Source organism: Dreissena polymorpha, chromosome 4 (genome assembly GCF_020536995.1).
Source record: "Dreissena polymorpha isolate Duluth1 chromosome 4, UMN_Dpol_1.0, whole genome shotgun sequence".
Taxonomy (NCBI): Eukaryota; Metazoa; Mollusca; class Bivalvia; order Myida; family Dreissenidae; genus Dreissena; species Dreissena polymorpha.
In genome coordinates, this window is record NC_068358.1 from 45772793 (window position 1) to 45895992 (window position 123200).

General features: G+C 36.3%; 3 protein-coding genes and 1 long non-coding RNA gene across 4 annotated transcripts; 2 read left to right on the forward strand and 2 right to left on the reverse strand.

Annotated features, from left to right (window-relative positions):
• Window positions 1-22634: 22634 nt before the first annotated feature.
• On the forward strand, window positions 22635-65600 carry LOC127878394 (uncharacterized). The gene is made up of 20 exons (XM_052424920.1): window positions 22635-22748; window positions 23031-23830; window positions 24048-24161; window positions 25130-25282; window positions 25961-26182; window positions 50488-50668; window positions 51213-51316; window positions 51541-51666; window positions 53003-53200; window positions 53628-53746; window positions 54297-54428; window positions 54754-54766; window positions 56113-56712; window positions 60102-60263; window positions 60603-60770; window positions 61901-62013; window positions 62307-62424; window positions 62771-63099; window positions 63368-63859; window positions 64484-65600. Exons 2-20 carry the CDS (start codon window positions 23047-23049, stop codon window positions 65246-65248), a joined length of 4893 nt encoding a protein of 1630 aa, XP_052280880.1. The 5' UTR covers window positions 22635-22748; window positions 23031-23046; the 3' UTR covers window positions 65249-65600.
• A 396-nt stretch (window positions 65601-65996) lies between these two features.
• On the forward strand, window positions 65997-71633 carry LOC127877464 (uncharacterized). Its single transcript, XM_052423374.1, has 3 exons — window positions 65997-66408; window positions 70294-70377; window positions 70926-71633. Exons 1-3 carry the CDS (start codon window positions 66253-66255, stop codon window positions 71448-71450), a joined length of 765 nt encoding a protein of 254 aa, XP_052279334.1. The 5' UTR covers window positions 65997-66252; the 3' UTR covers window positions 71451-71633.
• Window positions 66998-68317, reverse strand: LOC127877465 (uncharacterized). Its single transcript, XR_008048450.1, has 2 exons — window positions 68194-68317; window positions 66998-67861 (listed from the first exon to the last, which is right to left on the reverse strand). It is a non-coding gene; the product is annotated as an uncharacterized LOC127877465 (long non-coding RNA).
• A 126-nt stretch (window positions 71634-71759) lies between the features above and the next one.
• Window positions 71760-104307, reverse strand: LOC127877463 (translation factor Guf1, mitochondrial-like). The gene is made up of 18 exons (XM_052423373.1): window positions 103974-104307; window positions 99308-99407; window positions 97727-97844; window positions 95390-95538; window positions 94733-94813; window positions 93138-93299; window positions 91105-91169; window positions 88723-88835; window positions 87218-87308; window positions 86137-86266; window positions 83722-83831; window positions 81577-81704; window positions 81094-81164; window positions 80616-80717; window positions 78501-78634; window positions 77266-77311; window positions 73711-73923; window positions 71760-72850 (listed from the first exon to the last, which is right to left on the reverse strand). The coding sequence occupies exons 1-18, from the start codon at window positions 103991-103993 to the stop codon at window positions 72722-72724; spliced, it is 1962 nt and encodes a 653-aa protein (XP_052279333.1). The 5' UTR covers window positions 103994-104307; the 3' UTR covers window positions 71760-72721.
• Between the last annotated feature and the right edge of the window lie 18893 nt (window positions 104308-123200).

Here is a 123200-nt window from a genome sequence, read left to right on the forward strand (position 1 = left end):
CTGTGTGATTTATCAAGCCTGTTGGTAAACAAACTCGCACAATTATTGTGTGTTATGGGGCGCTTTTACACGTTCACAACATACCTTTGAGTATAAGTATATACACATTAACCCATTTATGCCAAGTGGACTCTCCCAACCTTCTAAATTGGATAAATTTATTTCCAAAATAAGAGATGTCTAGTATATTTATTTCTATATTTAGAATATTTCTTACAGAAATTCCTTCAAGCAAACAGCGCAGACCCTGATGAGACGCCGCCTCATGCGGCGTCTCATCTGGGTCTACGCTGTTTGCCAAGGCCTTTTTTAATAGACGCTAGGAATAAATGGGTTAATTACCCTTATCTGGTCGTTGAAGGCTCTGACCTCCTGCGCTGTCCACCAGGTATTTACTACTGGGTGTGGTGTTCGTCGCAGGCTTAGGGAGCTGAAACAGATACCAGAGGCTTCCGAGACTGTCCAACTTACATCGAATACTTATGAGCCCAGTTTTGTGAAAACTGGGATCAATGCATGTGCGTATATTGTCGTTCCATATTAGCCTGCACAATCCACACAGGTTAATCAGGGTTGACACTTCCCGCTTACAGGTAGGCTGGATTGTGGTTTTTAAGAAACTTCCTTTTAACGAAAAATTCCATAACAGCGATAAGTGCCGAGGAAAGTGCGCATGCCTCTCTGGGATTACACTTTACGCAGATGCATTAATCCCCGTTGTCCCAGAGCACGGTTCATTTTTATATTAAACGTTAATATATTGTGGTTAGAAACTACTGTAATAGAGATCATTCGCTCAAAAGAGCGTTCAAAGAGTGAATGGTTATTAAAATGTTAAAAGCATATGGGCTTTAAAAAGATACATAACACCAAAAGGGGTGCTTACAATAAAGTAATTTTTGACGTAGTTTGCGTCACAAGAAACGCTTTTATAAATTTCCCCATTTTCTGGTGATGAAATTTACGATTTTAAGATTACCCAAATATAACTATCAAGTGTTGGTCATAAGAACATATCGCCATATATTCTTGCCATTTTCAAAAATCGGATCAGATGTAAATACTGAACCTTTGCATAAAATTACACAGCCATACTCGCTGTATGTATATTCATCTAAAACTGTTTCATAAGAGTAAACACCACACATATATAGATATATATAATTTTAGTAGGGAATTTTGCTAGTAATTTTGAAGAAAATAATACATGGGATAGAACAAACGTTGAAGGCGCATTCTATTATAGCCAAGGTGTTCTTGCATCAACGTTTCGGTGTCAAGTATTTCTCCGTCATCAATGTGTGTGACACTTGACAGATCAGGAGTTTGAAGCTCGAGTGAATGCTCGCCAAAGTACTGCGCTAAACTTTTATTTATGCATCTACAATATGCATGTGGTTATGTTTCATCTTGACCGTAAGTTTAATAAACTTCTCGATGCATTAGCAAAATCAATTTTAGACTTTCGAGTCAATGCATTTCATATATTGAAGTTTTTAATGCTCTGATCATCGATGCTATCTGAGCATCATTTTGACTGTATGAATATAATCAACTAGAACCAGTGTTTATTTCTACTATTTTCTTTATCATATACATTTGTGTAAAAAGATACGCGCTTATTTTCATCCGAAAAGTTTGCCTCTGAGTATCTGTCCAGTTACATAAAAAGACATAAAAGCAAGGGCAGATGAAAATGATGACCATAGCCACATAGTTTGCATATAGCATGCGCCAAAATTTCAATAGGCGTTGACTTCGTCAATGCACAGATTTATAATTGTGTCTCATTATGGAAAAAACGGGGCTTAACGCTAGTGCGTAACGTGTGATTCCAGGTAAGCCTTTGCAGTCCGTCCGCACAGGCTAATCAGGGACGACACTCTCCGCCAAAAATACACCTTCGCGAAGCGAAGAAAATACTTCATTTTAACAAAAAGTACATCAAAGCGAAAAATGTCATCCCTTATTAGCCTGTGTGGATTGTGGACGACACTTTACGCAGATGCATTAAGTCCTTTTTTCTAAAGCGAGACTCGAATTTTGAGAAAGAAGGTGCTTATTTATTAGCAAACACACACGTGATTTTGTTACCAACAAATCTAAGTGATGGCAATGAGGTCATAAAATACGAAAGTGGATGCAAGATTTGTTTTTAATTAGCGATATCCATTTAGAATAGTTGGTAAATATATCAAAAAAATAAATACTGCTATTTAATCACCTGTTAGATTTATTGGTAGCAGACCTGGAAGCACCAAGGCTTACCCTTGCTTTTATGACCTCATTCTCGATTTGCTTCATTTCTTTCTCAAGTTGAGCTTTCTGCTCAAGTTCAGCCTTTTCTTTGTCCATTTTCTTAATTCGTTCAAGAAACGGCGTTTCTTTATTGAAACTTTCCGCTCTTCCCATAGCTGATGCTAAGCGGTCTTGCAAGCTTTCTCTCGAGGAAAGAGCGCGTTTCTTCTTTCGCAGATGTTTCTTCACCTTCACCTTCTTGATACCATCCTCGCGCGTGTCATCTAACGATCCGGTATCGTCTACTTGTTTCTTGTACGCGATGCTAGGCAATGTCGCAGGCTCTGGCTGTGGCTGTGCGACAGGGGTGAACGCCCGCGACAACCTCGGTAGCCCAAGTTCGTCATCAATCTCATCCATATCAAATTCGTCCTTTTCATTGTCCTTTTCTTTCTCCTTTTCTGCCTTTCTCTCTATTTCCCGTATCTCTGCGTCCGTGTAGTTCAACTCGGCGTGATCGTCGGGGGAAATGGGCAGAAACGTTGATGCAAGAACTGCGTCAGCTGCCGTGGTTTCAAACTCGGACTCTGCAATAGTCTGATCAGCCGGGTTATTTACCTTATCTGGTTCCTCAACTGGGGCAACTGAGCCAGGCCGGATATTGGGCGTTTCAAGTGGACCCATACCGCTTCCTCCGCGGGAATTCATTGTAAAATAAATAGAGTTCTCCCTTTGAATCCCAGGATCCTTATCGATATCTAATTTAACATCACCATTGACTGCGCCGTTAGATTTTGTTTCTGTCATCAACGTCGGTTTTTCGCGTTTCCTTAGACTCTCCCTGTACAGGTCGCTATTTTTCAGCCGGATGTTTGCGGGATGCGCCTTGGACAATGGTAATCTGTCGGCCTCAGCTTCCTTTTCCTTTCTTTTCCTGTAGTATAAGTATATCAGGCATGCGCAAACAAGGATCAGGAAGAGGATGATAACGCCAATGGCGACGCCTACGGCTGACGCGGTCGATATCACTGTGGATTGCTCTGTGACAACTGGAACTGCTTCCGGAACTGTTGTTGTTACCATAGTTGTGGGAGCTGCAGTTGTAGTTAGGTTTACTGTTTGAAAGCAAAAATTAAAAACTATTAAACAGATACATATTTTTTTAACCCGATATGGCGCAATATAGTATAAAAATTAAAAAAGCATAAAAATAAACACCTATATCGTTGTAAACCTTATAATATTACCCGAAATATAATCTTCGTTTTAAACAAACTAGTTTGTTTGAAAGCGAATTTAAGTTAATATTTTATTCATTTAATGATTTATCTTGTGTATAGATTAAATTTGTATTCGATATTACACACAAATTTCACGTCTATTAATGTGATAATGCTTTGCCTTTAAAAAAGTTAACTTGATAGTAATCAGTTGCAACTGATATCATAATACATTGTATCTCAACTGTCATCAGCGGTTTATACATTGTATCTCAACTGTCATTAGCGGTTAGATACATACCCGTGTCGGTCTTGCAAATACAGTTAAAATATATACTCAATATTTTGTAACTACATGGACGTTATTTTGCATGTCTGAATGCAAATTGAATCTATATGAATTAAATGCACTGCACATGAATACTCAGTTTACTTAAACCTATCCCAAAGGTTTGAAGGAGCAAAAAAGAACCTATAAAGCTGTCAACTACTCGTGTAAGACATCGGCAAAGTATTGGTATTTGTTAATGTTTTATAATTGTATATATAATTTATATATGTACTGAACAAAAATGATCGAATATGGACTTACCGCAATTGTCTGAAAAGTAAAAAAAACAAAACAAAATAAAATTGAATATCGTGACCTTACTTTAGGCATATGCATATAACTGTACAATATCGCACAATGGTGACATACTTCAGTATTATACACATGTGCCAGGTACAGCCTGTTTGTAGGCTATAGGGCGTTATTGAAATATCGATGCTGATCATCTATATAATATATTATAACCACATCTACTATCCTGGTGAGGAAAAATGAAGTGAACAATCAGTTAACGATCATAAAAAGAATGAAGTGAACAGTCAGTTAACGATCATAAAAGAATAATTATTTTTCAAGTCTCCAAAAAAAAACCGTCAAAAACCTCGGTTCCATTATTGTGTATGCTGTACTGATCTCGGTATTTATCGGATTTTCAACAATGCTCTGTCGAATGTATTTTCCGTGAATATTGTTAAAGGCAAGTGTACATTGAGCAATTAAAAATAAGCACCCTCTGACTATAGATTTTCACCAATCTGGTCCAGAAATTACATTCTGCGATCTTTCATTTATGGGCATTTTATAGCTTTGGAAATCTACATAGTTATGAATATGTGTGTGGACAATATCCCCAAACTCTTGGCTTGATGGTATCTTTCGTTAGATTGCTGTTATATTTCTTGGACTTTTATTAAATGTTAGATTCCAGCTGCTTATGTACAAACCAACAAGAATGCAAACCAGACTAACTAATTGCGGCATATATGCAGGCACCCAATATCGGAAGCAATAATTTACCGGTTCGATTGAAAACCAAAAAGGCTCCAGGCGCGACCACACTAGTTGGGGTTTGAGTCTTAGCGCACTGTTTCGGGTACTGCGTGGTCGATATCAGGGAGCTGTTCTCGGTGGCGTTATTGTCTATCACCTTAAATACAGAAAACAACGAAAATCGCTAATGTGTCCCGTAGTTTAATACTTAACGAACTAACGGTGGTCAGCCTTCACGAACTGACGGTGGGTTTGTGTTCTTGGTTTCATATAAAATCCTTGAAGGACTCGACGCGCATTTTAGACCAACCATTTTTAATGCACAAACACATTTTGGATCGTAGTTTCCTGAACTTTCTCTCTACCTGAAAGGCTTTAAAACATTATACAATCAACAATGGATACAAAGGAATACCGGGAAACTACAAATAAGGTTGCCGCTCCAGTCAAGTTTTCCTACATATTTCACTAAAAATAGATGCGATGTAACGCTTGCCGACGTTTCTTTTGATATTTTTTCCAATAAAAATTTCGCACTTGACCCAAAGCGGAATTTCTTGCAAAGTAATATCTAATTTAAAAGAAATGGTAGACAGAAATCCTGTTTATTAATACCTATTCTACGATGTGAGAATACTAATTGCACGTGTGTTTTATTCATTCGAAGTTATTTAATTAACAAAAACTGCAAACGATTTTTTCATGACACCCGAGTAACATAATAGTTCTTCCCATACAAATAAAGATGCTATCCAACGAAAGATCCTACATTACAAACAAGTCCCTTATATTACAACAAAATCCGTAACTACATTTAAGAACGTTACATATTTTAGAAGCAGATCATATTTTACGCTTTTAAAGGGAACAGTGAAGTCACTAATAGTCAGATACATTTTCGACATTTTTTTGCATATGCTAGTCTTGGACGACGCTTTGCGCACATGCATTAAGCCTAGATTGTTCAAGAACGCGGCTCAAATACGAGTAATTAATTTTGATACATTAGGTATACGAATGACAGACTCCGACGTCATTAAGCTTGCACCATACTCAATAGTAAAAGGTATTGAATGATTGTCTGTAAGTTGTACTTAAAATCCATGTCTGCATGTACAGTCAAAAACATCCAAAATACTATTCATATTAAAACATATCAGTATAACACACTGTACACTTACGATAATTGATGTAATATTTATAGGTTATTAGACGTTTCTCTGTAGAATACGGAGTTTTATCACATGCTATATCCTGTTTCCCATGTAATACAACCATTACATATTTTCTTTATTACACATGTGTAAGACAACATTTTTTTTAGCGTTTTCATTGGCTAAGTTTTCGTTTAATGACCAATCGCATTTTGTTATTTTGCTGAAATAACGTTGCAACGTAAAATGACGTTTCGAAATGTAAACAACATTCGGGATTAATCATTATGTTTGCGTTAATATTAATTTAATTTGCTCATTTAAAAGCATGTGATAAAAAAGATCTGACACTCATTGTCATATCATACCATATTTTTTTAAACTCGTCCAGGAAATTCGTTAGTAAGCTCGCCAAAGGCTCGCTTACTAACAAAATTCCTGAACTCGTTTAATAAAGTATGGTATGATATGACAACTCGTGCCAGATCCTATATATATTTGGACGAGCACACAGTTTGACGTCATTAGGCTCGTCCAATATATGTCTCGTATTGTACAGTTTAAACGTCTAATAAGCTTTTTATTCTATATCCCTTTCTTCAGCCCTTTGTTTAATTTTAATTTTGAGTTTAAAATGCTTTAATTGCATCTATGCTATTTTCAAGACAAGCGCCCGTGTGAATCGATTTTTGTACATTCGGATACTTTTTCTCGGTAACGGCTTTTATCTTTAAAAAACAATTGCTTAGTGCACTTGTACTAAACTGTCAAATATGGAAAAATACAGACTTTTTGAAACCAATACCGGAATAATTGGACGGTCACGTGGTACATATAAAGAATGCCGATTGGATGAATTTATTGGATAGAGATAATATTAAATATTCTCCTTTCTATTTCCTAATGATGGATGCGAACAAATCCTGAAATATATCAAAAGGGCCTAAAAACCCAAACATTAAGATCAAGACTCAACATATGTTGAGGTAGATAATGTGATTTACAAAAAACTTAAGTACACAATCTTACGTAGCAGGTGAACCGGAATGTGGTGACTTCGTCTGTGCTGTTGTCTGTATTATACACGTGGATGTACGTGTAATTGGAGGAATTGCTGTACCACATGGCCTGCAGCCGCCCGCCGGCTGAAAACCGGAAATAAAACTGAGTATAAACTAGTGATCAAATTATTTGTGTCTTGTTCTGTAAAAATTGGGCAACGTGCATGTGCGTGAAGTGTCGCACAGGCTAATCAGGGACGACACTTTCCACTTTAATGGTATTTTCCGTTTAAAGGAAGTCCCCTTTTTCCGAAAATCTAGTTTAAGCGGAAAGTGTCGTCCCTGATTAGCATGTGCGGACTGCACAGGCTAATCTGGGACGACACTTAACGCACATGCTTTATGCCCAGTTTTCTCAGCACAAGACACATTTATGTTCCTTAATGCTCGAGCTAACTAATTATGGGGCTATCATTTTTCAGTGGTAAATAGTACAGCACGTGATCACATATTTTTTTAATCCAATCAATTGACTTAAAATTACAAAACAAAAACCTACGTAATAAGAAATGCTGAGAAAACCATGTTTTGCAAAAATCCATAATTGTGTTGATTGTAAATTTAATATATGATAACAAGTTATATATTATTAAAGAAGGAGTTATTCGCAGTGAGGACTGCGCCTGTATTCAATTACTAGTATTACTATAAAAAAACGACATTTCTACAATCAGTCAGATATGCATGACAGCACTGACACGCAAATTTTTCGCACAGACCGGCACAATAACTATACCCAACGTCTAACGGAACCACATTAAACCTACCTGAGTACGCCTGCATGGTAGAGCACTTGTCGTAGTCAAAGTCCATCGTCTTGGTGTCGTTGGCGCGACATATCTCCATGGAGCTATTGCTGCGGCAGTACTTGTTCACGCTGGCGGCGCTCTGGAACTCGTATTGCCACGTGCCGCGGAGGGCATGCGGGAAGTGGATTGCCGCCGTCTCTTCCGTACCTTGAACCGTGAGATATGAGAACATATGAGTCGCGTTCTGAGAAACCTGGGTTCAATGCATATGCGTAAAGTATCGTCCCAGATTAGCCTGTGCAGTCCGCACAAGCTAATCAGGGACGACACTTTCCGCTTTTATGGTATTTTTAGTTTCAAGAAAGTCCCTCCTTACCGAAAATCAAGTTTAGGCGGAAAGCGTCGTCCCTGATTAGCCTGTGAGGACTGCACATGCTTATCTGGGCCGACACTTTACGCACATGCATTAAGCCCAGTTTTCTCAGAACACGACTCATATGAGGGGATGGAAGTTAGCCGGGCACACTAGCCAATGATCCTTACATTTGTGGTAGGCTTTGAAATATCATAAAACAAATTTACACAAGACGTAATGAACGTCTGATGTTAGGCAAACATTTTCACATGACGCTGCTCAAATAATGTGAGACCTCCGCTTTTATGAAGTTTGTCATGTAAAGGAAGTCTCTTTTAAATGAAAATTTAGTGTTGGCGAAAAATGTCGTCCCTAATCTTACTTACGCGAATGCATAAAGCTTGGTTTTCTCAGACTGCGGGTCATATGAAAAAGCATATTAATGGATCAATATACACCATAAGACCAAGTCGATGAAACCTTCCATTTTACATTCAAAATTTGAGAAGCATCTTAATTAAATGGTTGTGAAACCTTAACTAGATAATAACTTTTTAAGAAGCATCTTGCTACTATGTCTATAAGACCTTGTAGTTATTCTGTGACCGTCTGTTGTTGTGATTAAAGCAGCATGTTGGAAACCTTTTGACAAATGTTATGCGTCTGACATCGGAATTATACTCACCGTCATTTTTTAAGAGGATGTTTTCCGTACCGGCGTCGTACGTCGTCCGGTCACAGACGAATGCCACCGTCGGAGTGCGAGTGCCGACGATCGCCGCCTTGAAGCGCTCGTTCAACGCGTCGGCATTCTCCACTACATAGGATTATTTATTATATGAAAGAATGAATACACACGCAAACTAGAAAAAAAAACAAGAAAACACGACCCAAGCATTATTATTAAATTCTACTTCCCGGGTAAACATTTTACCACGAATCCTGTCTACTTGTATACTCCTGTATGAGTGTAAAGTGAATATAACATATTAAAACTACATTTTGTGTCCATATTGTTTTCTTTTTAAAACAACAACAAAAATAATAAACAGCAAAACAACACAACTTGTAGAATGTCAATACTTAACTTATATTTTGATTTGGAGATGAATAAACAGGGCAATAGGGACAATAAATGATGCATCAAACATTTAACAGAAACGATTTGCATGCAGATCATTTGTTTAAACTCGTAATATGCTGAATGTCAATACTTAACTTATATTTTGATTTGCAGAGTGATAAACAGGATAAAAAGGACAATTAATGATGCATCAACAATTTAACAGAAACGATTTGCATACAGATCATTCGTTTGTTGAAACCCGTACCATAGGATAGATCTATCGTTTAAAAGGAGAACTTAACTATTTCAGTGCTGGAATCGAATTTTGAAGGCCTTTGCAAACAGTTTGTGACGTCTTATCAGGATCCAAACAGTTTGCTATTCTGATAGTATTCTTTGAAAAAAAATCAAAGAAAATGCTTATATAAGAAATTCAGCAGACAACATTTTAGCAGACGACAAATTTCCCAGCATGCAAAAGGTTAAACGCCAATAAATGTACAGGCAGACATATACCTGAACCTAAGTGGTACACGTATTTGTTTTCGAAGCCTGTGGTGGCTAACTTGAAGCAGATGTGCACTTCCCATTTCAATCCCAACAAGTTAATATTGTTAGTGGACCTGAAACATGCACATGTGCACTTGTAAAGAAATGTCAAATTAAAACTGTTAGCTTCGTCATGCGAAAATGAGTCTTATGCCATATTTGACCAGAGTAGCGCAGTATAATTTGGTACTAAACTGGTAGTTTACGAAAGTTTGCCTGATTTCATAGTGGACAGTGTAGCTCATGACCATACTGCCTGAATTCGCAGGCGGTTCGGAGTTACGCTGGTCGCATATGGAATAATAACCGTTTTTTCACTGGACGGCTCTAATAATGTGAGACCTCCGCTTTTATGGATTTTTGTTGTGTAAAAGAAGTTTTTTTGTGTAATGGAGCATCTAGTCTAGACGGATATTGTCGTCCCTGATAAGTTATGCGGACTGCCAAGGAAAGTCCGGGACGACACTTCACGCACATAAATAGAGACTGGTTTCACAGAGCACGGCTCATATCTAAAAAGCATCTTATATTACTGGACTGGTATGCACCAACAACGCTGTTTCTATGAAACCTTATATCTGATATGCGCACTTAAAGAAACATCTTCTTGAAATGTGGGACCTTAACTTAACATGTACTTTTAAAGAGTAGATTATAATTGTGATCTTATAGTTGACACAAAATCCCTGGGGGGGGGGGGCATTTCATTTAAAAGTAACACTTAATCCATTTATGCCTAGCGTATAGAAAAAAAGGCATTGGCAAACAGCGTAGACCCAGATGAGACGACGCATGATGCGGCGTCTCATCTGGGTCTCCGCTGTTTGCTTAAAGGAATTTCTGTAAGAAATTGTCTAAATATAGAAATAAATATACTTAAGACATCCCTAATTTTGGAAATAAATTGATCCAATTTAGAAGGATGAGATAGTCCACTAGCATAAGTGGGTTAAACAAAATCTGCATACTAACACTCTGATTCTTTAACTTTAACATGCACTTGCTAAAAAGCATATTGATGTAATGTCTGTAAGATTATAAATTTCTCATGTACTTGTTAAAACGCATATTTATGATATGCCTGTCATCATATTTAATATTCCCACATCAAGAAGAGTCTTAATGTCATATCAGCGTTACTTTTAAATGTTAACTTCACTCTTCAGAAAGCAACTTCATTTGTCTAGAATGTATGTTATGACTTGCTTGCAATATAGCGTGAATACACTGATTGGTTTGATTTTTGTTCAATTGCAATTATAAGTTATTAAAATGTATACATATATGTTCAATAGATCAAAATGTTATTCTTCTAAATAACCATCCAAATGCATTTAGCATTATTTTGTCAAATGTTTTATCTGTATTCTCATTTGAAGTTTGCGGGAAGATTTGTTTTCTGGTGCTCCTAATGAATGTATACATTTAACAACAACAAAAACAGAGTTAATAGCCATACTTAATTAAAAAGGGCACCATTCGAAGGTCTTACTTAAAAACGTATTTGTCGTCTGCTGCCACGAAGCACGCTAGCGCGACCGTGCCGAACCTCTGCGTTTTATAGGCGGCGATGGAGGTGGTGTTGGTGGTGGAGCTGAACGACAGCGCCCCCATCACGCTGCTAAACCACGTGCCATTCTGGAGTTGGTTGGGGAACAGACATGCGCATTCTAAAAATGTAAAATGTTACTCTTGTAACTAGCTATTGTTTTCCGCGCGAAAGGGACATCAGCTGGCTCGGACGTGTTAACTAGTATTTCAGAGAGAGTTTGTGCGAGGTTCAAAACAAATGAATGAGATTTTTTACTCCACATCAAATGTAATGGATGAGAATTGGATCGAGTGACTTTTGTTTTACGGTCGTTTCCAAGTAATTTATTTTTTTGTGGAATCTGACTGTTGCTGGAATTTAGATTTCAGCCAGACATGATTGTGTTTGCTTAATGTTTTACGTTTTCAAAGTAAAGATCGTTTTTTTCACTCACGTCTTATTCGCTATATAACTTTTTGTATTCCCAATATAGTTCGTCTTTGCTTATGTGCTAAAGCTAAATAAGTTTGCTAAATAGTGTAATGAAATGCTTATTTCAACTCTATGGGATATTAAGAATTATAATGAATAGGTAGACTGGATCTCTTCAGAGTTTATTTCATTACCTCATTAAATATGTACGTATTGTATTTAAACGGTACATGATGCTAAAGTTGGCGAAAATTATTCATTTCTTAAGTTAAATGATGCATATAATCTAAAAAGTATTACTGTGTCGAAAGGGAGTGAATACAAATGCGATCTCCTGGTTTCGTTTGTACAACATGAATATAGTGACAGGGTTGAATTGCATAAAAACAAAATGGTCTGACTTTGATTATCACGTATTTCCGTATTTCTGATTTTCTTCTTATTTTATATCAAAATCTAACGTTTCCTGTCGTACACATAGAATGTTCCAAGCTCTTTTCATACTCATCAGTTATGCGTGCATTATATATCTAATATATATATGTGAACATGATAATTACAAAAAATATATAATATGGTTATATCGCCACTGGTTTTGCTTACCAAGTTTTGACGACGAAATTTCAATATAAAACGTCATCAAAGAACAAAATTATAATTTAAACTGGTACGTAACAAACCACCTACCGACTTCTGGAAGATATTGCATCCAGCATAAGATGGCGCAGGCCACAACCACCGTTTTCATTATGTACCCTCTAAAATTTTAACGCGAAACCGAAATCTTTAAAATTGTTCATCATTATACATACTAAAATGTATCCATTCAAAATTTAAAATTCATGGTCGGCCATTTCTACGGCGTTTTTGTATCTACGGAATCGACGCATGCGCTCATAGGCGGATTAACTGAGTTGAACGCCTCGCATCTACGACCGGATTATCGAGGTATATGGTCAAAACGTTGATCTTGTATTTCAAATGACCTTTAAATCTTTAAATCTCTAATCCTGCATTCAGTTTGAATTGTATTGAACAGATTAAACAATACATGTCTGACTAGACTTTGACTTGATGAAATAAACACACCAAGTAAACGAATACAAGATTGCTATATACAACGTGGTTAACAGGTTACCAATCAACACAAAGTGGGCGACATTCATTGAGATTATTATGTTGTCGTTGATGGCGTTGTTGTACTCAGAATCATTCATTATTTAATGGAGGCGGTTTTGTTTTGTTACTATTTCTTCGATTAACATGTTGCATGATGAAAAAAACATGAATGTAGCACTAAAGGTAGTGTCTTTTTCAAATTTACTCTGATTTTTTATTTAAAGAGATTTGCGTACTTTGTAATTACTTTAGTTTTGAGAAAAGGGTTAACAACGTTTTCAGTGCAACATAGTACAGGAAGAAGAAAGTCATGTTTGGTTTGCCAAATATATATGTAAGCAATTATCAATTTACGAGGTAAAAAATAGTCCTGTACAATTTATTCATTAAAACATGAAGTCGGATAACTCTCATATAATAAAACAGCATATGTTTTAAATTCCCGTAGGTTATTTTTCAGCAAAAAGAACTTAAACCGGAGTAACAACTTTACAAACGTAAATAATCAAAAGATCTTGGTCACGTCAATAATTGCCAATGTCAACAGCGTCAACAATAACAATAAAACAATGCTGGGGTCCTGTACGTGGTACAAATTTTCTCGGTATAAGCTTGTAAAAGACTGAAATACATTTTGCAAAAATAATTCACCGACCTGAAGCCATAATGTCGAATACATTCTTAGTTCAACGTTTCGATCATCTCGCGAATAATATTTTTATGATAAGTGATACTTATGTGTTAAACTCAATTAATATGAGTCAATATTTAATTGATAATGCCTCTACTTTATATTGCTGGTAATACAATTAACTACACTAAATTATTATAATACTAAAACATCATCAATCTTGAGATACTTAGATATTAAATGATACATCTGCAAGTAAATACTAGAATAATATAAAACACGGAGCATGTCATCTAAGGGAGGTAACTGGTGATTAAAGGCGAACAAAGTCGAAGAGAAGTTATTTGTTTGTTAATTATTAAAGACCACGTCACTACTCTATTCTGCATCGGATACTTCGTTCGAATAGGGTTTGAAACTATGGTAACATGATATCAATAGTAGAGAGGTTATATTCTATTTAAACCGACAACATGCGCACATGTACCCTTACAAGAAAAGGAGAAGCCATATCTTCCCATGGGTATCATGAACGTAGCAATACCCATACGCCAACGTAAGTTCATCTATCACAGTTATGACCGCATATATTACACTGTATTTACATTAAATGGCCTCTCATAGACCGATTGAGGCTGAACATTCAGTAGGCTAAAGATTGTCTACTGGATTATCTAATGTTGGATCTACAGGAACGGATGCGAATATGAATGAAACCGTCAACAAAAAATGAAAGGGACTTTCTCGTTGATTTTAGTGAGATCGGTTATATATTATCCTACCAAACGTTTTTGTGTTCAGCAGAATATCAGGAACGCTATAATCCACTGTTCTGCAAAAACAGCCACAATTTAGTACCCTGTTGACAGCAGCACCCTATTGATAGAAGAAACATATTTGCAAAAGCACCCTATCGACAAACCACACAATTGACATCGCACATTTTTGACAGCAGCCACATTTTGATAGAAGCCCCATATTGAAAGCAGAACACTATTGACAGCAGAATCCTATTTAGAGCAGAACGTTATTGTATTGTCAGAAGAAACATATTCATTCGTTGACATTGATAACATATTCGTATTACAAAGCATGGTACAAAAATATATAACTAAACCAGGAGGAAGGTTTTATGTATTATACGTTGATTTTTCAAAGGGCTTATGATGGTATATTTCACCATAAACTATTTGACATAATGCAAAAAATAGGTTTAAAAGGAAAACTTTATAATGCCCTTGTCTCTGTGTACTCTAATTTACGGAGTCGCGTGCGAGTCATAAATAACAATGTTACCACTGATTTTAAGTGTAACATTGGCTCAAGGAAAGGGGACGTAACTAGCACGATCATTTTTAATTTATTCATAAATGAGTTATCCCTTTACCTGCGTGACCAGGTTCATCAAGGAATTTTCATTACGGATATACCAAATACAAAATGTATATTATTTGCCGATGATGTTGCGAGTTGCTCTGAAACGGCTATTGAACTACAGCGTCAATTAAATAGTATTTTTGATTTTTGTCGAATAAGTGGCATGACTGTAAATGAAAATAAAACCGAAATAATTGTATTTAGAAATGGTGGCCCATTGCGGTCATATGAAAATTGGTTCTATAATGGAAATCACGTAAATGTTACGTCAGTGTACAAGTCCATGGGTTTACTGTTTACTCCTAAATTAAGTTGGTCCAAGGCTAAAGCTAAGTTGGCAATGCAGGCTAAAAAATCTATTAATGCCATAAAAAGTTACCAAGGCTATTTTGGAAAATTTGACATTCAAGAGTATTTTTAACTTTTTGATTCAATGGTTAAGCCGATCCTTTTATACGGGGCTGAAATTTGGGGTCATACCCTTTCTGAAAATATAGAACAAGTCCAGGCTCAATTTTGCAAAGATTTTATTGTTTTGAATAGGTCAACAAACAATTGCATGGCCTTAGGGGAGGTTGGTAGATTAGAATTAATTGTAGAATATCATTTCAAGTGTGTTAAATACTGGTGTAAACTTATTCACATGCCATTGCATAGATATCCAAAAAATTGTTATAATATGTTAAAAAGCCAGGATGAAATCGGAAGGACAAATTGGGCTACTTCTGTTATAAATCTGTTATTTAATTATGGATTTGGTTATGTCTGGGTGTATCAGGATGTTGGCAATGTTGATGTCTTTTTACAACTGTTTAAAGATCGCGTTATATGTTGTAACGCGCAAAAATGGTCAGGGAGTTTATTCGACTCGTCTAGATGTTAAACATATAGAATGTATACATCATTGCTTGAACCAGAAAAATATCTTTCGCTTAAAATACCATTCTTCTATAGAAAAGCATTTGCAAAGTTCAGATGTTCCGACCACAAGTTTCTTATTGAAACTGGACGACATCTTGGTATAGAACATGGTCTTCGATATTGTATACATTGTCTAAATGTAGAAAACACACGTGTCATTGAAAACGAATTTCATGTATTTTTTTTATTGTTCTAAATTTCACGAATTATACAGGAAACAGAGAAGAAATAGATTTTATTAATCTGATGAAAACAAATAATGATCTGACATTGAAGAAAATTGTATTATTTATATATATGTTAATGCGAAAAGTTTAAACATAAAACTATTCACAACTCATGCATGTAAAATATGACATGTCTGTATATTGTATTTTGGGCCGGGGCCTTTATTTACAAAATAAATTGTCTTGTCTTGTCTTGTCTTGTCTTGTCTTGTTGACAGCATCACCCTATTGACATCTGCACATGTTTTACTACATTAACCTATTGATTACTGCGACATATTGACAGCAGCAACAAATTGACAGCAGCATTCTGTTGACACATCACCATACTGCCAGTCCCCTATTGCCAGCAACACTCTGTGACAGAGGCAAACAATTGGCAGCAGTAACCTATTGAAATCGTATTGATAGCAGCACCCTATTGACAGCAGCACCCAAGTCACCACTGCACCTGATTGACAAAAGAACACTATCGACATTACCATCCTATTGACACAGCGCTACCATGATAGCAGCATTCCATTGACAACAGAACCCAATTGACAGCAGCACCGTAAAAACAGTCGCACCATATTGTCAGTAGGACCATATTGACAGCAAGATCATTTCGACAGAAACACTATTCACAGCAGCATCCTATTGACAACAACACGGTCTCGACAGTAACACCCTATTGACAGCAGCAACAAATTGAAAAAACAGCAGTCTATTCATGGCAGTCTCTTATTGCTAGCAGCGTTGTATTGAAAAAAGAAATCTTTTAAAAGCAGCACCCTAGTTTTAGCACAATACTTTTGACAGCAGCCCCCTATTGACAGCAGCTCCGAAATATAGCATCACCCTATTGACAGCGGCATCCTAATGAAAGTGGTACCCTCTTGTCAACAGCCCCTATTCAAAGAGGCACCCTAATAAGAAAACATCCTATCGACAGCATAAACTTATTAAAAGCAGCTCCCTATTGACAGCAGAAACTTACTAAAAGCAGCTCCTCAATGACAGCAGTAACTTATTGAAAGCAGCTCCCTATTGACAGCAGCAACTTATTTAAAGTGGCTCCCTATTGACAACAGAAACTTATTGAAAGCAGCTCCTTATTGACAGCATCAACTTATTGAAAGCAGCTCTCTATTTACAGCAGCAACTTATTGAAAGCAGCATCCTATTGACAGCAGTATTATTGAAAGTGGGTCCCTATTGACAGCAGTAACTTATTGAAAGCAGCATTCTATTGACAGCAGTATTATTGAAAGAAATTGAAAGCAGCTTCATATTGACAGCAGCAACTTATTGAAAGTGGCTCCCTATTGACAGCAGCTACTTATTTAAAGCAGCTCCTTATTGACAGCAGAAACTTATTGATAGCAGCATCCTATTGACAGCAGTATTATTGAAAGAAATTGAAAGCAGCTTCCTATTGACAGCAGCTACTTATTTAAAGCAGCTCCTTATTGACAGCAGAAACTTATCGAAAACACCACCCTAGTGATAGCAGCATCCTATTGACCGCAACACACTACTAATAGTATCAACATATCGACCGCAACAGCCTATTAACGGCAACACCCTATTGATAGCTACCATATTAATAACAGCGCCCTAGTGACAGTAGCATCATATTGACCGCAACACCCCATTGACAGCAGCACTGTTTTGATAGCACACCTTATTGATAGCAGCACCCTATAGACAGCAACACCATATTGAAAGCAGAACGCTATGGACGGAAACACCCCGTTGACCACGGCATCCTATTGACAGCATTATCGAATTGACGGTAGCAACGTATTTACAGCAGCGTCCTTTTTACACCATATACTTATTAACAACAGCACCCTATTGACAACGAAGCCATATTAACATAGCACCATATTGACATCAGCAACCTATTGGTAACAGCACATTTTAACAACAGCACCATATTGACCACAACTCCCTTTTGACAGCCTCTTCTTATTGATAGCAGCATCCTCTTGACAAAGCACAATATTTACAGCAGCTACATAATGACAGCCGCCTCCTAATGACAGCAGCATCCAATTAGCACCAGTAACATATTGACAAAAGCACCATATTGACATCAACTTCCCATTGACTGTACGACCTTACTGACAGCACGACCCTATTGACAATTGCACCCTTTTATACCGCACGGCCCATGTTTCTTGAGCCGGTCCATTTTCGTGTTTTCCTGTGTTTGTTTCGTTGTTGAAGCAATCGCTAATTTGACGTCGTTTGTTAAAAACGGTCTTTTTTCTATTGTATACCGATCCCTAGGCCCTGCTTTTCTAAGAAAGTTGTACTTTGTGGTAGAGTTTGTTCTCACCGGTTAGTTGTGTTTTGTAGTAGTGGAATTTAACGATTGGCCTAGATTGTGATGGATGTGGTTTACTTAGCCAGTGCTCTATATCGTTATTTTGAGACGTTCTAATATTACTTACTTTACTAATTATTCACTGTTTTTCATGTTGGGCTTCACTAAGATAATAGAAAAGCATGGTTTCCCAAATGTTTCTACGTTCCACTTCCAATTTGCTAGTTTTTTGTTTGTGTGCTTGCTAACATAGCTGCTAGCATAGAGCACTGCTCAGACAGAACGTTTACACGTGAATTGTATTCTTTAGTTGTTGTTTTGATTGCTCTTGGTGAACTGAATGGCGTTTACGATATCGTTTATGCGCGTGTCTATCTTTTAAGCCTAATTAGCGACAGGTAATTTTATGAACTTAATATATTGCTTTCTTTCAGGTGGTGGTGTTGTTATTGAACGCACACAGTACTGATTCTCTGTTGGGTTTTGGTTAAAAAATTAGGGGGCATAGCTTGATGGTGTTCGGTCATGAATTTTATGTGGGATGGGTAGTCCTAGCCGCTGTTATATGGGTTGGAAGGTAGAGCGCCATATCGAGTCGCTGCTAAAGTACTTGCTTGTTTGGGTCGGTGGGATCTTCGCCGTTATCTGCCACGTTTCTCAGCTTAATCATATTCCTCGTGTATTGTTCGTGTTGTATCCACCTTTATTATGCCCGTGTTTTCCCCTATTATTGTCATCGGTTAATGTAGCAACTTTGGATGTAGTATGTACGCTCGAGAACATACGCTATGGAACGCCATAGCTGTCTTACGTTGTTACATTTCTTTCCATCTTCTTTAGATGGTGTCTTATTATGTAAAACCGTCATGATATCTTGTCCATATGTGTTGTTGTCTTGTCAAAACACAGTCGTATTATGTCAAACCGTCTTGTTATCTTGTCTGAATGAGGTGCTGACTTGTCTAAATACAGTCTTATTATGTTCAACCGTCGTATTATCTTGTCCAGATGTGATGTTTATTTGTCAAAACACAGTCTTATTATGTCAAACCTTCTTGTTATCTTGTCTGAATGTGGTGCTGACATGTCTAAATACAGTCTTATTATGTTCAACCGTCGTATTATCTTGTCCAAATGAGATGTTGATTTGTCAAAACACAGTCTTATTATGTCAAACCGTCATGTTATCTTGTCTGAATGTAGTGCTGACTTGTCAAAACACAGTCTTATTATGTCAAACAGTAATCCTGTCCAAATGTGATTTTGACTTGTCAAAACACAGTTCTACTATGTCAAACCGTCGTGTAATCTTGTCTAAATCTGGTGCTGACTTGTCAAAATACAGTCTTATTATGTCAAACAGTCGTGTTATCTTTTCTAAATATGGTGCTGACTTGTCAAAATACGGTCCTTTTATGTCGAACCGTCGTGTTATCTTGTCCAGATGTGATGTACACTTGTCAAAATACAGTCTTATAATGTCAAACAGTCGTGTTATCTTGTCAAAATCATGTGCTGACTTGTCAAAATACAGTCCTGATATGTCGAACAGTCGTGCTATCTTGTCAAAATCATGTGCTGACTTGTCAAAATATAGTCCTATTATGTCGAACCGTCGTGTTATCTTGTTCAGATGTGATGTTGACTTGTCAAAACACAGTCTTATTATGTCAAACAGTAATCCTGTCCAAATGTGATTTTGACTTGTCAAAACACAGTTCTACTATGTCAAACCGTCGTGTAATCTTGTCTAAATCTGGTGCTGACTTGTCAAAATACAGTCTTATTATGTCAAACAGTCGTGTTATCTTTTCTAAATCTGGTGCTGACTTGTCAAAATACGGTCCTTTTATGTCGAACCGTCGTGTTAACTTGTCCAGATGTGATGTACACTTGTCAAAATACAGTCTTATTATGTCAAACAGTCGTGTTATCTTGTCAAAATCATGTGCTGACTTGTCAAAATACAGTCCTGTTATGTCGAACAGTGGTGCTATCTTGTCAAAATCATGTGCTGACTTGTCAAAATATAGTCCTATTATGTCGAACCGTCGTGTTCTCTTGTCCAGATGTGATGTTGACTTGTCAAAATACAATCTTATTAAGTCAAACAGTCGTGTTATCTTGTTAAAATCATGTGCTGACTTGTCAAAATACAGTCCTATTATGTCGAACAGTCGTGCTATCTTGTCAAAATCATGTACTGACTTGTCAAAATATAGTCCTATTATGTCGAACCGTCGTGTTATTTTGTCCAGATGTGATGTTGACTTGTCAAAATACAGTCTTATTATGTCGAACCGTCGTGTTATCTTGTCCAGATGTGATGTTGACTTGTCAAAATACAGTCTTATTATGTCGAACAGTCGTGTTATCTTGTCAAAATCATGTGCTGACTTGTAAAAATACAGTCTTATTATGTCGAACAGTCGTACTATCTTGTCCAAATGTGATTTTGACTTGTCAAAACACAGTTCTACTATGTCAAACCGTCGTGTTATCTTGTCAAAATCATATACTGACTTGTCAAAATACAGTCCCATTATGTCGAACAGTCGTGCTATCTTGTCCAAATGTGATGTTGACTTGTCAAAATACTGTCTTATTATGTCAAACAGTCGTATTATCTTGTCTAAATCTGGTGCTGACTTGTCAAAATACAGTCCTATTATGTCGAACCGTCGTGTTATCTTGTCCAAATGTGATGTTGACTTGTCAAAATACAGTCTTATTATGTCAATTAGTCGTGTTATCATGTCCAAATCTGCTGCTGACATGTCTTATTACCGAATTACCGAAATCCCCGCTATAAGTCTTTTTTTTCAACAGAAGTTACCAAAGGGGAGATTGTTGATAGGTTTTTGTCTGTATCACTGATTTCTACAATAAGAAAGCACTATAATGATTTTTTTACCATTGAAGGTTTGTACAGTGGGGATTTCGGTACCGTCGCGCGTCTTTGTTCTTGTGTAGAATTACCGAAATCGCCGCTAAGAGGCAACGTATGCTGTCAAGAATGCTTAATAATGAATATTAATATCATTATTTGCACATTAACATTTATGCGATGCCAAAACCCAATCATACCGATGACATATTGACCCTTTAAGGCGTATTTATGGGGGATTTCGGTACGCGGCGGGCAAATGTAGAATTACCGAAATCCCCGCTAAGAGGCAACTAATGCTGTCAAGTATGCTTAATAATTAACAGTAATACTATTTTTTTGCAAGTTAACATTTAATGCGAAGCCAAAAACCAATCATACAAAAGACATTTTGACCCTTTTAGATGTAAATATGGGGGATTTCGGTACTATGTGGGCGAATGTAGAATTACCGAAATCCCCGCTACAAGTCAATATTTTTCAAAAGAAGGGGGATATTGTTGTTAAGTTTTTGTCTGTGCCGCTGCTTTCTAATATCAAAAAAGCCCCCAGATGGTTTTTTGACACTTGAAGGTCTTTACAGCGGAGATTTCGGTACCTGATCGTGCTTGTGCAAATATGCACTATGAATTCATACTCGGAATCCCAATAATAATGTTTATGTTTTAGTTTTTCGCTATCAAGCTTGGATAAAAACAATGTTTTATCAGTGATTTCAGTGTATTTTGCAATATTCTATCATAATAAATAATCAATATTAATGGGGAATTCGGGGGATTTCGGGGAATTTCGGTAATTAAGGGGATTTCGGTATTTCTACACAACGCTATATTTTGGTCAACAATATAGAAACGAACATCATGAAAGTGAACCACATCACCGATGTGAACGACATCACTGAATTTGACATAATAAGATAGTGTCTCGACAAATCAATACACGTTATAAAAAGATAACACTATTATTTGACATAATAAGACTGCGTTTTGACAAGTCAACACCACATTTGAACATAATAACACGACTGTCTGACATAATATGACTGTCTTTTGACAAGTCAACGCCACATTTAGACAAGTTAACACGACTGTTTGACATAATAAAACTGTGTTTTGACAAGTCAACACCACATTTGGACAAGATTTCACGACGGTTTGACATAATAGGACTGTATTTTGACAAGTCAACACCTCATTTGGACATGATAACACGACGGTTTGACATAATAGAACTGTATTTTGACAAGTCAACATCAAATTTACACAAGATAATACTACGGTTTGACATAAAAGGACTGTGTTTTGACAAGTCAGCACCACATTTGAACATGATAACACGACTGTTTGACATAAAACGACACCTTCTTAAGAATACAGAAAGAAATGTGACAACGTAAGACAGCTATGGCGTTCCATAATACGCAGTCTGTGTGGTAGCGCTTCAATGCGTTTTAGTGAAATTTGATCTGTAAAATAGCTATGACTAGACGATTTTAATAGATGATTACACCTAGAGAGAGTGTGACTCTTGTTTTTATAAATAGGGGCGTTAAAAGAATGAAACTTATGTAAATGGATTATAATTCGTAAAAGGAAGGTAAGCAATTTAACAATGGAAGAAACGTATGTGTTGAGATTAAAAGTGAAACAAAGCTAATTACTGGTAAGAAAGACTATGACATGTACAATATCAAATCGAGATAATGTAATGCTGCCTCCGTTATCGACAACATTTTCAGTTCGGTATAAGCAGTGGTGTAAAAAATATGACTTAATAATGTGTTGTCGCAATTTTCAACACCGCTGGACAATTCATGACTGTATTTAAGAAAACTTTGATGCAAGAGGTCGAGTTTAGCTTGTTTTTCTGTATATATAGGCACTGTACCAGAACTATGACGATGGGGCTCGGAATAGATACCTACTTTGAGGCACAACTCGTCGGTCGAAAAGATGAACTTCGCGATTTGAAAGCTGCATGGAACAAAAAATTAAGAATGTTCGGAATTTTTGGGATGCGATCTGTTGGTACATCAAGGCTAGCGAAGGAGTTTCTGGCTAGTGTCTCGGGCCAATATGATGAACTAGTCTACGTTAACCTAAAGGAGACCAGCGACCTTGCCGCGATGTACGTCAATATATGCGCTCAGGTAACTGTTTCTATTGAATCTCGTCCAACCGATGTCAAGTCGTGGGAAAGCATGATTGTCTCTGCTGTTTCCACTAGAAAAACGCAATACGTGTTCTTTTTTGACAACGGCGAATACTTTCTTGACGAGGGAGCCGAAACTCGCGACCCTCTTCAAGATCTCGTTGTTGCTCTTATAAAACAGAACAATATCAAAATTATGATTACTTCTTCAACGACGTTCCAGCTGGCGAGTTTGTGTGGTTTGTACCACGTGTGCGAGCTGCAACCGCTAAAGCCAGCAGAGACATTGGAGTTACTGAGAGCCGAAACACCCGGGATGGACTTCGGCGAATACTTGAAACCTATTGCTGAACTGAGTGAAGGTTTACCGCGTTTGATTTTTATGATAACGTCTGAGCTTCGATGTGACGGAGGCATGTTGACGCCGAAGGATATGGCACCACTGCTAGCGGAATACAGACTGATGGTCCTTAGTCGAGAATTTTACCCCGCGAAGATAGAGTTGGTAGGTGCCTCTTACACTACACGTAATAGTAAATTTAATTGACCGAGGAGCTTTGGTAATCAGTTGATTGTACATGTGTATTAATTTCTAACAAATTAACGTAAGTACAGATACTAGAATTGTGCATGGAATTGTGTGTTTTTAATGGGTTACAATATGTTAGTTTTAGCGTTACCGAAATATCCAATATTTAAGGTGACATACTCAAGCATTAAAAAAATGTTGTATCACTATGTCAGCTGACATTTACCGGCAGTTCATCACGCGCTTGAGTCCCGTGCTTCAGAGACGGTTCTCGGCATTGGATTATATCCCAGGCTCGTTCACTGCAGAAGAGGCCAGATCGCTCCTCGGTAAGTTTTACACTAAACCAAATGAACAGATGTTTTTAGCCACATGCTCAAGAAAATGTTCGCGAAGTCGACAATATTGCAGGCTGATTAATGCCAGGATATACCGATCGCATAGATGTAACTTTAAAACTATACCTGACGTAAAAACGGAGTTGGCTTATTAACGTCAGAGAGTTGAGATCGGTTACATTTTAGATGCGTTAGTTGCTGAAAAGGTAAATCGCTACCAAGTTATTGGTGAACTAAAGCAAGAAAAAAGTTGGTCTTTCAAACAACCACACTATTTGTTTAAGACCCAAGCTTACTTATTGTATGCGTTAATTGTTGACCGCTGAGTTTTCAGTATTTATTACTCAAGGTTGTGGTGATGAATTTAAATGTGATGCGTTCTGAGAAAACTGGGCTTAATGCATGTGCGTAAAGTGTCGTCCCAGATTAGCCTGTGCAGTCTGCACCGGCTAATCAGGGACGACATTTTCCGCCTAAATTGGATTTTTGCTAAGAAGAGACTTCATTTAAACGAAAAATGTAATAAAGCGGACTGCACAGGCTAATCTGGGACGACACTTTACGCACAAGCATTATGCTCAGTTTTCTCAGAACGCGACTTAAATGTGGTGCTATGCGTTCATTCGTGTGTGTGTTCAATGAATTGCGTGGATCTGGATAAAGTTCGTCACCTAACAATGTCCAATCAACAACAAATTATGTTGTGTATGCATTGAAATTACGCATGTAGGTGAATACCAGTGTGTTATATTGATGCCCAATGCCTAATGTGATAAAGGTCCAAATGATATGCGTCGAAGCATTGTTTCGTGAAGTACAAATATGAAACGTGTTTACTTTTTTTCGGATACTTGCCAGCAAAAAGTCCACGGACTAGTAACAGTTCTATTCATGATTTCTTTTCAAGATGTCTGTTCGTAATGACATAATAAATCTAATGCACTCAACTTCTATTGCAGATTTCCCGACGGAAGTGATGGTGAAGAACAACGTTCTGGTCCCCAAACGTAGGCGTCACTTCATTACCTATGATCCCGCGAATAAGCGTTTCAACATACAGGGAATCTTGCGGGAGTGTCTCAAGACATTTTTTGCTTTGCGGAACACTCCAGGTAATTATAAGTACATAGTTCTCTTGCCCTTTGTATCAACCGATTAAGTTCGCTGAAAACCCATACAGATGGTTCTTGTCATGCCATTAAATTATGTGGTATTGGAGCCAATAATGACATTTTTGGGGCCTTTTCCGTACAATAATATGCCCATCTGGATGCGTTTGGTTCCTTGACCTGTAAATAAATAAATTTAAGGGCTTTTTGACGTAAGTATTACACAATGATTAAAATGCTGCTTTATTTTGCTCATGCTAGATTGACACGGACAATATATTTTATAATTGTGCAAATGTACAAATGTATGTTGATATGTATGTATGTGTATTTAATCGGCGCCTTATATTATTTTATCTTTGTTGTGAACATATTCTGTATTATTAACAATGTTAAATTAATGAACCAATGCAATAACGAAATTTGTAAAACGGGGATTTCAATACATTTTAAATACTAGGTGTAGCAGGAAAATTCGCCTTTAAACAATAAAAGTTTAACTAGTAAAAACAGCGCAGAGGATGTTGTGTCCGCCTAGAGTCAGGTTGTCTCGGTATCGATCCCCAATCTGGCGGAGATTTCAAAATGTAAAGCTCTTAAGAAACAAAGTACTGGTCTTTTACAGGCAACGGATTCGAGATTGTCTCAACAAGGCTTATAAACAGTTCTTAATATTTTCAGAAATCCGCAAGCGTTTTTGCCAAACGTTCACGGAGGTAATGACTAGCATATCTCGACGTTTTACGTCTCATGAGTATGCGAGCGCCTTGGCGGACTTTGCATTTGAGCAGCCCAACCTGCAGAAGCTTTTGCTGGAGATACAGTACACAACACAGGACACTTACACGTTCTTTATTCGGATCGCTACTGAGTCCACAGAGTTTATCGAAAAATATCTCGCAGGTAAAGCAATATACTGACTCGATGCAATAAATGAGCCGCGTCATGCGAAAATGGGTCTTATGTCACATGCGGCCAGTGTAGCTCTATACCAGCCTGCGCATCCTCGCAGTCTCGTCAGCAGCTACCATTTTCGACAAAAGGACACGCAATGCGTCATGTTTTCATTCGCGAAAAGGATTTCTGTGGCCGCATATAGCATAAGACCCATTTTCGCATTAGGCGGCTCAAATATTCTACACTCCTCCCCAGCTATTGTTAAAGCCCTAGTCCACAAATGCTTAAAAAAGGATTATACATGCGTATGAATTAAATCAGAAGAACGGAACATCACGATTTGATTGAATGCTGTTACCCTCTTTACAGTGGTTTAGGTGACACAAATATTACTGAAAGTCAAATAAATATTTTCGAAAATCTAACACGATCGTAGTCTGGTTTAAAAGCGTTTGATTTAGCAAACACTAATTTTATAGGCCACCAATTTTACAAAAAAATCGCACGTGCTTTAAAAAAAAATCAGTTTATTTTAAATTCAAGATGAAGTTAATTAATTCATTGGTAAAAAATGAAGAAGCAATATGGCGCCACGTTTATGCTAAAATGTACGTTTCTTATCGTTTAATTTCAATCACGCTTTAAATTGTATGTAACATGAAATCGTAAATATGTTGAGTAAATTTACGTTTCCCAAAACCTTATTCAGAAAATTTCAGATGTACGCTTCAGTATGGTCGTTTCAACGCACACTTTCCGACAATTCTCTAAATCCGCTTTCGAAACATGTCGTGCCACATAAATTTTTACAGATGACTACACCGTTGTTTTTCCTCCTGTGTGAGCAGAACAAAATGCGTGTCGTGTTAGTATTGAACATAATTTATATATTACTACCCCGGATGTGTGTCGCCTATAAAGAGCACTTACAGCATGGGGCCGCTTTCTTTATTTTTGTTCAGACGGATAGGAGCTAATGCTGTATATGTAATGGGTAATATCTACTCCTTTGCAACAAAGCTCTATCTATTATTGAACAGAGTATGTTATCATTGTTTTCCGAATTTCTGCGTCGTTTGTTATCAATAGATGCTACTCGACTTTCATGGTCTTATTTGACTTCAGTCAAATTTCATATAATTAAAGCATATTAGTAACTCTGAACTTTGAGCTCGAAGTTAAAAATCGACTAACGATGCCTTCCAAGTCTGCTCTCATCCACGTTAGATTTCTTAAAGGGTCCTTTTCACAGATTTTGGCATGTTTTGAAGTTTGTCATTAAATGCTTTTTATTGATAAATGTAAACATTGGATATAAAAAGCTCCAGTAAAAAATCAAGAATAAAATTAAAAACAGAAAAAGGTTACCCTCAGCAGGACTCGAACCACTGACTCCTGGAGTCCTGGAGTAAAAAGTCTACCACTTAGACCACTCGACCATCCTTCCGGATATAATATTGGACGTATTTTATACTTTATATAAGCAATCCTCTTAGTTTTTAAATCGTCAAAAGATGCATATATTAATGGATATGTTAGAGCTTGGTAAATGTTGTTACAATTTTTGAGGGGGGGAGTTCATAAGTTCACCACACAGTATATGTACTCTACATTTTATTTACACACTACGAGAATAAATATATACACAATGAATAAGTCTCTCATACTCCTTCTCTCTTTACATTTCAACGGTCCATTCAACTCTCCTCAGCCTCTCTCTCAACCTGGCTTTTCATACAATTCTGCCCACCCTCCCATATTTGGATTTGTGGACAGACACAGATAGGACTTAGCATTTAATTGGTATTTATTATTGCAAGTGTTGACATATTTGACAAGCAGACTCTGCGAGCACCAGAACAGACCAGATTTGCTAATCTTTATTACAAAATGATGACCAACTGGTATCCTGTTCTGGTAACAAATGCCCATCATGCCACATGGCATCAAACAGAGCAGTCTAAATTGAAATCATATACTAAAATTACAACACTCCCCTCACCTTAGCTTCTTAATTGTCCTCAATTAAGCCAAATAGTTGCATACATGACTAAATAGCCAGACTCACACTCACAACATATTAAACGGAAACTATTATCAAAACACTTTATATGAATATAATATTACATCACAAATCTACAGATACAAATAAACTATATGTATTATTAATACTTATATTAGAAACCTTCTACAAACAAGGAATTTTACTATGAAATGATGATACATTGTGATAATACATAACATCATAAGAATCATCCCTTTTGAATTACTTGTACATGATTAGAAACCTCCACAACAAGGAATATTACTTGTAAATTACTACATGACATGGCATTAAACATCCATATACATTGCCTTGTATTGCAAATAACTTCTCAATAAAAATTACACAGATCTATCCATCAATATAATGAATCATTAAAAGTATTGTCCTTTTAATTAACAACAAACACATTCAAAGAAATATTATTCTTCAACATCATGCATTACTAGTATATCTAAAACATCGTAACAGTTTGATTATATGAAAGCAAGAATATACATTCTTAGTCATATGCAAAGTAAACACTCTGTTTAATAAGCACATCTACAAAATCTTCTTTTATTGTCCAACTTATCACTTGAAAGTCTTAATATTTAGTTGCACATATTCACACAATCACACATATCACTATCACACAAGTCCTAAAATGCATCCGCGTTAAGTGCCTTACACTTATTACTTTAAAATAACATTAACGAATGTATAATTTAGGCACAACAATTTTGTTAAGTTCATACAATTATAAGTAGCAGTCGTCCTGCTTAATTGTCCTGTGCGCCTTACTTATTAAATGAACATATGGCTATATTATAAACAATTCTATAAGAGTATGGCGCAATGTTTGATTCTGGAAAAGAATAAATCCAAGTGTACACGGTTTTAAATCCAGGGAACTTTTCAAACACTCCGTAAAAACTCACTTAATCCAACAAATTAGCACAAAATATATACCAAAGTCATTGGTTTGGAATTATATACTCTAAATTAAACACTATAAGAGTGCACACAGTGACACTACATATTCCATTTGTTGCACTGGAGACACACACATGAAGAATCAATTTGTGCTCTTAGGTGTAACATGCTGACAGATTCCAGTTTGATCTGTAGGGTAAAAGTTGAACTGCTCGGAAATGTAAACAACGAACCATTAATTGATGACCACTTTATCAGCTAAACGGCCGTTAAATCAGGCTGTTGTCTGGCACTAGCTTTGATAACGGTGAACTGGATTTCTTTGACGAAGACTCTTACGGGGAATAATAACATCTTTCTTGACCTTGCTAGATGTCTTTGATGATACCTGCTCTGCACTCGTGTTTCCTTTGTTTTCTGGTGTCTTCAACAGGTCATGACCTTGAACGCACCAGTCAGGGAATCTATTGCCTGTGTACGGCTTCAATCTGTCATGATGTACAACTTTAACATGTGATCTTCTGCCTTGTTTTAATGTGAACAAAATGTCGCTGATTTTTCTTTGAATTTGATAAGGTCCTTCCCATACATTTGGCGTTATTTTCTTTGATAGTCCTTTATATTTTGAAGTATTAATGCACAACACCAAGTCCCCAACTTTATAATTATGTTTACTAATTCGTGAATCATAATCCTTCTTTTGACGAACTGCGTTTTTCTTGAGTGTCTCTCTGACAATTTGATACACATAAAATAGCTTTTCCTGAAGTTTATTTACATATTCCACTGAACTGTCAGTTGTATTCTTTTTCACGATGCAGCCCAACGATATTTCTGCTGGTGTAGTCACTTCCCGACCCAACATTAGCATGTTTGGTGTAAATCCGGTGGCATCATGCTCACAGCTACGATATGCTGACGTTATTAGATTCAAGTCTTCATCCCAATTAGTTTGATTTTCATTTACATAAGTTGAAATCATATTTTGGAGCACCTGATTGAACCGCTCTGGAGCACCATTAGCCATGCCTCTATAACCAGAGGTTCGTGTTTGATTGATTTGCAATAAGCGACAAACTTCCTTGAACAGATTAGACTGGTAATTCGAGCCTTGATCCGAATGAATGTCTAAGCACATTCCATATCTTGAAAGAAATTCATACACTATTTTTGTTGCTACTGTACTTGCCAATTGATCCTTCATTGGGTACACTTCAACCCATTTTGTGAAATTGTCGATTACTACAAGGCAATATCTATTCCCATTTTCAGTTTCCGGTAATGGACCCATAATGTCTGTTGAAAGTCTATCCATTGGGTATCCAACGGTGTATTCTGTCAATGGACTTCTAGGTGTTTTTGCTGGCCGTTTCCGCTTTGCACATTTTTCACAAGACTTGATGTGACGCTTTATGCTGTCTTTCATTTTGTACCAAAAGAATTTAAGTTTAATCTTCGAATGAGTCTTATCAATGCCCAAATGTGCACCCGTATTTGAGTCATGTGCTGATATTAAAATTTCTCTTTGCATTACTCTTGGGACTACCAATAGAGGACATTCTTCACTTGTTTTCAAAATGAATTTCTTGAATAACACACCGTCGATCAAGGTTAGTAAGTCCCAATCTAGCCATAAATTTCGAACACTGGGTGAATAGCCAGAAACAGTGTCTCTTGGAGGTCTTTGGCAGTCAGATTTAAGCCACTGCACAACAACGCCAATATCTGGATCCTGCTGTTGTAGTCTGGCCATTCTCTGTGGTGAACAGTTAACTGTGCCGAATTTGACAAGACTTTTAACAGAAGATGGCAATTCACCTAATGTAAGGGCTCTGTCTTTATTCTGCATTTCGTAGTTTCTGTCACCCGACTTTGAACTGTGATCTGCATCAGGGTTGTCAGAATTGTTATGGAAGCGCAGTCGGGAGATCCGGTAGCGACAATATTTCCTAATTCTGATTAATCCACAATACATGATACTTGCACAGTTGAACAACTTCATCACCAGAAGCTGTAGCAGCACGAATATCCAACTCCAGAATCCGGATTCCTGAAGTTTGACTCTAGAAACTCGTGCTTTTGACGACCCCGAAGTTTGTGCTGTCTCAGCATTGCATTTGGCAAATAAAGGAACCGCGTCGTCAAACTGAGAGAAATCTGACCACTGCTTATGTTTCCTCGAACATGTGTCACAACCTTTACATGGTAGCTCCCCTAGTGTTAAATGTCCTTCATAACACTCACATGCTCCTGGTTCACTGGGTATTCGACTAAGGCTGTCCACATTAACATGTTTTCGGCCACTTCGGTGTTGTATCCGAAAATCGTACTGCGATAACACTTCCAACCATCTTGCCATTTGATCTGTTGGTGATCGGAATGACATAATCCATCTTAAACTGGAACAATCAGTCCGTAAAACAAACTCTTTACCCATTAGGTAATGTCTGAACTGTGTCACAAATGTAACAACAGCCAAAAGCTCCCTTCTTGTTGCACAGTAACGACGCTGGCATTTATCAAGTGATTTGCTTGCAAAGATGATAGGTTTTTCGACATATTCCTTGGCAACTTCACACCACTGCATCTGACTTAAACATCCACCAATCGCGAAATTACTAGCATCAGTATCAACAATAAATATTCCGTCATCCTGTGGATACGACATGACTTCCTTTCCTGTCAACACAGTTTTCAGATCCACAAATGCACTTTCTTGTTCATCGCCCCAATTAAACGCTCGACCGGCCTCCATCAAGCTATTAAGAGGTGCGGCACGATGACTAAATCCTTTTATGAAGCGTCTGTAATAGGAACAAAAACCAAGAAATGACCTTAAATCACTTAGATTTCGAGGTCGAGGCCACTGGCGAACGGTTGACACTTTTTCGTCATTCGGGCGAATTCCATCACAGTCAATTGTGTGGCCAAGTATATCAATTTGTTTTTGAAGAAGGTGACACTTGCTAGGTTTGAGTTTCATATTTCCCTTTTCTAACCTTCCCAAAATTACATCGAGTCTCTGAATGGCTTCTTCAAACGTTTTCGCATATGAACAAATGTCATCTAAATAAATTATTAGTGTTTTCCATTGAAGACCTTTGAACACTAAATCCATACACCTTTGAAAAGTTGCTGGCGATCCATGAAGACCTTGTGGCATGGTAACATACTGATACAGTCCCCCATGGGAAGTGCAGAATGCAGTTTTCTCCCTATCTGCAGCATTTAATTCAATTTGATAAAATCCACTTAACAAATCCATGGATGAAAACCACTTATTTCCACCCAAACTTTCCAAACATTCGTCTATCCTCGGTAGAGGGTATGCAATCTTTTTCGTTACCTCATTCAGGCGTCTATAGTCACACACTACGCGAACACCTCCATCTTTCTTTCTTATAAAACACAATGGTGCTGACCATGGACTGGTGCTTTCTTCAATAATACCCATATCTAATTGCTCTTGAATTATTTTATTTTCCTGGTCTATAAATGTTCTAGGTACTCGTCTTGGTGGTATTTTAATTGGTCGTATATCCATCGGTGTCTCAATATAATGTTTCACTAGTGATGTTCTTCCTAAATCAGTTGGCGAATTGGAGAAAGTCTTCTTATATTTTTCCAAGAGACGTAATAAACTCTCTTTTTGTGAATCGTTCAGATTTTGCGACGATCTTTCATACAAGGCTTTTAAATCATCACTCCATAATGTCATATCTGGTATAATATTACTCAAGTTTTCACTAGCACAGTTCTCTGAATTTAAATCGACATTTTCTTTCAATAATTCATTAGAGTCAATTTCTTGTAAAAATCCCAGTGTAGCACCTTTAACCAGCGTAACATTCCTCGAAGAAGTATTCACCAGCCTAACAGGTATTTGATTGCTTTTAACTGTCCCCGGGGAAATTAAAGTGTGCCCTAATGATATCCCATTTGCAGGCTGTTTATTTAACACAGGGCATAGCATTCCAAGTGGTGAGTTAATTGACCCGAGATTTATTGCCTGTCCAGGTATTATGCACTCCGAATTGGCTGGAATATTTACCTTGGCTCGTGTAGTGACCCTAACTGCCCTCAGAGATATTTTCTCCACAATTGTTTTACACCTCTTCCCATTCAAACGTAATCCATTCTTAGCACTTAATTGATAATCATAGTCATATAGAAAATCCATACCTATTAGTCCATCTTCACGAATTGGTGCAACAAACACAGTATATTCAAACCACTGTCCGCATGATTTAAACGATATTTTACACTGTCCATCTAAAGCTAAAATCCCATCATCCGCTACTTCAAGACGCACTGACGGATCAACTTTCATAAGTTCCGGTCGTTTGTCTATTGGTATCTTATTGTACACGCCAGTTGATATAATTGTTGTACATGCACCTGTGTCTATAACAAAATTCACATTAAGAGACTCACACAATTTAACAGGTAAAAGCACAGTAAGTCCATCACTACTAGTACTTCTACATTTAATTGTCTGAAAATGTTCGCCTGTCTGTGAGACCAATGCTGGGCCGTTAGCCTTGGTCTGCCCTAGTTTTCCGAACGGTTATGGAACACATCTGCAGTACATTCAGATGCGAAGTGCCCACGGCGGTGACATTTAAAACATTCAATGTCTTTTCTGTCACGTGTTGAATTTCTCTGCCTTTGGTCACCATTCTTACTATTTAGCTTGTTTGCTAAATTATCAATCTTCTTTCCGAGATTTGTTTTTATATCCCGGCCAAACTCTTGAAGTCTTGCTTCTGTCACGTAATCGCCTTGCTGTGGTTTCGACTCGACGCTTCTAACACGCGCCCCTTTAACCTCTTCCCGTAAGCTCTGGTACGTCTCCAATAAATCACGAGCTTGATCGATTGTTTTGGGTTCCTTCATTCCTATGAATACTGCTGCTTGTGTATCGTACAGCCCCTTGAGGAAGTGACGTATGCTTATAGTTTCCCGCGTTTCATAATCAGCGGTTGGAAAACCCTTCAACACAAGTCGTTTGATATCTGACACATATTCTGCTAATTTCTCTTTATCCTTGTTGAAACGCTTGACTTCAAGTTCAGCAACATAAGATGATACTGAACGGAAATCCTTAAACCGCAACTCCAATGCTGATTTCAACATGTCATAATTGTTCAGCGTTTCTGTTGCAAGCTGCCGAAAAGTATATTCAGCTGCTTCTCCTCGCAAACTGTTTTTGAGACGAAACAGTCGTTCGTGTTCATCCCAATTGCATGCGTTGACCATCTCAGAGAACGGATGTATAAAGCTCTCCCAAGAAGACTTCCCGTCAAACAACAGTTGTCTGGGCATAGGAACCTCATAATTACGTCGTTCTGCCCCACTGCTTGTGCGCCTCTGACTACCATAGTGAGACTGTTCACGCAACACACTATTTTCTTGCTGAAGGTCATTGATCTGTTTTTCTTTATCTGTATTAATGTCATTTATACGTTGTTGATATTGTCTCACAAGTTCATCTCGTTGGTGCACGGCTGCTTCTTCACCAGTCCTTAATCTTCTTTCTAATTGTGCATTTTCCGTCTCCGCTAAACGTAACTTTTCTCGCAATTGTATTAATTCATCATCAACATCAACACTGTCTTCACCATTGCAAGAGTCTTTCTCATTTTGGCGTTTTGGTCCCATGTCTCTGCTTAAAATATTATCAACTAATCCATATAAAACAAATATGCGACGTGTTAAAGTCTTAATAACTGACACAATTATATAATAAGCACTTTCCTCACAAGCGTGTTAAAGTCCTTATCCCGACGCTGCCACCAGTGTTACAATTTTTGAAGGGGGGAGTTCATAAGTTCACCACACAGTATATGTACTCTACATTTTATTTACACACTACGAGAATAAATATATACACAATGAATAAGTCTCTCATACTCCTTCTCTCTTTACATTTCAACGGTCCATTCCACTCTGCCTCAGCCTCTCTCTCAACCTGGCTTTTCATACAATTCTGCCCACCCTCCCATATTTGGATTTGTGGACAGACACAGATAGGACTTAGCATTTAATTGGTATTTATTATTGCAAGTGTTGACATATTTGACAAGCAGACTCTGCGAGCACCAGAACAGACCAGATTTGCTAATCTTTATTACAAAATGATGACCAACTGGTATCCTGTTCTGATAACAAATGCCCACCATGCCGAATGGCATCAAACAGAGCAGTCTAAATTGAAATCATATACTAAAATTACAACACTCCCCTCACCTTAGCTTCTTAATTGTCCTCAATTAAGCCAAATAGTTGTATAAATGACTAAATAGCCAGATTCACACTCACAACATGTTAAACGTTTATATCCAAACACTTTACATGAATATTATATTACTACACAATCTGCAGTTACAAATAAACTATATGTATTAGTAATACTTATATTAGAAACCTTCTACAAATAAGGAATATTACTATGAGATGATGATACATTGTGATATTACATAACATCATATGAATCATCCCTTTTAAAGTACTTGTACATGATTAGAAACCTCCACAACAAGGAATATTACTTGTAAATTACTACATGACATGGCATTAAACATCCATATACATTGACTTGTATTGCAAATAACTTGTCAATAAAAATTACACAGATCTATCCATCAATATAATGAATCATTAGAAGTATTGTCCTTTTAATTAACAAGAAACACATTCAAAGAAATATTATTCTTCAACAACTTCATCTCCAACATCATGCATTACTAGTATATCTAAAACATCGTAAAAGTTTGATTATATGAAAGCAAGAATATACATTCTTAGTCATATGCAAAGTAAACACTCTGTTTAATAAGCACATCTACAAAATCTTCTTTAATTGTCCAACTTATTACTTGAAATTCTTAATATTTAGTTGCACATATTCACACAATCACACATATCACTATCACACAAGTCCTAAAATGCATCCGCGTTAAGTGCCTTACACTTATTACTTTAAATTAACATTAACGAATGTATAATTTAGGCACAACAATTTTGTTAAGTTCATACAATTATAAGTAGCAGTCGTCCTGCTTAATTGTTCTGTGCGCCTTACTTATTAAATGAACATATGGTTATATTATAAACAATTCTATAAGAATATGGCGCAATGTTTGATTCTGAAAAAGAATAAATCCAAGTGTACACGGTTTTAAATCCAGAGAAATTTTTAATCACTCCGTAAAAACTCACTTAATCCAACAAATTAGCACAAAATATATACCAGAGTCATTGGTTTGGAATTATATACAATAAATTAAAAACTATAAAAGCGCACACAGAGACACTACATTTTCTATTGTTACAGTGGAGACACACACATGTAGAATGATCCTGTCGGCTGACAGATTCTATTTCTGAATTTAAGTCAACATTTTCAACAATTCATTGGGGTCAAATTCTTGTAAAAATCCCAGTGTAGCACCTTTAACCAGTGTAACATTACTGGAAGAAGTATTCAGCCGTCTAATTGGTATTTGATGGCTTTTAACTGTCCTTGGGGAGCTTAAAGTGTGCCCTAATGATATCCCATTTGTTGGCTGTTTATTTGACGAAGGGCATAGAATCCCAAGAGTTGAATTAATTGATCAAAGATTTATTGTCTGTCCAGGTATGATACACTCCGAATTGGCTGGAATTTTTACCTTGGCTCGTGATGTGACCCTAACTGCCCTGAGAGGTATTTTCTCAACAAATGTTGCACACCTCTTCCCATTCAAACGTAATCCACTTAATTGATAATCAAAGTTATACAGAAAATCCATACCAATAAGTCCGTCTTCACAAATTGGTGCAACAAACACGGTATATTCAAACCACTGTCCACATGATTTAAACTATATTTGATAAGGTCCTTCCCATACATTTGGTGTAGTTTTCTTTGATAGTCTTTAACATTTTGCAGTATTAATGCACAACCTAAAGTCCCCATTTAGCCATCAATTTCGAACACTAGGTGAATAACCAGAAACGGTATCTCTTGGAGGTCTTCGGCTGTCAGATTTAAGCCACTTCAAAACAACGCCAATATCTGGATTCTGCTGTTGGAGTCTGGCCATTCTCTCCGATGAACAGAAGACTTTGCTGAATTTGACAAGACTTTTTACAGAAGATGACATTTCACCTAATGCAGTCTTTCCGTCTTTATTCGGCATTTCATAATTTCTGTCATCCGCCTTCGAACTGTAATCTGCATCAGAGTTTTCAGAATGTTCACGGAAGCGCAGTCGGAATATCCGGTAGCGACGATATTTCCTAATTCTGAGTAACCCAAAATACATGAAACGTACACAGTTCAACAACTTCACCACCTGAAGCTGTAGCAGCAAGAAAATCCAACCCCAGAATCCGGATTCCTGAAGTTTTACTCTGGAAACTCTTGCTTTCGATGACCCCGAGATTTGCACAATCCTTTTTGCAAATAAAGGTACCGCGTCATCAAACTGAGAGAAATCTGACTAGTGCTTATGTTTCCTCAAACATGTGTCACATCCCTTACATGATGGCTCCTCTAGCGTTAGATGTCCTTCATAACACTCACATACTTCTGGTTCACTTGGTATTCGACTGAGGCTGTCCACATTAACATGTTTTCGGCCACTTCGGTGTTGTATCCGAAAATCATACTGCAATAACACTTCCAACCAGAGGGGATTGTTGTCACAATCACACTACTGAAGACATTTCCATCGATCCCTAAACTTTCTGTGATCATTCCGATTAGAATCCAGTCCAAACATGTCCACAGGTTCCACTAACCAGCTAGCAGCTAAATAAATCTTTTCCACGGGTTCCACTAACCAGCATGTGCTAAATAAATCTTTTTGGGCAACAATAACCGAAACTCCAAACATTGAAACAACACCAATAATCAAAATAAGACATTGTAACATTCCCATATGTCCAACCTCAATGAAACAGTCCCCTGATGATTTCGTAAGTCCAACAGCTCACTTTAATCCTGACACAATTATATAATAAGCACTTTCCTCACAAGCGTGTTAAAGTCCTTATCCCGACGCTGCCACCAGTGTTACAATTTTTGAGGGGGGGAGTTCATAAGTTCACCACACAGTATATGTACTCTACATTTTATTTACACACTACGAGAATAAATATACACACAATGAATAAGTCTCTCATACTCCTTCTCTCTTTACATTTCAACGGTCCATTCAACTCTCCTCAGCCTCTCTCTCAACCTGGCTTTTCATACAATTCTGCCCACCCTCCCATATTTGGATTTGTGGACAGACACAGATAGGACTTAGCATTTAATTGGTATTTATTATTGCAAGTGTTGACATATTTGACAAGCAGACTCTGCGAGCACCAGAACAGACCAGATTTGCTAATCTTTATTACAAAATGATGACCAACTGGTATCCTGTTCTGGTAACAAATGCCCATCATGCCACATGGCATCAAACAGAGCAGTCTAAATTGAAATCATATACTAAAATTACAACAATGTTCAGTATTACTGTTTCCTCGCAAATATCATAACTAAAACAAAAATTTGCGAATCTGAATCCACTTTTTTTAATTTTATCAATTTACCCAAACGTGAAAGGCCCCTGTAATATCATAGCCACCACCTGTGTTTATACTTACATTTCAGCTCAAAAAACAATTTTGTTTAGGTCATACACCTTAAGTTCAGGAAATTGACCGGGGCCAATGCGCAAATATGGCTAAAAAACTGTAGACTGCCTCCTTTTTATAAACATCTATGCATAGTAGTCCCCCTTGTTAAAATTTGCCTCCGGGGCCAATGCGCAAATAGGGCTAAAAAACTGTAGACTGCCTCCTTTTTATAAACATATATGCAGAGTAGTCCCCCTTGGTAAAATTTGCCTTTAACTGGGGGTCACAATGGGGAAATCAAAGATATCTAAAAAAAAGTACAGGTAAAACAATGAAAATTATCGATAATTTTCACTGTTATTTTTTGACTGTTTGAAACAGTGGATTATCAGTTTAAATTCACTGATATTTCTCTATAAACCTATAAATTCTAGGTAACTCGGAGGATTTCTACAGTCAATGTCATCGCGCAGCAGACCGATACGGCAACGAAATGGACAAAGCTGTAGTAAATCTTGCAGTAGGAAGCCTGCACACTTATGTAAAGGTATACCGTTATATCAACATCATATACTGTACACTTGACTAAATATGCATGTTATCGTGAGAAAATGTGTCTTACCGGTATTCCCCATGCGGAAAGTGAAGATCTTTGGACAGGCTTACACCTGACCAAACTGCGCGGCTTTGCAGTCTTGCCTGGAGCTACGCTGGTCGCATATGTCTTAAGAAACATTTTCCCATGACGCGGTTCGCACGGTTCATAGGAAGCGTGAATATTGATATATATATATATATATATATATATATATATATATATATATATATATATATATATATATATATATACTGTACAGCTCACGCAAAACAAACATATTTCGCGATCCGCGGAGTCAGACGTCATCTTGTGTTCGCGGAGTCGACTCGAAATCGACCATCTGGTCGCCGAGTTTCCGCGTCTGTCCGCCGAGGCACTCCGCATCTCGCCTCGGCCGAGGAATTCGTTGATGATGCCGAGTCACTCGGCGGACAATCTTCTAAACTATAATTTACAATGTACATGTACCTCGGATAGAGGCTGACTCAGAGTTTCGCATCATAATGTTGATTACGCTTTCCAGGCGGATAACGTGATATTACACAAGTCATCTTTATTTTCGCGCAATTTCTAAGAGAACTGCAGATTTACAAGTGTATTTATTTGTCACAATAATGATACTGTTTTGCGTCACAATATTATTTTGGTAGTCACATTTATGCCGCGTTTAATGTTTCTATATATTGCCCGATAATTCCGTTTATTACGACTGCCATTTTAAAAGCAAATTCTGTCAATATTGCTGAACAGTTTGTTAAGACAAACGTTTGCCATTTTCCATCAAACGATTTCTACATGCTACTGTTTTATTTAAGGTAGCGCACCCATAATGGGCACATATCCAAATATAATCTAATTAATTATTTTCTTAATCAGCATCATCTCACTGAACTACATGCACATTTGTAGATAGGCTTTCCATGCTTTTTAAAAAATATACCGATTTTTTCAAAACTAAGCCCACGCTCGGCTTTTGTTCAGTTTATTTTCACCCCTGGGGTATATAAAAGTTCCATAATTCATTCAAATTTCCAAAAATGGGCTTGTAGTTGATGTGTACAGATGCAGTAAAGGTGTTTAAAGTTTAAACATGATGAAATAAGTATTCTTTTACACACATTTATTTTTTACAAATTTTTATCTATGGAAGAGCGCCATGAAATGTTAGTGATTTCAGCCAAGTAAAAACTGGGTCGGTTAAAAACAAAGTGTAATAAAATTCAAAATAGTATCGTTTTAGTTATATTTTAAACTTAGTTTTTATAGAAACACTATATACAGCAAAAATACCAAGAAATAGACAGATTTACCGTTTATTTTTTTAAATAAAAATAAAAATGCAACATGCATCATTCGTATTTTCAGCAGTAAATCACACAATTTAGCTATAACGTTGTTTTAATTTAAAAAATTGAAGGATGTGAATAAAAATTTCAACATATTTAACAATAAACATAGCTTATATGCTATATTTAATCAAATTACGTTAGAAAAGAAATGAAACGCGTCGCAAAAAGTATGCGATGTCGGCAGGATTCGAACCTGCGCGGGAAGATCCCAAAATATTTCAATTCCTATGCTTTAACCACTCTGCCACTACAAGTTCACATTAGTTACAGTTTAAATTATATATCCATAAGTAAACAGATCAAACGGCTCGTCGATCTTAAAAGAAATCGCGAAATCGTATTTTTCAGAAAATATTTTGATCAAAGTCAATATCTATTGCGAAAATAATGTATTCTAAAGGAATTACATAAACATATATCAAAATTCGAAGTTTGATAAAAAAATAAAATGCATCACTCGGAAATAACCGATCATTGAAGATCGGCAATGATCGTAAAATAAATCGAGGGAAATCATTAGGGGTGCGCTACCTTAATGGCAGGCTAATCGAAACGGCGGTATTCTCGGCGAACACGCGTTTATCACCTGATCGCCCTGATGCAATGTGTAAATTAATTTTTAGATGCAACATGTACATGGCCATTTCTGAAAATCTGGACGAAGTGAAAGTAATCATTTTTAAATATAAACGAACACATGTTTTATTAAAACTGTCAACATTATTTATATTTGTTTTCTGTGTGTATAGTTGTTGGGTTCTCATATGTATTTTCGCAAATCTTATGATACTCAATGTTTTGTTTTCGATGTTTAAAGCAAGTCTCGTTTCCGAGATCATGTTCGGGATTAAACTGTGTAAGGTTCATATGATATGGTTATAATGACCTACAAAATAATTATGTATGAAGTTCCGTATGCAGAGAAGCTGACCAAAGGTTTACACAATCACGCAGAAGAAAACATATCAACGTATTATTTAAAAATATTTAACATTTGTTTTAGTATAAAATCAATGTTTGTATTTTTTTTATCGGCGAACCGCCGCGTGTAAAGACGCGTCGTGATGCCGCGGATCGATGCCGAGGCAGGAACAGACGCGGCGTAACTCCGCGAATTATCGCGGAGTGCCTCGGCATGATGCCGAGGGAATACTCGTTGTGGATGCGGAGTAATTTCGAAAACAAAAGAATGTGTCCGCGACGTAGCCGCGGATTTTGTTGGTTTTGCGTGAGCTGTACTGTATATATATATATATATATATATATATATATATATATATATATATATATATATATATATATATATATATATATATATATATGCTGCATTAAATAATTTTGACCCGTTGTTAAATGTGTGTTAAATTATACATGGATACATATTTTCAGGCTAATCTTAAAGTGGGTCACACAAAATACAGCGCAGCATTAAGCATATTGAAAGTCGCTGGAAAGTCGCTACAGCTGGCAACTGCGCATCAACGCATCGGATACAACCTGATGTTACAGGATCAAAATGAAGAAGCTATAACGTACGCATTATTTTTCCATATCTATATGTAACCGTCTTGTTTCTTTCATTTCCTTTTATCAACACACCACATTCATGCAACACCATGTACATCGAAATTACCAAATAAGTTTAAAAACACAAAACGAAATTCATGTGGCAAGATTGTATACTCTGTCAATAGACTTACTCAAATTTATGAAAACACCGTACGCACCTGATAATAAAATTAATTTGTATTTAATCAATCAATTATGCAGGCACATCAAGAAGTCGTTGGCCATCTCGCTGGTATCCGGGAAGCCATTCGAGCACATTGCTCTACAGGCGTTAAATAGTATGGGAATTACTCTTACCAAGTTAGGTAAGAGATACTTTGATTACGTTCGATACATCTATTGGTTACGTACACTCCAATCCCATGACGGCTTGATATTTTAATATTATGCTAATATATTAATTTATTTCAAATGTTATTACTTTTTCATTTAATCGAATCGTCAACTATACATTTTTTCATGAAGCTCGATATATTCTGATAAATGATGGTAATGACAGTTCACCTGCCTTACATTTTAATTGTTTTCCTTATTTTGTCGATAAATAAATACATGAAGTAGAGAACAATTGATTTAAGTATAGTCATAGTTTACGATTTGAAGTTCCCATCATGTTTAATATATATAAATAAACTTGGAATTTAAAAATGTTTCTCATCCTAAACAGGACGATTCGAAGAGGCCGAAAGATACCACTTCGTTTCCCTCAAACGTCGACGGAAAATTCAAGGCGAAAACCACCCCGGTGTTGGCATGACATTGAACAATATCGGACTCATGTATGACCAAAAGGGCAACAGTGTGTTGGCCTTGAAATACTTTAAAGAAGGCCTTAAAATAAAGAAAAAATCCAACGCTCCAGATCTTTCTCGTGTTGCTTCGTTGACGAATGTTGCAAACACGTACATTGACGTTGGAACGTTTGATAAAGCATTAAAATTTTATCAAAGCAACGGTTCTCGCAGATAAAGGATATAGCTTATTTGAATAACACGAGGGGAAGGCTGTATTTCAAAAATGGCAAAATGGAAAAGGCAGCTGAAATGTTCGAAAAAGCGGCAAGGGGACGTGGGGACGTGGCGTATGGAAAAACCACCCACGTGGAAAGTTTGGTCAATATGATGAAAGTGGCCGTTCAAAAAGGGGACAATGCTCAGTGCATTAAAATAGGGAAGACTGTGATTTCTTTCGGTGATGATGTTATAAAGCAGCGTCCAAAAAGTATTTTTTTGACTGAGTGTTACAATTGCCTCGCAAGGGTGTATGAAGCCATGGGCGACAATGCAAAGGTCAGGGATGCATTGACCAATATTAAGTGGGAACTGTTGAGGCTGGAAAATCTGTACACATGCGATTGCAACGAAGGCCAGGTTGGTAAAATACGGCAACAGCTTGCGACCATTGAGTTCAAGCTGAAAGCGATGACTCATACCTTCGATGAGGTTACAAACCAAAAGACAGTGCTATCTGATTAAACTAGTCAGTGAAAGGTTGCGATCAATGAGTTTTTATACTGAATGTGGTGATACAGTCATATTGTTACATGATGAAACTGATTTATTTCAATCGTCCGTGGACATACACAAGGTTCAGAACTAACGGGATTTTCAGGGGCTTACACACGGGCTGGACAGAATGTAAACACACCGTTAAGAACTTTATATTTGCAATTACTCAAGTTATTGAAATACATTTGCAAACATCTTCAGTGTATAATAGACCATTTTTCTTGCAGTTTGTGCCGATATCTAGAGGTATAAGAATAAATCCTTGAATACGTCTGAAATCGGTGAAAAAAATTCACCGTATACATGAATGCAGTAAAAATATAATTTTTGAACAAGAAACACATGCTTATTAAATGAAGTAATTCTGATGTTTTAACATTGCCATAAGCAACGTTAAAATTTGTCTTTTGTGCACAAGTTAAAATTCTTAAGAAAAATTGTTGTAAAATGTTATTGGAGAAAAAGCACCACTTACTTACGCACTTGTGTGTAAATCAATTAACGTTTAAATGTCAAGTGTGTGCTTCCTATTGCCACATCACATTATTGGCAGCAGCACCCAACTGACAGCAGAACCCTATTGACAGCAGTACCCTATTGACAGCAACAACCTATTTGCAGCAGCAACCTATTGACATCAACACCCTATTGATAACAGTGCCGTTCTTGACAGCAGAACCATATTGACCGCAGAACCCTATAGACCGCAGTACCCTATTGCCAGCAGCAATATATTGACAGCAACAACCTTTTGATAACAATACCCTATTGAGAGCAGTAATCTATTGACAGCAGGACCCTATTGATAGCAGCACCCTAGTGAAAGCATAACCCTATTGACAGCAGTACCCTATTGACAGCAGCAACATATTGACAGCAGCAAACTATTGACAGCAAAACCATATTGATATCAATACCTTATTAATAGCAGAACCCTATTGACAGCAGCACCCTATTGACAACAGTACCCTATTGATAGCAGCAATATATTGACAACAATACCCTAATGATAGCATAACCCTTTTGACAGCAATACCCTATTGACAGCAGCACCCTTTTGACAGCAACACCATATTGACAGCAGCACCCTTATGACAGCAACACCCCTTTGACAGCAGCACCCTGTTAATAGCAGCACCCTTTTGACAGCAATACCCCAATAACAGCACCAATCTAACGACAGCAGCAAGCTATTGACAGCAGAACAATTTTACAGCAAAATTCTCTATTGGTAGCAGAACCCTATTGGCAGAAGTACCCTATTGACATCAACACCCTATTGACAGCAGCACCGATTTGAAAGAAGCACTCTATAGACAGCAGAACCCTATTGACAGAAGTACCCTATTGACAGCAGCATCCTATTGACAACAGCAACGTTTTGATAGAAGCACCCTATTGCCAGCAATACCCTTTTGATAGCACCACCCTTTTTACAGAAATACCTTAAAGATATAAGAACCCAATTGAAGCATCCTATTGACAGCAGTACCCTATTGACAGCAGCACCCTATTGACAGCAGATACATATTGACAGCAGCTTCATGTCACAGCAGTACCCTTTTGACAGCAGCAACCTATTGACAGTTGACAGCAGCGCCCGATTGATAGCTGTATCCTATTGAATGCAATACCGTATTAACCACAGCATCCTATTGACATCAGCGCCCAATTGACAGATGCAACATTTTGACAGCAGCACCTTATTCACAGCAGTATCTTATTGACAGCAGCACCTAATTGACCTCAGCAGCCTTTTTTACAACAACACCTTATTAACCGCTGCATCCTATTGACAGCAGCGCCCAATTGACAGATGCAACATTTTGACAGCAGCACCCTATTCACAGCAGCATCTTATTGACACCAGCACCTTATTGACAGCAGCTCCCTATTGACATCAGCGTCATATTGACAGCAGCACCCTTCTGACACCAGAACCCTATTGACAGCATCACCTTACCTTATTGACAGCAGAACCCTATGAACCGCAGCACCATGTTGACATCAGCACCCTATTGACACCAGAACCTTATTTACAGCAGATCCTCATTGACAGCAGCACTTTATTGACACCAGAACGCTATTAACAGCAGCACCTCATTGACAGCAGTAGCCATTCGACAGCAAAACCCTTTTTGCTGCAGATCCTTATTGACAGCAGCACTTTATTGACACCACAACCATATTGACCGCAGCACCCTATTGACAGCAGCATCTTATTGACACCAGTACCTTATTAACCCCAGCACGCTTTTGAAAGCGGTACCTTTTTGACAGCAATAACCTTTTTACAGCAGCATCCTATTGACAGTAGAAACATATTGACCGCAGCACCCTTTTGATATCAGCACCCTATAATCAGCAGATCCCTATCGATAGCAGTACCGTATTGACAGCAGAACCGTATTGACAGCAGCACCTTATTGACAGCACAGGTAAGTAAATCTACAATTGCACGTGCGTATGTGATCCTGCACTTAGGACACCATGTATTGTTTAAAGAAGTCATTCATAATGCTCACGCCCAGGGATTCTTTACTCCATCCGTATCAAGTTTCTGCTACGGTAATACAATATAGTTCACAGGCTTATCACACTTTACGCACATGCATTAGGACCCGTTTTCCTAAAGCGAAGCTAATAAAGATATGCATTTGAATTTGAATTTAGAACTGTATGAAGGGTTATTAATTAAAATAAGTTTTCATAAATTAATTTATTAAAGAATGTTGGGTTCCGTTTGAAAGACTATGATACAAATATTTAAGACTCATTGTCAATACAGTCTATAATTGTGTGTTTATTTTATGTTTATTGACGGTTGTATTTCTTCTCTGTATAACCATTTGTTGGTTATGCGACTGTTCTTCCGGTCAGACGGGCAAACGAAAAGATAGACTAGACATTATCCTTTGTGAGGAACAAATTTAATCCGAGTGCAACTCTGCTGGCAAACGGGTAAGGATATAAAAGTAATGAAGCTTTCTCTAATCCTTGACTAGTTCAATCTTTCAAAGTTATATCCTGAAAGCTTCCAATAAGGATGTCCTTAAATGACGCGAGTAAAATGTCCGTTGTTCCGTTATGTACATTTGATTTTACATTCATGTACAACAAAACAGTTAAAATGACAAAAAATAAACCAAAGATTCGAAATAACAGTGTCTTGAACTATTAAATAAGTGCAATGAAGGCAACGAATCCAAACTAATCAATTTTCAAACAAAAATTAAACATGAATAGTCTCGTTTTTTTTTTTAATATATGCGTTAGGTGCAGAATAATTTCGCGTAGATTGTGCTTTTCAAAAGGACTTCATAAAGAATAGGAGTGACATTGTACCTATCTCACTTCAAGCAGGCTTTTTCAAAATGATTTAAAACATGTATTCTGGCAAGTTTTGTATTGTAATTTTATTGATTAACAGCTAAACAATTGCCGCGTCCGATTTATTTAAGGTTTCATTTATTAAACAACCTCACGAACATTGCAATCCTAGAGGCCTATTATCACACTTGCTCAATAATTGATTTTAATTCTTTTCACTAAAAATGGCGACTGGTGAAAGTAATGAAAGGAGAGCATTTCGCAACCACGCACGACCAATCGCGATTTAGATATTAACCGAGGCCCGACTTGGCCGACTATAATCAATTATAATCATGCGTTTTCAAACTTGCGAATGTTGCATAGTTAATGTCTATGCGCGACGTTTTTTTCGTGTAGTTTATTATGCACATCTGTTGTGTAGGAGATATTCTGTACAATAAATGTGCATTGCTTACATATAGCACTCTACACATCCTAATACTATCATGAATTCATCATTTCGTAAAAAAGACGGAACAAAAGACGTTTTTTCACAATATGCAAATAGTTGCTTAATTGAAGGGTAATATTTATGCACGTTTTCATGGGCTCTATTTTTTTGGAGTGTCCAATTTAATATCGTCGTTTGGGTTTGATGATAAATGTGTAACGTCAGTAAACACAATTTCGGATTTATCAAAATATTTTGATAAACGTATGTTTTTGAGAAATGTTTTCAAAAATTAAGCGAAAAAATCCTACAATAACTTTAATTCCTTATTAACTTTATACACAAATTGAATGTCGTAAACGTGACTGTTAATTCCAATTGCACACTCACTGTATTCTATAAACAAAGCATCGCCGAACCTCAAATGCTGCTGATGTGAGTTCATAGCGGACTAGACCCACGATACTCTAGCCGCCTATTGTTGCTACAAACAAACGGCTCTCTTTTGCAGGAGAGGGAAGACCGTTTTAACAATAATATTGTTTGGCTGAAATGTTTTAATACGTTATTCATTGAAATAGAAATAAAGACTCAGGCTAGGTTTCTATGAGGAAACTTAGTATAGATATGAGTTGTGAATGCGCAAATAGAATGTAAATTGAATTATGAACAACACTAGTGTGTCGTGCGATGAATTGGACTTAAATTGGTGTAATCAAGTGGAATAAATACAGCGATATTAGATTTAAATAAATTAGATTTGAAAATGTTATTCAACATGGATGGATCTGATTTTAAAAGTATTGCGACTTATTAGATCATGCTTTGACTCTTAAACCTTCGCTGAAGTCTAGCTACATACAACATAAATGATAACTTTACAGACATGGCTTTTCGTTATAATATTCTTTTGTACCGCTTTTATTGGTAAGTTGCTTATGCTTAACAAATGGCCAGAGACTATACATTTATTTTACATGGGTATTTTTGTGTGCTATCGTTTTGATATTTCGTGTTTGCAGCAGCTTCTGTCTTCTAAATGGTTGTTGGAAAAAAATCTAAACTGCCACCTATGCATGATAGATAATTATTTAACTATATGAAGCAGTCACAATGAATGTGGGCAATTTTTAGAAACAATGGTCAATTCGATGGGCGATTTTAAGGCTCGGCTAATCCGACGAACATCTGATCGATTTGTTCTGACAATAACATCAATAAAAACTAATTACGTAATCCGATATAAGGTAAAGCATGAAAAATAAAAACAACACATTTTTGGCATCGATGTGTCCATGCTCAAATGATCTTCATGAGAAATAAGCATGTACCTGAACATTAAACGTTATTAAGTAATCTTATTCTTGCAACAAATGTCCACTTCGAAATTGCGTAAATGATAGCATTTAATAATAATGTTGTTTATTTACCGTTGATGTTTAAAAAAATAACATATTAAATGAATCATGTATTATATATATAATATATCACGAAAGAACAAGGAACATCAATTCATGTAGTGACATTAAACGAATTTACATCAATATGGCACACACTCGATAATTACGTATTCAAATGAAAATTGCACCTTTATACGTATTGCTTTATATTGCTTAAAATGCAAGCAAGCACAGAGAGTGAACATTATTTCACTTGTCAATCGTTATAAAAATTGACAATTGATAATTATTGCAATAGAAAACATGATGCCATTTAATTGAATAATCCCTTATTGAAATGCATGTTGAAAGAACGTTTGATTCTATGACAAAATCGATCAAGATTACATCGTATGCCAGGCACGTAATGTTTTTATAAAATATGAAATTGTATTCCTTTTATTATATTTCATTTAATACAACTGCGTTCAAAGTAAGAAAACAATAGTGTTTTAAAAACGCTCAGCTCGGAAGTGCAGTGTAGAGCGGGGCAGTACTGTGATAGAAACGTTAAATGGGCCTCCTTTTCGCGTTTTGGTAAATTGACAAACCAAAAAGATTGTATCAGATTCGCAATTTTTCGTTGTAGTTATGATATTTGTGAGGAAACAGTAATACTGAACATTTATCATGCTCTAAAATATCTATTAAAAGCATCTTTTGACGATTAAAAAAGTATACAGCGTTGCAACCCGAAACGATTTAATAATTTAAAGAGTTCTGATGTAGTCGTTATATTTTGTGGCACAACGAGGATTGCTTTTATAAAGTATAACATGCATCACTATTTCTTTGAGCACGGATGGCCGAGTGGCCTGAGCGTTAAACTTTAACTTCAGGGGCAGCGGTTCGAGCCCAGTTGAGGGTTAATTTTTTCTGTGTTTTATGTCCCCAATCACTATAGTGGGGAACATATTGTTTTTGGCCTGTCTAATGGTCTGTCTGTTGGTTTGCGCCAACTTTAACATTTTACAATAACTTTTGCTATATTGAAGATGGCAACTTCATATTTGGCATGCTCGTGTATCTCATGGAGCTGCACATTTTGAGTGGTAAAAGGTCAAGGTCATCGTTCAAGGTCAAAGGTAAAAAAAACTAAATCAAAGCGGCGCAGAAGTGGACAGTGTTTCTGACAAACACATTTCTTGATGTAAATGTTTTTTACTGGAGCTTTTTAGATCCGATGTTTCCATTGATCAATATAAAGCATTTCACGAAAAACTTCAATACATGTCAAAATCTGTGAAAAGGTCCCTTTAAAACCAAAAAAATAAAGTTAGGATAGGACTGAGCAAGGCGGGGCGGGGCTTGGCTAGGCCCGACCAGGCTCGGCAAAGCAGGGTAGGTTGATAATCTAATACAAGTAAAGCTCAAAGCAGTTTTCAAACCAGAATAATAAACACTATATTCGCTCAAGAGACTAATAAGAAACATGTTTTATAATTAAATTTACAAACATAATGGATTGCATTTTAAATGGATCGTATAATGGCACATTATATTATGTGAAGCATCGACAAGCGGCTTGTGCAGATTCCCGGAAGTTCTGAGGGGGAGTTGGATGACGTCACATGCGGGTATGGTAAACTTCACGGAAAGTCACATCCTTGGGCATGATCTGCGTCCAATCCTGATGACGATTGACTTTCAGTGCGAAACGTACAGCGCAACTCTTGACAAGTACTTTCTGAAGTAGGTTACTGGGTAGTAAATGAACTATTATCACATCATTAGTATTAGTGTTTTTGTTAGAAGTATGTCATTTAAAAGTTATATAGAAAAAAGCTCTTCTACAAAAGAGCAGAAGTTTTAACGTGATATATGATGAGAAACGTATACATACAACGAATATGTGGTACAAACCATAGGGTTTGAGAATCCTGATAAAGCGTTTAACCGTGTTAACGTCTATGTCATTCTATGTCATTCCTATATTGTAAATTTCAATTACCGCCTGTTACTTACATTGCGTGCTTTGATTGCTTTCATAAAAATTCAACTGAACATGAGAATATTTTTATTTACACACTTAAAACTATGATTTATCAATCACTAAACGGTTTCTACTACAATGTATGTAAGTAGTCTTATTTACTCGTTAAATACACGTTTTAAAATGTTGGAGAGTTGACACAAGACACAATACATATACCGGTAGGTTTTACAATAAAGTTAAAAATATACATTCATATTTGTGCATGATAAACGATTGAAATCATTTGTGATTTCATGCCAGGTCAACTACCGAATTTAAAGTTTTCGACGTGACATTGATCGTGTACATGTGCCTAGAGTTACATCAGATATCCAGCAACAAGTTCTGGTACCATCTGGGATCAAGTAAGTCACTGGCAGACACTCGTACGGACTTGCATGCGTACCATTGATGTAGTTAAACCACCTTGTGATTGGTAGGGTGAGAAAGACTAGATCCGGGAGGATCCCACCTTTAAGTCACAAGATTCAATCGTGTTAATATTTAAAAGGTTTCTTCGCTTATCGTCAATTCACAAGTAATATTTTAAGAGATTGGCGGTCTTAAAGCGCTTGACTTGTTCTTTCAGACATGCTTACGAACCCCGAGTATAGACTGTATGCAAAGCCTTCCAGCGTAACGGTTGGTCTGCAAGATGCTTGCAACAGGGTGGAGCCATACAGCATTGGAACGTTCTATACACTTATCAAGGAAGGCAGGCACTTAATTAATTATTGTATTTATTATTTTATTTATTTATTATTAACTTTTAGGATGCCTGTGGGTCGGCTAGAAATGCATTATACCGGTATGCACATCGCTTTAGTGTTCTGTCAATAAATTGCCCGTGTCACAGAAGGCTTGCATGTTCATATATTGTTTGTAGATATAAGTCGTGTATGTACAATGATTCAAGACATAAAAATCATAAGCACATAACTGGCTTGTGTAAATATATTTTACCAATGGCACAACGCTTAATAAACGTGAACATGTCGGTTAATAAAATTCATTAATACTAATGCATCTTTTGCATTAACAAATATGATATATTACATTTAATTGCTTAGCCAAGTTAAGTTACACGTTAGGATAAGATCGATAAAAAACATGAGGAAACTAAATGCCAAAATGTGTTTCATTTAATTTTCTGTTTCCAACATTATCAAACAAAAATGTTGTAACTCGATGCACAATCAGTTAACGCCAGAGCAAGATAACCTTACTTGGAGTTTTAAGGAGATATCGTAATTATCCTGAAACACGATCCTAACTATTCCTACTTATTTGGATACATGGAGCATACTAACTGGGCACACAGCCACATTATTTGCATATAAATTAAACGTTTGATTTATTTAGCTATACTTATCATCACCTTTTAGCGCGTGCCTTGGTGCGATGGAGCTCGTATTTAGATGCATCAGTTATACCCACGTTTTGCTGATTTCTAGAGCCGACGTTCGCTGATTTTCTAGAGCAGAAACTCGATCAAAAAAAATATGGTGTACGAAGCGACAACACTCTGTATTAATCATGGTCAAAATTCAACTCTTGGGCAAAGATTTGAATATGCTGTGATAACGCCTTATCAGGCTTTCTACGAGTGTTCCGCAATCCGACAGTACCCAAATCCTCACATTTCAGCCTGTTATTATTTATTAAGGTATCCTAATGCTTTCCAACCTATAAAATGAACTACAGTATATTGATGATTGTGTGAATGCCGCACGAGTGTTAATTCATTTTCTCGAATGTATTTTACTTACGTTTTCATATTAAGATGAGCCTCGTTCTGTGAAAATGGTGTTTAAGGCATTTGCGTAAAGTGTTATCCCAGATTAGCCTGTAAAGTCCACACGGGCTAATCAGGGATAACACTTTCCGCTCGTTTGGTATTTATCGTTTCAGGGAAGTATCATTTTAAACGAAAATCCATTTTTAGGCGGAAAGTGTTTTCCCTTATTAGCCTGTGTGGACTGCACAGGCTATTATTGGACGACCTTTAACGCAAATGCATTAATTAATACGCACCGATGCTTTTACAACAGGGGCAGCGGAAGAAGGGCTGGCGGAAGCCACTTGTCCCCAGGATTTTCTCCGCACGTTTTCCAATGGTACCCTGACGAACGCCGTTGGTGACGTAAGCTGTTCTAGTGACGGTTTTGACGTCTGCTCAGACCCGACGTACAGGACGTTACTGAACGTATCGTACAGCTCAGCGTGTGACTCGTCATTAAAATTAGCCGGTAAGGTTATATCAAAAGTGATTGTTTAAAATTAATGGCAATTTCTTGTCCAATTATGTTAACTTCTGAAAGAACACTTCTATATCAAATCTTATGAAAAATAATAAGAACACTAGGTTCCAAATATACAAATATGTACAAATATACAAATCGCTCGCTCTTATTTTCGCTTCCTATGTATATACTTCCATATCGTGTTTTACATCGAAAAACGTCCCATCAAGGAATCAATGAACGCCTTCTTATATTTGAAATGAAAAAAGACAGGTCCCCAAAATCCACTGCCTTCCCCTTCAATACAAACGTAAACTATAAAACCTGAAATTAAAACAACTGATACATGCATTTGATATAATATAAATTTACATTTTTGTTTACTCAAGAACTACCCATACACATACAACAATATGAAAAACATATTTTCAAGATGGCGGTGTTAGCATATGTCTTTTGGACAAGTTGAACGAGACAACGGGCGTGAGGTACCTTCACGTGTGGAACAACGATACGGCGCTGAAGCCTGGGGTTCGGAGAATAAACTGCTATGTATGTAAGGCAGGTCTTCATGTATCCGTTATGATATGGTTATCTTGTTGGACACAAAAGGCTTTTACGATAATTTCGTTTGCACTATCATACCATTTTTCAATGACAAAAAGTGTTCACTTTACTACAGCATTGTAAGATTGTATTAAACATCTATTTCCATTTATGGTATGCACAATGACGCTTGATATTTTGCCTGTTTTGATTAAACGATATTTGGCACTTATAAAACCATATTCTAATATCGCTTGTAGTGTATCGGAGTACAATACAAACGCGGACTAGTGTCGTATAATTTCATTTATATTAGAAGCGTTGTGATTTAAAAAGTGAATGTCCAGCACAGGCTTATCAAGGACGACACGTTCCGCCTAAGCTGGATTTTTGTTTTAAAGAGACTTCTTGTAAACGAAACATTCCATAAAAGCGAAAAGTGTCGGCTCTGATAAGCCTGTGCGGACTTCACAGGCTAATCTGGAACGACACTTTACGCATATGCATTAAGCCCAGTTTTCCCAGACCGAAGCCTATATACTCTTTCTTGTGACAGGCATACACAGTTAGTGTTGACGGACTCAATGCTACGATATATCCAGAGGCGTGTCACGAAGGGCAGACAGACACCTACGTCATAAATCGAGGGGTCAAACTGAGATATGACGTAATCACAGGTACATTTCTGGTATTTTATCGTATATTTGCATTGTATGCCGTTTTTTGGGGACTTTATTTAGTGTTTTTTTTTCCGTATAATTTGTTGTTACGTATGTGCAATTATGACTTATAACTGTTTATATTTTTACTTGAACTATGACGAAATTGAAGCGTGGTTAACGTTAAAAGTTATCAATATATAAGTTTATTCACACTATCTAGTAAACTGCCTAATAGAAACATTGTCACTGACAACGAAAGTGTCAGTTTTGTATAGTTTGTTTTGATAAACATGAAGTGATCAGAATTAATGCTTTATAATTTATAATAATTGTATTTTTCTTTTGTTTCAGCTACCTGTCGTGAGTACATACATTGCGATTAGGAATTCATCCGTCTGAACAGGCTTATCAGAGACTGTACTAAACGCTTTATGCATATAAAGGCAGTTCTTCATAAAATAAAATTCGCGGACTGCACATGCTAATTGTAATAAGACTTGACTGATTTGACGTGTTTACTTACAGAGCATGCTATGACTATCGAATCAAATACTTTTTGTTATAATTGTATTGTACTGGTTATACAAAAAAAAAACACGTTTTTGTCTCACATGGGCTTAGGTCATTCGAGCTTTTGTGATCAGCTTTTGTGAGTTGTCTGGAAAACATTTATTATCTTGTGAACACTCTAAAGGCCACATGCATTGCACAAACTTAATCAAACTTGGCACAAACATTGTACCCAAAGAAATCTCGTCTGAGTTTGAAACTGGGCCTCGTGGGTTTCAACATTACGTGCGCATGTCCTTTATTAACCAAATTGATATTCACGAAATATGGTCAGAGCATGTGTTCCAGAGATAACTCACCCGAGAACAAAACTGGTTTACGTGAGGTCAAAAAATAGGTCACCAAACCGAATTAAAGACACAGCTTGTAAACATTCTTGACTCTTCATAATCTTGGTAAGACGGTTTCATTGGAGAGCACTGTAAGAAGTTCAACAGTTTAAGAAAATCTAACATCGTAAAACCTGTATGGCATTTCTTCTGTATCTATTTTATATTGTCAATGTGAATAATATTATCTTTTCATAAAGGTTTACCGTTTAAACATATTGCTGCCCTCCTTCGACGGTCCATTGCTGTGCACATGTCAGTCGGTCGGTCGGTTGGTTGGTGGTAGATTGGTATAAAGATAGGTTTGTCGGTCGGTCCGTAGACCATGCGTTTCCACGTTATATCTTCTGAATTATTTCATGTAAATCAGGCAATTTGATTTAATGACTTGTTGGGAGAATAGGAAGACTAGCGGTTACATGGAAGGAAAACAGACACATTTTTAGCGTAAGATCACCAGGTCAAAGGCCCCTATAACGTGACCGTGTAATGAAATTGGTTTGCGCAAATATAGAAAGCGCTTTGATATAATTCTCATCCAAATTCGTACGCTAGTTACTTGTGATGAAAGGAAGATGCCTTTTGACTTTGAGGTGAACAGGTCAAATATCAAGGTCAAATGGGGTTGCGACATGAAAATTGTTTTGAAACAAAAGCCAAGGTTACAGGGACGACTTTGTTTCAAGTTGGGGACATAAATGTTTTTCAAACATCTTTGTGTTATTTTGACCTATATACATGTAATCAATATAACAGTGCCACATACTTGAAAGGAAACATGTTCATTAAACATGGATCTCTATGTTCGCAGCGGACACTGTCTATCCTGGTTCCCAAATCGCGTATTACGTGGCCATCATCGGAGGTGCCTTGGGACTTATCCTCATCACTTTCCTTATAGTGTGCTTGATTTACAAGACAAGATGCCGCTGCTGCAAATGCGTCAACACAAAATTCCGAGTGGGGCATTCGGAATCTTCGCTCTCCTCCTATCTGTCTTCCATGGAAAACGGTGAGGAGGAAATGACGTCGTCTACTAAAAATAGACAAACTCATTTGACAAATCACGGGACAGCGCTTGATGGAAAAACAGGGAGAGATCTCGAGAAATCGGCGGAGTCCAAAACGAAATCAAAGAGAAGGCGCTCTGAGCACAAGGGCGTGAAACCAAACGACATATGGGTTGCTAAGAAACCGATTAAACTAGGACCAATTGTAGAGCCGTATATGATGCCGCCGCCAAAGGTGGAGCTTCTTTACATGGTGGAGCCTAGGCCGACAACCGCCCGGACTTTCTTGAGCCAGCGGTCACTGTTCGCGAGTAAGGCTAGCATACGACATACAGACGACCGGCGACCAGCAGACGACCGGCGACCAGCAGACGACCGGCGATCAGAGAACACAGATTTGGGCATCGAATAGATGCTGCTTGTTAATGTATAAGAATATTCAAGTTTGGTTTTAAAAAGTGGATGTTTATTTGAAAATATTTATTGCTCAGACGTCGGGCAGAGGGATTGATATGCATTTTATCAAAAGTCAACAGACCTGAACCATATGGAATACGTTAATACTTGTCTTGTGCGAGTATGCTTGTGGCCCAAGTGATGCCGAGTTGAAATATGTTATTAATTCCATACAACTAGGATCGACAATTTACTTGACAGCTTAATTTGTAAACAAACAAGTTGCCTCCCTTTAAAGGGATCTTTTCACGCTTTGGTAAAATGACAAAATTGAAAAAAGTTGTCTCAGAGTCATATTTTTTCGTTTTAGTTATGATATTTGTGAGGAAACAGTAATACTGAACATTAACCATGCTCTAATATAGCCATTATATGCATCTTTTGACGATTTTAAAACCTAAAAATTATAAAGCGTTGCAACGCGAAACGATTGAATAATTTGGAGAGTTCTGTTTTTGTCGTTAAATTTTGTGAAACTACGAATATTGCTTATATAAGGTATAAAATACGTCAAAAATGTGTAGTCGGCGGAATAGCTCAGTAGGCTAGAGCGTTTTTACTTCAGGACTCTGGCAGGACTCCAGGGGTCACTGGTTCGAAACCTGCTCCGGGCAATGCTGTTTTCCTTTTTTTAATTTTTTTCTTGATTTTTTACTTGAGCTTTTACGATCCAATGTTTACATTTATCAATATAAGGCATTTAATGAATAAGTTAAAAAAAATGCCAAAATCTGTGAAAAGGCCCCTTTAATGATAAATGTCTGCTGAAATGTTCTTTAAGACTGCCGTTATGAGCGACTCCTGTGTGTGACCTTTGTAAATGCGCGTGTTTTGGGTTTGTTTCATAAATGTTACTTAATATGTTGTATATTGCTTCGCTTTTAATAAAGATTTAAGTTTTGATGTTGAAAAAATTACACGAATGATGAAATCAAGAATTTTTCTTTTATATGTCAATAGGATTTATGTCTATATATGAGTCATAATGCATGTGCGGACGACACTTTCCGCCTAAATGACATTTTTCGTTAAAATGAAGTCTCTTCTTAGCAAAAATCCAATTTAGGCGGAAAGAATCGTCCCTGATTAGCCTGTGCGGACTGCACAGGCTAATCTGGGACGACACTTTACGCACATGCAATAAGCCCATTTTTCTCAGAACGCGACTCATATGAATATATGATCGTAAAAATACGTTCCCAAACAACGGGGTATTTCGTGTTTAAATAGTTTACAGTTCCTAATGGGTTATAACATTAATTACATGTGAGCATAGGCCACATATAATTCCCATAAATTCCACTTTGGTTTTCAAATGTGAGCTTTTATCTCTATGTGCGACGTTGATATTGAGGCATTGAAACTGGTGTTACAAGCGAACAATCGTCTTGTGATGTATAACATTTTCGCCAAGCTTTTTAAAAATCGATACAAAAGTGGAATGGTAATGGCTGAGGACACACTTTCGAAAGGACATCCTGACCACGAGACGGACGCACAGACGCATACACAAACAGACGCACGGATGAATACACGGCCAGTGATTCTCCTATGTGTCGATCGCCTTCTTCTAAGGGGACTGAGCACATGAAAACATCGCACATTTTTCAATTGACTAGAAAGCCGTATATTTTAGTTTATTGTAGTTCAACTAAAATTCTAGCTAAATTAATACTTTGCTAATATATGAGATTATTCCATTAAACAATTGCACGTGCATTGATATGCACCAAAAGTACCCTTTTCATGAAGGTGTATTGAACTATACTCAAATATTTGCATCAATTATCATAAATATTTAAAAAGTGAACTTAAGATAGTGTTAAGTATGAAAGCAAATACTATTGTTCCCGCATAATTCGAACGACATGGCTCAATAAACGGCAATAAATGAGCGTTCAACAGGAACGATTGTTATTCATTGTTTAATAAAACAATATATCATTTAAACAAGTGAATACCCGCTTTTGTGTGGTACTATGGGGCTTGAAATTCATTTTGTTTAATTAATTAGCAACAATATAATCGTTGGATATAATTTCGAAACTTATAATACATAACAATTGGTTTTGTATGTAAAACGTCATTTAATAACTCATAACATGTGACAATAACATGAATGCTAATACATAATGATAATTATTGTAGAATACAAAATAGTAAACACTGACACAATGTAGTGAAAATTAAAAAAAAAACGTGCGAATGAAATGTGGATTCTGGCGGTATTAGTGACGTTGTTGTTATGGGAAGCTACCAGCGTTAATACGGCGTGTACGTTCCCGGCTGAACTGACGGGTGTATGGTACAGCACGTCATTCGGCACGTTGACGTTTACGTCGACGTCATTCACCGGATTTACGTCACCGGATTTACCAAACACGTTTGATTGCGAAGAATCGTCTGACACAAAGTATCTTGTGAAGTAAGTTACAATGCGCTATTTTGTTCTTATTTTATTCGTTAATATTCTATAGTATACATGTCAAAACGATGTATGAACTAGTGTTTCAAACAATTTCCGCAAACATGTCATACAAAATTTTTCCAACTGTTTAAGAGTTATTGTGGAATTATCAACACACTTTGAAAGAGTGTTTTGTAAGAATTAGTCTTCTTATTAATGACCATATCAAATCATGACTACGGTAATAACAATTTCAAGGCAAAAAAACATATTAAAGATGTCTGATTTAAACATTTGCTTGCACGTAAATTAAATAGACTCTCAATTTATTAAAAGGGCACCAAACGACGTTTTCGGAGAAAGGATCTACCTTTGTATGGAAATGACCGCGGTGTCTGCAGTGAAGTATATCGTCCGGTTCGAAAACAGTAAGTGTTCTACATCCTACAACATCTCACACTATATCTTATCGGTTATTTTCTATGGGCATGCTCGCACTGTGGAGTACATTAAACACGAGCGCAGTATGACGTCATATTTTAATGTGACGCTTTGAATATTCTTCATCACTTCCTAACATGTGTTTTAATACCATCTTCACCGAACGACAACCGTTTAAATAACATTTGGAACGAATATTTTATTTTTCCGCTTGTCTAACTTGTTTACATTCACGTTCTTAACAAAAATCAGTGTCCGATTATTTTTCAGACAAATGATCTTTCTACAATTGATCGCCGTTATTTTTTTTTCTTCAAATTTTTTGGCATGTAATGTTACATTTCGACTCTCTACTATTTCACATTCTATAATCGTAATGTACATTGACATATACATGTATACCGAATATAATGATATTCGTAAAATATTAAACTCCCCAAAAAGCAGCCAAAACAACCAGTCGGTTTCCTTATGTATTGAACACAGCGCGCGGAAGTGACGTCATATATTTCATTATCGCTGCAGACGTGGACAACTCGACCGGAGAGAGGTTCTACTTTGGACCCCCGGTCGGGGTCACCTTATCGGCGGGCTGCAATCGAACGGACACTCGATCTGGGGGCGAATACGAGCTCTTTATTAAGAAAGGTAATCATTAAATCTCGTACAGCGTCATCAACATCTATAACGGCGTCATCTCGACTGGCTTTATCATCGTCACCATAATTATAATTATTAGTTTATCATATTAATCATTCAAAGATAAATCGACATAATCAATATCAACACAATTTCAAAATTAGCAGCTGCTGCAGAAATGTTTGTACTATCATGCGGCATTTTCAATCAAACATCTACACAAAGATTATACTCAGAAACATTACATCTCACTAAAAAATCATTAAAAGTTTTACTTGTTTTATTTCCCGAAAAGTAGGGTATTCATGCGAAAATAAATATTCATGCCCACTAACATGTTCCTCACAGACAATCTGAGTGAAGCGCTGACGGCGTGCCCAGGGTCGCTGATGTCGCAGTTCTGGGTGGTGGTCACCAGTAGCGCGGCGGTCAACTGCTCGAACACGACACTTGATGGACAGCAGCCGGGCCTCCTCGCATTCAACTACTCGTCATGCGTGACCGGAATGTTCAACAGTGTGTACACATCAGTCGCGCTCTGAGAAAAAAGCGTTAAACGAACATGCAAAAAAGACGCCCAACATAAGCTTGTGCACCGGCTAATTAGGGACGACCCTTTCTGCCTAAACTGGATATTTGTCAAAAACAGTCTTATGTAAACGAAAATAAAAAAAGGCAGAACGTTTTGTCCCAATAAGTTTGTGCGGACTGTACAGGTTAATGTCGGACGACACTTTACGCACATGCATTAAACCACAATTTCTCATGTAATCAGTTGGCGATGTACGAGATTGAAATTGCGAGCTGTAGCAATTCTGATTGATTTACATTTTAAGTGGATGTAGGTTATTTTGATCCATGAGGTAGACATATATATGCCGCGCCCAGGGGCTTACTGTAATATTTTTAAAGGAAGACTCTTCGCGAAAATTATGTATAGGCGGAAAGTGTCGTTTCTGATTAGCATGTGCGGATTGCACAGGCTAATCTAGGACGACACTATTTCTAACATGCATCAAGCCCCGTTTTACCTGAACGCGGCTTAATATGTGTCAGTGGTGTAAATGTGCTGAAAGCCACTCGCACTGCAAGGCGTCCAGCTGACAAAATCATGTCGTCCGTACATACTTTGTGATCCCCCTTTATTTCATTTTCAATAATCAAGTTAGTAATCCATGTACACTATTTTTGCATCCATCTAAACATTCTTATCCAAATAAATTGTGTATATCAAATCATTTAGATGTGTGTGTTTTTTTAATTTAACATAACGTATCATATTTTATATATAGTATGCTAAAAATATTATACTATGTAATTATGTACGATGTACATTTATTACTTTTAAAAGTCAAAAGTTTTAGAATAAACGATAGTAAAAATATACCACAACATGTAATCTAACAGCGACGAAATAATATACAAATACATGCACACTGTCAGCACTGGAATAATATACAACTACATGCACACTATAAGCGACGCAAAATAATATACAACTTCATATACTCTGTCAAATATGAAATATAATATCCAACAATATTTTCAAGATCCGCGATGAGAACGCTTTAGGAACGCAAATTTATGCGGGTTTTTACAGTGAATCATCATACGGTTCACTGATCATCAATCATTTGTGATTTCAGAGGGCGGCATTCTCCAGTGCCTCTACAGTACCTCCTCAGACTACACCTACGTCACTCTGTACAACAACGACACGACCGTCAACGGTGTCACCACGTACCAGTTTACGTGCATGGTACGTCAGCGGTAAACGTCGCTGTCATGTCAATGGTTCGTTTTAAACCGTATCCTTAAATCAAGCACAACAAAACCCGCATACAAATACGGAACTGCAATATACTAAGAACGGTTCCATAAATTAAGTATCATTCTGGGAAAACAAGGCTCAATGCATGTGCGTAAAGTGTTATCCCAGATTAGCGTATGCAGTCTGCTAGGCTAATCAGGCACGATACTTTTCGCTTTAATGGAATGTACGCACATGCATTGAGCCCAGTTTTCCCAGACCGCGGCTCAATTTGTTTCCAGGCACTGAGCAAGAGTGGTTCCCTGCTAACGGCCAGTGAGTATCCGAAGAGATGCCACACCGGACAGACACCCACCAGCGTCACCTCGCCCGGGATATTGTACAACATGGCCGACCTGCGTAAGAGGAAAATAACCGAGTACTGATAGTCAGAACAGTCCTTTGATTCTGACGACACACGTTCACATAGTTAAACGTCCGTTTGTTCGTTCATCAAAACGCTTCATATATTTCTTTTAAATACATAAAATAACACTGCGTGGCTAGAACAGATTTTATTAATTTAATTGAATTCCAAAACGGCATACAGGTGCATAAATTATTAGTATTATTTGTATTTATTACTGTAGTTTTATGATTTCTGCAAAGTCCTATGTAAAAATGTAAGTTAAAAGATCGAAAATTACATACATGTTGTAGTCAGAATAAAACCTAAAAGGCTAGAACGCTCAAATTCTCGTTCCAGTTAACGCAGACAACAGCAGCAGTAGCAGCAACAACAACGTCCTCATCATAGTGTTATGTACCATCGGCGGCGCCATCGTCATCGCCATCATCATTATTATACTATACCTCAAAATCTTCCGCAAAAAAGAGGAGGCTCCAAAGATTCGTAAAGCCAAGTCTAAGATCTCCATAACTGATTACACGCCGCGCATGGAGCGGGTCTCCTCGCTTGAGAAGGGCGTGAATCTGGTGAACAAGCAGAGCTCAGGGGAGGTCCTCACGGGCATCATGGAGGGTCGGAAGAACAAAAAGGTCATGGGAGACGCGTATGAGCCGCCTAAGAAAGAGGTGGGTGGTGTGGTGGTAGTCGCGGATGGATTAATGGTGAGAAAATTTAATACTGTATGATTCTACGTCTACCATATTCTGTTCGAATATACTAGTATGCCATATGCCGATACGATAGCCGAAATTCTTGAACCATGGGTTAAAATAAAAACGCGTTTATTTTGAAATGATTGTAACGCAGCTTAAATGGAAAGTTACTGTTTTGAAAGTGTCAAATAAAATTTTAACTTTCACAATGTGCTAACAAAGGTTTGTTCTGTTGTGTCAGAAATGGCAGAAGCAGTGGGAAAAATCGCCCCGGCTAGACGGCTCACTGAAGGAAAGCAAGCGGAAATCCGCGTCAGCCGTGAACATTCCAACTCACGAGTTAGACAAAGCATACACCGTCGCGTCGTCCCTGCCCGAGAGCGTTGACCTCCCAGATATCCCACAGGACACGGCGAAACGGCGCCCAGCCGACGGCGTACCGGTCTTCTCGACGCGATTAGGCGTCCTGGAAAAATCCCACGCATCGCCGAAAATTCCGCGCAGTACGGGCAAGTTTGGTGGCAGTCCAGACAGCTATCAGTTCCCCGAAGAAGGTGTGCCTTCCCCGCCCGAGCCGCGGTTAGATACTATAACAGAAAACCCGTTTTCCCGCGAAAACACTGGGACGTCAGGGCTTGCCAAGTCGTTGAGGGAACATCCAGATATGATAACCGGTTTAAAGAATCGCGGAGCAGACTCGATGAACACCTTCCGTACCACGAGCACAGCGTCGGTAGGTGATATTCGATTAGGTAACTCTCTGCAGAATGTTAGTAGAATAAGTCACCTTAGCGCATCTAACGCTACGATATTCGATGACCCGGACTGGCTGTTGCAGAACGCCGCAACGGATAATCCAATAGTGACTCTTAAAAACCTTCTTCCTAGTTTGCCGAAGCAGAGGGACACAAACTGGTTTCTCAAAATGCCTAAAAGAACGGACAGCGTCGGAGCAAGAGAAGACCTACTGTATATAAATAACCGAACGCGGCGGTCTATTGGGCTGAATAACTCGGCCGATTGGGCGATGAAAAAGTCAAGTAGTCTTGAGATTATAGAACGGGAAAAGAGGCGAAGAAAAGAGAAAGCCAAACGAAATAAGACCGTCGTTCTACCCGCATCGCCACATTCCGGGGACTAACAATTAATGGTACACAACGATCATACATTCATCATCCTATTTTACTTTCATTCTGCATAGAGCTACAAATGTACCATTTTCAATTCAAAAGAATGTAACAATAAATCACGTAATCTAAATACATGAGCCAATAAAGGTTTTAACAAGCTGCTAATTTAAATGATTCTTAATCAAGATCCACATCGGTTTCCTATAATAAAAGCGATTTGTTTTCAGGCTTGGCAAATTAAATGGGAAACAACGATGCGACCCAAAACCCCATCGCCTGTCATGAAGAAAAAATATCGTCGGTCGAAAACGCCCGTTAAATTATTTCAAAATACATTCGATTACTTTAAATTAGAGGACAAGAAAAAAAACATTCCTGAACATTTGGTTAATAATATCGAAAAAATGTCTCCTGTATGCAACATCCCAAATGAATTTGTCGGAGGAGCAGACGTCATACACTATGAAAATAAAATACAAACTGAGATGCGTATTGCTGTAGACCCCTTTAACGAAACTGCCAAACCAGACAACGCTAATGCAACGAATACACGTCATGAGCTTCATAACTATGATAATCCACGCGACATTAGGCACGTGACAATACAATCTTCTGTCGATATGACAAAGGAAAAAGATCTGATTTCCATCGGGAGCACTCTTAGCAGAGATTCTGAATTAGACATGGCGGCATATTCAACGTTAAACGTCTCCGGGATATCCATGGATATAGCCGACGGGGATTCAATAAGTCTACACGCGGAGCTTTTCTGGCCCAGCGAATGGCTGTACGCCGAGGACCTGCATATGGAGGACATTTGGCGAAAGGGGGCGCGGTCGGTGAACAGCAAACGCAAACGGGACTTTCGGCAGTTCCTGGGGGTGGAGCATGAACGCATCGCTAGCAATGAAAAGTCAAATATGAACTATGCGAAAAGCGCATTTAATGAAAGGAAGCGCCGAGTCTTGAAAAGAAAGTCTAAACAACCATGAGCGTTTATGCCCGTTTAAAAACATTTATATGAGTCTGTTGTGCCTGGTTTTGTTACATTTATATTAATATGGTTTGTTGGAATGTATGTGTACACGATTATTTCGTAAGCCATGCAACTATGTTGTCTATATCTAGTATGCTTGCTTATATATTCGAAATCGTCATCGTGTACGAAGTACGACAATATATGAAACAGGCTTCACATTAATATCATTATAAACATTTACAGTTGCATGCGCATGTACATGTATATATTCATATTTGTTATTAAAACTATACGTGTTACTCTTTGAACTTACATAACTATTTATATGTACCATGGTAATTTTAATATTAATAATATTTAATCATTGTCATTTGAAAAAAAAATGTTTTTTAGATTTGTAAACACGCATTTGCCGTGTATGGTATTGATTTATTGCAATAAAAAAACAAAAACAAAAAAACAATTGATTCAAACGTTTCGATTTATCGAATAAAACCCATATTTGTTTCAGTAAATTTACACGTAACTAATTAAGATTCATTTTCATTGCTATTAGAAAACTGGCTTAATACTATCTATATGTATCCACATAACAACGGCGTTGTCTACAAGATCTTAAAACAAAGACGTCTAGTCTCTTACGCGATACATGTTCACAAAAGGTTTGCGAAACTTTGAAATGCAATACTTAACGGGGGCATTAAAGCGAAAATGAGAAACGAAACAATACCTGTCTGTGTTTTATTAGATTGAATTGTGTTTAACTTGCTTTGTGTACGTTTTAACAAATGCTACCAAAACAATATCGGACCGTTTAAATTAACGAGTACATGGGTATGGTGAACTAAGTACATGCTCATGTATGCATAACATATCGCGAAATAGACGTCTCACTATAGAAAATTAAGATTAATTAGGTATTATATATAGATAAAAATATGAAATAATGTGGGAAATAACGGCGGTCCGTGAAGATAAAAGTTGAAGCAAAAGGTCAATCGATGCTAAATACAATCCATGGGAGCATTAATGACCAAGAAGGTTCCACCGGCCCCTAAGCGGCGCCGCAAGGCTGGAGGTCACGTGACCGACTACAATCCGAATCCGGTGCGGAAGAGGCCCCGGACCAGTAAGAGTTGGCGAGACGCCCGATACATCACGAACCTCTGTCAGGTAAGACGGCAGTTTGATTGATTCACCTACGACAACCGTAATAAATTGTTATTGTCACAATCGCGAATACGGAATAAGATGCTCGTTACGCGAGAAAATTAAGTCTTGCACATCTAAATTTCAAGGCTATCGTTTCTTTGAAATTTCAATTCAATCAATTAAGAAATGTGGATGAAGTTCAATTCACAATGATCTTAGATTGTATGCAGAAAAACGACCGACTATTAGGCTACTTCCATGTGGCGGCATTGCTTTGTCATATGTTTTCAATTACTACCCTAATTCACATTAAATTTACGGATATCTTTAAACAAAAACATAAGTGTCCTATTTCTTGTGAGCAAGAGCTAACGTTAACCATGAACATAGCCCTGAAGCAGGTTACTATGGTAAAGTAGCTAGAATTGGAATAATGTCGAGCCGTTTAATAGGTACACCACGGTACATGTATTAGAGATATATAGTAAACATGTGTACCGGTATATACATATAGTGCGCATAATTATTTTTATGTATTGTCCTAGTGGTAAAGAAAAGGTCATAGACCGGACGGACTCGTATGCCACGAAGGAAATAACAAAGACAATGATTGATTGAAAAAGGGCATTTATTTTAAAATGCCATAAAAGAACTAAAGAACAGAAAACATATTTTACTGAATGGCATAATGGGCGGTAAAAACCCGCCCGCCAAAACATAATGGGCGGTAAACCACGCCCATAAAGCTATATAAGAACAGTAATAAAAAGACATGTAGCAAACGAACATATCGTAAAAACCCATTGTCATAAAGACATGTAGCAAGAGAACATATCATAAAAACACATTTTCATAAAGGCACTTTGAAGGTATTATGAGACAAAATGAAAATACTACATAAAAAATTCACACAAGAGTTCCGCGGTCGGAGATGACCGCATTGAAGCCGGATTTTTGATTTAAATGACAGGAAAGTACCTTTCGTGTTTTTGTCAATGCAATACTTAAATTACTGAAATATTGTTCAAAGGTCAAAATGAAATGAAAGTACTTTTCAAGGCATGAGCAAACCTTGTGTTATGTTTTGAATGCATGCATATACATGAACAACAATAACATTTAAGGTCACAAATATGAACTTGAATTGACAATTAGGAAAGTTTGATCTCAATTTTTTTATTAGCAAATTAGTAAGATATTGTTTGAAGTTTCCATCAATTTCATTATCAAATGTAAGAAAATAAACTTAGATGAAATAATACTATTTATTGTTTTGCTTTCACATACCTACACAGAAATCCAGACAGCCTTATGATCACTCCAAAAGGTTTCTATCACACCAGTTCTAGCAGATAGATTGGACACATAAATATGATCCAAGCTTGAATGATAGTCTGTGGTTTCACTTTAACATTTTAACATTTAAGTTCACAGTGACCTTGACCTTCAAATGAATGACATTGAAATGAATGACCTTGAAATGACCAGTGGTCATCTAAGTGTGCCTGCAAACCTTTACGTCAAGTTTGAGATTCTAGGTCCAAGCATACCAAAGTTATAACAATTTTAACATTTTAACATTGAAGGTCACAGTGACCTTGACCTTCAAATGAATGACATTGAAATGAGCAGTGGTGATCTTCTAGTACTGGCCAACCTTTATGTCAAGTTTGAAGACTCTAGGTACAAGCATACCAAAGTTATAACATGGAATAAGAACTTTAACATTTTTACCTACCAAAGTTATAAGAACTTTAACATTTTTACATTCAAGGTCACAGTGACCTTGACCTTAGAATGAATGACCTTGAAATGACCAGTGGTCATCTAAGTGTGCTTGCAAACCTTCATGTCAAGTTTGAAGACTCTATGTCCAATCATACCAAAGTTATAACAATTTTAACATTTTAACATTTAAGGTCACAGTGACCTTGACCTTCAAATGAATGACATTGAAATGACCAGTGGTCATCTTCTAGTACTGGCCAATCTTTATTTCAAGTTTGAAGACTCTAGGTACAAGCATACCAAAGTTATAACATGAAATAAGAACTTTAACATTTTTACATTCAAGGTCACAGTGACCTTGACCTTCAAATGAATGACCTTGAAATGTCCAGTGGTTACTTACTAGTTCTGGCCAACCTTCATGTCAAGTTTCAAGACTCTAGGTCCAAGCATACCAAAGTTATAACAACTTTAACATTTTTACATTCAAGGTCACAGTGACCTTGACCTTCAAATGAATGACCTTGAAATGTCCAGTGGTTACTTACTAGTTCTGGCCAACCTTCATGTCAAGTTTCAAGACTCTAGGTCCAAGCATACCAAAGTTATAACAACTTTAACATTTTTATATTGAAGGTCACAGTGACCTTCACCTTCAAATGAATGACCTTGAAATGACCAGTGGTCATCTGTTAATCCTGGCCAACCTTCATGTCAAGTTTGAAGACTCTAGGTCCAAGCATACCAAAGTTATAACATGAAATAAGAACTTTAACATTTTTACATTCAAGGTCACAGTGACCTTGACCTTCAAATGAATGACCTTGAAATGACCAGTGGTTACTAACTAGTTATGGCCAACCTTCATGTCAAGTTTCAAGACTCTAGGTCCAAGCATACCAAAGTTATAAGAACTTTAACATTTTTTATATTGAAGGTCACAGTGACCTTGACCTTCAAATGAATGACCTTGAAATGACCAGTGGTCATCTGTTAATCCTGGCCAACCTTCATGTCAAGTTTGAAGACTCTAGGTCCAAGCATACCAAAGTTATACCATGAAATAAGAACTTTAACATTTTCGAGCACGCCGCCACCCCGCCCGCCCGCCCGACAACATCAATCTATAAGCCGAGATTTTTTCGAAAAAAATCCGGCTAATAAAAAACAAACAATTCCGTTCTAGGCGGAGAAGGGGTGGCGGTGGGTATTGAAAATAATCTCAATTTATTGTATTAGCAGCTGTAAGTAGAAAATCCGAGCGCATAATGGCCAATATCAATATTGATTGGCCAAAGGGCTCACGTGGTCTTATAACTTAAGCCGATTGGTTAATAACATAGCGTGGCTGGGATAGATTATTATTGGTTAGATCGGTCACGTGATTAATCTCTATAATTAGACTAGAAGGCGAACAATCACATAATTTTTTTTATGTATGCATAAAATATTATTTATGTATTGTCCTAGTGGTAAAGAAAAGGTCATAGACCGGACGGACTCGTATGCCACGAAGGAAATAACAAAGACAATGATTGATTGAAAAAGGGCATTTATTTTAAAATGCCATAAAAGAACTAAAGAACAGAAAACATATTTTACTGAATGGCATAATGGGCGGTAAAAACCCGCCACAAGGGGAACCTGAAAGGTAACCCCGCCGCCCATGGAATTATTTATAATTATAACTGTAAAAATAAAGAAGCGTATTGTTATGGTTTTATGCATATACAATGATCCACATTGATAGCTATACACGCATAAGTTTTATATTGAAAATATTTATCGTATCTGATAAAATGCCAATAAAAGTTACATCATACAAAAACAACAAAGGACAAGTACTCTTATTTATTATCTTATATTAATATACAAATGTAGCCCTGAAAAAGTTTGGGCCGGACTGACGGACAACTCCATAGCTATATCCCTCAACCTTTAGCGAAGATAATACATATTATTTCAGATCCAGGTAGAATCTTCATAATGCTCGATCTAAAATTGTTTTATCGGCTAAAAGTAAACTCAACTCGTGATGATACGTGTATAGAAAAATAGTAAAACAATGCGGCCAAAGTTCTGGTGGTGAAAAGCATAGACATGAAAACCATAGAAACTCTTTTTATTGAAAAAATAATATTTTTACTTCATGGAGCAATTATAAATACATTGTTGCAGCAAGGACGCAGCGCAACCATGGTTGACCTTACCCAAGCCGGGCGAGATCAACAGAAACAGATCAATAAAAACCTTCCACCGCCGGTAAGCTATCATCACCACGACCACCAATCTTGTTTATTATCCTGCGATACATATTCCATGGGAAGTTGGGTGGCTTTATTTTAATTATTGTGAAGTTTACCGGTTAAACATTGATTCATAAAGCTTACATATTGAAGTTTCTATATTGAAGAATAAGTCGATGAAACTTCATGTCGAATGCTGTTCTCTTGGAATTGTTTTGCTAACTTTAAGATAACAAAGAATACATAATTGTATACCATTTATATGAAGCGAGATAGAAATGCTTGTCTACTCCAATAACATTTTATCGGAAAAATGTTATGTCACTCAGACGATGCTTACTGCATGAAATTAACATACACATTTTATGCTATCGGTTTTAAATAAAATTTCAAAAGTAATTAAATATTGAGTGTGAAATCTAATTTTTTAGAAGCAAAGTACATGACGAATGATAGGCCTGAACAAATTCTCAATTGCCAATGACGTCCATTTTTATATGCTGTTAAAACATAATAAGCTGATGCCAACATTCCGGAGATAATTTTACGATGTATGAATTCCAGAGATGGCAGAGCAAGTGGGAGGTAGACATGCGGCCCGACCCCAATGACATCAGTGCCGCCGTGAAATCCAAGACCACACTGAAACCATGGAAGAGCATGCCGATACCGACGACCGCGGAGTCCACCGATAAGAGCACGGCGGCAAACTCCCGAAACACGAGTCGTCGGGGCCGGCGACGGCGACCGCAAGACCGGCGCTCAGGTCTAGCGTCTGCGCGCTCCAACATGACAGCCGTCGAGGAGACTGAGAAATTCGAGCGTGTGAGCGTCTCCTCGATACAGATGGACGGCTTCAGCATGCTGTACAAGACAGACGCGCGCACGGACAGCGTGTTCGACATGACCTTGCGCCTGTGGCAGGTGGAACCCAAGAAGCGAGGTCTCAAGTGGTTTCTGGCGGATACACACCATACTAAGGAGCAGCACCCCAGCGAGATTGTACAGCGCTCCGTGAAACCCTACACGTCCATTGTGAAGACGATCTCGCATAAACCGATTCAACCAACCATTGTAGAAGAGGATTAGGGATATGGAGCGTCAATATTTGCATGTAATTAGTGAGACAAATAATATTGGCTTACAGTGTTCATGTACGCTCTGGATCTGAAATTATATACAATCTTCAATCTACAATTGCTTTTTAGTAAGTTATTTGATGTGAATATTGCACAACATATTTTTGCTGTATTTCTCTGCATTAATTATGATGTTTCACGAGTTTAATTAAAAAGTTGTCTGACTCCTAGTTTTAACCGATTTAACATAGAGATTTAGTTATATTTATTATTATGCTTAAGTAGGCGAAAATGAAAAAACACGGAGGCAAAAAACGAATCCTTCTTTATCCGATACTTTTATTCTAGTTCTGCTTTAAAAGAGAATGCATATCTCAGCATACAACAAAACGTGTACAGCAATAATTAAAACAAGAGGCCCAAGGGCTCTATGGCGCTCACGTGCGACCCGAAGGAACTAAATTATTCTGATTGATATCATCCTCAGAAAGAAGCAACTTCAATCTGTGTTAAAAGGTAGCCTTTTAGCCAAATTTTCAAGCTGAACTAAAACATCTCATAGCAGCGATATTTTTCAACACACCGTAAACATTTTCAAACTCAATTGAAATATTATTCTGAGAATTTGTAAAGACTTAATAAGAAGATGTAAGAAATATAACTTAAAGAGAGTAAACTAGGTTACGATAATGCCATACAAGAACAAGAGCACCGCATAGCAGTTGCCAACGCTTGGCTGCAGATGCAATTTTAAATAAATGAAAGCTTTGACCTAGTGACCCAAAAATGGGTGTGGGGTGTTGAACTCATCAAGGTGCATCTACATATGAAGTTTAAAAGTTGTAGGTGGAAGCACTTTAATTTAAGAGCAAAATGTCAAGGTTTTAGCACTACGCCGGAGGACGGTGGACGACACGACGAGCTGGCTATGACAATACCTCGGGTTTTCTCCAAAAACAGCCAAGCTAAAAACTGCCCCGACCCCTGGTGGCCATGTTTTTCAACAAATTGGAACCGTTTTGATCTTGGCCCTGATAACATTAGAACTTTCTGAGAAAGCTTCATGATGATTTAACTGAAACTGTTACTTTTAAACGGTTACACTGGTTTCACAACAGCAATTTTATATTGAAAACTGCCCTGTTCCTGGTGGCTATGTTTTTCAATGGACTGGAACAATTTTTAAACTTGGCCCAGATATCATTAGAAGAAATATTCTGATCAAGTTTCATGAAGATTTTACTTGAAATGTGACATTTAGAGTGTTACAAAGCTTTTTCTTCACTTCTTCTTTAAGATGTTGATAAAAGCGTCTCTAGGCACTTCCACGTTTCCAATGAGGCGCATTTTCTTCTTGCCCTCTGCCTGCTGCTTCAGCAACTTCTGCTTCCTGGTCACATCACCACCATACTGAAACAGAAAACACGTGAGCCTCGTTCTATGACAATTGGGCTTTATACATGTATGTAACACAGTTCACACAGGCTAATAAGGGACGACAATTCCACTTTTGTGGTATGTTTTTGTTAACCCTTTGCATGCTGGGAAATTTGTCGTCTGCTTAAATGTCGTCTGCTGAATTTGTAAAACTCAGCAAAGTCCAGTTTGGGCTGAAAGTGCCACTCCTGACAAGCTTCTGCAGACTGTATTGGCTAATCTGATACGCCACTTTAGGCACAAGCATTAGGCCCGGTTTTCCTAGATCAAGTCTCAAATGCATAAATGATGTTACATCTTCATTTGTGTCGATTAAACACTTTAAAAAAATGTATTTTCGGTTTCGTAATTCTCGTGGAAAGTACACAAAAACAACATGTTCATAAATTAAAGTGGCAATTATACGAATTTCACGCAAATCTTAAACTAAACACTTCATTTAAACAACCCTGATAAACACTGCCTCAAACAAAATAACGAATACCACATAAACTTGGGCTAATAATCTCTTCGTTACGTAGCTATAATATATATAGACAATATACAAGGGTTTTCCTCTGTAAACAGTGGATTGGATTAGGGAATACCCATGAGGAGAAAAATACCACATCCACCATATACGAATCACTAAAACTCTTCATTTTTAATGGATGAGGCTAGGTCAATAATAATTTGTAAAACTACTTTCACACTAAAAAGGAGGAAATAAGCTTGTAGAAGAACCACATTCTGTGCTAATTAATAATCACACGAAAAAGTACAGTCCCTTGAAGCAATTTGACACCCAAAACATCATTGACCTAATCACACACATTTGGTGAACAGAAACTTACGCATTTAGCCGTGACGTCCTTCCGCCATGGCTTGATATCCTCCTTGGCGAGACTCTGTCCCCCACCCCTTGCCTGCAGAGTGATCAGGAACAGTTGCCGGGGAATGCTGGCTTTTAGGCGCTCGATGATCGTCTTAGCGAGGGCTCGTGCCCGGGTCCTGTGAACCAACATGGTCAGCTCCTCAACCTCCTTGCCATTGATGGTGAACTCCATCTGAAATGAGCCATGTCTTCCCAAAATGGGTCATTTGCAATATACGCCAAGCGTAAAGCAGGCCAGCCTGCCCTTTGGAACAGTTTTGTCAGGAGCTACCCTGTCCATTTAAGAAACCATGAAACCTTTCAAGACTATAGGGGACAGCATAGCTCCTAACCAGACTGTGCAAATGTGCAGGCTTGTATGTAGATAGGCATCCATTTGTGCATGATGTACCTCACATGCAGGAACATTCAATAGAAAAAAACAACAACGTAGAAAATAAGTTTTACAAGAGATGTGTTTTTCAGAAACACAACGCCCCCTAATGCGTCGCTTTGAATTAATTTTTTTGACCTTTGACCTTGAAGGATGACCTTGACCTTTCACCACTCAAAATGTGCAGCTCTATGAGATACACATGCAAGCCAAATCTCAAGTTGCTACGTTCAATATTGCAAAAGTTTTGAAGAAGGTTAAAGTTTTGCTTAAAGTTTTATAATTGTTTTTTGACCTTTGACCTTGAAGGATGACCTTGATCTTTCACCACTCAAAATGTGCAGCTCCATGAGATACACAGGCATGCCAAATATAAAGTTGCTATGTTCAATATTGCAAAAGTTATGAAGAAGGTTAAATTTTTTATTGGTTAAAGTTTTGGGAAACACACACACATACAATGGCAGACAGGCCAAAAACAATATACCCCCGATCTTTCGATCCGGGGGCATAAAAATACCTCATGGCAGTTGATGGTGCATACCTCTAAAATTTGAACAGGTCAAAGTAAAGATTAAATTTATTGAAAATAAATGGTTTGTGTGAAAACCATGCATAATGCACATGTTTGGTGGCTTGGATCAAAGTATGCAAATTGATGAGAATGATCCGAGAGAAAACTGCCCATTTTACTTTCAGTTTCACTTTTAAGGAAGTAATAAATTAATAAATGTTCTTACAAAAAGTATTGTGATTGGTCAGTCAGTGAGAATGTATGCGGATGAGGCTTTATGCATGTTTGTAAAGCATGTTTTCTCCGCAGCATTCATTTACCCTGGTCTATGGGGACCTCAAGTTGTAAGGATTTTATGAAATTGAAACGCCTCGTATCTATTTTACATCAAACAAGAGTTCCGCGGTCGGAGATGACCGCATTGAAGCCGGATTTTTGATTTAAATGACAGGAAAGTACCTTTCGTGTTTTTGTCAATGCAATACTTAAATTACTGAAATATTGTTCAAAGGTCACGGTGACCTTGACCTTAAAATGACCAGTGGTCATCTACTAGTTCTGGCCAACCTTCATATCAAGTTTGAAGACTCTAGGTCTAAGCATACCAAAGTATTAACAACTTTAACATATTTACATCCAAGGTCACAGTGACCTCGACCTTCAAATGAATGACCTTGAAATGACCAGTGGTCATCTAAGTGTGCTTGCAAACCTTTACGTCAAGTTTGAGATTCTAGGTCCAAGCATACCAAAGTTACAACAATTTTAACATTTTAACATTTAAGTTCACAGTGACCTTGACCTTCAAATGAATGACATTGAAATGAATGACCTTGAAATGACCAGTGGTCATCTAAGTGTGCTTGCAAACCTTTACGTCAAGTTTGAGATTCTAGGTCCAAGCATACCAAAGTTATAACAATTTTAACATTTTAACATTGAAGGTCACAGTGACCTTGACCTTCAAATGAATGACATTGAAATGAGCAGTGGTGATCTTCTAGTACTGGCCAACCTTTATGTCAAGTTTGAAGACTCTAGGTACAAGCATACCAAAGTTATAACATGGAATACGAACTTTAACATTTTTACCTACCAAAGTTATAAGAACTTTAACATTTTTACATTCAAGGTCACAGTGACCTTGACCTTAGAATGAATGACCTTGAAATGACCAGTGGTCATCTAAGTGTGCTTGCAAACCTTCATGTCAAGTTTGAAGACTCTATGTCCAAGCATACCAAAGTTATAACAATTTTAACATTTTAACATTTAAGGTCACAGTGACCTTGACCTTCAAATGAATGACATTGAAATGACCAGTGGTCATCTTCTAGTACTGGCCAATCTTTATTTCAAGTTTGAAGACTCTAGGTACAAGCATACCAAAGTTATAACATGAAATAAGAACTTTAACATTTTTACATTCAAGGTCACAGTGACCTTGACCTTCAAATGAATGACCTTGAAATGTCCAGTGGTTACTTACTAGTTCTGGCCAACCTTCATGTCAAGTTTCAAGACTCTAGGTCCAAGCATACCAAAGTTATAACAACTTTAACATTTTTACATTCAAGGTCACAGTGACCTTGACCTTCAAATGAATGACCTTGAAATGTCCAGTGGTTACTTACTAGTTCTGGCCAACCTTCATGTCAAGTTTCAAGACTCTAGGTCCAAGCATACCAAAGTTATAACAACTTTAACATTTTTATATTGAAGGTCACAGTGACCTTCACCTTCAAATGAATGACCTTGAAATGACCAGTGGTCATCTGTTAATCCTGGCCAACCTTCATGTCAAGTTTGAAGACTCTAGGTCCAAGCATACCAAAGTTATACCATGAAATAAGAACTTTAACATTTTTACATTCAAGGTCACAGTGACCTTGACCTTCAAATGAATGACCTTGAAATGACCAGTGGTTACTAACTAGTTATGGCCAACCTTCATGTCAAGTTTCAAGACTCTAGGTCCAAGCATACCAAAGTTATAAGAACTTTAACATTTTTTATATTGAAGGTCACAGTGACCTTGACCTTCAAATGAATGACCTTGAAATGACCAGTGGTCATCTGTTAATCCTGGCCAACCTTCATGTCAAGTTTGAAGACTCTAGGTCCAAGCATACCAAAGTTATACCATGAAATAAGAACTTTAACATTTTCGAGCACGCCGCCACCCCGCCTGCCCGCCCGCCCCCCCGCCCCCCCGCCCGCCCGACAACATCAATCTATAAGCCGAGATTTTTTCGAAAAAAATCCGGCTAATAAAATTAATATTTCTGCTTCTAGCTTTTAAATGCTTCAACAGCAGAGTATGCAAAGCGGCAATTAACAGTGGAACAACAATTAGTAAACTTTATAACTGGCAATCAATCATATGTGAGCATTGTGACTGTAGAATCGTGATTTCCCCCATCTATATACAGGTATCTTCAGATAAAAAAACTGGATATACTGGAAAGCTGACTCAAATGTATTTTAGACAAAATCAATATAAATATATAAACAGGTTTAAACTATCCATTTACACATTGCATAATCGAGATGAAAAATGTTGAGCATGAAGCATTCAAAACGATGTAAACTTTTTGCTAAAAATTGTCATTTAATTTCAAACTTACTTTTATCAAATCGGACACTTCGTAGCCAATATTTTCATAATCAAAACTGGAAAAGAAAGAAGTTACATAATGTTTCAACATTTGTATGAATTCAACTGTCTTATAGGTAAGCTGGAACATGAATGATATGTATCTACATAAAATATTAAAAATAAGAAAAAATTATCTTCATATTAATATTTTTTAAGACTCTTTTTAGACTTTGTAATAATAAAGTTGTACACACCATACCATTGTCAATAGATTGTTGTTTCATTACCATCTTAATAAGTGCCAGAAAAAAATCATGAAGATTGTTTATCAACTTTTTAAGCACAGTTAAAAACAAGAGGTCAAAGAAAATTCACCTGAAACAATGTGTTTAACTGTTACAAGGAAATAAAATAGATCAATTAACTACAATAAGACTACATCATTCCCATCATTACGACAAACTTTGAACTATGAATCTGGAATGTAAACACCATTTAAGTGACATCATCAAATAATTAATTAAATCACAAAAAATGTTGCTACAAATTTACAATAAACATTTAAGATCATAGTCTATTTATTTGCAATTTAGTATTTGCAAAAAATATAATTAAACTTCAACAAATTCTTAAATGTTTGTCGTTACCTTAAACAAGAGGGCCTGAAAGGCCCAAAGCCGCTCACCTGAAATAACAAGATATTATTGGGACAAATGTTCTGACCAAGTTTCATAAAGATCGGAAAATAAGTGGCCTCTAGAGTGTTACCAAGGTTTTACTATAGCCATATAAGGAAAAATGCCCCGCCCCCTGGCAGCCATATTTTTCAACAAACCGGCATCATTTTTTAACTCGTCCAAGATATTATCGAGATTAATCTTCTGACCAAGTTTCATGAAGATTGGACAGTAAATGTAGCCTCTAGAGTGTTAACAAGATTTTACTATAGCCATATAAGGAAAAATGCCCCGCCCCTTGGAAGCCATGTTTTTCAAGCAAACATAATTATTTTCGAACCAATCCAAGATATCATTGAGACCAATCTTCTGACCAAATTTCATGAAGATTGGACAATAAATGTGGCCTCTAGAGAGTTTACAAGGTAAATGTTGAAGCCGCACAACAGACAAAAGGCGATCACAAAAGCTCACCATTAGCATGTTGTGCTCAGGTGAGCTTAAAAGGGACAGGTGGGGGAATCAAAGAAGAGAAGGACACAGTGACCTGCTAATTCACTCTAAAACTTTCTCTTCACACACGCACCTGCCATAACCAGATGTGATTGACTTCAGTTCATCAAAGAAGTCTACGAGTATTTCATTGAGCGGTAACTTGGACACGCTCATCATACGTGTCTGGTCAATGAACGTCTGCTCAGGTACTGATCCTCGTCTGCTCTACAGTGGCAGAAGACATTTGAGCCCTGCTCTATGAAAAGGGGGTTTGATGCATGTGCGCAAAGTGTCATTCCAGATTAGCCTGTGCAGCTCAAGCAGGCTAATCAAGGATGACACTTTCTGACTACACAGGATTTCTCCCCCAATGCCTTCAAATGCATTTATTCAAGTTCAAAATAATACTGACCATTTGATACTACATTTTTATTAAGATCCATATTGTTCTGGAAGAGTTTAGATTTGGGGAGTCCTGAGAGTCTTAATACTGCAAATCGGATACATGTATTGCTATTGAGGGGATACATGTATTGCTATTGAGGGGATACATGTATTGCTATTGAGAGGATACATGTATTGCTATTGAGGGGATACATGTATTGCTATTGAGGGGATACATGTATTGCTATTGAGAGGATACATGTATTGCTATTGAGAGGATACATGTATTGCTATTGAGAGGATACATGTATTGCTATTGAGAGGATACATGTATTGCTATTGAGAGGATACATGTATTGCTATTGAGAGGATACATGTATTGCTATTGAGAGGATACATGTATTGCTATTGAGAGGATACATGTATTGCTATTGAGAGGATACATGTATTGCTATTGAGGGGATACATGTATTGCTATTGAGGGGATACATGTATTGCTATTGAGAGGATACATGTATTGCTATTGAGAGGATACATGTATTGCTATTGAGGGGATACATGTATTGCTATTGAGGGGATACATGTATTGCTATTGAGAGGATACATGTATTGCTATTGAGAGGATACATGTATTGCTATTGAGGGGATACATGTATTGCTATTGAGGGGATACATGTATTGCTATTGAGAGGATACATGTATTGCTATTGAGAGGATACATGTATTGCTATTGAGGGGATACATGTATTGCTATTGAGGGGATACATGTATTGCTATTGAGGGGATACATGTATTGCTATTGAGAGGATACATGTATTGCTATTGAGAGGATACATGTATTGCTATTGAGAGGAAACATGTATTGCTATTGAGAGGATACATGTATTGCTATTGAGAGGATACATGTATTGCTATTGAGAGGATACATGTATTGCTATTGAGAGGATACATGTATTGCTATTGAGAGGATACATGTATTGCTATTGAGAGGATACATGTATTGCTATTGAGAGGATACATGTATTGCTATTGAGAGGATACATGTATTGCTATTGAGAGGATACATGTATTGCTATTGAGAGGATACATGTATTGCTATTGAGAGGATACATGTATTGCTATTGAGAGGATACATGTATTGCTATTGAGATGATACATGTATTGCTATTGGGAGGATACATGTATTGCTATTGAGAGGATACATGTATTGCTATTGAGAGGATACATGTATTGCTATTGAGAGGATACATGTATTGCTATTGAGAGGATACATGTATTGCTATTGAGGGGATACATGTATTGCTATTGAGAGGATACATGTATTGCTATTGAGAGGATACATGTATTGCTATTGAGGGGATACATGTATTGCTATTGGGAGGATACATGTATTGCTATTGAGAGGATACATGTATTGCTATTGAGAGGATACATGTATTGCTATTGAGAGGATACATGTATTGCTATTGAGAGGATACATGTATTGCTATTGAGATGGCACTTGCACAGTTATTCCCCCCACATTATTTCACTACCTTCAACATCATTAAACAGGGTAGAAACAAAGCCAATCTCAACAATAATGTTACTTTTTACAAGTGGACTGGTCCACATGGATAATTTTATTTATTTTCTGTAGATCAACTTTATTTGTTTCAATAATAACCTAAATTTCATTTTTTTTTTTATTTAATGAAGAACCAGTGTTCTTAAACGAGTGCTTATATCATGAAAGACCAGAAAACTAAATTCACTGAAAGCCAGAGTCTTCCAGTATTGTTTGCTTTAATTAACTTATGAGCAATATAATTCCTTTGTTTACCATGCACAGGTTGATAATGTCTTGGTGGAATTCTGCTGGCGCCAGGACCGTGCCTCTAACCATGGGCTCTCTGAACTCTGAGATGATATGTATATCTGGCATCTGTGTATAGAAGGATGAGACATAATCATAGCCCCTCTGGGAACACGGGGCTTAATGCATGTGCGTAAAGTGTTATTCAAGCTAAGCCTTTGCAGTCCCCACAGAGTAATCACTACCAATTTTTTTTCAAATTTATGGAATTTTTTGTTTAAAGAAAGTCTTTTCAAAATGAAAATTAAGGAATTCATTACCGCGCAGGCTAATCTGGGACAAAACTGCAAACACATGCCTTTAGCCCAATTTTCATCTATTCATGTAGTATCTTGTCATTTTGTTGTGTCTAATTCGAAGTATCGCATTTGTACCATTATGACAGTACTGATTTAACAACATATAATAAATGACTTGATGCTACCTAAATGATTCAGAGAGTTACCTTGGATGGATGCAGGACAGTTACTGTATCAGAGCGATACTGTTTGATATTCTTTTCACCCTTTATTGTCACTGAAATACACATGGTTAAGTTTTAATATAGTTATATATAAATAGTACCTGATGATGAATTTAAATACATTACGAGATACAATATCATTTACGGACGTAATTTTTTTTAATGTGGTATTGTAATATTATTTTTTAAATCATCACCATTACAATAAGCTACCAAACAATCTATCCTGGTAGCATAATAATACATAGACGATTAGTCACACATTTTATTGTAAATTGTGATAAGTTTCCGTATCACATACTTTAAATACAGGTAGGTCTGAAGCAAAAACATAGCTTATATTATCAAATTACTACTGCTGATGATTAGTTGATATTGATAGCAGTTGCTATAGACAAAGAAGACAACCAAACTCACTTATTGCAAGGTTACTAATCTGAGGTTACAAAACACCAAGACTTCTACCTTGGTATGGGACATTTGGAGTAGTGACTATAGTGGACAGGTTGAACTCCTGATCTAGGCGAGTGATGAACACATCCATGTGTAACAGGCCCAAGAATCCTAACATCCAACCTTGGCCAAGCACTATACTGTAACAGATATGATTAGATAAGTGATGAACAGTTCCATACATATGTCCCATGCTTTTGTATATTATTAATTTAATTTTGTATTTTAAAGTCATGACATGCTTTTATGTACTTGCATTTCATTAAAAACTAAGACGTTTTATAACTGTGATGCATATTAATAGTGGATCACTATATTGGCAACAGTGCAAGACTGTGTCCTCAATGAATTTAAGGCTGTTTCTTTTGTAAGCAGTACAAAATTACCCAGCATTTCATGGCCATGCCATAATGCTTAAACTACAAAGGATAACATTTATCAAGACATGTTTTTTTCCATTCATTTCTATTAAAAGTCACACAAACATACCAGATCTGTTGAGGAAAGTGGAATTTGTATTTGGGCTATCGTTAATAATAAAATTTGAGTACCGGTACATCCATTGAAGTTTTGGATGTGAGTTAAATTAATTGTAGGGATGGCAACGGTTATTCGGTTAACCGGTTAGCCGTTTCTTAAGGAGGTTAACCGGTTACAAAATTAATATTCGGTTACTCTTGCAGAAAACACAATTTTTGTTGTATGCAATAAATGCTCAAATTGTGGTTTTGTTTTACTTCATTTCACTGTATTGGCTAATCTGCTTATCTTATCGCAAATTATCGGCAATATCCACCCCTTGATTCACCCCCCCTTTGGATCAAAAGCGATTAGAGTTGTAAACCATCGGCGTGCAGCGGATTAATGATCAGGCACACGAGCAATTAGCACCTTCATTGTGTTTGTTTAGCACTATACATTCTATTGTGTTTCAATTATTCAATAAAGCTGGAAACTGTGATTACATCCGATCACTGTTGTTTTAACAATTATTGCAAACTTAAACGCCCTTATAAAGACATTGAGTATAAACAGGCCTTAACAACAGAGGTTTGGAAACCACTGTGCCCATTGCAAAATTTATTTACACTAATTGACAATTGTTATTAATCAGCAAACTGTTAATGCAACTTATTCTTTATAATATTATAACAAAGAAATATCACAGTTCACCGACAAGCATGTAAAAATGTCGGAAATGACTTTTGGAAATGACTAAGTATTAGATTCAAAATGTATAATATTAAATTTAGAATTTGAATTCCCAATTTAAAGGACCAACACAATTTGTAAACAAACAGTATTTAATTGATAAAATGGTTAAAGTAAATAGGTTACAAGCCTTCAACAAGACAGTGTATGCAAATACATGTAATTGTTAATCAATGTATACGTTTTTCGGATGTTTTTTCTCTTGCATGTGGTACAATGACGGTCGGTTAACCGCTCGAATATCAAAACAGGTTAACCGGTTACGGATTTGCTTAGGTTTGCCATCCCTAATTAATTATTATAGGACAATATAAGAACACAACATTTTCCCTTCATTTATAGACTCCAAACTTATATGTAATTTTCTTATATATTCAAAAGTAACTAATTTCTGATGATTAGTAATTGTTTTATACATAAAAATAGTTTTAAACATTCAGTTAAAGTATTAAGTTAACCCATAACAGCTTGAATAACATTAATATTATCTGCAGAGAATTAAGTATACATTTTTTTATAAATAATATGCATGTATGAATGGAAGGCTAACTTACAATGTAAATTTATCATGTTTTTTTTATAACATTACCGGTAGTTGTAAATTTTTGGCTAACATCCCGCTCTTGAACAGAGAGCAACAGTCTAAACAGCACCAAAATGTATGCTTCTAAATTGAATAAAAAATAAATGTTCTTATAGCCTTCTGTATTTTATACTTCCATAGTTTTTATACATTCAGTGTTTTTGCAGTAATAAATGCAAGTAAATGATGTTGTTAATTGTTGAAATATTGATTAACAGAGTGATTGTGTTTTGCGCTGTACTGTATTATATATGCATTGCACTAAAAACAAGTGGGACATATGGAGGGAAGGATGGACGGACAGGGGAAAAGCTATAGCCCGCTCATAAAGTTTGGGCATAAAAACATGTTGTTACTGGTACCTAAAATTCTGGTGTACTTCCACGCTGCTGTCATTGAGAGTCAGCTTGTCCATGGCAACCATGAGTTCAGGCAATTGGGACTGGTCTGCGGGGTACACTCCAGCAAACACCTGGCCAACACAAACATACAACTAGAGTTTGTCATAATAAATGTAGTGACTCTGAATACCAACACATGCTGTTAGTATAATCTCTAAGTTTCATCTAAATAGCAAGCATATTTTTTATTTATGAGCAGCACATGTTTAACAAGAGCTGTCAGAGGACAGCACGCGCGACTATTCGAGTGCTTGACAGTATAACAATTACATCATGGGGTAATTGTTCAAATTACTCAATAAGGTCAAGGTAATAGTTCATATATATTTGCCAAAATCTATTGAACATTTTTAAAGACATAAAACAAACTAATAATAAAATTTTATTTCAAGTTTGATAGCAATAGTTGGGTGGGAAGTTTTAACGGTCTTGGGAGGGGGGGGGGGGGTAGGGGGGGGGGGGGGGGGTGAGAGGGGGGTATAATGGTATAATGTGGGGTGTGATGGGGGGGGGGCAGGGATTCTGGGTTGGGGCGTGGGGTATTGTTTGCGTGGAATCCATTGTGGTATTCAGGTAAGTGTTGTTTTGTCAAAGTATTAATAAAATCTGATCATAAATAAAGAAGTTATGGCAATTTACCTAAAATTTACTCTTGACCTTGAGAGTCAAGGTCATTCAAAGGTCAAGGTCAACTAGGCAGGTACAGTACCCTCATGATAGTAAGAAAATAGTGAAAGTTTGCAAGGAATAGCTTTGATACTTTAGAAGTCAAGTGGATCTAAACACAAAATTTAACAAAACATTCAGTTACTAAGACAAAAAAGGGCCATAATTCTTACAAAATGCTTAATACAGTTGTCTGCTCTTGTTTATAGATTGGGGTCATGTTGGTAAAGACGTTTGCAAAATATGAAAGCAATATGTCAAGGGACATTGACAATATTTGAGGTGGTATGCAAACTTTAACATAGATTTATCAATAATATGCATATTCTAAATGGAAAAAGGGCCATAATTCTTACAAAATGCTTGATACAGTTGTCTGTTCTTGTTTATAGATTGGGGTCATGTTGGTAAAGAAGTTTGCAAAATATTAAAGCAATATGTCAAGGGACATTGAAAATATTTGAGGTGGTACGCAAACTTAAACATAGATTTATCAATAATATGCATATTCTAAGTGAAAAAGGGCCATAATTCTTACAAAATGCTTGTTACAGTTGTCTGCTCTTGTTTATAGGTTGGGGTCATGTTGGTAAAGAAGTATGCAAAATATTAAAGCAATATGTCAAGGGACAAAGGAAATATTTGGGGTGGTACGAAAACATTTGCACACTCACGCTAACACTCACGTCGACGTGAGTAGGATAGCTCCACTATATATATTTTATATATAATAGTCAAACTGAAAAGGCAAATAATTATATATAAAGGGGCCTAATTGTTTTTGTGACAAAAAGATCCAAAACAAAATATGGAATTGTCAAATAAACAAGCTCTATACCAGCAATACTTTTTCAGTAACTCACTATACAAGAGAATTTTATTTTTTAAATAGCAAGGGGCCATTTCTCCAGTTTTGTCAAAAACTTGCACACAATATATATAGAACTGCCCAAGTTCACATGCTGGTTAATATTTTTGTAAAGTTTCAGCAATCCAGTAGAAAAACGTTTTGAATAACGCAAGACAAAAGTGAAAATATTTAATTTGTTGCCTAAAAATGCAAATAACTGTAGTTACCGGCATGCTGTGAATATCCAAGTTTGGTGAAGATTGGATGAAAACTAGTTAAATTAGAGAGCAGACAACATTGTGATGTTTAAAACGACTAAGTGACCCCGTGACCTTGTTTTTGACCCGGCATGACCCATATTCAAACTTGCCCCAGACTTTATAAAGATACAACTTCTGACCAATTTTGGTGAAGATTGGATAAAAACTACTTGAATTAGAGAGCGGACAACATGGTGAGGTTTAAAACACACTAAGTGACCCTGTGACCTAGTTTTTGACCTGGCAAGGCCCATTTTCGAACTTGGCCTTAAAATCATCTAGATACAACTTCTGACCAAGTTTGGTGAAGATCGGATGAAAACTACTTAAATTAGAGAGCGGACAACATGCTGAATGTTTAAAACGCACTAAGTGACCCCATGACCTAGTTTTTGACCCAGCAAGGCCCATGTTCGAACTTGGCCTAGACATCATGTAGATACAACTTCTGACCAAGTTTGGTGAAGATCGGATGAAAACTACTTGAATTAGAGAGCAGACACTTAATACGGACCGACCGACTGACAAGTTCACTCCTATATACCCCCCTAAAATTTGTTTGTGGAGGTATAAAGACAACCCATAGTTATAAGGGATTACCATGGGCTTGGCTGGTTTAAAGCCCGGCAAGGGCTCCACAGGGGTATCAGTGTGGTAGATCGTATCCCCAACCAGTGCGTCTTTGATGTTCTTGATACCTGCAGTCACATACCCCACCTGGCCGGTATACCTGGTATAGGAAGCAACACACAGAAAGATTAGCTATCAAGTAACATTTACTTTGAATTTCCATCCCGTAATTCTGGAAGAGTAAGCTACATGTAGATCGATGGTAATGAGTATTTCCAAAATGTCTGACTTCCGTTTGTTAATTAAGTTTAATTTTATTGACCATGAATAAAAGTCAGAACAAAATTTGCTGTATAATAACATTTATTTATTAACTTATGAAGTATTATCCAATTAAATGTATAATATACAAATACTATAAAGATGAATACATGACAATTTGACAATCTTATATGTGGTTTATATGCATATGATGTTGAAGATATAGAGGATATTTGTTCATGTCAGTGTAAGATCGTTTTTTTATTTCACGAGTGATCATAGAAAATATAAGTGAAATAACAAACGATCTTACACTGACATGAATTTTTTTTCTGTTTCTTTAATGCCCCTTTTTCAAGAAAATGTTTAACAGCTGTTCCCTTTCACTGAAAAGTAACCCTTTCTACCGGTGGTGTGCCGCAATACATTTCAAAACACAAATGACATCATTAGCGTGACGTCATTATACCAGCGGAATTCTCCAGTTAAACTCCTTTACAATGTAAACAAACGGTGAAAAAGCATAAAATAAAATAAAAATATGTTAGATTCGGTGCAATGTCGATTTTAATTCACTCCTGATATACATATACAGAAAATATACATACAATTATTTATGATAATCTAAAAATAGAAATAGGAGTTCCGAAAATGTGTTCTTTTCACCGGTGAAAAGAACACTTTGTTTATTTCCACTGCTGTTATTTCACTGCAGAAATGTCATATTTTATCATTAGGTATAAAAGAAATAAAGATAACTTTTCAGAGGAATTAAGGCTTCATACTCTTCACATCACTCGCAGGCATCAAAATGTAAATTACAAAAACTGGTCAGTAATATTTAACTTACAAGACACCCGTTGACTCTTCAGTAGGGTACATGATCCCTACATCATTCACTTCATAAGATTTCTTGGAATGATGAAGTGTTATAAAGTCACCTATAAAAATCAGGATTCAAACCGGTTTAAAATTGTCCTGTTAATACATACAAAATAATCCCATCATTATTATGGTTTTCAGTCATATGTCATACTTAAGAAGATGTTCAAACGCTTAAATTACGCTAAGAAGATTGCATGATGCACACACAAATTAATAAACGACAACACTATACTTAACAATCAAATTCGTTGAATTGATATCCCCCACCAATATGCTTCTGGACACAAAAGTGTTATATTTGACACTCAAAAAAGCATTTTTTCAAGATACAAAGGTCCATAACTCCTTTATTAACAGATGGTGTACAATGCCATTCGGCATGCATCATCCTCTTATTCATATATATACTCATACCAAGTTTCAATGAAATTGGCCAAAGCACTTCCAAGATATGGCTCCTGACACACAGAAAAAGCATTTTTTCAAGATAAAAAGGGCAATAACTCCGTTATTAACAGATGGTGTACAATGCCATTTGGTGTGCATCATCCTCTTATTCATATATATATATACTCATACCAGGTTTCAATGAAATCGGCCATAGCACTTCCAAGATATGGCTCCGGACACACAAAAAAAGCATTTTTTCAAGATAAAAAGGGCCATAACTCCCGTTATTAACAGATGGTGTACAATGCCATTTGGTGTGCATCATCCTCTTATTCATATATATATATATACTCATACCAAGTTTCAAAGAAATCTACCAAAGCACTTCCAAGATGTGGCTCCTGACACACAGATAAAAAGGGCAATTACTCCGTTATTAACAGATGGTGTACAATGCCATTTGGTGTGCATCATCCTCTTATTCATATATATACTCATACCAAGTTTAAATGAAATCTTCCAAAGCACTTCGAAGACATGGCTCCGGACGGACGGAAAGACGGACAGACGGAAGGACAGACAACGCCAAAACAATATCCCTCCGCCTTTGGCGGGGGATAACAAGGTAATAGGATGTCTGTAAATTCAATTTTCAATATGAATGACATGAAGAGAATATATAGAGACCTGTCTGTCAGAATAACAGGTCATTTTACCAGTCATGCAAAAATGGGTTTATTTCTATATGCAGCCTGCGTAGCTCCAGACCAGCCTGAATATTACATGGCCCACTTCAAGTGACAATGGTTCTTATGCTATATGCAGCCAATCTGGTCAGGGGCTTCCATTTTCACTTATGGGACCTGATGCAGGATGATCTGGAGCTACACTGTATGTTTATGGCATAAGACCCGTTTTTGCATGAATTAATATTAAGACTTCTAAAACGTGGTTACGGAGTATTTGTGTTTTTGTGTGTCCACAGGAACTTCAGCTAGTGTCAAGTGAGAATAATAAAAGCTGCTATCACAATTATTACAATATTCAAACATACACATTTTAAACAATTACCAAGCCTACCTTTTCGTAGAGTTCCTTCTTTCACAGCTATACTAGCGATGACCCCTTTGTACTGCATGAACCACGAGTCAAACATCAGACACTTCAGGGGCTTATCAGACTGACCTTTGGGCCTGCAAAACAGGGGCACATACATGTAATTGGTCAACAACAAAGCACTATGAAACATAAAAAAAACAACTTAACTAGACTAAACAAATGAAAGTTCTTACTTAAAAACAAACTGCTGGAATCGTGAGTAAAAATACGAGGGCCATGATGGCCCTGTATCGCTCCACTGTTTTTTTAATGCGAAAAAAGCGTGCAATGCGCATGGGTTGAAATGTACTCAAACATGTGACTTTCTTTTTATATCCCTCGTCCTACTGGGCGTTTAAAGTTGGAAGGGTGAGCATTTTTATATATAAAAATTGTTACTACGATGTTAACTAAACAGACTAAAAAGCCCGGGAATTGTTTGCACAAAAGAGGCTTTATATAAGAATATGTTCAGTTTTGTGACCCACGGGGCAGGGTCAAATTTGAGCCCAGGGGCATAATTTGAACAAACAAAGTAGAGAACTTTTAAATGCCACAACATTCCAAATGTGGTAGCACTAGGCCCAATGGTTATGGAAAAAAAGATTTTTAAATTTTGCACAAAATAGGCTTTGTATAAGCATATGTTCAATTTATTGACCCCCGGGGCGGGGTCAAATTTGACCCTAGGGGCATAATTTGAACAAATTTGGTAGAGGACTATTAGATGTCACTACATACCGAATTAAGTAGCCATCGGCTCTATAATTATGAACAAGAAGATTTTATAGTTTGCACAAAATAGGCCTTATTTAACATATGTTCTTTTTTGTGACCCCCGGGGCAGGGTCAAATTTGAACCCAGGGGCATAATTTGAAAAAACTAGGTAGAGAACTTTAAGATTTTAATACATACCAAATTTAGTAGAAATAGGCCCAATGGTTATGGACACAAAATTTTTAAAAGTTTGCACAAAATAGGCCCAATATAAGCATATGTTCAATTTTGTGACCCTTGGGGAACAATCAAATTTGACCCCAGGGGCTTCATTTGAACAAACTTGGTAGAGGACTATTAGATGTCACTACATACCAAATTTGGTAGCCCTATGCCATACGGTTATGTACAGGAGATTTTTAAAGTTTGCACAAAATAGACCTTATTTAAGCGTATGTTCATTTTTGTGACCCCCGGGGCAGAGTAAAATCTGATCCCTGGGGCCTAATTTGAACAAACTTGGTAGAGGACTATTAGATGTCACTACATACCAAATTTGGCGGCCCTTTGCCATACAGTTATGGACAAGAAGATTTTTAAAGTTTGCACAAAATAGGCCTTATTTAAGCGTATGTTCATTTTTGTGACCCCTGGGGCAGGGACAAATTTGACCCCAAGGGCATAATTTGAACAAACTAAGTAGAGAACTATTAGATGTCACTACATACCGAATTTGGTAGCCCTAGGCCCTATGGTAATGGACAAGTAGATTTTTAAAGTTTGCACAAAATAGGCTTAATATAAGCATATGTTCATTTTTGTGACCCCGTGGCAGGGTCAAATTTAACCCCAGGGGCATTATTTGAACAAACAAAGTAGAGAACTATTAAATGTCACTACATACCAAATGTGGTAGCACTAGGCCCAATGGTTATGGACAAAAAGATTTTTAAAGTTTGCACAAAATAGTCTTTGTATAAGCATATGTCCAATTTATTGACCCCCGGGGCGGGGTCAAATTTGACCCCAGGGGCATAATTTGAACCAATTTGAAAGAGGTTCACCCCAGGAACATTTGTGAGAAGTTTTATCAGAATTGGTTTAGGAGAAGAAGATGTTTAAAGAAAAAGTTAATGCACGGACGCACGCACCATGGACACAGGACCATGACATAAACCCCGCTGGCCTCTGGCCAGTGGAGCTAAAAATGAATAATTAGTTTTCATTTACTTTTCTAGGAATTATTTATAGTAATTATACTATTTTGGGGAATGTTTCCAGGTTACCAGCTGAGTAATATCAAATGAGCTTGTTAAACTAGAAGCATGGTGGAATCAAAGATATGCTCTATCATGACACATGTCATTTCTGTCATGACTGCAAGTCTACTGGACAGTCAATACCAGCCAATGACCTCAAAAAAAAGTTTTTCATGTTAAAGTTAATAGTTTGCACTTACAGATATAAAAACAGTTTGTTATAAATTTTTAACAGTTTTTATTGAGTATCAGAATGAAATTCCTTTCCACACCGAAGTTCATGATGAAGTATTTTGTCTGAGTAAATGCACTTTTTCTTATTATAGTAATAGTTGTTTTTTATTCTTTTACATATATAATAAAGTAAAAATATAAGTAAGAACTTACGGAGGTACACGTTTAACTATGGCATCCAACACCTCTCCTATGCCTATGCCCAGTTTAGCAGACACCTGTAGAACTATAAATGTGACACTGATGGCCCAACAAGACATGTTTGGACAAAACAAATCATCTATATATTCTACGGTAGACAGAAAGACAAAAGGCCATTATTCATCCAAAACTCGTTGCAACCAAATTCAATCATCTGCACATTAAGAAATTTCAACTGTGGAGTGGAAGTTTGAGCAAACTAGTAGTTAAAGAGGAGCTAGAAAACACAATTTAGGGACTGTATATAATTTAACTGAAAAACAGAAAAACAAGGGGAAATTATTCTTGCTACATATTATTGCAGCACTAATACCTTTTCATGAATTCAACTGCACTTGAAAGTCAATGAACTGTTAGCATTTGATTAAGATCATTTGGATGTTACGTATATACAGACAAACAGACATACATAGGAACTTACAATCTTAAACATACATATAGAATATTATGTGAGTTTTGGATAAAGATCAAGTTTATCATGCGAGGCTTAGCATCGACGTATCGCGAGGCTTGCCGAGCCCTAACATGGTTCAAGCCCAGCATGGTAAACTTGATCTTTATCAAAAACTAACATAATATTCTATCCTATTATTTTCTCCTTTTTTCCATTAATAATTTTTTTACGATTTTGTTTTCCCGTAGTTTACAAAAATGTATTCTCCACTTTTTGGAAAAATCCAAATCTGATCTTAAAATAGCAAGAGTATAAAGCTCATGTTAATACCATTGTTGTTATACTATCGATTTTCATCTGGTGATAGGATAAAACTATATATCTCTCTTTTACAATTTTTCATTATGATCATTATTGTATGTAACTTTTACAGTAATTACTTTTTTTAATGACTGGAAATCAGTGTGCTAGTCTACCATATGATTGTTATTTAAATAATTGACACACTAATACAGTGAAATGTTTACTCAGAATTTTTATGATCATTGTACGATATAATTTTATACATATTTATTAATGTTTTGTACTCTGGAACTGTTATAACCTTACAAACAGCTCTTATGCCAAGGGGATAGTAAAATGAACAAGAGATGTGTTTGTCAGAAACACAATGCCCCCTATTGCCCCGCTTTGAAATAAAATTTCAATATATAATTTGGCAGGTTTAGAAATTATCTCCCTTTTTAAGCTTATTTCTTCCCTTGGATTGTATTTTTTTACTTTTGACCTTGAAGGATGACCTTGACCTTTCGCCACTCAAAATGTGCAGCTTCATGAGATACACATGCATGCCAAATATCAAGTTGCTATATTTAATATTTCAAAAGTTATGGCCAATGTTAAAGTTTTTGGACGGACACACAGACAGACAGACGGACTGACAGTTCAACTGCTATATGCCACCCTACCGGGGGCATAAAAAATGATTCAAACTATAAGAAATTCAGCAATATATACAGTTTGTTTTGTAGACATTAAATCTATTCACAACATTAACACAATGCTTCCCCCCATCTTTTCAACTTAATGTACATGTTACATTTTGCGAATTTTAAAACAAAAAATCCAAATATAAAGATATTTTGTTTTGTCCACTTGAAGCATAATGCAAATTACTTTGTTAACACTTGAATTTGGCTCTACAGTAATGGTGCATTTTAAATATTAAATTCCACTTACTTAAATTAGGGCCAGTACTGTTCCACCATTTTGCCATTTCAGAAAAATTTATTTTTAAAATTAATTATAAATTCAATACTTGGAAAGAAAAATAGTAATGGCACTGGCTTGTGAATAATAAAAAAATAGAACCTCGTTCTATGAGACTTAATGCATGAGCATAGAGTTTTACCTAAATAGCTTGTGCAGTCTGCACAGGCTTATCAGGGATGACACTGTCTGCTTTGATGGTATTATTAGTTTCTTCTTCAAGAAAATACAGTTAAGGCGGAAAGCCACTTTATGCCCATGAATGAGGCCCAGTTGGCCCAAAACAGGGCTACAATAAGTAAAGTGAGGACTTTGTATGTACCTTGAGAACCTCTTTTGGTGCAATGTCAAAAAGGCTACGGAGCTGCTCCATGACAATGTCTGGTCTGGCATTGGGAAGGTCTATCTTGTTCAGCACGGGAATCACGTGCATGTCTCGCTCAAACGCCTGGTAGAAGTTGGCCACTGTCTGTGCTTGGACACCCTAGCGAACAGGAATAAATGTTAAATGTAAATGACCCTTGTACTAGGAAAAATGGGCTTTAAAGTATGTGTATACAATTTTGTTTCAGATTAGCCTGTGAAGTCCACACAGGCTAATCAGGGACAACACTACATGTATCCGCTTACATGTATACAGCATTTTTGTTTAAAGAAAGTCTCTTCTCAGAATTAAATAAGTCTAGCCAGAAAGTGTTGTACCTGATATTACTGTGCTAACCTGGGACGCCACGTTACACACATACCTTAAGCCTCATTTTTCCAGAGTAAAAGTCTAATTGTAAGAATCTCAGAGCAATCAGGGCATGTAACTGTGAAAAATGCAATATATTTTGTGAATGACTGGATAAGAAATAAAACCAGACAAGAGCAAAATTAATTTATGATGTGTAAATCACAGCTTACATCTCTCTTCATTTCTTTATTTCAAAACACCTATATGAATTCAAGGAATCAATTACAAATGAATAGAATGCGCTTTTATTGCCATATGCAGATTAGAAGTTCCCGAATGTGCAGTTGGGTAAAAGTCTTTAAGTGAATAAATGATAATACATTAAAGTTATATCAATTTTTTTAAGAAGAGCATATATTTCTAGAGAAAATTCATTCAATAGGATGTTTTTATCAAAAACGACACCTGTGTTTGTGAAACACAATGCCCCCCACTGCGCTTTGAAACATCACAGTAGCAACTTTATAAAAAGTCTAAGGCCCATTACATCGTCAAAAATTAATGGACCGGAACAAAACTCACACTTCATCTGAAAGTCATAACGGCGAACTCGCATACCAACAATCAGCTAAATATGTGAAAGCATTGCATTCATAAAAACAACTATGAACAACAGAAAGCTTTGAAGTCCAAGGCCCTTAACTTTGCAAAATCTCAATGGACCGGAACGAAACTCACACTTCATCTGTATGCCATGTCAGTAGAATCACATACCAAAACTCAGCTAAATATCTTAATGTGTTTTGTAAAAAATTTCCTGAAAAAGGGTATCAAAGAGGAAATTTATAAATCCAAGGCCATACCTTTGCAAAAAAAGCAACGGACCGGAACAAAACTCACACTCTATCTAAAAGTTACAGAGGTAGACTCACATACCAACAATCCGTTAATAGCTGAAAGCATTTTGTTTAAAAACCAGAAACGGAAAAAGTCCAAGGCCTATAATTTCGCAAAAAAATCAATGGACCTGAATGAAACTAGCACTTCATCTGTAAGTCATATAGGTTGACTCACAAACCAAAAAACAGCTAAATATATGAAAGCATTGTGTAAGATACCTAAAACGGAATACAGAAGGGACTAGGGACGGACAGTGCAACTGCAAAAAAAGGACACTGGACAGTCCCTGATACTGATAGAATTTTTTGTTCTGGCACTAAACTTCAATTCCCTTTACAAACCTGATTAGCATCAATAAGCAGTATAACACCCTGACAGGCAGACAGAGACCGTGCAACCTCGAAACTGAAGTCCACATGGCCCTAAAATAAGATTTATATTGTGTAACAGCAAACAATACACTCATTCATGCAGGATGTAATAGATGTTATGAATTGATTCCCGTACAGTTTTGAGATAGGCATAAAAGCATGCAAAAACATGCACACCACTCATGAAATGTCCTTTTCAAATTTGCCTAATGGCAATTATATTAGCAATGTGTCATCGATTTGGGATGGAAAAAGCAAATTATTAGAAAATGTTACTTAAATGCTCTCATATTTAAATGAGCCTCGCTTGCTCTGGGAATACTGGGCTTAATGCATGTGCGTAAAGTGTTGTCCAAGATCAGGGATGACATTTTTCGATTTAATGAATTTTTCTTTTAAAGGAAGCCCCTTCTAACAGAAAATTCAGAAAAATAAGGATGGGCAGACTGCATTGTTAAGTTTCCTTACAGAAAATCTAGTAAAGATCATTATGTGTCATCACTGATTAGCATGCGCAGGCTGCACTGGCCTATCTGGGACAACACTTTATGCACATGCATTAAGCCCCATTTTTCCAGAACAAGGCTCAATAGACAATTTCCAAACCATTCATCATCATTCACTCACAGGGGTATCTATTAGGTTGAGAAGGTAACGGGTGCCACTGTACGTATGACACAGGGAGGCTGTCTGGGCCTTCACAGTGATGCCTCTCTCCTTCTCCACCTGCAGACGATCCAGCACCTGCTTGTTGTCCGCGGATACCGATATAACACCTGCAATACAAACATGAATTGAAGAAGGTGAGGTTTAACTGATATAACACCTTGGACACAAAAATGAATTGAAGAAGGGTATAACATCTACATTGTATAATACAAACATGAATTGAAGAAAGGAATTTATAACTGATTAAACATCAATAATACAAACATGAATTGAAGAAGGGTAATAATAACTGATTTAACACCTGCAATACAAACATGAACTGTTGAAGGGAAGTTATAACTTCTAAAACACCTGGTAAAGAAGAATAGATAGAATGAGCTTATAGATCACTGGAAAATATGATAAAACAATTTGGACCATCTAAATTCGTCCAAGTCCAAAAATGAGTTTATGTCAAGATGGAAGAAAGGTAAGGGTGATGTGGGTGTGTTGGTAGACAACATCTATGCAAGTATCAAAACTTTGTAGGAGTCATTATTAATGTTATTCAAAGCTTTTCTTTTTGGGTTAACCTTCTTCTGACTGTCGATTGGACTGGCAAATCGTTTTATGCCTGCCGACATCAGTAGATGTGGGGGTAATAAAAAAGAACTGAAAAAGGGTTCAATACCTGATATAAATGTAGGATCTTGCATGAGTGGTCGTTTTGTATTGAATTTATTAAACGAATCATCTAAATAAAGATAAAAACGAGGCTTGCCGAGTTTTTATCTTTATTTAGATGACGAGTTTAATAAAGTCAATACAAAATGACCACGAATCTAACATTCTATTTATAACATGACCAACACATTTTCTTTTTATTGTATGCTCTTTTCACCGTTTATTCACATTGTAAAAGAGTTTAACTGAAGAAATTTGTTGGAAAAATGACGTCATTTCGTCACAAAAATGACGGCATTTCACAGTTATATAACTAGTGTAATAACACTTGTGTAATAAACAAAATTGAGCATTACGTTATTTCACTCCTGGAGCGTAGGTCATGTTATAATAGCTGATATATGAAACGTACTGATGAAGGGTTGGTTTAACTGATATAATAGCTGATATATGAAACATACTGATGAAGGGTTGGTTTAACTGATATAATAGCTGATATATGAAACATACTGATGAAGGTTTCAATACCTGATATAATAGCTGATATATGAAACATACTGATGAAGGGTTCAATACCTGATATAATAGCTGATGTATGAAACAAACTGATGAAGGCTTAGTTTAACTGATATAATAGCTGATATATGAAATGTACTGATGAAGGGTTGGTTTAACTGATATAATAGCTGATATATGAAATGTACTGATGAAGAGTTGGTTTACCTGATATAATAGCTGATATATGAAACGTACTGATGAAGGGTTCAATACCTGATATAATAGCTGATAATTGAAACATACTGATGAAGGGTTGGTTTAACTGATATAATAGCTGATACATGAAACGTACTGATGAAGGGTTGGTTTAACTGATATAATAGCTGATATATGAAACGTACTGATGAAGGGTTGGTTTAACTGATATAATAGCTGATATATGAAATGTACTGATGAAGGGTTGGTTTAACTGATATAAAATCTGGGATACAATAAGAACTGGTAGAGGGTTGAAAAAAGTGATAAAAAAACATACAGAATTGAGGAAGGATAGATATAACCAGTATAACCAGTGGAAATCAACCTCTATGACCTGAGGATGGGTTAAATATACAACTGAAACATCAAAAGCAAGGAAATAAAACCTGAGAAAAGGTTTATACAAGTGACTTGATAAACAAATTCAGACAGTCAGTTGTCTTGGCCTCTTCATATCACATAAAAAACTACCAAGGAGCAGTAAATTGAACTGATCATTAATCAATTAGAGATGCTGCATTCCTGGAAAAACACAATTATGGAGGATGGATACTGAAATAAATTAGTAACTTTTCTTCTTAAGTGGCATATAATCAACAACAACACAAAAATACTTTATCTAGAGTCATCTTTGCACTTGAGATCAGTAAACAATGCAAAATTAATAACAATTGAGTCATTTTGTGAACAATGTTTTTTTAAATGTTTTCAATTACAATCTCTTATCAGATGCTCACATTAATTATTAAAATTTAAGATTTCACACACTTGAATCTCACATTATGTGCATAAATTGTAATAAGCCAAATCATTTTACATTAAAGTAACCAAGGATATATTTAATAAATGAAGTATAGGTTACACATATCTACCAACCACAATATTCTAGGAATCTGTCTGCCAGTGTGCTCTTCCCATGGTCAACATGGGCAATAATACTGAAATTCCGTACCAGCTCTGGTGGAAATTCTGAGAGATCTGGCTTCTGTCTTCCCTAGACAAAAAAACAGCATAACCAAAATATTAATTTGTACAAAAATGCTTTTATATTTAACAAAGCACACAAGTATTTAAATATTAAGTATTACAATAAATATAGAGCTTTGTCATAGACGTGATACACCAACGTGCCGCATTGACACAAACTATTTTTTAGGCTGTCTTCACAAAACAAGAGAATCTAATTTATGGCGATTTTTAAGAATTATTATGTCATATTATTTGTGGCCATTTTGACCTTTGAACTTTTAAAATACTTTCGCATTACACGCCGTCCAATGATCGTGAACAAATGTACAAGCTCATTTATGGCCTTTTTGACTTTTTAACTCCATATGTGACCTTGACCTTGGAGATACCGACGTAATTCTTTCGAATGACACATTGTCCATTGATTGTGAACAAATGTACAAAGTAATTTTAAAATCTCACAATGAATGACATAGTTATGGCCCGGGCAAGCTCATTTATGGCCATTTTTGACCTTTGAACTTAAAGTGTGACCTTCACCTTGGAGATATCAACGTAATTCTTTCATGCAACACACCGTCCAATGATGGTGAACAAATGTGCCAAATGATTTTAAAATCTCACAATGAACAACATAGTTATTGCCCCAACAAGCTCATTTATGGATATTTTTGATCTTTGAACTCAAAGTGTGACCTTGACCTTGGATATAAGGACAAAATTCTTTCGCACAACACACTGTCCCATGATGGTGAACAAATTTGCCAAATGATTTTAAAACTCACAATAGATGATAAAGTTATGGCCCGGACAAGCATTTGACCCTTGAACTCCAAGTGTGACCTTAACCTTGGAGATATCGACATACTTTTTTCAAACGACACACCGTCCCATGATGGTAAGTAAATGTACCAAGTTATTTTAAAATCTAACGATAAATGACATAGTTATGGTCCAGACAAACTTTAAGTTTAAAACACACTAAGTGACCCCATGACCTAGTTTTTGACCCGGCATGACCCATATTCAAACTTGACCTATACATCATCAAGATACAACTTGTGACCGAGTTTGGTGAAGATTGGATGAAATTTCAGGACAGACCGACCGCCCGACAAAGTGACTCCTAAATACATGTAGAAACCACAATACCAATGGTAATGGGGGTATAATAAAAAGTATAGGATGCTTATTGCTTAAAAATATTTTATGATTGTCCGATTATTTGTCTTGAATATGCGTCCACAAATGAAAACAAAATACTCATTCTATATTTAATTTTTGGAAAATATTATTAACAATATTAAAACATGAAGAGAAGCACAATGAAATTGCAGGTATGTTATAAATTAAGTTCTTGAATCTATTTAAATGGAAATTGATTTTTGTTTAGAAAGCTTGAAAAACTTTCATTTTATAAGCGTTTTACACATTTATTTTAAGAAATTAGACAACAAATTTTGAAATCTATATAAAAACAACAACAACCTTATTCCAAAGCCATGGTGATGTACTGAAGTATTTTGAGGCCAAAATTGTTTGAAGCAGATGTTTATCAAGGTTTCTCTTCTTAAGAACATGAATGTATCTGAAAAAGATAATAAAAATGTGCACATTTATGAGCAGAAATGGTGAATGGGGGTGGTTTTGAGCATGCACCAATCCTTCATAGTAAGGTTGAGGAAATACAACAATGGAGATGGTCAATTTCATTTCATACAAGTGACTGATCCACTGAACTTATTCTTACATGTCTGGAGTAATAATACAGCTGAACATTTGCTTAAAATTGGATTCTTGGTCTCTACGTTAAATCAAAGAAGAGATTCATGGTTGTCACTCTTATTATTTTACACTTGTCAAAAATGCAAATCATGGAGATTTAAACTCAAAAGTCATTGTTCATGCCAAACCTGCATTTTCACACATCTGAGTGATTTATTATTAGTTTTTGTTTGTTTCTCTTGAACTTATGTACTGCAGCTACGCCTGACAGTGGCTTAATTTTCACAAATAGCAAATCGTCTAGCCCACAATTTTAATAATATAATTATCTCTTAATGGATGGCAACATGACAAATTCATTAAAATATTACCTAGATATGGAACGGTGTTAACCATCTTCGAGCAGCATCTGTGTACTAAAGATTTAATTGACAGATCAATTCGTTAAAAAAAAATGTCAAAACCATCATCACAAATATATGGTACTTTGTATATGTGAAAATAAGTTTCATGGCCTGAAAAGTTTGCCCATGGTCAGAGCAATCTATCGCTCAAATAAATTTTATTTCTTGAGAGACTTTGACATATATGATAATCAGAGGTATATTTGACCCTGGGAGATACAGTTGGCAAAATTATGTTATCGTTCTCATGAATAATTGATTTTAAATCTCTTTCAGATTCTGTGTCCAATTCTGTATGTAAATACAAACAATGAAACCAACCCATGCCAAAGACGTCGGACCTTGGACATATTAAATAAAAATTTCTGAGGTCCAATCATATTTCTGAAACTGTCTGACCTCTTTGCAATCAAAAAAACTATATGTAAAATTTTGGTTAAAAAATGAACACGAAACTTAATCGGAATATGTATAAAATAATACTGACTGGTTTACATTTATTTTACTTTGATAGATTTTTTAACTTTAAATAAAACAGATTCAAACAGCTATTTTGCTTGTGACATAACACACTGATAAAATTACAGCTCTCACTTAGAAAATTGTTAGCTAGTAAATGTTGAGATATAATAAGAATATTAATAAGAAATAAATGCTAATCACTTTCTTTCTGATATGGCTAGAAAGCGAGCAGCATTTAAAAATTAAAGAAAAGTAACCAAGGGTATACAACGGCGAAAATACATGGTTTGTGCAGGGACGTCGCCATCATCTTCATCTACATCATATGTTGCTGCTGTAAAGCTTGACAATTACGCCATGGGTAGTGAGAAGATTAAGCCAAAAGAGTGAGATAATAGTACAGAGAGAACAGTTTGATAGTTAAGTCACTTAAGACTAGATCATCACTATGAGAGTACTATGTATAAAAAGATCGAAATATTTTCTTTATTTATAACTGAAAGGTTTACCATATGTTCTCATACTACAGGTTTAAATTAAGTTTTCATTTTATTGTTTTTAGAACTGTTTAATATCATTATAATTAAAAAAAAAACTCTTTAAATTGTATTTTCCATTGTTTTGTTAAAGAAGAACGAGGTCCGCTTAAAGTTGGTGAGGTTTGGAAAATTTTAACAGTCATCAGACCTCATGTGATGTCGGGTAAGATTTTTTTGTCTTTCCATTGGTTTACCGGTAATGAAAAATGCTTCATTGAAACAGTAACGTGTGCAGCAGTACTCCCGACTGGCTTTAAAAAGAGCAAGGTGGAAATTTTTGACTTAGCTAACAGGCAAGCCACACAAACTCTCCCCTTACATAACCAAATGCATACATGGAAGAGGTGGTAGACATGTTGACTGCTACACAATTGAGAATACAACTGTTTCAATACTATAATGTACTTAGGTTCAACAATCCATGTAACAATTATGTATTCTAAATATAAACAAGTCAGTACAAAAAGCCACATTAACATCCAAATTAGTACCCATGGTTTATTACAATATGGCAAAAAGACAAAATCTGGATTTTATGCATTTAATCCTATCTGACATTTTGTTAAGCCAATTTCTCAATATTTGTTTAAATGGCTTAATTCAAGAACATTGTGTGAGCCCTGGTCTGACATCATAAACACAAGGTGTCTGCATCAGAAAATGTGCTAATATTTGATTGGATGAAATTCTTACAGAAATATATTTTGAATAGACCAGTTGACAAGTGTCGTCACGCGCACCTGCAAAGTTTAGACTCCGCCCACTGGTTGGCAAAAAGAGGTAGAATTTATATAAGCGCATATAGAGAATGTTGACAAAATCATCGTTTTTAGGGATAATCATGCACAATATCAAATATAATTTTACTAATTATGTCTGAATACATTAGCATGCAAGGAAATGCATATTTGGAACGATTACATTGTTGTTATTATTTGTTTTTACTAACAACTGGAGTGGAACACAATCTAAGAGCTCGATATGTGGTAACCACAAAAATCTCTCTACCTGGAATTTCTTCGCGACCATTTTCAGTTGAAACATTCTCAGAAATTGAAATTCTTTCAGAATAAATTAAATTTAATGAACAAAAACAAATAAGGATGATAACAAACAACCAATATGTCAATTTTATGTACGCAACATAGGGTAACTGATTTGAACCTTTATATGTCTGAAAAAAACAACAAAGACCTGTAAAATGTATTCTATGGGTCTTTGGAAAAAACTTACCCTGTTACACATTAATTAAATTCTCTTGATTCATTTAATTGTTTGATTTAATTGTTCACACTAATTTTTACACTCTTTGTTGCAGCATTTATATGCCGGTGTTTAATTGCACCTTTGTTCATCACCACCCGATTATCTCGTTATGATCGGATACTGTCCAAACAATTACAAAGAAAACATTGTGTCATAAACCCAGGGACCTATACTTGGGTCCCTGGATAAACCACATTTGGCAGATCAGTGTCTGGTCATTAAACAGTGTTTAACACATGTTACGATACCTCCATGTCATCTCTTGGCATATTGAGCGGTCCTTTTAGCCAAATTTAGAAGCTAAAATACTGAACAGTTGCTTCAATAAAATATTTTAACATTAAAAAAAGAAGACATTTGTCGGAAATGGATTAACAGGAACTAGTGAATATATATTAGCCAGTTTAATCATAATAATACATTGTTTAATAATTATACATTTAAAATACTGTGCAATTTTCTTGCTACGCAATTAAGGTATTTAACGGGTACCAGCAACAGTAAACTCCGCTATTACCTGTAAAGATTGTAAATTACTGCAGTGTACGAAACACCATCATGAACACAAACAATCACAAACGGGTAAATAATTGCGTTAAATAAATTACATATATGCATTTTCCATAAAACGCTAGATTTGTATCACTCCTTATTACTAGTAACGAGATTTCAACATGCATGCAAAGACAGTTAAATTTGCATAATATGCAGGGGTTTTCCGTTTGTATGCTAAATAAAATTAATATTGCCATTCAATGAAAACGAAAGGAAAATTAATTCAATGTAAAATAAAATTACCACAATTTTTTTAAAAATTGTAATGTATTTCGCTTTTTAGGGCTTTGTTTTATTATTGATTAAATGCACCGCTGACACTATCGATCGCTGATAAAAAATAACACTATCCACCCCACTTATAATTATAATACAATTAATATATGTTTTATTATTGTTAAAATCTAATTTGTGTCTCACTATCAGAAAGAATACGGCTTATGTATCGTTTTGTTTTGTGGATTGTCAGTATTTAGTCTTCCGATCACGTTTACTCTATGCTTATATCTACTTTGTATTTTTATGAGAGGAAATTTTATTTGTGAATATACATTCATTTGGTACTAAATATGATATATTGGCACTATTTTTTAAAAAGTTTTAATGTTTATTTCGGTTTTATTACCAATTTATTGACTAAACAAAAGCCCTTTATACATGTTTTACCTTACTGTAACCAGTGTTTTTTGCCAACCAGTCAGTGCGCATGCGCGGAAAATCCAGAATGTAAACAATAACATTCAACTGGTCTATATTGGCAAGATTAGGTTTCCAAAAATTTAGGTGATGTTGTCTCTGTAGTACATCATTTTTAGGTCATAATGTCACAAGGCAAAACGTCTTACGATTTTTTATATGAAGAAATGCTTTAAAAACATAACATGTCATGCACAGCCACAATTTTGGGAGGTCTAGTTTCAAACTTTCAACCAGCAAAAATTATGGAATTAATGCATGAGTAAGTTATCATCGTTTTGCAATCGAATCTGGTGCAATCAGTAACGTATTATTGAACCTTTTTTTTTACTGCTGTTCACATTATACGATCTCAGCAAAGCTTTTAACATTCATTTAATCTTCAGTACTACACAGACTTGTTTATCATCATCAAACTTTATGTGTCCGAACTAAGAGCCAGTCCGAAAATCTCGAGATAATGTAAACACATCAGATAGCGCTCGAGCTTCTGTGTAATCAGTTTACCTGTTTAAAATGGAATTCATCTTCTATACTTTCTTAACTTGGTAAAAAAAAGATCTCCAGCGTAATGGATTCGTGCATTATTTTCAATAAAAACCTTCATCGCACACTAAGGGGGCTGTCATCTTGGATTGCATTAACGAATGTTTGGGGCGTCATAGGCTATGTGTTTGGTCCAGCCCTCTCATGACCTACGATATCATAGTTGCTACGGTATTTTGATTTATGGATGAGAATTCTCTTATATTTTTAATTTAGTTTATTATATATAGTTTGTCTGTAGTTCCTTTTAAAACGTGGATCAATCCTGTTCGACTGAATCTTGAAAATGTACTCTCTACCTCTCCAGATACATCGTACATCGCTGCAGCCAAACTGGTTATTACGTAAATGGTGGTGAAAGAAGAAGGGAACATAGTAAAAAAGAGTAAATTTAGAAGTGTTAGATAGTAAAAATATAGAAAGTAGTTAAAAATAATCCCCAGCTACGTTCATAGACCTATAGAAACTGTGTTTGTATAGGTCCCTGCTAAGTTTCATCTCTCGTTTGCATTCCTAAATTAACTTTCATAGCAATGAGGAGGGGTGTGGGTCTCTTAAACGCATACGAAAACACGCAGACAATATAGATATATATATAACGTTGAACAAATGTATACGATATGAATAGCAGTAGATATGAACTCATAAAAGCTCAGAGCATTCAATGAGAACTAAGTGCGCGAATCGGTATAGACACAACTTTACTTCGTTTCCCTCGGAAACAGGCTCCAAATAGGTCAAAATGACTTTTTCAAGCCACATTTTAAACAAAACACTAATATATTTAAGTTTTTTTATGTATTGTTTACGTCACACATTAAAATTAAAACAACGAAACCATAATAAGCAATATTATAATTTACGGACACATATTACCGTCTAAATGTCCCTTTTTTGTTCATATCGTATGCATTTTTCAAATATAGGGACTAGAAAGATAATGGAGATAACTTTATAGTAATACAAAAACCAACATAAAAACTACGTGGTTTTCTAGTACAATAATAAACATATTTAGTTTAATGACCATTATAAAACATAGGGAACTATAATTCAGGTTAGTCGGTAATGTATAATCTCCATGCAGAGTTGTCGACCGCTCTATGATCACACATACAATCTCTGCCATCAAAGAAAATCATAGGCAGCTCCAAGGGGGGGGGGGGGGGGGGGGGCGGACGCTTAAATCGCCAAAGTAAAGTCAATTCAGTTTATGTTTCACACTTAACTAGATCTAGATCTAAATCACCTATTTAAACTCATTTTTCTTCTTTTTCGTACACAACATTTCCCACTAATCACAGACAATCGCTAAATGTTTTAACTTTAGACTCTCTATAAACGAATACGTATCTGTATTACGTATAAACTATGCACTTTTTTGGCATTATAAGAAGGGCATTAGATAAAAGTACATAAGGCATGACATGTTCGAGAAGTGGTTGTCAAAACTTTCAAAATCACTAAAATGATGGAGCTTCCGAGGTGCTTCGCCCCCTGGACCCCCTAGCAGGGCTTTGTCCTGCCACCTGACAGGGACCCTAGCGGCAAACTGGGCAACAGCAAATCTTTCAATACCCCCCCCCCCCCCTATCCAGTAATCCTGGAGCCACCGGTGAAAATCGTACTATATTTTTAATATGTAGATGTTTAGGTTCATAATGAAATATAAATTACCGGTACCTACATTAAAAAAAGAGTAAAACAACAACGTGGAAATTATAGTTCCATGCTACGGAATACCGTTAGTTCTATCGTCGTTACTCATTAAAATCCAGAGGGCGAGAATGCGAGAACGCGATAGTACGATGGCGACAAAGCGACAATACGATGACGATAGTGCGACACGATGGCAATAACGGTATTCCGTACCGCGCGAAGTTTGAGTATAGTTATTCTATACATAGATGGTGACGTCACTGCGTCATTCTAGACATAGATGGTGACGTCACTACGTAATTGTCACCTCTATACTAAGACGCATCACATTCCCCTGGTTTGGGGAATTATGCTTCCGCCAAAGTAGTTCTGCGTAGGAATGAAAATGTTAATAATGAAAGAAAAATCGATTTTTATTGTGTGTTTGAAACGGAATGTTGTTTAAAGAAATGTTATTTAATTATGTTTAAATGTGATTTTGAATCTCTATTAAGACTGATAGCGATTATCAGAAGCACGATTACCTAACCTCCTTTCGATTTCTCTTTTCAGTCATAAAAGAAGGGCTACCCACTGTTCCTTCCGCGTTAGTACACAGGTCAGTAAGACCGGTGTGTACACAATGTGAGTATAGTAGTCGAAATGGTTTGTTTGTTTTTTCGTCTTTCCGAACAGTAATTTATTCAACATACGGAAAAAAGTGCGCCACCTGCTGTCATAATTTGGTAACTTGCATTCGGCTTTGGTAGTTGCATTTTGCTTACTGCCTGTTGCTAACTGCCGTTGTTACTGGCGCTTGGTGGCAAAACCGATGCTGACTGGTTTCAGAGCACAGTTTCCAAACGTTTGTTTGAAAAGTATTCATTTATGGCAGATAGTGAAACTTATTGTTATTTAATTATAAATAAGGATTAACAAACACGCAATGATTGGATAGTCAAAAGCATGTTTCAACAATCATCAAGAACTGTGTTGTTTTCAATGACCTAGTTACATTGCCAGTAATAAATTATATTCATTTTTTTGTTATTAACTGTTTTCTATATGTGATCTTGTATCTACACTTTACGCATTGTGTTCTTGTGTGAATTACGTTGAAAATCTTATATAAATAGATAAAAAAGATATGGGCATCTTATAAACCATGTAAATTGTTCTAATCATATCTTATCATCGATATTGAACATGGAACATAACTAAAACATTAAGATTGAGATCTTTTATCATTAGAATCAACAATATTTGCATATATTTTAATATAATATATTATAAATACGGATATTATCACGCTTGATACGTTATTGCCTAGCTAACTCTTTATTTCATTTAAGTTGTTGCGGAATCTTAAATACGAATCAAAATTGAAATGGACTTTTGAAGACGGTTATACTAGTAAATGGACTTTAAATTGATGCCTAAACGTATTACTTTCATCCAGAGTAATAGCACGTGGCCGCGAAAAATGTTCAACCTCGATTTTGAAACGAAACGGAAGTCAAAATGTCAGCAAAACAAACTGAAATGTTTGACAAAGATTATCTCCGATTACGATTCAATCAGTGCGTTTTAAAGAACACGCATTGAAGATCATGAAGATGCTGTGTGCAAAATTTCTTCCAAAAATGTCAACTATTAATTGCGATACGCAGTCTTGAACATCAAAGTGATCCGCTATGGGTAATGATCCGGCAATGGTAACTTGACTGTATAAACCTTTTTCGATGCATATTTCTTAACCGTCAAATACACAGTTGTGACACGTACTTGCAAAATCGCGATGATGAAGGTTGTTGTTGTTTTAACACTTATGCTGATAGTTGCCGCTGGTGAGTATTAAATCGTGGTAACTAATTGTCAATTGTGTAAGTACTTTACTAGAAATTAGATTGGTAGTAATTGTTAATTTTACAAGAATTTTGTCATTAATTTGTTTTGCGATTTTGTCCTAGTATATGTTGGAAAGTTGTGCGACTAGCTAATGCATGTGATTAAACTCAGTTCATGTTGTTTTTTTATTTTCATATATGTTTATTTATCAACCAGCTATTGTATGTATGATTCCGATTCTAATTAACTGCCAATATATATATGTTCAAATAATGTGACCATTATCGCTATATGTCTTAAACTTATTCATGTGTCTTATTGCAGTAATATTAATTAACCCAAATGTGACATTTATCAATATATACAAAGCTAGAACGTTTTTAAACAGCGTATCATGTACATTTTCTGTTTGGACTCTCACAAATATTAAATTATATAAACGTATCTGTTCACATTTTCAAAACAAGTCTTATAGTCATGTATATAGGTTTGTAGCGAAATGAAAAGAAAAGAGCTCATTGACACTAGTTCATGAATAAAACCAACGATTTGAATTGTTTGGTAATTGGACTGTCACTTTAACAAAACTGTATGTTAAAGATTTACACATTTTTTAACAAATCACGCGCTCTGATCTCATGTTAAAATAGAATCTGATTGGCAAACACTTTAAAGTATGTTGAAACTTGCGTGATTCTTTAAAATCGCATTTAAAATAAATAACAATAATAAAATAATAATAAATAAAATAAGAATTCAAGCTTACAAATGACGCGTAAAATCTGCGCTGGCCTAATAAAATAATAAATATTGAGTAATGTACACTTTCGCAGTGCTATGGGTGTGGTAATTTCATTATGTATGTAACCATGGACTGTATTCCCTTTTGAATATATCAATATACTATCTGTAATTATATCTAACCATTAGACGCAAATATATAGTTATATAATAATAAGGTAATGAAAAGTTTTTTTTCTCTTAAAGGCACTATAGAAGCGCGAACCGCCGGAGAGGGGCAGATATGTGGTGGATTTGCAGACGTGCGGTGTCGGGCCGGCTAGTTCTGTGTTTTTAGATGGGGATCAGCGGGCATTTGTCGGCGTCGTAATGATACAAATTGTTTTTGATATGTTGAGCTTTTCGTTTTATATCTCGATCTATTCACTGGTAACAATTTTTGTAGGTAAACTGAATCGAGGAAAGAATTAAAGAATATGTCACGCCGCATCTGGGTGTATTTGCGAGGGGTATCAACTCCCTATTGGTTTTTTATAAGTATATTATAGTATAAGTATAGTATTATTATAAAGTACGATTCCTACTCGGGGAGCGTTTCATTATCCCCTCTGTAGACACCAAGTACTGGTTCTTTCTAGGAGACTGACTCGACAGTGTGCATATCTGCCGATAATACTCGAAAGAGCGGTTGGCAGTAAATAGTTTGTTTATTTTTTTTATATTATTTAAAAAAAGAAATACTACGTTTGAATGCAACCTAAATACAACGTTGCAGCAACGTTGGAAAAAAACGTTGAAGCAACGTTGGAAAAAAAACGTCGGGAAAACTTTCATATAGACCATTGGTACAACCAAACTGCAACGTTCGAATGCAACCTAAATACAACGTTGCAGCAACGGTGGATGTCCACTGGGAAACTGCAACGTTTGAATGCAACCTAAATACAACTTTGCAGCAACGTTGGAAATAAACGTCGGGAAAACTTTCATATCCACCATTGTGACAACCAAACTGCAACGTTTGATGAAACGTCCGGGTAATGTTTTGTATGCAACGTTGTGGCAACGTTCGGTAATGGTTGCCGACGTTGCGACCTAAATATTACGTTGCAGCAACGTTCGCACAACTTTTGATGCCCGATGGGCAATTTCATACTTGTTTTTCATAAATACTAATTAAAAAGGTATTAAACCAATTATGTTTTGTTTACGAATTTTACGTATGTACGTGTTAGGAACCAAATTGTTTAAAATAACGTCAATTTGTTTAAGCGCATTCCATAACCAATACTTTTCATTACGTTATGTTATCCAACCACACAACACTTATTGTTTTTTGTATTGGGATGGGACCGTATTTCCGAATATTCGAATATTCGAACATCGGCCGAATATTCGCATCCAAAATTCATATTCCAATATTCTATTTTTATGCAAAGATACTCCCAAAAAAGTACATGTACAAAGTCGCAGTTTTGGTTTTCATTTTAAGTCATTGCTTTGATAACAGGTATCATCAATGAACGAGATGGCAGGCGGGATGGTATAAGGAGAGGGACCAATCGTCGATTTACTATCAATTCATAGTTATGCAATATGTTCAAACTATTTTCAGAAAATCAGTCGAAAATTAAAGTAAATATATGTAAAACATTTACGTATTTTGATAAACATTAAAAATCTGTGTTTTGAAGGTTTTTTTTAACCTCAGCGCTCAATTGTATAAACAGCGGTTAATATTAAAGGGATCTTTTCACGGTTTGGTAAATTGACATAATTGAAAAAAAGTTGTTTCAGATTCGCAAATTTTCGTATTAGTTATGATATTTGCGAGGAAACAGTATTACTGTACATTTACCATAGTCTAATATAGCCATTATATGCATCTTTTGACGATTTGAAAACCTAAAAATCATAAAGCGTTGCAACGCGAAACGATTGAATAATTTGGAGAGTTCTGTTGTTGTCGTTTAAATTAACGAAACTACGAAGATTGCTTATATAAGGTATAAAATACTTTAAATGTGTATGTTCGGCGGAAAAGCCGAGAGGGCTAATGTGTTTTTACTTCAGACTAACTCCAGGACTCCGGGGGTCACTGGTTCGAGCCCTGGTACCGGCTACTTTTTTCCTTTTTTAATTTTATTCTTGATTTTTAACTGGAGCTTTTAAGATCCAATGTTTACATTTATCAATATAAAGCATTTAATGACAAACTTTAAAATATGTCAAAATCTGTGAAAAAGCCCCTTTAACTTCAGCAACTTGATTAACGCAGTTATTTACATGGTTATGTTACCGCAATATAATTGTATTTGTATAAACGATGGTTACTTCGTTGTAACATAACCATTGAAAATTGTAAACTTACCACAGTAAAATTACCAACAATGCAACCCTGATAATGACGTCGTTTTCGCGCAATTTGTCAGATGACCTCTGACTCTGTCACAAAAGAAATCAGCGAAAAATGGGAAACCATTTTGTGACCGAGAGGTGGTCGTTTTTAAAAACTGAATGAAAGAAAATCTTCATAAACTCAAAGCAAACCAGAGCGGCCACTCGTTACCTAATAAGTATAGGACACCATGCTCGTTGTAGTCAGAAACTTGGTGCAAGACATTATTTAAAGCCCCATTAACACCCAACAATCAACGAATATTTCGTAAAATATTTCGAAAAAATAAAGTTAACCCATACAAAATCATTGTTTCTTAAAGCAATAGCCAAAATGTGAACGCTAGATGTGGCCTGGTACCATAGATTTAACAAGATACATTGTTACCAGACCACATCTAGCGTTAAAAGTATGGCTATTATATACGGAACACTGATTCTGTATGGGTTAACTATATTTCACGAAATAATTATTGGAATATTCGTTGATTTTGAGTGTTAATGGGGCTTTAAAAGGATCTGTCTGGTTATGATGTTTACGCATTCAATCGCAAAACGCATTAATTTATCGGGATGATATAAAAGAAAATGTGGTTAATCTACTTTAGCGACGTGGTAATTCACATGGACCGAAGTAGGTGCAACGAAGCAATATAACGAAACAAACACATAACTTAAAAAATATATTGTCACAATATTTATTATCGAATCCCGGGTGAATACAGTTTCATGCTTTGGTACATAATTTTACGAAATTGATGATTGAATCCCGGCTGTATAAAGTTTGAAGCAATAAAAGTGTGCGTTTTGCAACACTGCGTTTTGCACGATAGAATCTATATTTGAAACATAAAATGAGTAAAATAGACCTAAAATACTTCTTTGGAACGAAATCACTTGCATTGAGTTTCAAATTAACTGAGGTTTGTTTTTAAATAGCTAATTTGTATTTAATGTTCATGCCATTAAGCTTTAAATATTGGGGACTTTAAATGATAACTTGATTCGTTTCAAGTTACCGAAATAATATACGTATATTTAGGAATCGACGGAAAATTACTATTCGTGCTACGGTCTATGTATAGTGAAGTTAAACTTTGCATAAAACATTTAGGGACATTGCCATTTTTTTTAATTGCAACATTATTTCAGGGGGAGATTAACTCTCCGATCTGTTGTTCTCTCTTTCTAAATGATATTGAGATGCACTTAAAAGAAAATACAGATGCAGTTATAAATATTGACGAAATCGCTATTTTTTATTACCATTCGCTGACGACGCAGTGCTGGTGTCGGAATCTAAGGATGGTCTACAAAATTCTCTTGATAGTCTTTATTCATATTTTCAAAATTGGAATCTAACAGTAACAGTAAATATAAAATAACACACACTAAAATCATGATCTTTCGGAAAAGGGGAGAGTAGGTGCTTACGACAAATGGTTGTATAATTACCAAGAGGTATAAATCGTTAACTCTTTCAACTAGTTAGAGGTTGTGTTTACCAGCGGCGGGTCATTCGAGCTTTGAAAACACTTGCGAGGAAAGGATTGCGAACTTTATATGCACGCATGTCTTTAATTAAGAATAACAAAGTACCAATGTATATCATGTATAACCTATTTAACGCTTATGCCCCATAAGTATTAAATTACTGTTCGGAAGTTTGGGGGTACGATCAAGATGAAACTTTAGAAAGAGTACACACAAAGTTTTGTAAATGGATCCTTAATGTAAAACCCTCTACAAATACTCTTGAATTGTATAGCGAATTGGCTAGATGTCCACTGTACATCGGAAGATACATTAGAATGATTAAATTCTTTCTAAAGATACACTCGGTTAAACGAGAAAATTGTATTTTAAATACCGTTTTAAACGAGCAATTAAATAACATAAATGTTGACAATTCTCGTACAAACTGGGCCTCTCAGGTGCGCCTGGTACTTCAATCCTCTCGTTTACACGAAATATGAATATATCCGACCTCAATCAGAATAGAAACATTCATCCCAAAGCTAAGAGCGATATCTTTATTAGTCTGGATTACCTACCCCTTTGTATTCTATTTGTGTACAATAGAAGCTGGGAACCAGACTATATCTTTACCAGCAATTGGCGATCAGCAGGTCTATAAGACTCAACGTCTCTTGATGTATATAGAGAAATAAAACTGTTTTATTCCGTCACAATTTCTTATAAGTTGAGGAAATATAATTGATAAAAACACATTATAGTTTTGACACTTTTAATTTTAATGGTGACACAGGCCATAACTAAAGTTATTTTACATGTTGAAAGATATTTGTCATTTTTTTTTATAGTTGTTGTGAAGATTCACCTAATAGTATTATTTCTTAATGATTAGCGAAGGGCTCAAATAACTTGTTTTTGTTGCCAAACCATTGATGCGTACATGTTAATACAAAATAGTTGCATTTAAATAATCCGTAAATGCGATCTAGAAAACGGCATAACTAAAATGCGTTTCCGATGCGATAGATGGCGGAAATACCCGAGCGGTTTACGGAAAACAATATAATTTTTAGTATCATAATATTTTTGCCATTGCTCTTGGTCATAATTTCAGTCGTTTTAGAATATACATATTTAAAAAATAGCATTTTTGGTAATACAATCGGCATTTGACCTTAAAGAATCTGATTGTTGCTAGTCCCCGTTTGAATGAAACCATGTCAGGGGATTCATGTCGTAAAATATTTCCAGTTAATATTCATTCTTGGGAAGAAGCTGTTTCTGTTCTAAGATGCATATGTTGATATTGACAGGAACTTGTTAAATTGATTTGACCGGGTCCTGCTTAAGCGATTTTATTGTATTGCTGGATCCCCTATGTTGTCATTTGTAGTATTATAAAAAATGTCAGATGTGCCTTGGTCCTTCTTGACTCAAAAGTCTCCTACTGTATACGGTTAGTCGTGGATGAGACACTACTGGTTATGTGATATTGGTTCGTCACATACCTAGCTGCTATTATCTGGACCATCTCCAGATCATAGATATGGTCCTTGTAGTATAGGTTCCAGATAGTGCTGCTGCATTCGAAATTCGGGTGAACAAAAAGAACTATCCTGCACTTTTGACATCCTCGTTACCTATTCTTAAGCTCCGATGTAAAATCCAAGGATACTAATGCCATTCCTTATGGGTTTTGAATTTGCGACATCCATGACATATCCTTTGTTTGATCCACCGCAAGGTACTTTTAGGCTTCATCACATGCAAAAGTATTTGGCCTTTGAGAGTGTTTTTGTATAATTTCGTTGATCGCTTTCTGCAGACTTGAAGAATGCTGCTACATTCTCAAGACTTCTAATATACCCACAGACGATGGAGGTCGTTCTGGGGCAGTTCGCAGTCGCGATTTGAGGAAAGTTACATGTTTGTAGATCACACATTAGTTTTCAAATAGCTTAGTCTTGAATGAAACTTTAGGAGGGATATTATTTACGAATATTAGGAAGAGACCAGGTCCCAGAAGATTCCCCTGAGACACTCAAATAACTACTGGGACAGGATCTGAAGGTGCTCCATCAACATCAACTCACTGTCTTCTGTCAACCAGGAAGGCTCGGATCAATTCCCATGTCTCTTTGAGTATACCATGGTGATGCAGCTTGGTCAACCGACGCTGGTGGGGAACGTTGTCAAACACTTTGCTTAAGTCCAGAATGGCTAGGTCATGTTGGGACTTCATTTGTTTGACCACCGCCTTCTAAATTCATTCTAACAGTCAGTGAGAATGTTGTCAAAGTGTCGCTCAACGTTGCTGACAATAATCTGCTCAAGTATCTTACAGCAAGTGAGTGACTCTGTGTGGTGGTTGCTCGCTTAGTACCTGTCTCCTGCTTGACTATTACCCACACTGTGGGAGTCTCCCATATATCTGGGATAGATACTGCCGCTAGGCTAGTCTGGTATATATGAAGAGATACAATGTACACTAATATGCCAGTAGTTTTAGGTCCCTTGTTGGAGGCATATCTGGACCTATTGCCTTTTGCGGGTTTAGCTTCAATATTAGCTTCAAACCATTATGAGGTGTAACCTGGACTTTTGGTATGGTTTGTACTGGTTCCCCATCTGATGTAGGTTAAAGCCTCTTTAACGCTCAAAATAAACGAACATTTCGTAAAGTATTTCGTAAAATAAAGTTAACACCTAAACAATCAGTGTTCCTTATAGCAATAGCTACACTTTCAACGTTAGATGTGGTATGATTACATAGATTTTTTTAAGATTCAAAATGCTCGTTTTTGACGATGCTGGAACAGCATCGTCTAAGGTATGATAACCATCAAAAAACAATCACAATGGCGACCAATGTAAAAGACCGAGCCAGTCCGATTGAGATAACTCGATTTTTCAGTTACTTCCCTTGGCAATCGCCACTGCGTAGGAGATTGCTCGTTGATTTTCATTGATAACATTCTCCTAGCAGAGTTGTCGTTCGTGTTTCAACATTCAACAATGGCCGCCCCCGTGAGAGTCTCGATTTAAAACTTTCTTACTGCATAAATTGGCTTGTTTCGCTATTTAGAAGCTGTCATTTATGATATATGAATTATTTATTCACTAAATCTCCGCTAATGACAACAATGGATGGAATTCGAAGGATATATTCGATGTGAATGGATCACTTTCTACACTCGTGTCAAAACTTTCTTACAGCTTAAATCGGCTTGTTTCGCTATTTAGTAATGCAACAATAAATGGAATTCGAAGGATATATTCAATGTGAAATGAAACACTTTCTGGACCTCGACATATTGACAAGGCAAAACTGGCATACTGATGATACTGGTATTTTAGTTATCAATTTAAGTCACATTTTGCTTTAAATAAATTGTATTCGAGCATTTTGCGACTTATTGAATGACTATGATACCCGATATCAACATTTCATCGGGGATTTGCAGATCACCAAGCTGTCCTGAAATTCAACATTGATTTCAAAATCTTTACTGGTTTGTACTCTCTCTTCTATGTTAGTACTTTTCATCATTTTAAAGTTAAATGAACTGTGTCACAGTGAAAGAGACATTAAGTTGATTGTGGCCAGTTTGGATCTAGATCAGCCTGCAGTCGCTTGAAAGCTGTTTGCTTAAAAGCGTTTTTCTGACAATAACAAATAATATAATTGGATACTGATTGGACTGCGCTTTTCCTGTGACCTGGCTCAAATAATAGAATTGTCATTAATCAAATTATTTCGAACATTAATCAATAGTTTTTGTTGTCCCTCGGGATCAATGACTCCAGTTTTCTGTTGAGAATTGAATACTGCTAAAGGCGATGCTAGTGGGTGTGAGAGATGTTGCACCTTCCATTATCGCTCGATTGTTCATTGTCAGGTACTACGTACATGTACCCCGGGTACTCTTAAGTATACTTACATGTATCCCGGGTACGGGAAATATACTAAAATGTACCCGGGAAATTTAACCCTAAATCAGTCGTTGTCGACTATTTTTTTTTATTTTTTTTTATATATACACATTTATGTCAATTTTCTGTAGAATGGCCTCTATATTATTGGAACACATACTCAAAAAGCATGTTGATGCAGTGTTTTTTGAAGAGAAGTGTGTTATAGTTAATCGGTTGCGCGTTTTACGACATCGGATTTTGGGCGCGAATACAATTCGGGTACAGTCTAATATGGACCGAGTACAATTACGTATATTTACCGTATCTGGGGTACATGTAAGTATACTTAAAGTACCCAAGGTACGAGTAAGTATACTTAAGAGTACCCGGGGTACATGTAAGTAGTACCAGAGCTGACAATGACCAATCATTATCCCTCATGAACCGACTCAAAAAACCAAGTCGGCAATATTTGACTTAATTTTTGGTTTGGTTGCTCTCGAGGGATCGAACATTTCAGAATCTTCCTAAAAGCCCTACGGGTTCGATCCCCAGAAGCGACATTGAAAACTAGCAAATTGTGTTATCTAAAAGGCTGCTAAACCTGATATACAATGATATAAAATGTGAATTTTTTCTCACATGATGTTCATCAGTTATATTATATAAAAACTCACAGCAGTAGTAAACAACTGGACAATAATTAATGAACGCATCTTTCATTTGTATTTGACACTTTGATTTTGACATTGCCTAGATTTAAATATGTGACTGGACTTTACCAGCACTCTTGTAACAAAGCTAAAGTTTAAATGTACCATTGAAGATCACCTAAATCCAGATTTGCTATTATAGACGTGTGGAAAGTTTTAAGCGTGTGACAAGTAAGCAAAAATTGGTCATTACCCAGAGGCCACAATTGATCAATGACTGTATTAAAACAAGAAAAATCAGTGCCTGATTTAGATTTCCTTAGATAGTTCAATAAAAACTAATTTCAGAAGACTATTAACAGTTTAACGGTAATGTTACTAATGTGTCAGACCAGGGCCTTGAATTTGAAATCTAGGACATGCATGGTCATTTCTTCATTAAATCAGGACACAAAATTGTATTTTAAGTCCTTAATTGACCTGGCTATAGTTCTCAGATTATTATAAGCTCAATCAGTATATTTATATCATTATTTATGCTTTGTGTATTGTAAACATGTACACAATCATGCAGTTACATGATAGCAATAAATAATATCAAAGCTACCCAAACTATAAAGGTCATCGACAAAGCCTATGGTCAAAATGTGAACACATTGAGTTTAATCGCCCTCTCGTGCCAGCAAAAATAACACGTTGACAGGTTGTAATTTTTGACAGTTCTACTTTCACTTTCATTTTGTGATATCAAACTATTAACAATTATGTGGCTGAGAAAAATATCGCCATTGCTTTTTATGCCCCCGGTAGGGTGGCCTATAGCAGTTGTACTGTCCGTCAGTCAGTCAGTCAGTCAGTGTGTCAGTCCGTCCGTCCGTCCGAAAACTTTAATGGCCATAACTTTTTTAATATTGAACATGGCAACTTGATATTTGGCATACATGTGCATCTCATGGAGCTGAACATTTTCAGTTGTGAAAGGTGAAGGTGAAGGTCATCCTTCAAGGTCAAATGTCAAATATAAAGCGTCTGTCTGTCCGAAAACTTTAACATTGGCCATAACTTTTTCAATCTTGGCGTGCATGCGTATCTCATGGAGCTGCACATATTGATTGGTGAAAGGTCAAGGTCATCCTTCAAGGTCAAGGTCAAAGGTCAAATTTTGCAATATTGAAGATAGCAACTCCATATTTGGCATGCATGCGTATCTCATGGAGCTGCACATTTTGAGTGGTGAAAGGTCAAGGTCATCCTTCAAGGTCAAAGGTAAAATGTATGGCTTCAAAGATGCGCATCAGAGGGCATTGTGTTTCACAAACACAGCTCTTGTTTAATATATTTTCTGCACATTTCTTCAAAAACCTAACATCAATATACGATTTTCTTCGTTAATTCAAACATTCCTGATAGACTTGTGTACATATTTCGCTTACATTTTGACGCGCGTAGGTAGGACCGCATTACCGCTTCCGAAATGTGTATTCATACTATTGCCTTCGAGGAACTTATCTGATGTTTGACGGAAAGGGCCGAAAATGTGCGAGTGTGGATCAAATTCCCCACAGGTACTACTTTCCCGTTCCCCCAATTTTTTTTCCGTACCTAGATTTTTCGTACCCAATATTTTTTCGTACCCAATTTTTTTTTCGTACCAATTTTTTTTTCATCCCCAAATTTTTTTTCGTACCCAAATGTTTTTCGGTCCCAATTTTTTTGTTCCCAAATATTTTTTCGTACCCAAATTTGTTTTCGTACCCAAATTATTTTCGCATATTGTTTGTACCAAATTTTTTTTCGTACCGACAAACACAATTGTGGTGATTGTGGTAATGTAGATAAACTTAACTTGATGCGTTTATATCCATCCTCTCAAAAGCATCGTCATACCAGCACTGTCAGTACTTTGATTATTTATTTGTGACACAATTAATTCCATTTTAGTTTCCCGCGAATATATCTATTCATACAACACACGAACACCATGTTAGTGTTCATGTGTCTTATGAATAGATATCGTTGCGGAAAATTAAAATGGAATTAAATATGCAAAACAATAATAAAAACGAACATTTTGTATCTATAAACATCTATTTTACCAGACCACATCTGGCGTTGAAATTTCGGCAATTGCCATTAGGAGCACTGATTTTTGATTTGTTAAGTTTATTTAACGAAAAATTGTACGAAATGTTCGTTGATTTTGAGTAGCAATGTTACTTTAAGGTAGCGCACCTCTAATGATTTCCCGCGATTTCTTCGAAGGTTGAAGAGCCTACTATTAGGTGCCGTAGCCTAGTGGTTAAGGCGATAGACTAGAAATCTTTTGGATATTCCCGCGCAGGTTCGAATCCTGCAGACGACGTATACTTTTTTGACCGCGTTTTATTTATTTTCTAACGTAATTTGATTTAATATGGCATATAAGCTATATTTATTGTTAAATATGTTGCAATTTTTATGCACATTCTTCAATTATTAAAATTAAAACAACGTTATGGCGAAATTGGGTGATTTACTGTTGAAAATACGAACCATGCATGTTGCATTTTTATTTTTATTTCAAAAAGTAAACGGTAAATCTGTCTAGTTCTTGGTATTTTTGCTGTATATAGTGTTTCTATAAAAACTAAGTTTAAAATATGACTTAAATGATACTATTTTGAATTTTATGACACTTTGTTTTTAACCGACCCAATTTTTACTTGGCTGAAATCACTTACATTTCATGGCGCTCTTCCATAGATAAAAATTTGTAAAAAATAAATGTCTGTAAAAGAATACTTATTTCATCTTGTTTAAACTTTAAACACCTTTACAGCATCTGTACACACCTACTGCATGCCCATATTTGGAAATTTGAATGAATTATGGAACTTTTATATACCCCAGGGGTGAAAATAAACTGGACAAAAGCCGAGCGTGGGGGTGGTTTTGAAAAAATCGGTATATTTTTTTAAAAAGCATGGAAAGCCTACCTACAAATTTGCATGTAGTTCAGTGAAATGATGCTGATTAAGAAAATAATTAATTAGATTATATTTGGATATTTGCCCATTAGAGGTGCGCTACCTTAATATCATTGACCGTGTCGTGGGTGCACACTTTCTGGTATTGTTGATTCAGCAATCAGCAATTTTTTTTTCTGTGCAAAACTTTATTTTGTTCCGTAGAACATTACAAACATACATAGACAATACAGTACATATATACAAAGCTTTTCATATAGTAATCAGAATTTCATAAACAAAGTATTTCATGTGCAGCCATTTGATGGGTACATACAAATAATTGTCGTACATTCAACATACATTCATATATAAATCTAGTTGAGTAATACTACAAGTATCTTACAACAGCAAAAAAACCACAAAAACACAACAAAAACAAACAAGCTTGTACCATACACAATAAATTATTGTTGAATACAAGTATGAATATTATTTATCATATAATTATTACACATAAGAAAATTAATTAGTGAGTGCTGACTTGCCTTATATAAGAAAATATATTATGCAGAATTAAAAAAAACTAATGTGATAAACATGTTTTATAGTATGAGTTATTATTAGTAATATGAGATGTCAGTAAATATTTTAACAAGGGACCAGATTCTTAATTCTTCTTCTGAGTTAATTGTATTTTTTGAAGTTTCAAGAGCGCGCTTCAATATATTTACATGTCCATACTTTGAAGGGATTTTGTTTTTTCTCTGACGGTGAAAGATATATCGTTGAAGCTCTAGGTATACTTTGTTCAAATCGTTCATTTTTGGATTAATAATTCCAAGGACTAGATTCTGACTTGTAATATGAAAAGGTATGCTTGATCTACCAATCAGCATGTTTGCCTTTTCTACTATGTTGCTGTAGAGCCTTCCATTGTCTTTCAACTTGAGTTTCAAGGGACCAGCCGGAGTGTCCGTTCTGACTCAATACAGTTCAAGAACCTTTTCTGTTTGTTGGTTTCCGGGACTGGTCTGCGTCACCGACTTTTATCAGGTTTTCAACGTAATGCCAGTTAGCTTTCTTCACAATTTGTCTAATGTTTGCTTGTCCCTATTGGTCCACTTGTAAAATATTGGATATTGACCGCTTGAGTGATTAAAATGAAATTCGGAAGAAGTATATTCTTCGCAGTTGCGCGTGACGTCAAGTGTCAATATAGTAATTGTGTTTAATGAAAGTCCGAATAATTGCAGTCTCTAGAGAGGGTATTGATAAAGAACATGACGTTGTGAATGACATTTGCAAGACGCTACATCATGGAATAACTTCAATTTCATGTGGATTGTTTTCATTTTTCATGTTACATAATTTAATATCTTAACAAACGATAGCTGATAAATTTTTACCAAAATTAATTGCATGTCTAAATACAATTGGAAACACTTGTCCCATGAAAGTAAAATCATATTTTTGTGTTGCAACATTCATGGAAAGTCGATATTTACATTATTGTTGGAAACTTAATATTTCGAAATACGGAACAGGTCGCTGTTCTTATTTGATGAAATATGATTTAATATTAAGCAACACGTGAATTCTGATTACCGTATATGCTAGGCTTGGTATCACTAGGCGGATGGTCTACAACCATCTTGACCATATATGGAAGTGAATATACGGACAGGGCCGATCGATAACGAACGGTTTTTTGAATGGGCAGCATTTTGGAGCGGGGTGGGTATGTAGATGCTTTACTTTCCTTAATTCGTTGTTCGCTTATTCAACAGATTTACGTGTAAAAACATCGATATAGTTTAATTAAGATACCTATTACCTCAATTTTGTAAGTATGCAATTCCTGATTTATATGTGTTGTAAGGTTCGTCCTGTTTCACCCCAAGGTGCTTTGCAACAACCGACCGTTCTTTCCGGACAAACCTTACAATAGCGACGATCAATTCAACTTGTAGAAATGATCACAGTAACATGTATAAAAAAATATTAAAACGATTTTAAGATTCATAACAGGATTTTTGTTTGAAAAGAGCACAATTGGTATTTATGACCAAAGTTGATATTTACCTTCATGATTAAAGTTACACATTTTTAAATTGATATTATCGTTTATAAATGTTATAGTAATCTTGGCAAATGTCCCTAAACTTTTACCGGCTACAATGGCTTATACACTCACTACTTTTACTGGCTCCAATTCTTATTAACTTCGTGGCCTACAGCAAATTAGTCCTAAAGATTTTGACAAAATAAGACGTTTGAAGCTTGTTCATATTTGTATGGATCAATTGACATTAGAAGGACATATGGATTACTTTGATTAACTTGAAATATATATGAACAACAAATATGTGAATGAGCCTCTTGAATTTATGATTGTACTGCATTGCAATTTGTAGGTTTCTAATTTTACCATGGTCACCAACAAAGCTTCTTAGCAGATACAGCAATTATGGAAATGTGAACTGGTTTGAAAGTCAGTTCATATTCAGTTGATTAAAATTATTTTAGCACTGTCAGCCCCTAAGGGAGGGGCTATATACAAGTCACTCTTGTCGGTCGGTTCGTCCGAAGCAAGTGAGTTTGATTGGTGGTCACCATACCTCTGAGTACCTCCTCCCCCCACATACACAACACAAGAAAATAAATATTGAAAATCTAAAATCTAGAAAAAGCTAGAAATTTCAGATATGATTCATATTCGTCGCAACTTTGTTGAGTGTAGTAAGTTTATAAGATATGACTTCTGTGTCATTCTTCGGGTCGACACATAATGCAGACTCAATTGCGGAGAGACTTCGTAAATTTCGAAATATATTTCGGTCGGTTTTTCAGCATAATTTTGTGAAGAGAACTATTTTCAAAATTGTCTAGTTATTACACAGAAATATAAGATACGCCATCAGCATGAAGAGTAAAGCAGTGCAGGGACATTAGTCACATCTTTAACAAAGCTGTAGTTGAACGTACTGCACTCACACAAAAATTACAAAGTTAAAATTTGAAAGGATCCCGCATGTAAAACTTACATAAAATTAAGAGTACAAAATGAGTCTTCAAGTACATCGCAACAAGTTGTATTATATCCAAAACATAGTTGGAAGATAATTTAAGTCACATACACAGTAATTAAGAAAAATGTGTTTTGTTTGTTTTCAGTATTTTTACACTCCGATTCTGGAAAGTGGTTGAATCCTGACACATTCTGTCTGATGCGGAATAATCTCATTACTGTATTTTACCACCATAAGGTAAATCTATCTTTTACAAATTTTACATAGAACTTCACGTGAATGAAAGGTAATGTACATTGGTAACTAGTTTTAAAAGCTTAATGTCTCGGTCTATTGTTCGTCTCAACCAGTGAATAAAATCCACATTAGCGCTGTATCGATTCGGTTCGATGCATCGAAAAACCGGTTCAACGCCGCCGATTCGATTCCGATACCAAAACGGCCAATTTCGATTCGATTCACTGCAATCCCGATTAATCCGCATTTTAAACCTTACTTTTCAAATCCGTCGTCTAAACTTTCTTGTCATTTATATTACGTCTT

What these genes read in the sequence shown, in the direction of transcription:
- LOC127878394 (XM_052424920.1), top strand. Translation starts at nt 23,047, where the DNA reads ATGACGATGGGGCTCGGAATAGATACCTACTTTGAGGCACAACTCGTC. An exon ending in CGAGCTCTTTATTAAGAAAG is followed by an intron (nt 60,264 to 60,602) that starts GTAATCATTAAA and finishes TGTTCCTCACAG; the next exon opens with ACAATCTGAGTGAAGCGCTG. An exon ending in GTACCACGAGCACAGCGTCG is followed by an intron (nt 63,860 to 64,483) that starts GTAGGTGATATT and finishes ATTTGTTTTCAG; the next exon opens with GCTTGGCAAATTAAATGGGA.
- LOC127877464 (XM_052423374.1), top strand. Translation starts at nt 66,253, where the DNA reads ATGGGAGCATTAATGACCAAGAAGGTTCCACCGGCCCCTAAGCGGCGC. An exon ending in ACATCACGAACCTCTGTCAG is followed by an intron (nt 66,409 to 70,293) that starts GTAAGACGGCAG and finishes ACATTGTTGCAG; the next exon opens with CAAGGACGCAGCGCAACCAT. An exon ending in ATAAAAACCTTCCACCGCCG is followed by an intron (nt 70,378 to 70,925) that starts GTAAGCTATCAT and finishes TATGAATTCCAG; the next exon opens with AGATGGCAGAGCAAGTGGGA.
- LOC127877463 (XM_052423373.1), bottom strand. Translation starts at nt 103,993, where the DNA reads ATGAATTCCATTTTAAACAG. An exon ending in TCAACCTAATAGATACCCCT is followed by an intron (nt 94,814 to 95,389) that starts GTGAGTGAATGA and finishes ATCTTATTTTAG; the next exon opens with GGCCATGTGGACTTCAGTTT. An exon ending in CTGTCCTGCATCCATCCAAG is followed by an intron (nt 80,718 to 81,093) that starts GTAACTCTCTGA and finishes TTCTATACACAG; the next exon opens with ATGCCAGATATACATATCAT.